Raw genomic sequence first — 144,179 nt, 5'->3', positions numbered from 1 at the left:
TAAAAATTCCTTTAAAAAGCCTCAATGAATATTAAATAGATGCCGATGCTAATATAATTAATAAGTACGTCATCAGTTATTTGAGAGAGAATTAATATAATTGTACTTATATTATATACTCCGAATGAAAGTAGACCTAAAATAGCAAATTATAATCATTATGAATCACACATTATATATTGAATTGCAATAATTAGAGAAAAGAAATTACTCAAAAAGGAAAAAAAGCGAAGGCAATAATTATATATTTATATATTTTATGCCTATTCTATAGAGCGCCAACTCTTTATAAACTAATTATATCTTAAAAAGTGGTTGCATCTAATGCTAGCTTTTACCGTGAAAGCATGATCAGTGGCATCATTTTCCTAAAAAGGCTGGCGCGCGGTAGCTAGCTGTTAAGGCATTGGTTACTGATCTTAGGCTAGCCTAGCTTTTGACCTAGTTAATTAATTAGTACGTAGTACTTGAGTAAGCTAGGTTTAATCTTGCTGTGTTTCTCTTGATAGTATTATATATATATATATATATATATATATATGTTTAGCCATTATTAATGAATTAAAGATATTATATACTTCCATCATTGCTAAGACAAGCATCAAGTGTACATGCTTCAACTGGCTTCATATTTAATTGATCCTATATCCAACCAGATTTCCTAAACTGAGAATTTACATTCAAGAATTTGACCTGAAATCTCCTTGGCTGATGTACTTGCTAGTTTACTGATGATCCAGTTGAAGTTCTGCTAATAAGGATCAAAACAGATTTATAATGACACCCTGCAGCTTCCTGCATAATAGATGCAGATAAAAAAGAAATTTAAAAAAATGGAAAAAAATAATTAATATATAGAAAAAGAATCCTAACAAATTAGGTGAAAAGCCACTGCCAAGATCAGTATATATGATATATAATAATTAACCAAGATGTTGGGGGTATTTGCTAAGCGATTGTCTCTTATGAATACTATATATATAATGCTTATATATATATAAGGCCAAAGAAGACCAGGTTCCAATGGTACTCTTGTGGCAGCAATAGTTGATCATGACTTCAACTTCTTCACCAGAAATTAAATGAGAATTCTCTGGTTTTTGTCTTCCTCTTATGAAAGAAAACTCCTGATTTTGTGTTAACCAAAAAACAATCCCTTCCTTTTAGTAAGAGCGCCGGCAACAAGAAAGGATTTAGAAAGAAACAAACGAGTATTAGAAGATGGGGGAGCAGTGTATATTACTAGGATTGTGAACTATATCCTCAGATTTGATAAATTCCAAAATTCTTATTCATTAAATTCTGAAATATTAAATTGGTTGGTACTTCCAGTTTTACCTTGCTAAGTTGTATCTATGCCTATTGCTACTGCTATATCCCTAGTGGTTAAGTCATTGACAAGTGTTTTTTTCTGGACAAGGAACTTCTACAATTTAATGATGAGGATATTGACTAGAGTTCAATAAATATCTTGGAACTTGTAATACTCTAAGTGGGCTATCTTAATAAAATGGCTCTGTAAAACCTGTTCCAACTCTTTAAAACACTTCAACATTTTAGAAAATTCACAAACGACGCATTAAAAAATACTTCTTTAACCTGTAAGTGAAAAAAAAAACACAATTGATAGAATTTGTAGACATACAAATCAATAGCATACTTCTGTGAATAGGATCCCGAGACCTAGTCAATCATGTGGAGAACTTCAATAGAATACAAACTGTCGTGGAAGATGTAGACATACAAATTGATGGTTTTTGGCAAGCATGATATCTCAAAAAAAGATGAGAAACCTTCAGAACATGTGATAACTAGTTCAATGGTTTAAATAATCATCAGTTTATAAAATTCCTAGTTTTTAAACAATTTTATATGCACATTCAAACAAAGTAACAGAATACACATAAACCAATTAAGTACATATTAGAAGGTACCAAAATTTGCCAAAAACGCTACAAGCAATAAGACTCTGTTTCAAAGTTTCTGTATCACCCACAAATTTTGCCAACTGCTACTTATTACACAGCTTAGACCACCACAAACAGACAATGCGCAGATATACAAAAATTAGTTGTATATGGAAGAACATGGGAATGAGATTGACAGTGTAAAAAAAGTATTGTACAAGCAAAAATAAAACGTCAAGGAAGAACATGGGAACGAAACCCAAAAATATATGCATTCGCTGCAATGTAAGAGACAAATTAGACAAGAAAATATACCTGAAAGGGAATATATTCCCTGAAAAGCAGATGGAGGCACTGTGCGGTGATTTTCTGGGGGCAAGAAATGACTCGAACTAGGGGGAGAAGGGTCTGGGAAGAAGGGACTCCGAAACTGAACGGCGTAGTTATCAAAGTAAAGCCTTAAAGTCGCCTTCCGTCCGTCCAAAAATGCGGTGACCGTCGGCAATGGTACGCGGGGAAATGGATTTTCTGGTTTTGGTCTGGGTTTCGTCGAAGAGGAGAAGCAAGGTGGGGGAAAAAAGATTGGGGGGAAATTTCGATTCCGTTTTGTGTTTTGGCACCCGCACATAGTGTTACAACGCAAATTACATCGTTGCAACAGAATAAAATATATGCCGGCGAAAAATATTGACGCTATTACATACATAATCGCTGCAAAAAAGGGAATAAATAAGTCAGCTTGTAGAATTCGGCACATGGTGTTAAAAACTTGCGGCGATTCCAAACTCGTTGTCGAGAAGTGACATTAGCGGCGAAGTTTTTTGCGGCGATTATAAAATCGCCGGTAAAAAGGACTTTTCTTGAGTGATAGTAAAATGAGATAAGATGGTTTTAGATGAAAGTTAAAAGTTAAATAAAATATTATTTTTTAATATTATTATTATTTTAATGTTTAAAAAAATTAAATTATTTATTATATTTTATATGAAATTTTAAAAAATTTGAACCTCGATCAAACGTACGTACGTGGATCCTCACCCCATGCATGCATGCAAGGTACAAGATTGAATCCAAAGCCCGCCACTCGATGATCTTTTCCAATTCCAAACTCCATCACTTCATATATTTGTTTCTGATATGGATTAATATTATATTAGCTTTGTTCCCAATTAAGATAAGCGTTGACCACTGCATGTTGAATTGTTGATTTGTTGCGCGCTAGTTCTGATCCCCTTCCACCTCCCTCTTTCCTGCGTCAGAAACCAGTTGGTATATAAAACCAAAGTTTTGAATATAGTTTCTGTCTCGTTCGGTTGAGACATTGTAATTAATGAAATATTTTAATATTAATATTATTTTAGAATAATTTATATATAGATAAATTATATATATAATTATATTGCAAAATAACAACATCTAGTACCAATCAAAAAATTCATATGCTACTTTTTAGTATTAAGGGTTTTTAGGTTCGAACCTCATTTAAATTAGTTTCAATATAAGTCATCTCCTTTCCTAAAGAATTATTGTAAACTTGAATTCAAATGTTAAGTTTTAATATTAAGGGTCTTTTATGGGTTGATATGGACTGAGATTTTTTAAGAATTTTATTGGAATTTTACGACTTAAAATTAAAAAGACAGATATATAAATTAGATCATATATATATATAAATATAAAACAATTATTATTGTTAATATAAATCTTCAAGAAAATATTAAATACTAAATAAATATTATAAGATCCAGCCATTTTATATATTTATATGTGTCTTGCTCTAAGGTCTAAAACTTGAATAACAACTGAAAACTTCCAAATCCGGTTTATTAATAAATGATATTTTGATCAAAGTCGATGAGAATTTTTTTATGGAAGGGGAAATCGATACAAAAACTTTAAAATAAGGCTCAAGTAATTGTATCAATCAGTGAAGAGAAATTATAATATTTAGAAGACAATTCGGAAGGATAAATTTAACAATTGTGCTATAGGCAACCGCCCTGGGGAACCTTTGGGGAACCGGTGCCCACATGGAGATGAAACGTCGGGACATTTCATTTGAAGACTCAAAATGCACGAAGCCAACCCCTCACCTTCATCTTCTCCAACACCAACACACCTCTCCTCTCTCTCTCTCTTCTCTTTCTCTCGCTCTCTTTGCCAAACCCAAGAAGCCACGGAAATCCCAAAAAAGCTTCTCGAGTACAAGTTCCCCATGATCGTATGAATAGAAACGGTGTCAGTTTTGTTCCTCAGCTAGACTGGAGACAAAGAAAGATGGGGGATGCATTCTGGGGGACAGAGTGATGGAAATAGTGAAGAAGCACGATTTGGGAGGTCTAATTTGGAAGCGAATCAAGCTCACTACCACTCACAAAGCCAACGCTAAGAAGCGCCTCCTCCGCGTTTGGCAAAATGAGGCTGTCCTGAGGGCTTGTTCTGAACCACCTCCTTTGAAAACCTCAGGAGCTAGTACTGATGTAGCTAGTGAGAAAGACAACAAGAGCAGTTAAGTAAATGAAATTAGTAAGAACACCTGGCAAGCCTGAAAGGAGTTAATTTACCCATTATTGTAGTTCAATGTTTCCTTTTAATTAAAATTTAACTAGATATTGAAGCTAACCACCATTTTAATGTTACCAAACTTGGTTGACTCCACCTAAAGATGATCTTGGGCTATAATTGTATGTTATGCCTTTCCATGTTTTAAAGCTGTAAATAGCTTCTATCTGATGCAGGTGTCTCCCATTTAGCTTCCAAAACTCCCAATACCCATGTGTTGCTAAAAACTTTGGACGTTAGTTTTAAATGGAATACCTTTATACCAGACTTGAACTGTGCTTCCCATGTCCGAGGTTTCTAAAAAACAAAAAAATTGAGTTAGAAGAGATGCGGAGGCGCAAAAGATTAGAGGAGATAGAGAAGATTAGAGGAGACGAATCTGACGAAGATGGAGATCAGTTTCAGAGCAGATAGAGATGGAGAAGATCAGAGGAGGAATGGTACGGGGAGATAAGAATGAGAAGGAGAAGGAGAAAGGGGAAGGGAAAGGAAGGAGGGAAAAGCTACAGGGAGACCAAACTGAAACAAATCGCACTATCGCAGTATTATTTCGAATGAAATGGTTCGTTTCATTAAATCACCACGTAGGACACGGGTACGCACCGGTTCCCCAAGCCGGTTATATTCAGCATTTTTCTTTTTAAAAGAGAGGGGAGCAGGACCTAGTGTGTTTAAACATTTTACACCCCCCCCCCCAATCATGAGATGCCACGTATGAGTTTCTCTCAATGTGAAATAGAATTTGTTCCAGGGGAATAATTGATTTTGTAGGGTCTTTCTCCCCTCTCTCTCGAGACAACTCTCCTCACCCTTTTTGCCTCTCTCTCTCTCTCTCTCTCTCTCTCTCTCTCTCTCTCTCTCTCTCTCTCTCTCTCTCCCCTTCGAATCTAAAGGTCTAATTCTCGACCCGCCTCTCTCTTGCTCACACTCTCCTCAAGCCGAAGTGAGGAACCTCACCCTTCAATCGATCTCTATTGGCCGTAGTGAGTACTATCACCCTCTGTCAATCTGAAGGTCTTGGGTATTTAGCTGCAAACAACAAGAAAATTATGATCAATTGCAACCAGGACACCTTGTGTTAAAGAGACATAAATTGAAAGCAGGAAACTTCACTCTCAAACAATATGGTCAGACTCTCAAACTCAAAATCAAACTTAGACTATCAAACTCAAACTCAGACTATCAAACTCAAACTCATCGATGGGAGGCAAATAAGAAAAAATAAATAAAACATAACAAAAACAACATAAAACTAATCGATGGGAGACAAACAAGTAAAAAAAAAAATCAAAGGTTTTACAATTAAGTCCATATATATATTCAAATTGTGTGGTAAACGTAACAATCTAGTTACAAAGATTAGGGAAAATTTGATGGGAGGAAAAATCAATTTCCAATCACGACCTATGCTCTGGCTAAGTAGATCAGTTCCAATCGCTTCATGTGCTTTGGCTGAAGTAGATGGGAGAGAGAAGCTTCATGAGATGAGAGAGAGAGAGAGATTGAAAGGAAGAGGAAAACCTTATAGAAAGGAAGAAAATTGAACGGAGGAAGCCCTTCCTTCAGAAGAATGAGACAGAAGCAGGGGTACTAGTCTAAAGTTGCGTACACAGTAAATAAAGTAGACTTCTTACGTGTACCCTTTCTATTAGATTGTGTAAAGTAGAAATTTACACATCACTGGTTTGAAGTTTTTATCTTTTTAAAAGTCCCACCTTTGCGGGTGTAAAGACTTAATTATAGCAGGTTTGGTTACACAAAATTAAATTATCTCATTTCATCTTATTATTACAAAATTTTCAAATTCCTACACAAAATATAATAAATAATTAAAATTTTTCAAATCTCACAAATTATATTATAACAACATTCATTCAACTTTTAACAAAACATCTCATCTCATCTCATTTGAACTACATAACCAAACGAAGCATAAGGTGCGGTTTGGATAGTGAGATGAGATGAAATAATTTTAGATAAAAGTTGAAAGTTGAATAAACTATTATTAGAATATTATTTTTTAATATTATATTTTATTGTTTTGGGATTTGAAAAAATTGAATTGTTTATTATATTTTGTGTGAGAATTTGAAAAAATTGTAATGATGAGATGAAATTAAATACTTTCACTATCCAAACAGGGCAAGAGTTAAGAGGGTAGGCAATCTGAAACGTGGTGTCTAATCACTAATGCCGTGCTACATGGGCATAGGCCCCACCCCTCTGAGACCGGTCCTCACTCTCTCTCTATCGCACACAATCCAAAGAGAAAGATAGAGAAAGAGCATACAGATTGACTGGCAACCACAAAAAAAGAAAACCCTTATTTTGAGTTGAATTTTATGAAAAAGCCCTTGCCTTTTCACTTTAATTACAAAATTGCCCAACCTCTGGTTTTGACATACCGGACCAAAATCTACATACCAATCGAAACACCAAAAATCGGTTGGTATTAACCGAAACACCTCGAAATGGAAGGTATTTGACCCGATACAAAACCCAAACCTCTCCCGTGCCGATTACTGTTCTGGCACGATAAATTTCGATCATTCCAACCGATACAGTATGATATTTAAAACTTTGATATAAACAATCTCACGAGCCCTCGACCCTCTGATCTCAATGACAACCACATAGCCTTAATTCCAGAAGTCACAAAGCCAACCAAAGTTATTGAATTCAAACTCATTAGTCTATACAATGTGCTATACAAGATTCTAACCAAGGTGTTGGCTAACAATTTGAAATATATTCTCCCTTCTATTATATCCCCAACTCAGAGTACATTTGTATCTGGAAAGTTAATTACTGACAATGTCATTGTGGCTTATGAGTCAATGCATTATGCATACCATGAAGTGCCAACTGCAAGCAAATAGAGGCTTTATGGCTTTGAAGCTAGACATGAGTAAGGCATTTGACAGAATTGAGTGGCCTTTCTTGGTAGGTGTAATAAAGAAGATGAGTTTTGCTAGTAGATGGATGGAGCTTATTATGAAATGTGTATCAACTGTTTCCTACTCCATTATCATTAATGAAACCCCCTACAAAAATTCCAAACCCTCAAGAGGCATAAGACAGGGTGACCCCCTCTCACCCTGTCTACTTATTCTTCACTCTGAAGCCCTTAGTAACCTACTAGTTGGTGTTCCATTGGCTTGAGGTAAGATCCATGCACATAAACCATCTTTTTTTGCATACGATAGCTTGCTCTTTTGCAAGGCTAACTCACTAGAATAGAGTATATTGTTAAAATTGTTGGTGACCTATGAGCAAGCTTCAGGTCAGAGACTCAACAAGGAGAAAACACACATATTCTTTAGCACATATACTAGGGAAGAAACAAAGGGTATAATCACACGGATAGCTGGTATTAGATCCACACAATCCTATGAGAAATATCATGGATTGCCAGCTCTAGTGGGAGGATCTTGAGCATGGTCATTCAGTAGCATTCTGGATAGAGTGAGATCAAGGATAAGGAAGATGAAGTTTCTCTCTCAAGCTAGAAAGGAAACTCTATTTTTTTTTTTTATAGGAAAAAACATAAAGGAAACTCTATTGAAATCAGTGATACAAGCAATCCCTACCTACTGCATGGGAGTTTTCAAGATCCCAAAGTCAATTTTGCAGGAGCTTAAAAGATTAATGCAAGGTTATTGGTGGGGTTAGAAAGACAAAGAGAGAATGATTCATTAGGTCAATTGGCAACCAATGGGTAAGGCTAAATCTGTGGGAGGACTTTGCTTTAGAGATTTGGAGAATTTTAACTTGGCACTATTAGCCAAGTAGTGCTGGAGACTGGTGCAGACCTCTCACTCTCTAGTTGCTCAAGTTTTTTCTCTTAAATATTATCCAAAGGGGGATTTTCACAAAGCTAAGCTGGGCAGGAGACCATCATATTTATGGAGAAGCTTCATGGTAGCAAAACCACTTATGAAGAAGGCTTAATCTGGAGAGTGGGGAATGGGGAGTCTATCAAAATCTGGTCTAACAAATGGGTGCCTCAAGCCACCTCTTTTATGATTCAGAGTGGAGTCAATTTGTTTCAAGAAGAGGATAAGGTAGATGTATTGATAAATCAAGACTCAAAACAGTGGAATATGGAGCTTGTCAAGGCAGTTTTCTCAAGTGATAAAGCTGATCTTATATGTAAGATTCACATAAGTCATTGTGGGAGTGCTGATAAACAAATATGGAGATGCACGACTAATGGCTTATTTTATGTCAGAAGTGCATATCATTTGCAATGGGAAGTCCGAGAAAGGCTTAAGGGACAACCATCAAGAAATAACTTCCAAGAGGAGAAGTGGGAGAAGCTTTGGAAATTATCAATTCCAAATGTAGAGAAGTTGTTTCTGTGGAAAGCTTACCATTAGGCACTACCTACCAACTCTAATATTTTCAGGAAGAGAGTGGTGTATAATCCTATGTACCCCATCTATTTTCAAGAGCAAGAAACCATAGAACATTCACTCTAGGAATGTGAATCAATTAGAGATGTTTGGGGACAATATTCAAGGCAACTATAGAGATGAATAGATCCTTGTTTTTAGATCCTTTTCTAGTTGAGATATTTGCTGCACTACAGGCTACTAAATTTGGTATATATATTGAGTTAGGACTCTAAAAGATTATTCTTGAAGGGGATACATTACAAATTGTTAATGCAATCAATGGTAATGGAGATAGCTTGAACAACGAGGGAATGTTAATTTTTTATGTCAAAAACTTGCTTTCTAAGTATGTTAGTTGGTCTGTTAATCATGTCAAGAGGGATGTTAACAAAGTAGATCATGCTCTAAGCAAAAATCTTTGGCTATTTTAGATGTTATCATTGATTTGGAGATTACTCCTAATTGTATTGAATCTCTATTTCAGAGATTAATCTCAATAAAACTTATTTGGTTCTAATAAAAAGGATAGTGTTAACATACTTAAATATCGACAGGTCTTTATGCCCATCTAATATATGTACATAGAAGATTTATTACACAAACCTCATCTTCTTTGCCTGATTTAAGTACTTTAGCTCTAACTCCCTTGTTTTTGTTTTTTCCTTTCTCATGAATTATTGCATAAAACTGAGTAAGGGTGATACCTGCATCGTATGGTGCGGGGCCACACCCTCCCCATGCGGGACGAGGGTGGGATTTTCGCCTCCAGCAACCGTAAGCTGTTTCTGGACCCAAAATGGCCTAGCAATAAACAAAAAAAAAATGTATAATAATTAAATAGCCATAAACAATGTATTGAATTTACAATAAAAAAATATAAATTAAGAGAAAATGAAGTACTACTAATACTCCTACCTCCTAACTCCTAACTCCTAAGCTATTACAATTTACAATAATACAATTTATAATAAAACTATAATAACTAAACTATTACAATAATTCAAATTAAGAGAAAACAATTACAAAATTACAAACATAAAATGGACATTGTATCAACATTACAAAGAACTGAATTTGTAAAATCTAAATACAATTGAACATAAATGATAAATCATAAAAGTGAGTTGTTTGAACTTTGACTTTGACATTTGGGGGCGGGTGGTCAAGGGTGGAAATAGAATTTAGTGCTGCCTGCTATGAGTCGTGATATCATAAAATCTGAAACATTAACAATTGAATAGGAAGATAAATTAGAATTATAAACAAGAAACAAAAGTTAAAATTACAAAGAACCATTAGAAATGAAAAAATTAAAAATTAAAATCTGATTAACCAAGATGAGATGGGGATCAAGATGCGACATTGAGAATATATCCTTTGAATTTCGGCTTGGAATTAGAATTGAGACTTGAGGTGCGCATATGACAGTAAGATCATAAAAACAATTAGATACTAAAAATTATATAAATATGAAAAAAAATTAAGGGACTATAAAAATTGTACAAACCTATGGCAAATGACAATGGTGAGTCGGGGATCCAATATGGTGAAGTTATACTACAGTAGAGGTAGACGTCGCATCATGCATGACTACAACAATTAAATTTGAAATTAATATCGATGAAATGAATATAAATAAATGAAATCAATGATTACCATATCCAGGCTGATCACCACCCTCCTCTTTGTCGGCCTCATTAAACTCAAGAATATCCAGAATATGAATTTGAGTCCCTTTTATCTAATTCTACATTCAAATCAATGTCTTCACAGTGATAGGGGACCAAAAACTCTGGAATAGATCCAATATGTATCATCTGGCATTAAAGGCCAGCTTTGAGGCTACGGTTCTAATAGGGATGATCAAAATAATGCGGGCTATCTCTCCAAGAATAGGATACTTCACGGCATTGATCTTCCACCAATCTAATATATCAAACCCTTCCGCATATGAGAGAAGATCCCCTGCCAATATCGGTCTATCTCCGACTTCGCCTCTGTGGATTGACGAACTAGTTGGGAGTTCTATGAGAGGCTTTGGGCCCACACCAACCTATACTTTTTTCCCACCCCGGATTCTGGAGGACGCGCTGGGGTAGGTGCAGGTGTAGGTGCGCTACCACCCCTGATCATGGTAAAATCATCAAACAATCTACTAAGGGTGTCTCTAACCATGCCCCAAATAAGCTCAGCCCATGCGCCCCCTTGCACAAGTCTCAAACCATATATCATGTCATCAATTTTGAGTTGAAGGTCAAGAACAACAGCCAAATATAAGAAAGTATTTTGCTTACTCAAATCCCCCAATACTTTTCATATTTGACCCTCACTATCAATGTCATCTCCCGCATCCTAGTATGGTCACTAATACATATCTCATCCAATTCTTCTTTCACCCTACATATTTTTTGAGTGAACTCATTGGATGTAGAGTACAAAGAACTAGATATTCTCAATGTCACATCGTAGAAAAGCCTTAAAAAATCTACAAAGATAGCAACCACCTCTCAATCATCATCAATAGACTTTCCTAATCCCCCGTTTTCATAAAAATATTTGACATATTGGATGCCTTCATCATCCAATAATTCAAAAGTTACCTTATATGCTTGGGCCGCCTCCAACATCAAGAAGGTTAAATTCTATCTTGTAGGAACATCAATACAAAGACCCTTTCTTAATGTTATGCCCGCATTCCTTGCAATAATGTTGAATTTCTCCAATCTAGCAGGAGAATATCTCACAAATCTCACAGCCATTCTGACTCGTGCAACCGAATCATCAACATCTTTCAAGCCATCAAATAGAACTAAATTCAAAATATGTGTAGCAAATCTAACATGCAAACAATCACCACCCAAGATTGTCTTATTCGCCTCTCTAAGATAGGTCTTAAGATACCTCACTCTTTTATTGCAGCCTCCAAGGCCTTCCCAATCGTCTCATCTTTGTAATCGAAAATTTGACAAAATTTCATAATTTTCTTATGTAGTGTTTAATCACATTCAATGAAATGCACAGTCAAAGACATGTAATTAAAATTTTAGACAGATGTCCAAGTATCGGTAGTGAGACAAACAACTTGACCCACCAATTGGCCCCTCAACAAATCCTTCTCTTTTTGGTAATGTTTTTTAATATCTTTTGCAATAGTGTGGCGAGTAGAAATATTAAACCTATGTTCCAAGCTATTGGAATATTTTTGGAACCCTCTCCCCTCCACAAACTAAAAAAGTAGCTCGTCCATTGATAACCATACAAGCTAACTTTCTTCTACACTTATCGGGGCCATACTTAGTATACACCTTCAACGTAGAACTCCCACTATTCCCATCCACCACTTTTTTTAGTCCAATCTCTAGTCTAGATTGATTTTTCTCTAATAAGGATCTCAATATTAGACTCCTATTGCATTGTTCTTCTAAGTACATATTTAACGGTGATGTACCATGTTTCCTATAATGACATTCATAGAGTTTACCACAATAGTTACACTTTACTTGAAGGTTATTGGGGTCATCACCATCTAGTTTAGTAAAGTGAGACTAAACTATGGAAGTATGTTTCTTGCTTTGTGTGGCCTTGGGGTAGGGAAAGGTTCCGTGGGGTTAGGACAAGGGTCCGTAGGGTTAGTGATGGGCGTAGGGTTAGGTGTTGGGGTAGACACGGTAGGGGTAGGACATCTATCACTAAAATCTAAAAGAGTAGAGGAAAACATTCTCCAAAACAAGCAACAAATCTGAAATTAAAACAAAAGCATGCCATTAACATCAACAATCGACACATAGGATCAACAATCAAAACATGTCACTAACCTTTTCATTATTATAATTTGTTTTATAAATTAAGCATGCACAAGCAAAATAGACATCATACTATTAAACTCGTTTGTAATTGATTATATATGCATCTAGTGAATTAATTAGATTAATGGTCTAAAAACAAGTTGCATGCTACTACTTATTATTAGGATTTAGATTCTTTAGGTTTTTTAATCCAAATCTTAGGTTTCAAGGTGAGAGATAAATACATAAAGTGGAATCCACAACATTTAAAAGTACCTGATATTATAAGAGAATTTGAATCCATCTAAAAAAGGCCATGAAATGATAACTCTTTTTAAACTTAATAATCTCACTTATTTATCCAACTTTATGGAATAAAACTTTATAGGCTAGATGGAGAAACTTTACTTATTTATTCAACTTTTCCTTTAAACTAATGTGTGAAGACTCCACAAAAGGGCATTATCATCACTTGGCAGTGGATGTGAAGTCGGAGCTGTTGTCTATGAGTAGCTATTCAACAATACCAGGGAGAGTGAAAATGATGGGTATTATCAAGAAACATGTGGTTGTGAAAATGAATTGTACTTTGACGGTTAATTTCACAAGCCAGGCAATACAAAGTCAGAAGTGCAAGCGGAAGGTTAGCCTTTAGGGTTATAGATTGAATAGATTATTTGTAACTTAATACATGATGTGGTTATATCTAAATGGATGGTGTTATTTGTAGCATATATTTACCTCATCTATTCATATATATTTTGTGCATAATTAATAATGAATATTAGTATATATATATATATATATATATATATATCATTGCTGACTTCATATATAGCTAATCAAATTAATTCTTATTTTAAGAAAAATTTTGTTTGCAAGTTGGTGCGTAGAATACGTCATTCATAGTATTGTTGATTTGATATAATTTGATTTATAAAAAAGTTAAAAAATCAAATTATCAATTTTGTATCCCTGTCTTTGCGTGTCATGATCTGGGAAAAGAAAACAACCTCTATATGTATTGAATTATGAAGATATAGCAGCAACATGAAGGCCTAACTTAGGGGTGGCTGCCTCCACCCCAAATTTATTTGGGATCCAAATGATCATTGATCTATTCTTCTTTGGGCCCTTACCTTGAAACTTTATGACACATAGCCTTATATTTGCGGAATGCATTACCCATAAGTTCATCGATAGTCTTACGCTCCTCTCTCCGACCAAAATTTAATTCGAAGTCATCCTTAAAAAAATACATACACAAAGATATTCTAACCCAGAATATTCTAAATTTTGCATTCATATTAAATAATATTAATATAAATCAATTATTTAAACGTTACCAAACAACGCTTCTTGATAAACTCTTTCACATCTTGGGAGATTTTCTACCATGAACTCGTAGTCAAATGTGCATAAATGAGTATAAGAGCATCCACATGCAATGCAAGCCAAGCTGTTGGTTGTCCTTCGCCTCCAGTATATTCTTTAAGAATGTTAACCTTAATCTTATCAATTTTACGATATTTTTCCGACGTTACGCCTCTAGTAGTGCCTCGACTTTGATGAGATTGTACTGTTAACTCTAAAAAATAAAATATTTGTTGTAGAAACGAAGTAAATGATAGTTAGAAATGATGTACTATGTATGAATGACATTAATTGAAACAAAATTACTATTAGATTTTTACATTGCTTTGTAGAGTCAATCCCTAGTGGTGAGTCAGACGGAGAGTTAGGAATAGGTGGAGATGGGATGCGAACTTCCTTCTTCTTCGGTGGCATAATTTCGAAACATTGATACATTTATTACATAAAAGATTTGTCCAAAAGTGTAATTGAACACAAAATCAGTCAATCAAATTCCTTCTAAACCTGAGAGTCAGCAAGATGTGACAAGACACCATCATTCCTAACTATGGATGATGAGTGACATGTAATGTCTATAGCCGCTGCACTTGACGTAAATAACTGTTATAATATAGATATCAATGGAAAGTGGTTTACGACCTTTCGCGGCACATTCTGCTTCTCAGATGTCCATCTTGATTCATGGCAAATGGGACACTCGTTCAATTGCTTATTATCTCGCCAAAATAATACACAGTCATTTTTACATGCATTTATTAGGTTGTAATCAAACTCAAGTCCTCGTTTCAATTATGTTGCTTCATAAAAGTTGCGATGTAAAATATTTTCTGATGAAAGTGCCTCTTTAAACAACTCGAGTAATATATTGGTAGCCTTAATAGAAAATTGTCACATGGATTTTATGTGAAGCAGTCTAACTACAAATGACAACTTAGTGTACCTTCTGCATCTTGGATATAACTCACCCTGTGAATTATTTCACATGCATGCAAAAGTGTTATGGTCCGCGTCATTTGAATTTGATGTGTTTGTATCACCTTCATACCTAAATAGTATCGCACCAATGTCACCCAACATTTGCTTCATATCCTCATCGTATTCATTATCAACAACCTCTGGCTATCCATCTTCATCGATGTCTTTTTCTTCATGTAGAGGCTCGAATGACGTTGGATATGGTTCAACGTATAAGAACCCAATCAATATAACTCTAGTCAATACATTTAACAAACAGATACTCTTTCATCAAGTCTATCTTATAAGAAAGCAAATTCTTGCATTGTTGGCATGGATATCTAATACGCCCGTCACTATCAACTGTACAGGATGCAAACTCCAAGAATTTTTTAACACTTTCTGCATATACATTATAATACTCACCTAAGCAATCTCTAACTCGCATTCAACTCTTATCTATGCCTAATACCCTATTACAAACAGTCACGTGAGCATCAACAAGCAAGCATGTATCTAACATATTGTGCAATTTCTTCCTTTCAATCGGTAGTTGGTCCTATCCCATTCGAGATTGAAATATCATAGTCTCCAACCTATCAACTATTATTTGTCATGTCCAATGAGATTTCGGCAGTATCTCCCCATAGTTATCCAAATATAATCATTTGGTCGTGTCCACCGACAAGTAACACGTCGATGCACCATCACCAAAACTACATATCTGGAGTACAACAAGGGATGACTCTACCAAAATCATAACGTCAAATGCGAACATATACATTTGGATAGTTTGCGAGAATGATCTTACAATCCCAAGCTGTTCACTCTGGACAATCCAAGAGTTATCAATCAACCGTTCAATAGAATTGATAACTCTCGAACGGGCCTAAGGTTTATTTCGATGTAACATATAAGACATGAGAGTAATACATAACAACAACACAAGATAAGAGAATATATCAAACAATAGCTAAAAACATTTCTGATTGTTATTTTAAATTTAATAATTAATTAATATTTTAAATTATTCTAATTATTATTAAATATACGATTTTCTATGATTTTATTGTAAATATGATTATTATTAGAATAAGTTAACAAGTTATAACTTATTCTAAGAATTATTAAATTGTATCCTCTTTTTTTTTTGTTCTATTTTAAGTATTCTAAGTATTAAAAAGTATTTTTAAGTATTAAGTACTTTTTAATACTTTTTTTTATACTATCCTTATTTTAAGTATTAAGTATTTTTTAGTACTTTTTTTTCATACTATCCGTATGTTAAGTATTAAGTAGTTTTTAATATATTTTTTTATTCTATCCTTATTTCTAATCTGTGGGAAACCTCATGTATGCAATGACAAGTACCAAACCAGATATTTTTCATGCAGTATGATTGGTAAGCAGATTTCAATTCAATCCAGGTAAAGAATATTGGCAAGCAGTGAAGCGTATATTAAGATATTTACAAGGTACCAAAAATTTGAAATTGTGCTTTGGAAACAATGATTTAGAATTAATCGGCTATAGTGATGCTGATTTTAGAAGTGATGTAGATGATAGAAAATCTATAATTGGATATATATTTATATTTGGTGGAATAGCAATTTCTCGGTACAGTAAGAAACAGGGTTGTATTGCTAAGTATATTATGAAAGCAAAGTATATTGTTTGTAGTACTAGAGTAAGCAATGCGGTGTGGATAAAACGCTTTGTTGAAAACCTGAATTTGGGTACATCCATAGAACCAATCAATATATTTTGTGATAATCAATCTGTCATCTCATTGATAAAAAAATGGAACACAGAGTTCTAAGGAAAAATACATTAATGTGCATTATCACTATATTTTAGATATAGTGGAAATAGGTGAGGTTAAAGTTAATTTTATTTCATCAACCGAGATGGTAGCAGATCCGATGACCAAAGGTTTATCTCTAAAGGAATTCAGAGAACATGTGACTAGAATGGGATTGAGAGAAACCTAGATGAAGCAATCTCATGGTCGACATGCATAACTTAGCAAATTTTGAGGACGCCTAGAAAATTGGAGTTATGATGATGCACAAATGAAAATTTTGGTCATTTGTAAAGTCACTGATAAAGTGATCAAGAAAAACCTAGATGAAGCAATCTCATGGTCGACATGTATAACTTAGCAAATTTTGGGGACGCCTAGAAAATTGGAGTTATGATGATGCCCAAATGAAAATTTTGATCATTTATAAAGTCACTGATAAAGTGATCAAGAAAAACCTCAGTAATGGCCTTAGGATGAGTACTTGATAAAATTTCAGTACACGTTAGTTAACCAAGTAAAAGGTTGATCATGGTAAAGTCGTTGATAAGGTAATTAAGGAAAGACTCAGGTGAGGAAGTACTTAACGAAAATTCAGTGTCATTCATTAAAGTTTTAGTGAAATGTGATTTGATTACCCAAGTAAACGGTTAATCATTTACAAATTCGTTGATAAGGTGATTAAGGAAAATCTCAGGAATAGCCCCTGGAGGAAGTACTTAACGAAAATTCAGCCTATGTCAATACATGTGTTATGTATTCGGCTAAAGTCGTCAATTGTGATAGGAATATGGATTATTGATCCAATCATGGGATATGGATTATTGATCCAGTCACAGAGAATTGATGTCATTCATTAAATTTGTTTTAGTGAAATGAAGTCAACCCTAATATGTGATAAGTAGGAGCACATATGGTAAAGGGTGCGGTCAAATAAGGTAATGACAAAAAACATGTGCGCGTAGAGGCTTGTAATGCTCTGACGCCGATCTACATGGTGATGGTTCCCACAAGGGGTGATAGTTAAGAAAGTGTCAAGAGACACAACCTTTTGACTAAATCAAAAGGTTGTGTGTGACTAGTAAAGTGTCAAAAGACACAGCCTTTTGATTTAGTCAAAAGGTTGTGTCACTTATTAAGGTTGTGTCCCATAAGGGGTGATAGTTAAGGAAGTGTCAAGAGACACAACCTTTTGACTAAATCAAAAGGTTGTGTATGACTAGTAAAGTGTCAAAAGACACAGCCTTTTGATTTAGTCAAAAGGTTGTGTCACTTATTAAGGTTGTGTCTTTTACCAACCAATGGTTGTGCCATTTGCCAACCAGTGCATGATGGCCTATAAATAGGGGTAATTGGTGCATAAATCAATTCACTCAATTCCCTTTGTCCATCACCAACTTGTGGGATAAATATACTCAAGGGAGTGTCACCATATTGCCAAATTTTGTTTCTATTTTTTCTTCATAATTCAACAGAGAGGTCATTCATGAACTTAAGGTGTCTCGAGATTTATGTATGTTTTTGCCTTTCTCAAACTTAAGTCAGTCAAAACCATGTTTGGTTGGCACAAGAGTTCCTTATTATAAATTTCCAATGGAAGAAAGTAGGATATTAGTAACATGAGGGCCAACTTGTTCATGAAAATTAAGGCTTAGAAAAATCTTTTAAAAAAATTGCATCTTGGTAACACTGTATTTTCCTCATTTCTAATCCGTAAACATAGATTGAATCAGCTTCTACTTCATTTCAAGTCAAATTTTATAGTCTAATTGTCCAAAAAACAATTACTGGAATTCACAAAAGACCAAAAACAATATACAACAACAACATATAGATTCCAGCAGTTCACAAAGTTTCAGCAACTAAGCCACTGACTTCCAAACCAAGCAAGATAATCATTCACACAAATTTCACCCACAATTTCACCCAAGAACACGAAATCGAATAGAAAGAGAGAAAGGACACGAAACCTATGAGCAGGAGAGTAAAATGCTTCTAAATCAAGTCTCAAAGAGCAAACCCTAGTAGTCAAAATTCTTAACAAGCATATCTCGGAATGAAATTTACTAAGCTATTTATGGAAATACCTCCAAATGGATGACTAAAGAAAGAGGAAGAGAGCTTACTGAAACGAACACCTCGCGGAAGAGGTAGTGGAATGAGTAATGCTAGATATAGTTATGGGTTGTATAAGCGTCACACACTCCTATAAAAAAAAAATAAAGTCAACTATTAAAAAATTAATTTTTTCAACTGGACTTCGTATTTACTCACTTTTTTAAAAATGAGTGTGCAAATATGACTACAAATATCATTTCTCTGGCGAAAAACTCACTGAGAAGAGGGAGGCAAAGCATTGGTGTCGGGGGAGAAGAATATACTACAAGAAATTCAGTTATTTGCGGCGCCAAAATTGGCCACAATAAGTAGCTTTTTTCGCGGCAATAATTATTTGCATCGATTTTCGATGGCCGCAATGTGGCCGTGAAAGAAGCGCCACAAAAGATTTCTTGTGTCGATTTATTCTTATGGTCACAAATACTAAAGTCTTTGGCGGCCATTAATGTGGTCGCAAAACCATATTATGTTGGCCGCAAATATTACATACGGTAGGCAATAGCAGCCTTTACCGACCAACGTCATGTCGTCACAAAACTTAAATTGAAGCCGCAAACGTCAAATGTTTTTCCAATCAAAAAAATTAGTCATAAATATACATTAGCGTCGACATAAGTGCAACCTTTCCGACCAAAAAATGTGGTCTTCATTACACTTTTTTTGTTACAATTGTTGTCTTAAAAGGTTTCTAAACCACTCAATTTTTGCAAAAATATGCAATTTCCGTTTTGCGAGTCCACTTTCAAGAGCATTTTTTTTTAACGTTTGTATTTGAAATATTTTGAGCTTGACCAAAACTGGACACAAATAAATTTCTAAATTAACAATTAATTGTCCATCTAGTAATGAGTATATTTTAGCAATATTATCATGAATAAATTGTCCATTTAGTGATGAATTAACCTGCCAATAATCTGAAAGGCAATGCTTAAGCATGAAATTGGGTAAAGATCATCTAATGAAAATTCACTCATATATATGTCAGTAACTTCAATACCATCGGGAATATTCCAAGCATTCTATCCATATATATATATATATATATATATATATATATATACACAGCTTCTATATCAAAAGAGAGAGCTCATATCACATTTCAATAGTACCCTATCACAAATTCTAGAGCCTTAGCAGAAAAATTACATGGTGCTATTAGCATTCCTTGTGTCTCTTCATTAATCAGCTCTAAAACTCCATTTTCCTGCATGCAACAATGTGATGAACAATGAGGTAAGTATTAGAAGATTCATATATCACCAGAAATGCCACAATTAGGTTTACCATATAATGTTCAACTAAAGACCTACCATATACATTAAGGGGACAAGCTGGATATATATATTCACCTAACTACCAGTTCTACTATCATTTATTTTTAATTCTAACTATGGTGCACATGGCCAGTACTCAGGAGCCTTGGTTAGACAAAATAAAAGTAAAAGGTACCAAGTAGGAGAGACTAACCCTTGTGCATGAGAATATATATGACATTATATCACAATATGACATTACATTAGAATATGATATCATATCACAAATGATATAATATGCATGATTATAGTAGAAGGGAAAATCTGCTGCAATATGAGATCAAACCTAATTAAAATCTCTTGCAAACTTAAACTTAAATTTTAACAACTATTTAGGCCAAATACCCACTTTCTCCTCCTGAACAATTCCCTATAAACATAGCTATTGAATATAGTAAAAGGGTAAGCAAAAATGTTTGCTCCTGGAATGTAAGGTACTATATCAATCATGTATTACAATAATAAAATGACAAATTGCAACCAGCAAAAGCAGTTTCAGATATATAAGCCTGGGGCCACTAATTGCAGCGTTTCTAAAATCGTTGCAACAAAAATATGAGCTATTTACGGCAATTTTTTGGGTATTCGCAACAATCTAAAGTGCTACAAATACTTTTTCGTAGCGATAGAAAAGTAAAATCCAGTCATTATTTGCGGCGAAATTAAGTATATTTGCGGGGGAAAAAATCACTGCAAATAAAAATTTTTGGTAACGAATTTTTCAATTCGCTGGCGAATTTTTTAAAGGGCGCAACAACTGCGACGGACTGCCGACGCAGCATAAATCTCTGTAAATAAGTATTTGCAGCGATTTTATGCATTATTAGCAGCGATTTTAGGCACCGAGAAAGGCGCTGTTTCTTGTAGTGCCTACCCAATCATGCATACCAATTTCAACTCCTGAAGCTAATATCTAGCCACCAAAACAAGTTCTAATCATTACTAAATTGAAATTTTGACACAAAAAATCTGATATGACCTGGCCATCATGCATGTTAAACTATATACAAAAAAAAAAATTGCATAGGAATAGTATCTCTTAATATTTGGTGGCACCATAGTTGCATTACTGTCCCGTGGCACCATATAAAGAGGAAAATAGTTTATGTTTTAAATTTTGACGTTTTGCGGCAGTTTAATTTACTGTAAATAATTAAATAGGATGAATCATCTTTAGCTGTAAACTAAAGTCTCCGTAAAAGATTAAAAACAATTTGGGATTATTTTTTCTGTCCAAAATATTTACATTGACATACTTTCGCAGCGAAAAGTAGGTTTTAGTGACGAATTCTTATTCATTGAAAATAAAATGAGGAAAATGCATCAAATTAGCTTTTTCATCCAATATTCGAGCGCGGCAAAAAATTGGCCCCGACAAGTCATATTTTTTCATTTTTTTTAATAGTTAAATAAGTGACTTTTAGTGAATTTTTTATTTTTTATTTTTTCTTACTGGTCAAAGATGTTTAGAATATATGATTCGGCACATTTGGGAGTCACACTAGCATTTTTCATTCGAGAATTTGTTTGCTTTGAAAAATGAGAGAGAAAATATTGAATAAAAATACCTTTCAAAATAAATATTGTATTGAAGTTTGTGAAAGTGAACAAATAAAGTTAAAAAAATTAATTATAATTTATTTTCTTTGAAATTTGTAAAAATTGTATTGATTTTGTATTTGAGTAATGATTAGATAATGATTAGATGAAAATTTTAAAATAATATAAATTTTATTTTTAGGTGATAATATTTAAGAATGAAATCATGAAAAATTTTAAAAATTTTGTTTCATCCAAACATGCCTTTATCTACAAATCGCATTACTAAAAGAGGCAGTGAAAACTGAAATGGGTCATAAGAGTTAGGTCACATTATAGTCAATCTACTCATCATTCGTCCACCATATATCACACATAATTTTTTATTTTTTATATATTTTTTATTATTTTTTTTTTTTATTTTTTTCTAAACTAAAGAAATTTCTCTAGTCACATACATACACCACATATTTAATAAAAAAAATATAAAAAACTAAAAATAAAATCGTATATATTGTGTGGTATATGAATAATGAGTAGAATTTTTCAAACATATAAATAATATATACAAACTCAAATGTAAAAATGACCTTTTATAAGTAAAGTGAAACCTATATAAAAGTATGAAAAACTTATTTTTTTTTATCCACATTTTTATAAAAAGCTTACCTAAAACTTATGGATTTAAAACTTGTACTTAAGGTTACAAAAAAATCTGGTCGATGACCGGATGTAAATCCGTATATTTTGGTTGTAATCGGATATATGGGTTTATTACCTTTTTTTTTAAATAATTTTTAAAACTTCTTTATAGTACTTTTTTTTAAATTCGAATATCATATTTAATACCTAGATTTTTTAAAATATATATTTTAAAAACTTTTTAAAAGGTTTTTTATTTTTTTAAAAAAAATATTTTTAACAATTCAAAATGCTTTTTCTTTTATAGGCATTTATGTTTTTTATTTTTTATATACAAAATAAATAATAATACATCAACACACACAATGCATGCATCCTACATATTACATTGTTGTTTACATCACAATGCAAAACATCAATTTATAAATAACAAAATAAATAATAATTCATCAAAACAATATTAAGATGTAATACTCAATACTATTTGTCTCCAATATAAACTTATCCAAACTGATTGTTTCAATTTATTTAGTAATTACTTAGTTGGTGAGAAATTAAGAACATGTATATCAGGAACCATAAATTAAGATTAACTCTGGTAGGGAATGTTACTCCAAGCATTAATTTATCACAAAACTAGTGAAAAATATGCTAGAAATATCCAATAGTCTTGCATGGGACAATCACTCATGTATGCATGTTAATTAATGTTGGTATATATATATATATATATATATACATATATATATATATATTTATATACGACTTCGACATGTCAGAATATACTCGAGAAGTTTGTGAAAATGCACCTTCTAAAAACAGTATATTTGCGTAACAAATAGGTTAAATCTAAGGTGGCTTCAAAGGAAAAAAAAAAAAAAAAGTACTAGATGCATGCATGATTAATGTTAAGATTTTAGCAAAACCTTTCTCTTAAGTCGTGGTTTTGGATGTTGAGATGAGATTATTTAGTTTGATAGTAAAATGGGATAAGATGATTTGTTAAAAGTAGTAAAATAATTTGTAAATAGTAATAAATTATTTGAATTAATATGTTTTTTGGAGTTTTGAGAGAGGAGAGATAAAAACTAAATAAAAATATTATTAAAATATATTTTTGCATATTATTTTTGTTTTAAGATTTGAAAATGTTGAATTATTTTATGTTTGTTTTTAGATAAAACCCCATAACCCAGTTTATGTAACCTATTATCCATAACCAGGGACATACCAGATCCAGTTTCATATTATCTGTCTGGATCCAATAACCATCCAAATTCACCCGGATTTCCGGATTTCAGACCGGACCGGAAAAAAATCAGGCCTAATTACACATCCCGCATAATGTTCCTGTGAGAAGGATCTGCATGGAACAGGAGAGGGAGGACGGGTGGTAGGAAAAAGGCAAAAAGCCATGGCCCGACGTCCTCTTCCCGTAGCCACGTCAACTAATTAAGGACGATATGCTTCCCATGAAAGGTGGAAGAACCAGAGCTGGTTCCATTATAGCAAAAGCTTTGAATGGAAAAATCCATTAAAGGAACGGATACGAGCTTGGATGGGGAGGAAAATGGCTTGAAGTCCAACTCCCTTTGTTTAAAGCAAAAGATTCTTTTAAATCTCATGCTTCGTTTCGTTATACATATGAGATGAAATAATATAAGATAAAAATTAAAAATTAAATAAAATATTATTTGAATATTATTTTTTAATATTATTTTTATTTTAAAATTTGAAAAAACTGAATTATTTATTGTATTTTTGTGTGAGAATTTGAAAATTTTGTATTAATTAGATGAGATAAGATAATATAATTTATGTAACCTAACAATCTCACCATCCATCCCATTTGTTACTATAAACAGAAAACGTACCAGTTGAACTACAAGTTAACTAATCCCAACTCCATAGCTAAAAAGCAAAATATTGAACTTTGTCAATTTCCACCTAATGAGAGTTATGTTCCTTTTAAAGAACAGGAGTGCTACAGGCAACCGAGCCAAGAAATCGTGGGGGAACCGTGGTTAGCGTGGCCAATATATTTAAAAAAAAAAAAAAGAACAGATGAAAAGGGAAGGTGGGAAAGTTGAGATTTCAGATTTCAAAAGAGATCGCGTTTGCATCTAGGTCTGGATTCAAGATGTCGTCCGTCGTCTTCATCGCCGTGAGCCTCGCAAAAATCTGTACTCACTTAGGCACTCTTCCCAAACTTCTCAAACTTGCACCGCTTCCCTCCCCCATGTTTGTGAGATCCCTAGATTTCTTTTATGTGTTTTTTAATTCCTTATATTTTAATTAAATGTGTTTTTTATTTTAATTATGTTATTTGTGTTATTTTATTTATGTTGTTATTTTATTTTGTATTTTAATTTTTGGTTGGGCTTGTGTGTAGTTGTAGTAATTTATTTTTTTGGGTTGTGCGTGAGTTGTGTGTTGTGTTAATTGGCCCAGCCTTGGAGTTTAATCTAAACCCAGCCCGTGTGTTTGGACCCAACCCGTGTGCAAAGGGCCCAGCCCGTGCGGAAGCTTGTAACCCAGCCCTTATTAGTCTAAACGGCGCCGTTTTGAGGAATCACTTAGGGTTCCATCTTGTTTCTCCATGCATTGTCCCTCTCTTCTTCCTCCTTCTTTTCTTCTCCTTTCTTCTTCTTCCTTCGAGTTTCTTCCTCTACGCAGCTTCTGCCGACACCATGCGAACCTTAGTCATGCTTTTCAGCTGCAAGCCGCCACCTCCTTCTCCCACTTTCATCTCGATGTCATGTGGCAAGGGGACTCTGAAATGCTCACTGTCGAGCTGCTTCTCCTCACAGCCACCACCACCTTCCACCTTTTCCGTAAGCAGCTCCGTGTTGTCTGGTGGTGGACTCCATGTTGCGCTGCCAGCCGCCGCGCCAAAAGTCCGCACGAAATTCCTTCTCTCCTCCACGGCTTACACTGCCATTTTTCACTTCTTCAACCCGTGCGACACAAAGCTCCTCAAACCGCCATACTTGGCCTATAAATAGGCCACGGGTTCCTCAAATTAATTCTTCCGAGTTCCTCCTTCTCTTGTCTAAACTATCTTCATTTCTAGTTGATTAGTATTTTGTTATGTGAATTTGTTGGTGAATCTGAGAGATTGTGAAGAGTTTGCCTAGTTTTTCCTTGGCTGTTTGACCATACCCGTGAGTCACCCGTATATTTCAACTTGTAAATTGACCCAATTCGTGAGTTGAGAGCCCTTTCTGGCATTGCTCCATCGTGAGCTCCGCCGTGTGCCGCCACCTTGAGCAACGCCCCTTTCGCATGATCTTCTAGATTTATTCACATTTTCTTGTATGTAATTTTTTGACACAACCCATGAGTTTTAAATAGTGTTGTTATAATTGTCATTTATTTGTAATCTGTTGGTCTGTTGGAATTAGGTCTTGAGCCATTGAAGTGTTGGGATTTTAATTGGAGTTGTTTGATTTGGGCCTTCTGCCAGATTTGGAAGACGGGATTATGCATGTAGTTGTGAAACTGTATTTTTGTAAATGGTTGAGTTTTTATGTAAATGAAATATTTAATGTCATCCAATAAATTGTTGTCATGCACATTTATTGCCTTAAATAAATTGTGTTATGAAGTCACGTTGTATGTTTTGGAAATTGAGACTGATTATGTGGGAGCGTGTGTATCACGACCCCAAGCCGAGATGGGGCATTATCTCGGTGGAGCTCCTCTGGTCACTCGGGAGAATAACAGACTGACGTGACATCCCCTGAGTTGTCGCAGGATGACGACGGGAACGGACGAGACGATAACACTCTCGTACCGATTCCATGACCTTTTGGCTGGCGAGATTGTAGGATGTTTGGCCATGTATGCGCTGGGTGCGGAACTGGGCATCGCTCGTTATGAAGTCTCATGCATGGACGTTACCCATGGTGTGACGATGAGAGCCAGGGTGTGCAGACGATCCATAGGGGAGACTGGTGCATGCATAATATAATAATGATTATAATTGGACCAAAATGGAATTTTTGGTGTGAGTTATTAAAAGTGTATTTTTGAGAAAAAGAATATGGTTTTGTTTTCTGCATATTTGTCCGTATGGGGACGTAGAATTATATTAAGTGTTTTAAATCACTTGGATATTGTTTTGATTAATTACTTGCTGAGATGTCATAATCTCATTGTGGTGTTTTACCCTACGGTTTCGTCTTATGGTGCCGTAGAGTCTTACGCAGAGCCCGAGTATGAACCTAAGGGGCCAACTCTGCCAGAAGTTTAAGTTGCTGATATGTTGTTCAGCATTTTGGGATTTGTTTCCCTTATGTTATTTGTTTTCTTTAAATTTTATGTCGGATGATTGTATAATTATTGTAAAGATATTTTACTGTTTTTGAATAATTCTACTTAATAAAGAAAGACATTTTTATTTCTCCGCTGTGAATATTATCTTTGTACACCTATTGCTTGTTGTACACACTCTGAGCATTGATCATTGGGGTGCGTGATCCATGTGGTCATCATCCCGATATCACGAACTCCATAAAAATAACACGTGGGGGTTCGAGGGCGCCACAATGCTTGACACAAAAATCAGTGCCGCCACATGCACTCTGTGTAGCCTAGCACTGCACATCTCTTTCCACCACCATGGGCAACACAAAAGTTGTGCCTCCATGGACACTCTTTGGGCATTCAACTTCCTACACCAAAGGTCTCCCACACAAATTTAGTATCTTATAAGCCAAAAAAATTAAACTTATAATTACAAGGCAGTGTCTCAACCATAACTTAGAAATACCTGCTTTGTTACACATTGTGCAGACAATAAGAACAACAAAATTGTGGCAGTGATCAAAGTTCCCATTCCAAAATAAATAAATAAACAAAAGCAACTTTAGTTGCAAATGACTAAGAACACATGGCAAGCACATGTGAAAACTTTTACCAATTCCTAGTCTCGTGCATGTGTTAATTGTTGATGTTCCCCGACAATCGAACCCCTCGTAAATAGTTTGCAATACCAACATCAGTGATGAAGGCGGCTCTTGCACTTCGACATCTTCCTTTGTATCCATTTTTAAACACATAGCTCATCTTATTAGGCTCATTCCACGATTCTATCACACCTTCAATACATTGCAATAGACAACCCAAAGACAAGCATAACACTAACATCAGTTCATCCTACTTGATTGATTCCACGAGATATCGACCTAATTAAGCAGACCTAAATGAGAAAAAACACCAAATCTCACATGGGTACACTTTATTTCTTCATGATTGTCACCTCAATGACTACCCAAATCCAGAAAATATAAAATGCTCAAGATATCAAGAAATTCATCACTTTGACACGGGACATATGTTGACTCGAACTAGTTGATGCAGGTAGTCGAAAGTTGGTTAGCACAAAAATAAAAACAGGGGAAGTTTCAATACAAACACAAAAATAAAGACATTAACAGAGAAAACAAACTTGTGAAACTAAGTACTCTGTTTTAGTCAATCGCTCATGGCTTGAAAGGGGAAAAATAAGGCTTCGTGGGTTTAAGAGGAAACAGACTTGTGAAACTTGAGGAGACGAAAAGAAATCTTGAGGAGGAAGGAGGAAGCGGGAAACTCATCAAAGGAGACGAAATTCAGAGGATCTTGCGAAGATGAAGATAGAGAAGATCAGAGGATGAAGGGTAGATGGAGAAGATTAAAGGAGACGAAGGCGAAGTGAAGGGAGAAAGAGAAGGGGAAAAGCTTTGTGGGAGATAATGGGCGAAGTGTCTTTGTGGGATGAATATCCCAAATGAAACAAACCGTTTCATTAAGCCATGTAGGACACGGTTACACGGCGGTTACCCCTGCCGATTGCATTCAGCATTTTTCTTTAAAGAAATGAACACACTTTTCCCTCTTAAATCTATCAAAGTTCTAATTTTAAATTGAAAAACGATAGACATATAACTATTTTTACAATCTTTTATACAACTATGTTTTAAATGAGAGACATTTTTATAAAATAACTTATTAAAGTAACATCACTTTATATAAATACCCTTATTTTAAAACATGGTTGTATAAATAGCGGTAAAAATGATTGTACATTTATCATTACTCTTTTAAATTATCTATATTGATATGAATTTCAATTTACTCACTAAGAGCATCCTCATTGGCTTGGCCAAATGAGGAGATTAGCTAAAATTTAGACAATTTGTACCAAAAAGACTTTACATTGGATTGGTCATCTCCAAAATAATTTGAATTTCTGCTACAATGATTAGCCAAATATAGAGAACCACAATTGGTTCACCAAACATTAAAATAATAATTTCTCACTCTAATTAAGTTTAATCTCAATTTTTTTATTAGCATTAAATGACATTTGAAAATATGACTTTTTAAATATTAATTTAATTAGAATATAATTATTATTAATATTAAATTGGTAGAATTATAAAATGTGATACAAATAAATTAAATAAAAAATTATTAATTTAATAATATTTTATTATTATATAGAGAATGAATGGCTAATCCAATATGGAGATTGAATTTAAATGAAATAGGCAAATGTAAAAAAGTGTGATATTTGCTAAATTTTGAAGATGAATTTGGTCAATCCAATGAGAATGCTCTAAGGAGGTTTGGATACCAAAATCATCTCAACCCATCTTATCTTATCTCGTATAACCATTATAATTTTTCTAAATTTTCAAACAAAATATAATAAACAATTCAACTTTTTCAAGTTCTAAAATAAAAATAATATTCTAATAATTTTTTATTTAATTTTTTTATTTTCATCTCAACTTATTATCGAAACCTCCTTGAAGACATTAGCAAAGGAGTAATGGAGCTTTACTTTGGGGTGTAAGATATTTGAAGAAAAAAAAAAAAAAAGACTCAACATCAAAGATAAATGAACTTTCAAATATTTTCATTTTTTTTCTTTATATTTTTTCAACTTTTTGATATGTACCCAAATTTACTTGAATCTGACCCGGATAAGGAAATTGATCAGCAATCAGAGACCATCAAAAGGTTTTAGACCTTTGGGTCAACTTGTCCTAAGAGGAAAATTTTTATTTGTGTAGCTTTTTTTTCTGACATTATTTTCCAGTTTATTAGCCTTTATGATCACATCCCTTTATTCTCCCACCTTCACCTTCTTAAATTTAAAAGAAAAATATAAAAACATAATTGGAAAACTAATTAAAATACAGGCCAACCAAAATGGAATGTGGTTTACAAAAAATAGTCAGAAGTGAGCCCTCGATGATTGAAGATGGAAAATTTTCTAAAAGTATAATGCTACTTGTCCCAACATGGGTCCCATTAATTTTTTTATGTTTAATTTATTTAATAATTAAGGAATTATTTCTTTAATAGTATTATAAAAAAATTTAAATATATAAAGGTATAAAAAAAAGAATGTAAAAAAATAAAAAAATCAAATGACATTATCGGAACCCATTATTGGGCTACTCTCTCAGTGGATATAGCACGACTCTTTCTAAAAATTGGACATCAATATTATGAAATTAATCAAAACTTTGTCTCCAACACCCAATATTAGAAAAAAGATGCTTCGTGATTTTTCTTTTTGCTAAACGTACATACAATACCGGAATACCCCATTCAATCCAAGTTTCTTGAAGTGTGAGGCATCCTTACCTAAATCACCAAGTTGATTTGAACATATGAGATGCTAACTGTACTTAAACAGAGTACAAAAAATTTAGTTTTTCATGTGTAAATTATTGATATACTAACCATTATGAAATTTAAAATTTAAAATTTAAAATTTAAATTTCAAAAGAAAACCGATAAAATAAGTCTTTTATATAAAATTATAAGTATATACAACACCATTCTTTGAATATTACTCATCAATAAACCCATTCCACGGGTTGTGTTGAATTTGGTAACCTCAGACCAAATCATCAAATTGCCCGATTGCTAAGAGCATATAATGTTACAAATTCTTGTTATGTGTTTTCACATATATATATATATATATATATATATATATATATATATCAACCTACTATATATAGGTCAACATTACGGTGAACAATAAAAATTATTTACTTAATAATAAATCCCGTCTATATCACTCTTCAATCTTCATTTATGTTTATTATCATGCAAGAGGAAGGATATAAGATTAGAGTTTGAGATATATAAATTTTAGAGGTTAGGATCTTTAATGATATATCACTACAAGTAAAATTAATATTTATGACAAATTAATTGTGATAAAAATGACTATTTCATGTTATGAGAATAGATATATTTTCATAAAAAACATAACTGATCATAAATAAATATTTAATTTGATCGTAATTATTAGGGGTAAAAAAAAAAAACCGGCGAACCAAACCGGTGGGTTTGGTTCGGTACTGAGTTTGGTTCAGTCCGGTACCGGTTTCATTTTTTTCAAAATCGATCTCATTCCAGTTTTCCTTTTTCTAACACCTTACCGAACCGGTTCTTATATATATATACACATATACATTGTATTTTATATATATATATATATATATGTTAATTATGTGCTCACGTAAAATACTAGAGGCAGGCTAGGTAATAATGTTGATGTGAAAGCTAGTACAAAATTTGAAAACAAAATATAATTAATATGGCAGAATGAAATTATATGAGCATCATAAAAAATAGCATTCATCTGCAGTAGTGGCCGAGAAGGATTTTGAAAATTGATAGGACATATAGCCTTTACAAAAATGGCTTATTATGCAGAAGAGATTGTATAAAGTAAAAGCTCTTTTTTTCATTTTTTTTTTCTTTTCTATTTTTTTATTTTAAACTCTTGAGTGATGTTTTTATAAGGTTATGAATGATATACAACAAGTAAACTCAAATCGTATTTGAATAAAATTAGATCATACTCAACTCCTAAAGTCTAACCATGTACGTATGAATTCAATTTGTTCACACACCCTTATAAATTCCAACAGTTTCCAAAGGATTTCCTAGATATCATGGGTCATATAAAACATGCTTCAATATTGGTGCTGATTTTTCAAGTCAATGAACATATTCTTCACGTCTACTGCTTGCTTAATTAATTAGCGCATTATTGTTCAAATTTAATGACTTGACCATCAACGTACATCATGATTTTTCTTTCAAATGGAGGAGGTCTTCTCGATCGTGGAGCTTTTTTCTTTAAAGTATCTAATAAGCGTGTCTCACATTTATAAGTTGAGCATGAGCACTACAATATATCTATAAGAGCTGGCAACGATATTATGTACTCTAAAAATATATAATTAATTTTCTATATTATTGAAAAATAGATTTTCAATAAACGTCTTAATTTTTAGAATATCTTTTACTTTTTGTCGATGGAAAAAATTATATTTTTCTTTTAAACAAGAACCAAAGCAGTCTCAATCTTCTTTTTCCGCCCCTAATATATAAGCATCGCTGAAATCTGGCTGTGTATATATTGCAAGTGATAGACCATATAATCAACATCTCATAGAAGACAGACTCGACCACTATATTTGTAGAAGATAGGCCCCTTGACATTGAAAGAGATAATAACAGCTAATGGATTTTGTTTGATAACTTTTTGTATTATATTTAATTTTTATATTATTATTATATATATTATATGCCCTAATATATACGCAACGCTGAAATCTGGCTGTATAAATATTGCAAGTGGTAGACCACATAATCAACATCTCATAGAAGACAGACTCGACCACTATATTTGTAGAAGATAGGCCCCTTAACATTGAAAGAGATAATAACAACTAATGGGTTTTGTTTGATAACTTTTTGTATTATATTTAATTTTTATATTATTATTATATATATTATATGCTACATTTCTAATTAATATAACATGAAATTCTAATCTTATTATTAAAGTTTATTAATCTTCTAATATAAATTTAATATACTAGTATAATTGGGCACTAATTATATTATTTTAATATTATTATTCAAGTTTATTAATCTCACTAATAAGTTAGACACTACTTATATTATATTACTATAATTGAACATTAAAGAATTAGTACTTGTTAATAATAAATACTAAATTCTCATAATTAAGTTTAGTATTAAAAAAATTATAATATTAAACATCTATAGTGTCAGATTTTTAATTGGACCGAAAAAAAATTTTGGTCCAGATGCACACCCTTAGAGTGAACAAGTATTGCGTGTTATTTTTTAAAAAGTAAATAAATATAAATTTATATAAAAAGTTAATTATTTAATAATAAATTTTATTATTTTAAAAAAAATAGGTGATATTTATACAATTTATAAGTTATAACTGTTCTTACATAATTCATAAAATAATATTTTTCTCACGCGCTAAGGCAGGTTTGATCATCGATGTTTGTTGGTATTGTCGGTGCTCCCTTCATCGCCAGCCACTCGGTGTGAGCCAACCCCCCCCTGTGAACATGCTGGTACACATGAGTACAAAGAAGCACGTGGGTTTGAGAGTGAAGTCTGTGGCACTCACGGAATTTCAGATCAAATTCAAATGACTCATTAATTGGTCAAAACCTCATTTTCGAGCACGTGAATCACACGTGCACCACTTAAAACTCAGACTTTGCAAAATGTGGACGCCCTTACAGTGTGCTCTGATCTTATCCCATTCCATGACACAAATAGATACCCAAAATAATAGAGGTTGGAGAAGGAATTTGCGTGGTGCTCATATGCACCTTATCCTAATCTAGACGTTAACAAAACGACCGTGGAATTAACGATGAAGATGTGCATCCATCAGTCTCATATAAAATAATTTAAGGATGAGATTTTGGGTGGCTCAATATTTTACTGTATATTTATCTAAAAATAATAATATATACAGTTTTTAAATATACAAATTTTGAATACTCTCTTTAAAAAATTTGAATAAATCTAGAATAGGCATTTATAGTTTGCTAGTTTTAACAAAATTGCTCGAGATTTTTACTTTTCATCCGATTATTATATGTAAAATTACTACTTATTCTAAAAGTTTAAGATAATAATAAGAGGTAGATTTAATTGTTTAAATTTATCTTAACACTCTCCCTTCTCCCTCAATTAGTGGATCCTATACGTAAAATATTTAACTAACGTAAAATATTTAATTAAATGGAATAGAATGTAGAGTTAGGGTTATAATTGAAAACCTCTATTCTGACACTATATAAAATCATTTATTTCTTAAACATCATTCAAATACAAATACTTTCAAACTAATCATTGCAATTTTTTCAAAATTTAAACAAAAAATTAAAAATAATTTAACTTTTTCAAATACCCAAATAAAAATTATATTAAAAAATTATATTTTAATAATATTTTAATTTTATAATATTTTTTATTCAATATTTTCTCTCCTTTTTCAAAATCTCATAAAATTACTATTTATTATTTTATTATTATTTTTTATCTACTTATTATTATTATTTAATATTTTATTATTATTTTTTCATTACTTTTTTACTATTATTCATAGAATATATGAGGTCACCTCACTAACTAAACACAATCTGACTCAAAATATCTTATTATTATTCACAAAATATCTTATTACTATTTATAAAATTATAATGTTATCTAACTCTCCAACCTTATTCTGAAAGCACAATAAAAAATATGAACCACGTGAGCACGAAGGTATACAGCTCATTGGTGCAAAGCGAGCTCGCATCACACGGTGGTCCTACAAATATTACCCGTCCTCACTTGCTGATATCATCAAACGACGAAACTCAATCATTCATAAATTATTGCAGCTAACTTAATTATTTATTTAAATCAAAGTTATGTACAAACGTTGCATGGGTTAAGTTTGCTTCTCACGTGACCAAATTAACAATGCTATTATTGCTCTTAATTATTCACTCTATTTTGCAATATTACTTTCAAATCTAAATATTATGATTTTCATTTACATTTGTCATCTAATACATTTCAAGTAAGGGTGGCAAATTGTGTTAACGGATCGTGTTCATATCGTATCAAGGCATACACATTATACTATATGGATTAACACGTATCAAAATTTCAAACCTTAATACAACTAATTAAAATAACGGATTGACACGACATAACACGTTTTGATCTGTTATCAATTATCTATAAAGTAAATTGACACGACACGACCCATTTCAACATGTTTCAACCTGTTTTATGTTAATGGATTAAACTGATCCAAATAACCCATTTGATCCAATTAATATAATTTTACATCAAATTTAAAATCATAATATCTCTCAAAAATATAAAAATAATTCCTGATGACCAATATCAATACTTCTCATATTTTAACATATAAACCAATATTACAAATTACAATCTAAACAATAGAAAACACAAAACCAAATTTAAATCCAATTGTACAATCCAAACAATAAAAAACCAAAATAAAAATTCCAACAATACCAAATATTAGCATAAGTCCAAAGTTACAATCCAAACAATACAACCATAAACATATTGTAATAATATTAAAGTTACAATCTCAATAATAATAAACACAAATCGAACCATCTTATTAGTTTATAGAAGTGGAGTGTCCTCATTTCTCCTAAAAGAGCCACTTTCATGATTGTTCAATAGCATTAAAAGGTGAAGCAAGACCTTCCAAGGAGAGTCTGTGAGAGAGAGAGAGAGAGAGAGTGCAGGTTGTTTAAATCTTTTCTCATAGTTTTCTACTAACAAGAAGCATAAGAACAATTTCTATACAAATATTTCAAATATTAATATTGCAGGGGGCACTGGGAAGAGAAAGAAATGGAGAAGGGGAGAGAAAATGGCTGTGCTGGGGAGAGGAGAAAGGAGAAGGGATACGCGAGGGAGAGGGGGGAGCATGGAGAGAGGAGAGATGAAATTTTTTTATCATTCATACAGGTGTGGAATGGAGTTTCCTGCACCTTCTACGTGGCAGAACAACATTGGACTGGTGTAAAAATTGGGAAGGCAGCTATCCGGCCTTGAGCTTTTTCCTTCAAATAACTCATTAATTGGTCAAAACCCCATTTTCGAGCACGTGAATCACACGTGCACCACGTAAAACTCACAGACTTTGCAAAATGTGGACGCCCTTACAGTGTGCTCTGATCTTATCCTACTCCATGACACAAATAGATACCCAAAATAATAGAGGTTGGAGAAAGAATTTGCGTGGTGCTCATATGCACCTTATCCTAATCTAGACGTTAACAAAACGACCGTGGAATTAACGATGAAGATGTGCATCCATCTGTCTCATATAAAATAGTTTAAGGATGAGATTTTGGGTGGCTCAATATTTTACTGTATATTTATCTAAAAATAATAATATATACAGTTTTTAAATATACAAATTCTCAATACTCTCTTTAAAAAATTTGAATAAATCTAGAATAGGCATTTATGGTTTGCTAGTTTTAACAAAATTGCTCGGGATTTCTACTTTTCATCCGATTATTATATGTAAAATTATTACTTGTTTTAAAAGTTTAAGATGATAGTAAGAGATAGATTTAATTATTTAAATTTATCTTAACACCCTCCTTTCTCCCTCAATGAATGAGTCTAATACGTAAAATATTTAATTAAATAGAATAGAATGTAGAGTTAGGGTTAGAATTGAATATTTCTATTCTGACACCATATAAAATCATCACTTATTTCAAAAGTTTAAATTGTTAAAAAAATATATATTTAATCATTTATATTTATCCTAATATTACTAAAACACAAAAATCAAAACATATTTTGTATTAATCAAAATAAAAGCATCTGATAAAAAATTACATTTAAATAATTTTCAACTCTACCATCCATTTTTATAAGCCCCAATATAAAACATATTTTACACAAACTTTTAATTCAAAATCTCTCTTTTTTCACAAAATCCAATAAATAATATATCTAACAAATTTCTCAAAAATTCACTAAATTTAGGCTCCATCTGAAGATGTTGATATTAATTCAATTTAATCTAATTTTAAGTTAAATCTAACATCAAAATATTTAATTATCAAATCACTAAATATCACTCAACTCAAAACCTTTTTACATGTGAGATTCATAACATTTTTCAACTCAACACCTCTTTACATATGGGACCCACAACCTTTTTCAATTTTCTATAAATACATTTAAACTCATCTTAACATTTGGCCCTATTTGGATTCAGAAAATGTTTCATCTTATCAATTTCATTATTATAACTTTCTCAAATTCTGACATAAATATAATAAACAATTCAATTTTTTCAAATTCTAAAATAATAATAATATTAAAAAATAATATTCTAACAATATTTTACTCAACTTTCATCTTCTATCTAAAACTATTTCATCTCATCTCTGAATTCAAACCAACTTTTTATCTTAGGTGAGCTTACAAAATTCACTTCATCATCTTAACTTACTACAAAATTAACATGACCTGATATAATAATTTAGATTATAAAGTTATTCTTATCATAATATATATATATATATATATATATATATATATATATATAACGCACATATCAAATTATATAAATTTATAAATTTATTTTTATAAAATTTTTGTGGTCACTATAGCAACTCCCAAGACTTAGGAGTTTTTTGGAAAAAGTTTAAATTTTAAAATTCTCATCTCTCCATCTTAAAATTCTCATTTCATCTCATCTATTTTCTAAACATCACTCAAACATAAATACTTTTAAATTAATCATTACAATTTTTTCAAACTTTCAAACAAAAAATTAAAAATAATTCAACTTTTTTAAATATCCAAACAAAAATCATATTAAAAAATTATATTCTAATAATATTTTAATTTTATAATATTTTTTATTCAACATTTTTCTCTCATTTTCTAAAATCCTATAAAATAAAAGGATTCGTTTAGATACTATTATTCATTATTTTATCATTACTTTTTATCTACTTTTTATTATTATTTATTATTTTATTATTACTTTTTTATTACTTTTTCATAATTATTCATAAAATATATGAGATCAACTCACTGTCTAAACACAATCTAATTTAAAATATCTTACTATTATTTACAAATTATCTTATTACTATTCATCAAATTATAATCTTACCTAACTCTCCGAACTTATTCGAAAAGCACAATCAAAATATGAACCACGTGAGCACGAAGGTCTACAGCTCATTGGTGCATAGCGAGCGAGCATCACGCGGTGGCCCTACAAATATTACCCGTCTTCACTGGCTGATATCATCAAACGACGAAACTCAAATCATTCATAAATTATTGCAGCTAATTTAATTATTTATTTAAATCAAAGTTATGTACAAACGTCGCATGGGTTAGGTTTGCTTCTCACGTGACCAAATTAACAATGTAGTATTGCTCTGAATTATTCTCTCTATTTTGCAATATTACTTTCAAATTTAAATATAATGATTTTCGATTACATTTATCATGTAATACATTTCAAGTAAGAGTGACAAATCATGTTAACGGATCGTGTTCGTATCGTATCAATGCATGCACATTATACTATATGGATTAACACGAACATGACTCGTTAAACTAAACGTGTTAGAATTTCAAACCCTAAAACAACTAATTAAAATAATGGATTGACATGACATGTTTTGACCCGTTATTAATTATCTATAAAATAAATCGACACGACACGATCAATTTCAACATGTTTCAACATGTTTTATGTTAATGAGTTAAACTGACCCGAATAACTCATTTGATCCAATTAACATAATTTTAGGTCAAAATTAAAATCATAATATCTCCTAAAAATATAAAAATAATTCCTAATGATCAATATCAATACTTTTCATATTTTAACATATAAACCAATGTTACAAATTACAATCTAAACAATAGAAAACACAAAACCAAATTAAAATCCAATTATACAATCCAAACAATAAAAAACCAAAATAAAAATCCCAACAATACCAAATATTATCATAAGTCCAAAGTTACAATCCCAACAATACAACCATAAACATATTGTAATAATATTAAAGTTACAATCTCAATAATAATAAACACAAATCTAACCATCTAATTGGTTTATAGAAGTGGAGTGTCCTCCTTTCTTCTGAAAGAGCCACTTTCATGATCGTTCAATAGCATTAAAATGTCTTGACATGTCTAAAATAAGGCCATGTCTTTAGCATACTGATGCCATCTTTACCAATATCATAATCTTGCTTGATATCTTCAACTTAAGAAGATTGTTACTGTATACACTTAAGTAAGAGATTAGTACACAAACATTAAGTTCAACTTGTCAAAGATAGGATGTCTCCACTTATTCCATATATGTCCATACAAAGACATTATATTCTTAACCTGAATAAGAAATATAAATTTAGCATAGAGGAATACTGTGCATCAGGCTATCAACCATTATTCACTAAAGAAAAATTGAGCATATTTAAGATACATGTTCTTATGAATGGCTTAGAGCATCCTCATTGGCTTGATATATTTAAGATACATTCTTATTAACATTTAACATTTAGAATATAATTATATTAACATTTAATAATACTTTTTTTAATATTAATTTAATTAGAATATAATTATTATTAACATCTAATTGCTAGAATTACAAAATGTGATAAAAATAAAAATAATTAATTAATTATTAAAATAATAATATTTTATGATTATATTGAAAGTAAATGGATAATCCAATGTGAGGATTGAATTTAAATAGAATATACAAATGTAAATTTATGTGATATTAGCTAAAATTTGAAGATGCATTTGGCCAATCCAATGAGAATGCTCTAAACCGGAGAATTAGAGAGATTTTAATGGAATACACTACTCAATTTAAACATACCAACAAATGGTTGAAGTTAGAATTTGAGATATAAAGAACTGACTAGAGTGCAAAAAGATATCCGACTCAATTATTTACTCTTTACAAAACAAACTTGAAAGAAAAGTTTGATTATAGTGTTGGGGTATATTAGAGAAGGTAATCTAGCAAAACATCATGTCTAAGAGTTTAAGCAAAATTAGAGTAGATAGACAAAGGAAATCAATAAAAAGAATTCGGAGTAATAGAAATTTATTTACTTCTTATTTAGTTAAAGAGTAACATAAATCTTATCAAAATGTTCTGCTAACAGTTACTGATTGTATAACAATGCATGGACAGGGACCAATAGCAACACTAAAGATGTTAATAATAACTAATTAATGTGACTTCAAATCACCTAATGGTAAAGAATACCTAGAAGATCAAATGGAACCTCTACACCCATTGAGACTTGCAATCATATTCAACCCAATAAAAAATGGCAAAAGGGTTATTTTACCAGATTAAAATAAAATTGAAATATAACTAACAAACATTCTTAATAAAAGTGGATTGGCATGCAAAGGCAATTGTAAGTAATGCACATAACAATGGTAGGAAAAACCTAATACCTTGGATTTCACAAGACAAGTTGGGGCATTTCTCAAGCATTCCGATGCAACTCCTCCATAAGCCCTAGCCAGTCCACCAACTCCAAGTTTAATTCCTCCAAAATACCTGGAATTTAAGAGATGTGAGCAGTACGAGAACTGCAACAATATACTGACCAACTAAATCTCATGCAAGTAACACAGCTAATTGAAAGCAGAGTCTAAGACATGAACTCAATGAAACAAGATGTACTATCAAACAAAAGTAAAAATAATGGGTTTCTTGAAGATCTCATGAAGGCGAAACTTGAAGATCTGAAAAGCATAAATTATCTAATTATTTTCCACATTTTCTAAGTCGCTAAATGGAACACTACCACTAAAAAAGAAACAACAAAATTTTCTTCTCGATGACAACATTAAAATTTAAAGAGAAGGAAAAAAATACAGTAAAAGAATATTTCTATGTTAACTATAAAACGTCATCTAAAAAACCACGCCTTCAAAGCTTTTTCGGATGAGCATTCATCAACTACCACAAAAAGCTTGATTTATCATAAGAAAAGATTGAGAGATAGGAGGTTTTACTGCTTAAGAGATTGGGATGTCGTCTGCTTGAGAGAAAGGGAGACCAACGACGATTATTATTTTTTAAATTTGAGTCATTATATTTACAAGCTGATACGAAGAACACAGCATTCACATTATTGATATAATACTATTAGATTTGCAATATTCAATTTTAAAAAAATTTCTTATAAACTAATCCAGTCACATTCACAATAAGCAGTGTGTATATTTCACACCAACTTGTAAATATAATTTTTCTTTACATATTATCATCTAAATTATATCAAATAATATATGATATTTTAAGTCGTTTTATTTATCTACCAATTAAATATATAAACACTATTTTATATTGTGCTATAAAAAATGACAATAATAAGTTAAGGAGCTATAATAATTATATAATGATCATGACACCACGTGGCCACCCTGCATGGCGCGTATCGGAAACGAAGCAACAAACGAGAGTGGCTAAGCTGAGAGGGGTCACATCCACTCGCGGAAAGATCTCCTCCCTCGCTTTTCCTCCTCCTTTCCCTTTAAAAATAAATAAATGAAAACGGGAAAAGCATACTCAGTTCGCAGACCCCTTTTTCTGCAGTTTGCGGTTCCCTCCCTGAATCACATAATTCCCGTCACCTTAACCAGTTATAGTTATTCCGCCTCACGTTGATTTCATCCCCCGGCGCACGTTAGGCTCCACTACCGGACTGCTGCTCTGAGAGTGACTGTGACTGATCTTGGAAATGGCTTCGGCGAGGGTAGATCTGGACGGAAATCCGATAAAGGCGATGACGATATGCATGATCGGTGCTGGAGGCTTCATTGGCTCCCACCTTTGCGAGAAGCTGATGGCCGAGACTCCGCACACCGTGCTGGCCGTCGACGTCTACAACGACAAGATCAAGCATCTTCTCGAGCCCGCCGGCTCCCATCCATGGTCCGATCGCATCCAGTTCCACCGCCTCAACATCAAGCACGACTCCCGCCTCGAAGGCCTCATCAAGATGGCAGATCTGGTCCTCCATTCCGTTCTCTCCCTTCATACACTCTCTCTAGAATCCGATCCCATTTCTTTTGGTATTGTTTCGTTTCGTCTTTCCTGACTTTTATTTTCTTGAAATTTTTGTTCGCATTGTTGCAGACAATTAATCTGGCGGCGATTTGCACTCCGGCAGACTACAACACGCGCCCGCTCGACACGATTTACAGCAATTTCATCGATGCGCTCCCCGTGGTAAGCGTCAGTTGATATCGGAATGCCCGTGTTCCCGGCAGGGTTCTCTGCCTTCTTTTCCCGATTCAATTGGAACTGATTATCATTGGTATCGTATTTCTTTTTGGGATATTTGGTCGTTATTGTGGTGGAATTTTATTTAAGGCGATGTGTGTGATTCGACTAGGTTAAGTACTGCTCGGAGAATGGCAAACGTCTCATTCACTTCTCTACTTGTGAGGTGTATGGGAAAACGATTGGGAGCTTTCTCCCTAAAGATAGCCCTCTTCGTCAGGTAAGCCTTCGTTTTCTTTATTTATTTATTTATTGCTCTGAATTTTCTTTTAAACTTAATTGCTTGGTGGCATTTCGAGCATAAAATACAGATCTGTAATTTTCTTGCAAACTTTTATATGATAAATTTGTTTAAGTAATTCAGATAGTTTGTCGTTAGCATTGGTTGTGAAGTATAAATATGTCGATGGCATCACATTGGATGTCTATATTCCAATGTTTATCAAGATTTCAAAAAATCTGTGTAGGAGTCGTCGATTAACGAAATTTTGGACAATAATATTGATATTAGCAATTAAAATGGTTGCCTATGACTCTGTAGAGTTTTGCTGCAGCGGTGGTGGTTGAAGGTCTTTGTCCTTGCATGTCTTGCTATCCATTAAATATATGCTGTAATGAATATTGTTTGTACAAACGCAGGACTATGCTATTGGTATAGAAACCATAGAATTTCTACAGATCTCTTTTACCTAGCTATCTTCTTTACATGATGAATTTCAATTCATTTTCTGTTGAATATTTCACCGTGGTCCTAGTGCCTGACTTTTGTGGGTTTATACCATTCGCTTTGAATGTGTATTGATCAACGGAGTTGTTCAGAGTAATGTTACATTTTCTCTGGTGTTGCTTTTGTTGTCTTTTTATTGTTGAGAGTTGTTTACTAAAAATTTGAATAATGGCCATCTTTTGATTTTATGGGTTGTAGAGTAGGAAAAGAAAGGGGTTGGGTGTGGAACAAAGCAGAGCAACTATTACTCAGTGTTTTTTGTATCTTCCATTAAAAGGGACTTTGGAAAGAGCACCATCAGTCTAGCATTACTTGAATCTGTTCCAAATTGCAATTGCTTGATAGATACACTGGCATTTTTGGTTGGGACAGAATAACATTTCAAAATAAGTACTACACACATATCTTGAACGAATAATCCCCTTTTGCTTCACCTTTTTTTCAGAAAAAATTAATGCATCTAAGAGATTGATGAGAATGTATTGAATTTCTTTGGGTAAGTCATTGTTGTTTCTTATTTAGCTTGTCTGCAATTAGCCAAGGCATTTTCTCCTATCTGCTGTAGGATCCTGAATATTATGTTCTTAAAGAAGATGCCTCCCCATGCATTTTTGGTTCTATTGAGAAACAGAGATGGTCCTATGCATGTGCAAAACAATTGATTGAGAGGCTAATTTATGGTAAGCTATCTTTTCCATTGACCTGGCTGGTTTTTAATTGGTACATGTAATGTGCATTTCTGACTTTTTTTTTGTCTTATTTATTACAGCTGAGGGTGCAGAGAATGGTATGGAGTTCTCAATTGTGAGACCCTTCAACTGGATTGGACCCAGAATGGATTTCATACCCGGCATTGATGGTCCAAGTGAGGGCGTTCCAAGGGTTTTGGCATGCTTTAGTAATGTATGATAATTTCTGTTGTATTTTGCCACTCTCTCTCTCTCTCTCTCTCCCTATTATTTTGTTGTAAGCACGTCCTTCCTGTTACAGAATCTCCTGCGTCATGAGCCACTCAAGCTTGTTGACGGTGGCCAATCCCAGAGAACTTTTGTTTATATAAAGGATGCAATTGAAGCAGTTTTGCTGATGATTGTAAGTGCAATATACTTTATTTTAAAATTTATGTTTGGCATGCAAAAGAGGTAGCTGAGTGGTGTAATCCTTTTTTCTTTCAGGAAAATCCAGCTAGAGCCAATGGCCATATTTTTAATGTGGGCAACCCTAACAATGAAGTTACAGTTAGGCAGCTTGCTGAAATGATGATTCAGGTGAAGGGTTGTTTTTTATGCATATATACGAATTGTGGTCTAATGAAAATGCATTAATGAATTTTTATGCTTTTCTTGGGCGAGATTTTTAAAACTTGATGTTCGTGCAATGTACAGGTCTATTCAAAGGTAAGTGGGGAACCTTCTGTGGAAGTACCTACTGTTGATGTGAGCTCCCAAGAATTTTATGGGGTGGGATATGATGATAGTGATAAGAGAATTCCTGACATGACCATAATCAATAGGCAACTTGGTAATGATTATTTTCTGTTTCTTTTTACTTTTTTGTAAAATTCCTTGAGATTTAGGAGCATTGTGATGGAAGTTATGGATTATGATTGTCAGGTTGGAACCCAAAGACATCTCTGTGGGACTTGCTTGAATCAACACTCACTTATCAACATAGGACGTATGCTGAGGCTGTTAAGCAGGCCATTGCAAAACCAGCTGCCAACTAAATCAAAATGGTGTATGGTGGCACTTAAGAAGTGGATCTTGCTTATGTTGCTGCCGATTAGCAGGTGTTACCATTCTTTCGAAGCCCATCTTATAATATATGTTAATGGTTGATTCGCATATGCGCTACATTTTTTTGTCTTTCCAGTGTCAGTATAGCTGAAGTAGCTAGGAATGTGTTTTGGATATTTCGTGAAGAACTTAGATTCTGTTATAAATGCTTGTTATACCACTGTAATTGGTCAGTAAAGCTTGGCTACTAGATGTTGGGGGCCGTTGTTAAAGGAAAGCTGGAGAGTTGTGGGTATGCTTATCGTTCCTATAACTTGTCACTCCCAGTGTGTTGTATTATTCTGTTTGACGATCTCCGGCTCATGTTTCTTAATTTATTGTTTATTAATTTCAAGCAATTACTTATTTTGGTTGTCTTTTAGTCCAAAATTAATCAGTTTCATCAGATCAAGTAGACGAGATCTCCATTACAATTTTAGAGAACGTGGCCTCATAATGAGTAGTAACAATCAATTAATATATTTTAGAGAAATGATATTTATAGTTTTATAGAGTATGCAAGCCTTGCAAATTCTTTTTAAAAAAATTGGATAAACTTGAGATTTACATAAAAAAAAATATATATATATATATATATTTAAGAGAGATTCTACCTAATCAAAATGTAGTTTGTCATTTTTATATTTTTATCTTATTGTTTAAATATGTGTATGTTTAAATAGAATTACAAAAATAACAAATCATGTATTGATTATGTGGATATATATGGTATAAGGCTTCCATGTAGCGTATCCTAGAATTGTATCAAACATTACTAATTTATTTACTCTATTTACGGGAATGGTTGCAGTCTATCACTATCAAAAGCAAAACAACAATTTAAACAAGAATGGTAGCAATCTATCACTATCCAGGTCACAACAACGATTTAAACAAATGTTATTTTGTTCATCACATGGTAGAGATATTGTAACACCCTGGTCCTAGAGGTCCATAGAATTAGCTCATGTCACCTTTCATCATCTCCAATAACACACTTAAATACTCCAAAGACTCCATAAAAAAACTTTTTTTTTTTTACTTATAAAAAAAGACTCCATAAATATATATGTTTCTCTACAAGAACACCAAATAAATATCTCAACATAACAAACAAAAATCTCCATGAAGACTCAACAATATCCATGTCTCAAAATACTCAAAATAACAAAAATTAATAAATCTACTAAAATGGACTCTCCAATAATTATTTGTACCATTGGACACTTATTCCTATACGATCATCAAATCTTGTTAGTACTTCATACTCTTAATTTTCAGTTGAACTATCAAAATTATTTGAAAAATATACGGGACCGGACCGAATGTCGTCACTCCACATATTTTGGGACCAAGACCGACCAGTCCATAATTCGGTCTAGTCTGGTTGGTTTTGCCGGTCCGGACTGAATTACTTACAGACCTAACTGGGTGTCCAAGAAAAAAGTCAACTCATTAAGTAGAAAACATATACTAGTATGTAAACATGAGCATTTACAGAGTTCAGAATGCAGAACAAAATATTTTTAGTTTCAGAATGCAGAATCATAACATGTTATCAAAAATATCAGAGCGAAAATTAAAAAATATTCTTATTCAAAAACCTTTTGGCATAGCAAAACTAAAACATCGTATCTAAACAGAATTTTATGTTTAATCCCCGTGGTAGGGTTGTGCAAACCCCAGCGGCCAATCGAGCAAAAACAAAATATGAATATTCTACTTATTATTCCCGGAACTTCGAGTGTGAACATAGAAAATACTACATAGAAAACCACTTTAATTCCAAAGTGATTACACCAGAAATAGAAAAGTTGATACCAACCCGTACAGAGGCTATAGTTTTACAACCGTGGTAAGGTCATAGAAATGCAAAAATAGAACCATATACAGAATCAGAATGTCATGCAAAAAGTTTTAAGCTGCCACATCTTATAAAAACAAAGTACTGGACAAAATCATATCATCTTCATAATAAAAAATTCAAAATAGATTTAGAGCATCTTCCCATAATCATGCATAAATTTTCATATTCGCTCTTTTTGCTCAGTTAAAAAATAATGCAAAAAAATAGCTCATGTCTACACCAATTATAACAAAAGTACTTTTCTCTTTTATACATATTTCATGTATAATGCAGAATAAATAATTGAGATTGTTTCAAATTTATTTTCATAATAAAGCATGCATATTTTTCAAAACCAACCTCAGTTAATTTATTTTATGCAAAGTTTAGTATAGAAACTCCACTTACCTCGACCTTTTAACTTCTTTGAATTTTCCCCACGACTGTGTCAAATGAAGATCAATCGTCACCTATAAAATAGACACGTAACTTATTAAAATCCTTAATTAAATACGCATTTTGATATTTAAGTCCGAAATACTAAAATAACCTACTTTTCCTAAAAAAAAATCTAAAATTCTCGAAACTTTAAAATACCATCACTTTTCAATTTCATCGATACCCACTTAATTTTTCCAACTAATACATTAACTCTAATTTATTTCTATAAAATATGACATGAAGGAAAATGAGTCCAACTTAAACATAGTTTCGGAAATAACTAATTTAAGTCCATTAAAACTCAAAGTTAAATTTGAATATGCCCGTCTACAACAAAAAGTCCATTAGAGTTTAGCCAATCAAAAATATCAGGTCATCTTGGTCGATACACTATAAAAAATATTCCAACCTTTATAAGATAGCTATACCCTATACGGCAAAAGGATTTTTAAGGGCAATCTTGTAAAAAGCTTATAACATGTGGGTAAAAGTCAAATACTAGTAACAAGTTCTTGATGAACCACATATACTGAGAGAAAGACCGTGTGTTAGACCCACCGAGAACAACAATGAAGTGGCGACAAGGTGGTTGGAGCTGCAGCAGATCACTGTGGGAGGGAGCGAGAGAAAACTGTTATGGCGGGGGGAGAGAGAGAGAGAGAGAGAGAGAGAGAGAGTGATGAGAGAAATGGAGAAGACACTGTGGGGGAGAAAGAAATCGGGCGTGGGCTTACCGGAGTGGCACGTGGGTGACGGAAGGGTGGCTAGTCGGCGTCACTAGACTTCACCATGCCGTGGCTGGTGCCACCTAACGAGATCGATCGAGAGCTAGAAGATTGGGGCTACTCTGTTTTGATGTGGTGAAAACAGAGGCTTTTGCGTGATGACCAACGGTGGCTCCACTTGTGGGTTCACAGCTAAGTTACGGTGGTGGCACCACGAGTGGTTGAGGAGAAGGTTGGCGGTGAGGTTTGGGCAGGGTGGTTCCGTGTGGTGGACGCACAAGGGGTTGGGCTTCCGTGATGGTGAGGACGCGCAACTGGAGTTGGACGGCGGCTTGGTGGTCTGTGGTTTGGTGGTCACGGCCAGGCAGGCCAAGGGTTGGCGATTGGATGCGAAGGAACTGACGGCAGTGGATAATCTACTCCTGGAGCGTGGACTAGAGGGCAATTGGTGCGTGCATGGCCTGCGCTGTGGGGTCTCTAGCCGGCAACGTGGTGGTCAGGGTTCACGATAGCTGAGCAGGGGGCGTGTTAAGGTGGTGGTGTCCTGCTTGAAAACTATGTGCGGGCAACCCTAGTTTGGAAAAAAAAAAATGAACATCCTGCTTATACGTGAATATATATACATGAGATTGTTGCCATGAATGCAGTGGGAGGGAGACGTGCATGGCGTGGAGTCTGGACTTGTTCTCACGGGCTTGGGTCTTGGGCGTACGTGATTTGGGCCCTTCCATGAGTTATGATTCAAACTCTAAAAATAATATAATTTGTACCATAAATTTTTCGGCCAAATTCTCACTTATCCGTTAAAAAGTTTTAACCTAATTATCAAGTTCATAAAATCTATATTCTGTCAAAATAAATTTTTAGACCCGTAAACTATTTCAAAATTATTCTTTAAATCTCAATTGGGTTTTCAAACCTATTAACCCAAAAATAAATTTTACAGAACCTGCAATTAACTTGGGCTTGGTGCTGGGCTTAGGTGCTATAGATATAATTTTTTTTATGTTTTTTGTTGCCACGTTTAGAGATATTTAATATTATTCTTTTACAGACTTATCATAATTTCAAAGAACCAAAGTAAACAAAAAAATGCCAGTGATTGAGTGAAACAAAGCCAAAAACTTAAATATGTTTTAAAACATCCATAAAAACTTGAGATTGAATCCTCTTTATCTAAATAAGCTAAGCCTTGGAGAGTCCTCTCATAACATATTTAGTGAATTTAAAAGAGCAACATATTGATGTAAAAATTATCTGCATGCTTCAAAGACATGATTTTTTTTTTTGCAATGTAGCTCTCCTACGAAACTCCATGTGCCAACCTCATTGATCTGATTCTAACCTTTTTAATCCAAATAGCTGGAACAGGGACGAATGCATGGGGGATCAGGATGATATTTAAATACATTACCAAAGCATTTTAAAAACTAAGGTCTAATTAAAAAGAAAAAAAGAAAAAAAAGAGGTTATAAAGAATGGAAAGTTAGAAGCTTAATCAAGTTTTATGTGAATATGAGTTTGGGTATGAATTGTTTTTAATAACCTTTTTATGACTTTGGGTTATACCTAATCTCCTTTAATTTCAGGCCTTGAGAGAGAGAGCATGGGTTTCAGGTCAAACAAGAACCACCAGTTTTTTTTTTTTTTGGTTCTTCTCCTAAGTGATAGAGTACACTACCTGCAAAATGTTAAAGAGCACCACCCTAAAGACAGAACACAGAGAGACAACTTCCTTTCTTTTGTTGCTGTTGGTGAGATTTCTTAAGAGAAGACAGAACAGGATCAACTGAAGCATTAGTAGGTTGTGAAAACTCAGAATCTGTCAAAATAGATTTTGTTAAATAAAAAAATAAAAAAAAATTGAAGATATCTCAACCGTCGACCGATATATATTTATGAAGGAAATATTATATACCTCATTCTTATCTCATTATGTTAATGTAATATTACTAATTAACCTTTGAATTTGTTATTTCGAACTATAAAAATAGATTTAATGGTTGATAGGTAGTACTGTGTTAACATAGTAAATCATAAAAGAATTAGGTTAGGTTTAGATAGTGAGTTGAGATGAGAGTACTGACATTAGACTAGCCAAATGTCAATCAAGTTTAAATCTTGACTAAATTTCATTAAAATTAGCTATATTGGACTAACCAAATCATTTCAAGTCAAGTCATGAGGTACAGTAAATGAAAAACCAAAATCATATTTTATTTGGTGAGTTACTATTCACCAACCAAAAGAATATCTTATTAAAAAGTATTCTCGTTCTATTCATTTCTTCTTCATGTTAAATAATTTGTTTGGAAAGTAAAAATTAAATTATTAATTAGTATATAAAATGTATTTATAAAATATAAAAAAAATTTATTAAAATATATAATATTATATTATTATTTTGATTTTGGAATAACTAGTTCAACGTGGATAACTTCTTCAAAGATAAAGTCAAAACCTCAAAATTTAGTCAAATTTTGGACCAGGCCATTGCCAAGGCTCTAAGATGAAATTTAAAAGTTAAATAAAGTATTGTTACAACATTATTTTGGTTTTGAGATTTGAAAAAATATAATTATTTATTATATTTTATATTTTATATACAAATTTAAAAAAATTATAGTGATTAGATGAGATGTAAGACATTTTGTATTCAAACCTTCCCCTAGTGTTCCTTGGCGTTGTGATGCTTTGCCATTGAAGATTGGATATTGAATTAATCTGAACTTTGGGCTCCCATACGTTAACTCGTAAAATACATATAATTAAATTTCTGTAGTTATTTTGACTTTGTTAAATTAAATTTAAGGAAAGAGTGACAACCAAAACCGTCGCTTTGGCCGAGTGGTTAAGGCGTGTGCCTGCTAAGTACATGGGGTTTCCCCGCGAGAGTTCGAATCTCTCAGGCGACGAGCTTTTTCTAAAAATACTTTTCTCTCTTTTTTAACGAATTGGAAGGACGTACCGTCTTCAGCTCCCTGGATGCTTCCGGAAAATCCTTTTTTGGAGTCCGTGAATCATCCGCCAAAGTTGGTCGCTTTGTATAGACGACAACGTCAAGAGCCACGTGCTCAGTCTCCGATGCGTCTGGTCGGAGTTCGTTAAGTTGCTGTCGCCGGTTCTGGAGATAGACGGAATGGTGATTTGAAAGAGGAATTCAGAGTTTTGAAGAGTAGTTACGCGGAAGATATTGATTGCAGCGCCGGAGATGGTAGTGGCGGCGGTAGTTGAGGGGGAGATTTTTTTGGAAATGGTGGTGATGGGAAAGAGGAGGGCGGTGGTGATAGAGAGGAGGAGAAGGAGTTCGGGCCTATATTGAGGCTCGAGGAGATTATGAAGGAGACGGAGGCTCGAGGGGCTGAGCTTCCTCCTGATATGTTGGATGCCGCCAAGACCGCTGGGGATTCGGCAACTGCTTCTTCAGCGGTACCTGGATTTGCAGGTGCATGTGCAATTGAAACAAAAAGTTTGGGAGTTTGATTAAGGCTCGGTTTGGTTGCTGATAAAAATTGGCAGACTGAATGCAGAAAACAAAAAATGTATAATGTAGTGTTTTTTTGGTTTTTCCTGTTTAAAGCTCAATTGACTCAGACTCCTAATGATACTCTCCTGACAAGAGATAAACTTTACCTTTTTAGGTGTTTGGCGTTTCATGGATGCTGCAACTCTCTTCCCTCACTATCTTTGAGTCCGTATGATCATGGGCGATTGGTAGTGGTTACTACGTAGGACCCTTCCCACCGTGGATTGAGTTTCCCTTCATCTTGGGTAGTGACTCATGTTTCTCTTAGAACCAGGTCGCCGACATTAAACGATCTCTAATATTTGGTTTTTGTTCATTCTTTTGGCATTTCATTTTCCAGGGGTCTTGCTGGCCACTGGGCTTTTTGATGAAGTATTTGCTCTAATGCTTCAAGCCAAATGCTGGCTGATCCTTCTTTTCTTTTTAAGGTTGGAACTTGGAACAGAGGTTTGCTTTGTGTTTGTCTTTTTGAATCAATTACACAAGTCAGTAGAACTAAATAATCCTTGAGAAATGATAGTTGCTGTCATGAGAATGGAAGTACTGCACAATTATTTAAAAAAAAAGTGAATAAATATGAGATTCATATCAAAAAATTAATTTTTTAATAATAAACTCTATTCTTTTTCAAAACGACTGCACGACACTTACACACTCTACAACTATATGTATCATTACTCGAGTTGACTTTGGCTTGAAAATGTCCATATTACGGGGCTTGTTTTGAGTGGCCTTGTTTTTGTTTTAAAAAAAGAGCCAGTAGAACTCGATAATCATTACTTGGATTAATCCACATTAAAACATTAGCCGATCAGTTGGGTCTGGTTCCCTTTTCGTGGCGTGTGCATACCAGTGGTTAATTGGTTTGTCAGTGTGTGCTTCAGCTTGATCAGAGCATATCATAGGGTCCTCACTCCTCAGAGTTGTTACCAAGTTTCTTATTCTACTGTAATAGAAAATCTTATGGTTATTTTGGTGGTATGCAGATAGTCATAGGTTCCTGTTGTGCAACATTTGCAGAGGTTCAGAAAAGATACAAGGATTTTTGGTCAGAGTTTATGTTGTATACTGCGGATCTTTTAGTTGGGTATGGTTGTGGACGTTGCTTTGGTTGGTTTTGTTGGCACCTTATGTTCATTTTGGGTAGCCATCCCCATCGAGAAGTTTATTTGGACACATACAACATGCTTGTGCTGCTCTTTCCTAGCAGGTTGTGTTGCAGCATACTGGCATTGTGAAGTTTTTCATTTTGTTTGTAGGATCCATCCAAGTTAAATTCTGCAGTTATCATTCTGGACTTGTGCTGTTATGTATGCTTACTTTTGTACTTTGCCATATGCTGCCTAGTGCTAGAAAATTTCTATACTAGATCGGTGGAGGTTTAGATATAAAGTGCAACTATCTGAGTTTTTCTTTCTTTAGTTTTGTATCTTAGATGAAAGTTGCGCAAAGGATTTGGATGATTTACAGCTGGAGAATTTTTTAAAAGGAAGGAATGGTGGTAGTGTGGCTGAAAAAGAACTTACAGGTACCCCATCCCAGGCAGAGTTGGTGAGCTTAAGTGTGGAGTTTATGGGAGAGAGATGATTACTAAATAGAAAGCTACTATAGTATAGTCTAAAGTTCTGTGACATAAGAATACTCGTGAGAAAAAAAAATTCTGTGACATAAGACTGAGCTTTTTTTTTTTTTTATTATTATTTTTTTTTAATGTCGGGACGCTTTCCAAGGTAGGGTCTTTCGGACCTACTCTTGCAGAGTAAATTTCAATCTCGTGCACCGTTTACACTTATGAGATGTTGAACCTAGGACTTTGAAGGGAATGATATCCCAAAACCAAGGCCTTCACCACTTGGGTCAATCCCTTGGGGTTTAAGACTGAACTTTCTTTGATGGAGCCTTTTCTTTTCCCTCCTAATGTTTTAAGTAAGGGTTAATTACATTTTATCTCTTCGAACTTTCACTCAATTCGTAATGTATCTCCGAAACTAATAATTGCATCAAAGTGAGCTCTCGAACTTTCAAAACATCACAATCCTCCCCTTCCGTCTACTAACAGCGTTAAATCTAATGAAAATTCATTGCACGTGCTGCTCATGTGTATAACATTCACTACAAAGATGTAATTTTCATCTAATTTATTATTATTAAACATATAAAATATAAAATAATATATACTCTTAATTAATAATAAATAATAAATCATTAAATAATTTTTTATTAATTTATATATAGTTTTAACTCTGATGCAATTGTTAGTTTCAGAGACACGTTATAAATTAAGTGAAAGTTCAAAAGAATAAAATGTAATTAAGCCTTTAAGTTATTATTTCAAATTACATCCTAAATTGACGAGACTCTCTCTCTAAACTCTCACAAGCCAAAAAAAAAAAAAAAAGAGACGATGACAAATAATCTCTGACTTAAATTTGCTCGAGAGCATTAATATCTAATTCTTTTAGATTATATAAAAACAAAAACTAGTTTCAAATTTGTTTACTTTCCGTTTTGACTTTTATTTATTTGTCATGGGGGTTATACTGAAAAATAAAAATAAAAAGACAAAGGAAGACAATGTACACATATACGTACTTTAAGGACGTGACTTGTTCATATTTGGGGATGTATAGCGGACCTAGTCAAATACCTTCTGGTATCTTGTATTTTCTTTACACTTTCAAACTATTATAATGTAGAAATTAGAGAATTAGTATTTATTAAAAAAATAAAAAATTACAAAAGCGAAGATCATAGAGCTTGATCCTCTGTTGACATAATTTTCCAAGATAAAAGTCTCATCCATACAGTTTGTCTGGCAACATGACTTGTTGCTCCATCAGTAAGGCTTCGTTTGGTTACTAAACATCTCTCAACTTATCTCAACTCATCATTACAATTTTTTCAAATTCCAACATAAAATATAATAAACAATTCAACTTTTTCAAATCTCAAAATAATAATAATATTAAAAAATAATATTCTAATAATATTTTATCATCTCAACTCAACTCACTTCAACATCCAAACGCAACCTAAATTTTTCCATCACATGTTCCAATAAGGTATCTGGTTTAAATTCTTAGGGATTGGCTCAAGGTGGTAAAAGCCTTGGGCTTGAGATATGTTTTTCCTAAATCTAAGATTCAAATCTCCTTATGTATAAACAATCTCTAAGAACTACCGGATTAAGAGATTTTTTCTTTAAATCACTCGACGTGCACTTGTGAAAAGCTCTTTACCGAGAGCTTATGCATCCTAGGATTAGTTGTGACACTGTTTTGAACACCTGGCGCTAAAAAAAAAAATACCTGATTTAAGTAGTCCACGATATTTTATTTTTATATCAGTTCATACGATTACAATGAATATGTGTAGGTTGTTATCTTCACCACCCTTTACCTACATTTTGAGAATGACTCAGTTGCAAACATCAGGAGTATAAAGAAATCAGAAGAGCACATACATGTGCCTCCTCTTGTGCAACGTGGTGTTTTTTGGGGTACGTCTTTCCTTTTTTTCCTCATATTCCAATATTTTGTATCATAACTTTGTACTAGCATGGTCAAGTACCCGACAACTTTTTTCAGTGGTCTATGTGCTCCTGTGAATGGCTTTCTGTTTTAGTTTCTCCTCATATTCCAACCAGTTCGTCTAGGTACAGACGATTTGGCGAACGAATCCGCATATGAGGCTGATGTGGCTTGTTGTTGTCAGTGCTTTTTTTTATTTAAGAAAAAAAAAAGGCAAAGAGATGAGAAGAAGAACACCATCGGCTTCCCAAATTCATTTTCTTCTCCCCTTCGTCTCCCCTCCCCCAAATCCCATCTTTCTTTTGTTTTCTTTAATTTCTTTTTTTTTTTTCCATTCTCTTTTCATGCCCTTGAATAAAATAGACAACTCATGATCCACTGCTACCCTATAAGAAACCACAATATATATGCATCATTTTCTGAAATAAAACTCTCCCTCTCTCCGTTCACTGTCCTCAGATTATTCTAACTTTAAGAAGCAAAATCCTAGAACTAGAAGCAAGAAGCTTGAGTATAAGTACAAAATCGCAGAAGCAAAGAAATACAACATCATCACAATTTCCTAGGAAAAAAGCTATTGTTGCTCTAAGATCCAAGAAAAACCAAACAAAAACCCAAAAGAGATCCATGGACTCAATCCCATAATTAATTAGGGGTGTCAAATCGTGTTAACGGGTCATATTCGTGTCATGTCAATACATGTATATTATACTATATAGGTCAACCTTAACCCGACCCGTTAAGCTTATCGTGTCAAAATCTCAAACCCTAACACGACCCAATAACATAACGGGTCATGTCGTGTCAACCCGTTTTGACCCAACATGAACACGACACGACCCATTAACCCAACACGAACACGACACGATAAAAGCGGGTTAGGGTTTACCCTTAACGGGTTGACCTGTTAAGACATGATAGCTTAACGGGTTGATAACGGGTCAATCCGTTAAGAAAGTTAAAATTACAATTATACCCTTATACCTAAAAAATAAAATTGTTGGAATTTTAATTTCGATATTTTTATTGTTTAGATTGTAATTTTGGACTTATAGTTAGTTTTATATTTTTTTTATAGATATTATGATTTTAACATTTATATAAAATTATGCTAAACTTAATTAGATTAAAGAGGTTAATTTTGAGTTTGTTTCAATCTATTTACATAAATAGGTCAAAACGGGTTGACACGACAACACTAGCATCAATGATTATATTACCATCAATAATAGCTTAACTGTCGCAAGCTCTTCTTCAACAGCTTCTACTCCTAGCAGGCACTACGAAAACCAGAAGCTCCGGGACTGGAACACCTTCGGCCAATACCTGAAGAACCACTGTCCTCCTCTTTCCCTCCCAAGATGCAGCAGTGCCCACGTTCTTGAATTCCTTCGGTAGAGCATAAATTAATCGGCAGTACTAGTTTTTTCCCAAAATCAACTGGTTTTGGGTTAATTTATGATTCTGTTGAGAATAAAAAAAAAAATATGAACCCAAGTACAAGCTCATCAGGAATGAACTTGAAAATCCGTAGAGCAAAGTCAAGGCTTCAGATGCTAAAGGGCGAAAAGGAAGAAATGAGTTTTCACTTTGTGGGTCCCATGCCTGACGGGTGCACAATGGGTGCGTAGAGTCGCTTGCATTTAGATTTATTCTATTCAAATACAACCCAAAGTTACTTTTTTGGGTTACAACATCTCTTGAAAGATCTTGATTATGGACAACTTGAGAGAGTGATTTATTGTTATAAATTGGCATTATAGGTGTAAGGAGAAAGTGATAACTCAGATGATCATTTTTTTTTTTTTTTTTTTTTGAAGTAAAAATCTCATCTTCATTTCATTTAACATAGGCAGAGATACATGATGGAATATCCTCCATTGTTACAATCGGATCAGAAAATGAGAGAGAGTTTTTTGCTAATAAGTGAGCTATAGAATTACCATTTCTCCTAACATGAGAAATCTCCCACTTAGCAAAATTTTGAAGTAAAATTTTTGCTTCCTTCATGAACATACTGGTTGTGCTCCAGCCTTCTTTGTCACTCTTAATAGTCATTACCACTTGGAGGGAGTCCCCTTCGAATATGACTTGTGTGAACCCCAGCTCCAAACCAAACTTTACTGCTTGCAAAACTCCATAAGCCTCAGCCAGCAGGGGATCGGGGAAGAGAGGTGTACTTGTTCTCAGAGTAGAGACAATTTGGCCGGTACTATCCCTAGCCACCACTCCTACACCAATGAGTCCTTGTGCTTTGTCTATGGCCCCATCCCAGTTGAGCTTGATCCAGTTCATAGGGGGAGCTTGCCATTCGTTTCTTTGTGGAGTTGGAGCTTGAGAGGTTCTGGGTTGTCTTTGTGAAGCTTCCTCATTAAGCAACTCAATAGTATTTCTGGTATCCCTGATTATGGTTGAGGGATGGATATAAGTGTCCTTGAAAGTGAAGGTATTCCTCCTCCACCAAATCTGTCTGGCTACAACTGCAAATTCTTGTACCATCTGTGGTGACATGCTTTTGATAATGGCTTCAAAAAGTTGCAGCATAGAGTCGTGAGGTAGATAGCTTTTCTGTAGTTTTTTAGAACACTCACTCCAAACATCCTTAGCTGATTCACACCTCCACACTGCATGCACTGTGTCTTCCACTTCTGATTTGCAGATTGGACATAATGGATGCTGCACTATCTTCCTCTTGAAAAGGTTTAAACGAGTGGGAAGGGATTCTAGACAGGCTCTCCATAAAAATACCTTATCTCCAGGTGAGACTTTAAGCTTCCAGATCATCCTCCATGTTTCTGTGAATGAGTTGCTGCTCGATGCTTGGTACTTAACTGATAAGGACCTCTGATTTTCCATATAGTAGGCAGTTCTGACAGTGAAAGAGCCGTCCTTTGTACCTTGCCAAATGATTTTGTCACTAGTATTCAGGCTACTGATAGGAGTTCTTAAAATGATATCAGCTTCACTTGGAATAAAGATTTCCTTTACCATCTCTGCTTTCCATTGTTTTGACTCATGATCAATCAGATTGGATACTGTGGCTTTGCTGTCCAGTGCTTTGATAGGGCTAATGCTCTTGCTAGGTGTATCGTGTGCAATCCATTTATCCCCCCAAATGAGTGTTTCCTTGCCAGTTCCAATTCTCCAATAAGCCCCTGCTTCCATAAGAGGTCGAGCAGATAAGAGGCTCCTCCAAATGAATGATGGTTTAGATCCTAGCTTTGCTTGCTGAAACCTAGTATTAGGGTAGTATTTGGCTTTCACCACTTTGGCTACCAAAGTCTCGGGTTGCTGAATTAACCTCCAACATTGTTTAGCAAGCAAGGCTTTATTGAAAATTTCCAAGTCCCTAAACCCCATCCCTCCTTCTAACTTAGATTGTCCCATTCTCTTCCATGCCACCCAATGAGTCCTTTTTTCTTTTTCTTGCTGGCCCCACCAGAAGTTATGGAGTACACCATTTATTTCCTTTAGGAGTGAGAGTGGCAGCTTGAAAACATTCATAGTATAGGTAGGCAGGGCTTGTAAAACAGCTTTGATGTAGATTTCTTTCCCTGCCTGGGAAAGTGTCTTGACTTTGTGAGAGCTTGTTCTGCTTCTAACCCTATCTACAATGCTCTTGAAAGAGTTGTAGCGCCCCTTTCCAACCACAGAAGGCAGTCCCAGATATTTTTCATAAGAGGTTGCAGACCTCATGCCCGCCATTGAAATGATATGCCTTTGAGCTGCCTGATTAGTGTTCTTACTAAACATGATTGAGGTTTTCTCAAGGTTAAGCCTTTGTCCCGAGGCTAACTCATACATTTTTAGTAGACTGAGCACCCTACTCCATTCAAAAGCATTGGCCTTGCAAAATAATAGGCTGTCATCTGCAAAAAATAGGTGAGAGACATTGACTTTCCCTTTAGCTATTGGAATACCATGAATCAGACCCTTTGCTTCTGCTTGATTAATTAAGTTGCTTAGTGCCTCAGCACACAAGATGAAGAGGTAAGGTGAGATAGGGTCCCCCTGTCTAATGCCTCTTGTTGGATGGATGGTATCTTGGGGTATGCCATTAACCAAGAGGTCATAAGAGACTGTTTCGATGCACTGCATGATAAGGTCCACCCATTTGCTGCAGAAACCCAGCTTTAGCAGGACTGCTCTAAGGAAACTCCATTCAATTCTGTCGTAGGCCTTGCTCATGTCAAGTTTCAATGCCATATATCCCTCCTTCCCTGTCATTTTACATTTCATTGTATGGAGGGCCTCAAAGGCCACTATAATATTGTCAGAGATAAGCCTGTGAGGCACAAAGGCAGACTGGGTATTGGAGATAATGAGTGGCAGCAGTTTTTTGAGCCTATTAGCAATCACTTTAGAAACTAGTTTATAAAGGACATTACACAACGAGATTGGTCTAAATTCAGTCACCTTGGTTGGGGCCCTTTTTTTTGGGATTAGAGTAATGAAGGTCTTGTTTATCTCAGCAATGTTGCCCTTGGAATTTAGTACCATTAAAATAGCTTCACATACCTGATTGCCTATGATTGACCAATGTTTTTGGAAGAAAACTGCTGGGAAGCCATCTGGTCCTGGTGAACTGAGTCCCTCCATCTGGAAAAGAGCATCCTCCACTTCTTGCTGAGTGTAAGGCCTGGTGAGTGATTCATTTTGTTCAGCTGTGACTCGAGGGATCATGGATGCTAAACAATCTGTTATGTTCTCTGGATTTGATGATGAGAAAAGTTCCTTGTAATAGCTTTGGAAGAGACCACTAATTTCTTCTTTTGAGGTAATTTCCTGGCCAGAGTCATCCACCAGCTTATTAATGGCATTAGTTTTCCTTCTTTGGGAAGCACATTGATGAAAAAACTTGGTGTTCCTATCCCCCTCCCTAAGCCATTTTTGTTTTGCCCTTTGCTTCCACCTGAGATGATCTTCCTCAAGTAGTCTGTTGATTCCTCGTTGTGCTTCCTTAATTTCTCCAGTGAGGTGTCCTCTATTCTGACTCTGTAAGTCACTTAGATGAGCTAACTGAGCCTTCAGCTCTCCCTGTTGCTGTCCTGCCTCTATCTTCCTCCAATTCAACAGTTTCTGTTTGCATTCAGTGAGTCCTTTATTAGTCTTCTCCACTGGGTTTGCTATATGTCTAGTCTGATTCCATGTTTCTTCCACTACCTTGTAACAGTCATCCCTAAGAGCCCAACTAGCCTCAAATCGAAAAGGCTTTTTGGATCTTGATATGACAGCCTGACTCCCATCTAGACATATGAGAAGAGGACAATGATCTGAACTTAATGCTGGTAAAGTAAACACCTTGGAGTTAGGATAGCATTCATTCCAAGTAGAGTTGCAGAAGGCTCTGTCCAGCCTTTCTTTAATGAAGGCCCCTCCAGATCTTCCATTAGACCAAGTGAACTTATTTCCAATGAAGCCCATATCACATAATCCACATGCTTCGACAGTTTGCCTAAAGGACTCAATCTGGTTTCGAGGTCTGAGAGGGCCTCCACATTTTTCTCCACAACTGAGCACCTCATTAAAGTCCCCAACACATAACCACCCTTCATTATTCAGTGGAGTTAGTTGGCGTAGTAACTGCCAGCTATCCTTCCTTAGTGCAGTGTTAGGTGAGCCATAGAAACCCGAAAGTATCCAATCCCTGCCCCCTCCCCATTCTCCCTGGACTATTAGGGAGATATGCATTTGAGAGTATGTATGGACAGTGGCCTCAAAATCCTCCTTCCATAAAAATGCGATCCCTCCACTTAAGCCTCTACTGTCTACTACGAAACTGTTCTCAAAATTCAATTTCTTTTTTATACTTTCCACTTTGAGCCTGTTACACTTCGTTTCCATCAAGAAAACAAAGGATGGGACCTTTTTTTGCACCATCTGATGCAAAGCTTGAACTGTCTGGGGGTTCCCAAGCCCCCGACAGTTCCAGCTTATGCCATTCATTTTGATTGGTGGGGCTGTTTAACAGCCTCCACCATTTCAACATTGAGCAAAGTATGGTTACCTCTGTCATCAGACTTAAACTTTTTGGCCTTGTCTTGTTCATCACGATTTGGGAGATTGCTGGAGTTTCTCTTTGAGAGGCTTGGCAAAACTGGTGAAAGGTTTTCAAAACATAGGTTCCTTGCACGTCTCTTCCATGAGGCTCTAGCCTTGGACTGGTTCAAGGCTTTGACTTGTTCAGTAAAGAAGTTATCCAGGGAGTTTATTTGTGAAGCCAGATCATTTGTCACGACCTGACCCTTTCCATAATTGGTTGGCTTGCATTCTAGGTGTGTCTGCTTGTCCACTGGATCTATCTTTCTGAAGGTAGTAGGTTCCACAGCTAGCTTAGCACTGGTCCCCTTTAGAGAGTATGTTGAGACAGCTGCTTTACTACATTGCTTTCCCTCACATTCTGTTTCAGGTAACTGATTTGGCTCTGAAAAGTCCACTGAGGCCTGCCCATTGGTCTGAGCAATGCCTTTCCCTTTTTCGTTAAACTGTTCCCTGGTAGGTGCCTGACATTCCCCTTTGACTTCTGTCTTTCCACTTTGCTCTTCTTCCCTAACCTCCCTTCCTTCCACCCATGGGTGCGCCTGAGTTTGACCCTCCTGGTATCTTCCTTCACCATATTTTTTGTGTTGCAGGTCAGCCTCCTTTGTAGTAGGGGCTCGGAGCCATGCCCCATATTGTTGCTTACCATCACTTGGGGCATTGGTGCAGCCTTGTTGAGAGTGCTTGATTACTCCACACTTAAAACAGACTGTTGGCAGCCTCTCATATTTAAAATGAATCCATGACTTCTTCCCTTCCACAGTAAGAAAAGTACCTCTTGGTAGTGCTCTAGTTATATCAACTTCCACTCTTATTCTCAGGAACCTACCCCAACTGATTCCTCTTTCATCTGCATGGACCTTTATGACCCTCCCCACGTTGCTACCTAGCTGGTACCCAGTTTCTTGGTTCATGTAATCAAGTGGTAGGTTATATGCCTGGAGCCAGAACTCTTCTCTAGTGAATTCGATCTCATTGATGGACCTGGAACCTTCATAGGGGTGAATGCATAATAGCCAGCGATCAAAAGACCATGGTCTGCCCTTTACTACTCGAGTCTTATCCTGCTCAGTGTTGAATTCAATGAGGTATTTGTTCAAGCCAATTTCAGTGAACTGAATCCAGCTTTCGCACTTCCACACTTTGGCCATGGTACTCTTAAAGGCTTCCTTGTTGACAGGTTTCCCTGCCACTATCATAAGTAAAATACAGAAGGGACTTTTGGTCCCCATTTTCGACTTCGAGTTGGAGGGTAGAAGCACTCCCTCCTTCTCCTTCTCAGTGAGACTTAGCTTTTCCCATTGTCTAGATAGTTCTTCATCCATTGCCATCTCTTCTTCTTGTGAGAACCCGTGGACGGGACTAGCTCTATATTAGAGAGAAAACCTCACTGGAATGTGAACTCAGATGATCATTTATTACTTTAGTGTGAGGTGGCAAGAGGCTATGAAATGAGATCTTTAGTAAAAGCGGACTTGCATGAATGATGCCTTAAAAGGGTGGTGGATTTTTTGGGCATTGGAAAGGCTTTCCGGGCAACCTACATTTTGCAGCTAGAGCGATGCTGCACTGTCGCCTGAGTAGGATCATTTTATTTGACTATTAGGATATTTTGATCTTTTCATTTTTTTCATATTTTTTAATATATTTAAATATTTTTTAAAAGAAATATATCAATATATCAAAATTAATTTTTTAATCATTAAGTAAAAAAAAATTAAATACACAAACGGTCAAAATAAATGAGCAAAATGAGAGGATAAACTAACATTTTCTTTGCAGCTATAGGGAGAATGATTCCTTTATGCCCTCATGCGTTGGGTAGTGCTCTTTTGATGAGCTTAGAAGTTTCTCTTTTCATATCTTATTTTTTGGAAAAATTCTATTCATCATGTTTACACCACACGTCACACATAATTTTTTAATTTTTAATTTTTTTCTTTTACTAAATTTGTGGTATGGATGATGAATAGAAGAACTCAATTAGTTTAACAAAAATAAAATAAAAAATAAAAAAAATAAAAATACATAGTATGTGGGAAAATGAGTAACAAAACTTTAAACTGGTCTTCATGAATTTCTCGTATAATTTTCTAGCTCCTAACTTATGATAGGTGTCCTATTTCGTATACTCTATATATATGCAACACCTATTTACTTGATTCAATAAAACTCTATCTTATGAAGAAAAGTATTTAGTCTAGTTTCGCATGTTAATATTTTTCATAGGTAAAATTAATACAAATGAAAGAATAGGCATAATCCAAATGCATAGGACATATCTACGAGAAGCATATTAAAAGAGTGTGATAGATCAAGCTCCTCTCTCTCACTCTCTCTCTCTCTCCCCGTTCTTTTTAGTGGCCATCTTTGCTATGCTCTTTTTTTTTTTTTTTGAAAAAAACCTTTTTCGGTTTTAATATGATCTTACCAATGGAATCTCATGCTACAAATATATAAAAGTGAACATTCTTTTGGAAGTCTACCTAACATAAAAGAACATTTAGATATTTATTATTTTTAAATAATTTTAATAGATTTTATAATAAGAGAAATGATAGTTACGGTCGTGAGTGCGTAAATGTTATGCAATCACTTTAAAAAAAGTAAATGAATACGAGACCTACATGAAAAGAAATTAATTTTTTAATAATAGATCATACTTTTATTCAAAGTAATTGTATGATACTTACACATTCTACAATTATATATAGTATTATTCTTATAATAATAAGTTGTGTGGTTACGTAGTGAGTAAGGAAATAACTGTTAGCAATGTCAGCTCCTAGCATCTACGGGGTCACTTTCAATGGGCATGAAACAGAGGCCCACCTCCTCCACAACTATCATCCACTACATGACTCCTCCAACAGCAGCACCCACCACCTTGCACTTCATCAAACAAACACGCGCATCGTGTCTGTTGCCATCATGTACAGAGAGTCCATGCATCCTTCGACCAAAAAGGGATAAAAGAAACTAATATAATTTAGAGCTCTTCTTTTTGTTTTTATTCATAATCCTTCCACCCTTTTCGTGCTGAAAAATATAAATAATGGAGCATTGGTCTCTTAAATTTTTCCACGGTTCGCTGTAGACGTGTGGAAGAAAAAGCAACGATGTTCACTTCTCCTGATTTGACCTCTTTTTAGTGTTCGTTTTAGATAGTAGATTGAGACAATATGAATTAAGATAATTTATAAACAATAATAAAATATTTGAGTTAAAATGAGATGAGTTAGAAATATTTTAATTTAAAATATTTTATAAACTTTAAAAAAAATAGAGAAAAAGTTAAATAAATATATTAGAAAATTAAAATATTATTAAAATATAATTTTTAACATAATTTTTATTTTAAAATTTGAAAAAATTAAATTATTTTTGTGTTTCGTTTGAAAGTTTGGTAATATTATAATAATTAGATAATAATTAGATAAAAAAGTTAAGATTTGAAATTAAAAAATGTTTGTATTTGTGGTGTTTGAATATTGAGATGAAAACAGATAAAAACATCTCTCTATTCAAACCATGCCTTAGACTCTGTTTGGATTAGACTCCGTTTGGATACAGAAACGGTTTCATTTTATCATTACAATTTTTTTAAATTCTCACATAAATATTAATAAACAATTCAACTTTTTTAAATATCAAAATAATAATAATATTACAAAATAATATTCTAACAATATTTTATTTAACTTTCATCTAAAACTATATCATCTCATCTCACCATCCAAACGAGATCTTAGTTTCTATCTTTGGGATTTAGGACCCATTGAATCTTCATATTTGATTCTGTCATATTTAGGCCCCGGTTGGACAGTGAAATTGTTTCATCTTATTTTATTATTATAATTTTTTTTAAATTTTCACACAAAATATAATAAACAATTCAACTTTTAAAATTCTAAAACAATAATAATATTAAAAAATAATATTCTAATAATATTTTATTCAAATTTTAAGTTTTATCTAAAATCATCTTATCTTATCATACTATCCAAACTGCACTTTAATCATAGTCGTTGAGGTGACATATTTTAAGTGTTTGTTCATTTAATTGGTTGACATACAAAATTACTTATAATTAGGCTATATAAGTAGTGTGATTGAGGATGAAAAAAATTAAAGACGAAAGAATATCATTTCTTATGAGTTTATGCTTACATGTTTATGAATGACAAGTTTTAAAGTTGACAAAAATAATAATAATAATAATAATAATAATAATAATAATAATAATAATAAAAGGCCCACTTTCTTGTGCAAAAATGGGCATTGAATTAAAGTAGGTTAAAAATATTCAATTGCTAATAATGCAAATGATTTCACTGCATCGAAAATATTCTAATTGTACATGAGTATATAGTAAGAGTGATTTGTATTTTCATCCTAAACTACTAACGTTTTTTTTATATTTGTTATCTAAATACCAACTTTTAACGATTTATGATGTGTTAAAATATGATCTAACGGATAGCATAAATTGTCAAGATTTGATAGGTAAGTTGCCAAATATCAATATTTGTATATAAGAAAAAGAGAAATGCATTTTATAAAAATAAATTTATAAATTAACGTGACTTGATATCGTACGTTAGATTATAAAATTATTTTTATTATAAAATAAATATAATATATTACATAAAAGTATATCAATTTATAAATTTACTACCCTAAAAAAAAAGCTTAGTATTAAGATTTCATTAGTTTGTTATGTGTTAAAGTGTAGGAAATCTTTTGTGACACTAGACGTGAAACTACAAAACTGAGTGGATTATTTCATTAATTACTGGTAATGAATATTTTGCACAGGAAGTCTTTTCATTAACAACTTTTCATTTTCTTCTATTTTTTTTTGTTAAAAGTGTAAAACCTAAAGACTAATAATATTAAAAAAATAATATTTTAACAAAATTTTAAAAATATAAAATCTAGAGACTAGGGCTTAGTTTGCTTTATAAACTCATATTAATTTATCATTAAAAAATTTTCAAATTTTAATATAAAATATAATAAATAATTAAACTTTTTCAAATCTCAAAATAATAATAATATTAAAAAATAATATTCTAACAATATTTTATCATCTTAACTTAACTCAATTCAACTCAGTTCATCATCTAAACGCATCCTAAATGAATATTTAACTCTAAGAAATTGTGGCTAGTTTTCAAATCTTTTAGGCTAATTTAGATGTTGAGTTAAATTCAGTTCTTTATGAGTAATAGTGAATTGAGTAGTGAAGTGAATTATATGGAATCTATCTAAACTGAGTTTAAAGTGTGCTTAAATGTTAAGATAAGTTTAATACTTTTTATGAGAAGTTGAAGAAGGTTATGTGTTTCACGTAGAAAGATGTGTTAAGTGAAAAAAAGTTGTGGATTCTACGTATAAGGAGGTTTTAAGTTGAGATGAGTTTAGTAATTTGAGAGTTATATATTTGGATGTTAGACTCAACTTAAAATTAAATTGAATTTAACTGACTTTTGTAACCAAACGCAGCCTTAATATCATGTTAGGAGGTATAAAGAAAAGATGAAATAAAGGTTGACAAATATTATCACAAACTACCAAAAACTTTAAGATTTATACCCTAAATTACTTACTTTTTTCAATTTGTTTTCTTGATTAAAACTAGACCATGAAGATCAACTGAGAACTAGTTATGTGGTACAATTTTAATTTTTAACGATTAGATCATAATCAAGTGAGAATTTGAAAAAAATAATTAAGATGAAAGTGGTAACGGTCTAGGTTTTGAAGTGTGCTCTGTATGTTTATCGAGAAGCATGATAGCAAGAAAGAAGTTTGAGCTTTTGCAAATGGCTAAGAGCATTGGTATTGCCAAGTCTAAAATTTGGCTAGAATCTTAATTTTTAGCTATAATATTAATTTTTGACTAAGTGAGTCTACATTGGACTAGCCATTATAAAATTAAAATAATAATATAATTTTTTATTTTTTATTTTTTTTTACAAATATAATTTATATATTTCTTAAATCTTCATACTTTGTAGAAATAATGTGTCTACTCTATCAATTAGTAGAAATAATATGCATGCCATGCATGTTTTACCATTCAAAGAGAGAGGGAAGTGATGAAATAATTAAATATTGCTTTCCATTGTGAATAGTAGTTAGTTATATTTGGAGAGGACTTAAGATTTACTATTCATCAAATCTTAAACTTTGGACCATTGGCTAGTTTAATGTAGAGCCTTTTTTCTCACATCTAGTTAAAGTTTAGACTTGCATTGACATTTAGCTAGTCCATTACTAATGCTCTAAAATGTCTCTCGTTTTCTATGATTATCGATTAAATAAAAAGTTATTTTATATATCAATCTATACATCTTTTAAATTATTTTAATATGTTGAGATATTATCAGTGATACTTTAAAATATTTCAAAAGATATATTTTTAGATACCGCTGTACAATCATAACTCTGTATTTTTACCTTGCTAAACAAGATGGAGTAAGCCCCGATTTGAATATAAGAAATGTTTCATTACATTTTATTATTAATTTTTTTAAATTTATATATAATATAATAAATAATTTAATTTTTTTAAATTTTATAATAATAATATTATAATAATATTCTATTTAACTTTCATCTCAATTAACTATTCAAACGGCATCTAAAACTTTTGATTACTTGATTTATAAAGTGAAAAATATAATTTGGTATTCAGTTAATAAGCATAATATTAAAAAAAAGGAGAGAAAAAAAATATTACGCGGAAAATAAAATGAACGAAAAATGGATTAGATTTTAATTCTTTTTTCTTTTTAGGGGGCGGTGGGGGATTGTAAATAAAAGTCGTCTCCGTGCTCCTTCCGACGAGTTTTCCAATTCACCTCAGTCAGTCCACCTTCCTTCTCTCTCTCTCTCTCTCTCTCTCTATATATATATATATATGTGACAAAGGCATTTTCGGTTTTGAATTTGGAGCTGATCTTCTCGAAGATACCCCTTCTATTATTGTCGCAGCGTTAGATCCGAACGGTGTCACGGCGACGGAGGATCTAGGATTGGGAGCTCAAGAGTTTTCTCTCTCTCTCTCTCTCTCTCGTTGTATGTGCGTGTGCGTGTGCGTGTGAGAGTGGATCTGAGCGGCGATGGCGTTGTCAGGCATGCGAGGGCTCTCCGTTTTCATCAGCGACGTCCGCAATTGCCAGAACAAAGAGCAGGAACGCCTCCGTGTCGACAAGGAGCTCGGAAACATCCGTACACGCTTCAAGAACGAGAAGGTTAGGCCATGAATTTTACCACGCTTTGTTTATTTGCCCATATATTTTGATCGATCGGGATTAGTGGCTATATGTGTGTTTGGTCACCGGAAAATGTCAGAAGCGAAAGGAATTTTGAATTTTGGGGCATGTAAAGTCAAGGCGTTCACTCAGATACTATTAAAAAAAAGAAATATTGTGGCTATCAATTAAGATTTATTACTTCTATTACAAAAGATGTTTACTCGGATAAGCATCATTAAACTACATGGAGAGGTTAGTAGGAGCTTCTAAGTTTTTCACCTTTTGGGAAAGGCAAGTTTACATTCTATTCGGACTTTCATCCATGCTTTAGCGAGCGGCTGAACATAGAGAGCTGATGGTCCCTTCTTTAGTCTTTTGAGAGGGGAATGCAGGCATCAGCATGATAGAGCTTTTTGCTTTTCAGGCTTATTTTAGACCGCCTTTGTAATGGCTTGCGATTATGAGAGGGAATGGGCACTTAGTACGGCATGGTGCAATTATTGCACATAGGATTTAGTCTAATAGCTCAGCGGGACTTGTTAGTGTGAGCAATTAATTTTGTTTGCGAGGACTCATTTACTTATAAAAAAAAAAAAAGATTGTTTGCAGGATTATAATTGGATGATAAATTTTTCTTTCCTGGAGTATTTGGTGCCATCTATTTAAAAGATAAGCATGATGCCTGCAGTGTGCATTTTCTTTGCGCATGAATTAAGATGAATTGTCACGTGTCTAGGCTGATTTTCCTCATGCTGGAAGCATCAAGCATGTGAGGATGATGTGGCATATCTTTCTTATTTACCATTTTTTACTTATGGGAGTTGCATTTTGTGTTGGCCTGTTGGGTCAATTGGTCCTAAGTGGGTTAGTTGTCTGTAAATTATTGAGCCGTGCAGTAATGGGTCAGTTATTGTTGTGTTGTTGGTTGGTTATTGTCAGTTATATGGGTCAGTTTACTTATGGGAAAAAAGTTATTTGGGCATGTGGGTTTATTGACAGATTGGGTTGTGTTTCCCATAAATTGCTGAATTATCCATGAAAATTGAATCAGTTGTGAAACCAAAAATGATTGTGGAGGACTGGTGTAATGATCAAAAGTAAACTCAAGCTACATCTGAACATATATTCTAAAAGGACTAATTAAGGCGCCCCTTGAAATCATTATAAATAGCCAAAACTTCTCCTTATTTCCACCCGTTCCCGTTAGACCATTCCATTGTGAAAGGCACAGCTCAAGCTTCACACTTGCTAGGGTTGGCCTTGATGACATTTGCAATGATCCAATGAAAGCCCAAGCCACATCACTTATACTCTCAAATGACTAGTCAAGGCTACAATTTCTTTTAGACAAGTAGGCAAGGCTACAATTGGAGCATCGTTGAATCACTATAAACCACAATAACTTCCCCCTCCCTAGAAATGTGGGTCTTATTTACCATCCTCTTATGCTCACTCTGTGATACTATAACTTGGTGCCCTCAAAGTGGCCTAACTCTTTATTATTAGCTTTTAATTTTCTTCCATTACAAGGTAACCTAACATTATAGCATTAGAGATATCACTATTCAAATGGCAGAAGACACTAGAATGAATCAGCTTGCTGAGGTTGTTGCTCAGCTTAAGGTGACTGGGCCCTTCTAAGGAGACCTATAGTCTCATGGGTGGATGCTGGCAGAGATCCTGCAGCAGATCAATAACGTCACTTCAATTTATGATTCATTTTCACTTATAAATTTTTTTTTGATTCATTTTCACAATGCAAAAGGGATGGCGAAGGCTCCTCAAACACCAATGTGCACCTAATGGACACTATTTTATTTTAGTTTTATAATTTAAAAAATATGATGGAACAATCTTGGCTCGATCTCCAAAATTGGAGCTTCTTAGGTTTAGTTACTTCGATACAATGGATGGCAAAGTCTATTGCTTTGATTAACTCGATAAGAGTTTTGTCAAGTGATTACTTGAGAGGAGTTTGGACCCTATTTATTCGAAGACCCCATACCGCTTCTACCAAACTAAGATGAGTGGGGCTTATGGAAGGTTATCTGTATCACCCCTTCCCTCATAAGGTCGGGAATGCCAATTTGAAAAATTACTTATGCGCTAGGTATAAAAGATTTCATAAAACAAAAATAAACCAAACTTTATGAAGTTAGAGTCATCAGTAGCACTTATAAAAAATTGTTGAAGTCTTGTACTTGTCAACTACTAATAATAAGATAATAAATTAAAAATCTCCATAAATGGTTTAGGTCTCTGCGGCTTCGCCTCTTCTCCCCAAGCCAAGTCTTGTTCTACAGTTTCATATTCACATTTGTTTTTGATAAGTCAGTTTCATATTCACATTGATTATTACTTAGGATGTTTAACACATGACAGTGAGTCAAATATTCAATAAACAATACATCACGCATTAAACATATCATTACTTACTAAGCCTTTTCTTTTAAACATCATACATAAATTAAACATTATCGTTCATTCCATAACATAAAATCTAGTAATGTTTCATGCAATTACCCTCTTTGTGCATGGGTCGATGATCTTGACAATCATGATTGCACCTGAGGCCCTGGGTAAAATCTTGTCAAAAGGTGATGGGCATTGCAAGGCGCACATGTAATAAGCCATTTAGATAGCCATTTCCATTGACCCCACTATCGATCATCAATTATCTATTAGCAGTCACATTCAGCCATTCACCTTTCTTTTTTCTTTTCTTTTTTGATTCCCTTTTACTTTTATTTCATTCATTCATCCAATAATATTACTACATATACATTACAACATATACATTACAACATATACATTACATGGCATAGTGGAAGCATGCACCCATTGGCATTTACATGCTTTTATAATTATAATCATAGGGATGCATAAAAGGGATTATCAAGGAATTGGTTTTACATAGAAAAATAATTATACACAATTTGAGCAACATGCCTTGCATTTACAAAAACATGTTTGTTATCTTGCAATTTAAACGCTAAGCAATTTCAAAGAGTGATAGTATAATTTAGAAAAGATGCGTTTCTAAAGGCCTAACTTTCATGATTTCCTTGTATTTGTTTCTAGTTCCTAATTAGGTGTAATCTGATGTATACTTCCTATGTACTTGGGCTATGTCTATTTGATCATCAATAAAATATCTTCATACTTAACAAAATTTTTCTTAGAAAAGATGCATTTCAAAAGGATGTAGTCATATGAACTTACATAACTCAAAGGTTGTGATCATATTAATGTAACTCGTAGCTCTATGCAACAATTAATGCGTCAATAATCATTGAGAGAATGTTGGGTAGTTTGGAGGAGGATGATGCGGCGGTGCTTCATGGTGTAGGATTGGGCCAATTGGCCAACATTGGTTTCTGCAAAAAGGGACCCTATGCAACTTGGTCGGGAGTTTCTGTCCAAGCTAGAGGTGCAACTGGTGGTTGTGCTGATCTTCGGTCGCGTGAGTTTGAGCTTCGTGAATTTGAGGGATATGGAACTAGAGAGAGGTGATGTGAGATAAAGAGCAACGTGTATGTTCTAAGGGTTTGGGCGTGGGGACATCTCTGCGCTTGCTTGGACTTGTGTTGTTATTGGCTGTTACTTATATAAAAAAATGTTGTTATTGGCTATGCAGTGACAGACGGCAAGAGAAAAAGCAGAGGGAGACAACATGTAACGTCCAAAGGGAAGGTCCTAGCCACCTCTGGGCCATACATCAAAAGGACCAATTAATGGTACATTGGAGCCCTATTGGAATTGTTATAAAGAGCAATAACTTCTCCCTCCCAAGCAATATGAGATCCCATACACCACCTATGCTCTTAAGTCAATATGGGGTATCACGTAACAACTTGCTTTTGGTGGTCTTCATCAGCACTGGTTCTCTGGTGCAGAGAGTTGGATGGGGTGAGAGCACAAGGATGACCATGAGTGTGCAAGTTTGCATTGATCTTGTTAGAGAGAGAGAGAGAGAGAGGTGGCGTGGGGGATGGAGAACTTTGTGTGAAGGGTTCGTTTTATACATAGAGGAGAAGGGTCTTTGGTATCATTAGATGTGGGGGGAAGAAAAAATTCCAAGGGAGAAAAGCTGTGAAGTTTGAATTGAAATGGGAGGGTGTGATACTCCATATGATAAAGATAAGGGTAGGTGGTGTATGAGATTCCATATTGCTTGGGAAGGAGAAGTTCTTGCTCCTTATAAGGTTCCAATGGGGCTCCAACATTTGTAACCCCCCAATGGAAGGCCCAAACCACATGGCCTATACTCCAAAATGATTAGTTAATGATGCAATTGGAGCCCCATTGGACCCTTATAAAGAGCAATAACTTCTCATTCCCAAGCAATGTGGGATCCCATACACCATCTACCCTTATCCGTATCATATGAGGTATCATAGAGAGTTGCAACAGTATGAGTCTTTTGTTGTTTGGGGTCTCAAGGGCTGTCAGGTTGATTCCTAATGGGCTGGGTTTATGGGTTTGTCATCCAAGAAGTTTGACTTATTCATTTAAAACATGTGCTTGCGGCTTGTCCAACACTTAACCAATCTGATAACTTCAAAGGGGCTTTTAGAAATTTATGGGCCCTTGGGCCAATAACAATATTCTCATGAAAAACTCTCTCGGACGTATCGGACGTAAAACCGTAAAACCCTAAGGAAGCCGGCGCCACCCTTACCGGCGAGTGACCTCTCACCGTCGTCACAGACAAAGCCGACGGGCCCCGACGACTTCCTTGAGGGCCGTCCGGCGTCAGTCTAGAGGAGAGAGAAAACAATACGAAGCCCGAAAACCCTAAGGAACTAGATCTGCAGCCACCCACCCTTTGTCGGCGAGACACACCGCATCGTCGGCACAGATAAAGCCGACGGACCTCGGCGACTTCGCTGAGGGCCGTCCGGCGTCTGTTCAACCTCTGGCTTCTTAGATATCGCTGTTTTGCCTCTCAAAGTACTTTGGCGATCCTCCCGAAGGCTCCATTGGTCGTGCCATTGACCCTGAAGGCTTCAACGAGTGCTTCGGCGTCTTCTGTGAGCATGATTTGCAGCTACAAACAACTTTGCAGTGCTTGCAGTGAGCACGACCTAGAGTCCACAACTTCGTAGTGCTTGCAGCTCCCAACGGATTTCTGATCTGGTTTATCTAAGATGATGAATGGTTGTTGAAGAAGGGGAGTGGGTCAGTATGGGTTCTTCTATAGAGTTGGCCATATAATCTAAATCCTTTACACTGGTAAAGGAGGGGAGCATATTGGCCATTACTGAAAGGAGTCGAAGGGTGATATCTAAGTTGGTTCTGGGTTCGACAACAGTGTAGTGGCTGGCCAAGGCCATAGAAGCGTGTACTAAGGATAAGAAACAAGATTTTTTCTCCACTGTCCAGGAAGGTCGACGTAGTTTTACAGCGCATCGCTGCTCGAATGCTCGCGGACGTTATATGGCGATGGATGAGTGTGGTGGGGGGAGGAGGAATTTTATTTTCATTCTTGAAGAGGGGGGCAGTGGTTGGAGAAGGATGGGGGAGGTGCTGCGTCATTTTTCCTTCAGTAAGAGAGAGAGTGACGGCTTGGAAGGACAAGGTGGTGTGGTAGGGAGGGAGAACTTGGAGAAAGACCCAAGTACATCCTCGGTGGCGAGGCAATCCTATGCGGTAGCTCTAAAGACGGGACATGCTTCGGGGGTTCAGAGTGTGGGGGTTTGCCAATCACACCTTAAGTCCAGCTTGTCGAGATGCACAATTCTCTAAAGGAGATGGAAACCCAACTTATCGAGTTGAAGACAACGATAACTTTCTTGTCTACGAAAATAGATCGGCTTTCAGCTGGAGGCAACAGGGTGGTAAGAAACTTGATAGGCCCGAATCCTTTAAACTCAGAAAAAGGAAAACGGAAGGTCAGATTCGGCCCTGTCCCTATAACCAGATCCAGGAGAGTATGGCGGGTCAAAAGGAAATCTGGATTTATTTGAAGTGGGGTCTACATCGGGTATTGGCGTAGAGACATCAGTAATGTAATGTCATTCGCCTCATGTAACATAGGATAGATCGATAGTCGGTATTACACCCTTGGTCCCTGAAGAAACTATGGCTCCCTCGTTAGAGTTGAAGGAAAAAGGTGTACTACCGAGGTCTGAAGGAAATGTAGGATCCTCTATCATCCCAGAGGTGAAGGGACTTGTTGTCATCCTAGAATCTCCAATGGGGACCCCAATACCATTGGAGAGAACCAATTGAGTTACTGGAGAACCAATGGGTTTGGCGTTGGTGCCTTGTGTAGAGGAATGTCTAGAGTCGGGAGTGCAGGTTGATGGGGATATTGTGGCTCCCCTGGTCTCTCTTCCTCCAATAGCGGATTGGATTCTGCCTAAAGTTAACGAGATTTAGCAGTTCGTGGGAATTTTACATGGAGGATGTGAAGACTAATTTAACGAACTAATTACTGCGATCGAGGCAAGCCGCACACTTGAAACCAAATCAAGCTTCAAGAAAAGCAGGGAGTTACATCGTCTCTTTTCGACAATCAACTACGACGCTAAGAGTGGTAGTTCAACTAGAGAGAAGTCTAAAGGGAGGGTATTGTGAAGACGGGAATCAAGGTGTTGGGGTTGGTGTTCGGGTAGAGTTTTAGTTGTACATGAAACAAGGATTGGGGTCGGGTTTGATGTACTTTGGGTTGGTTTTTTTATGGGCTTTTTGGGTCATTAGGGGCTTGTTGGGTCATTTTGGGCAATGTGTTTTCTTGTATACATTCAGTTTACTTGGTTTCTTCTTTTGCTATATACAATATTTTTACTTATAAAAAAAGAAGCAATATTCTCATTTCAGCCCTAATGAAATTGAGCCTGGTTTTACATGATCAATCATGGTTTGCAATTCATTCCAATAGAATATAATGGTTGCCTGAAGAGTTTAAGACCAGTACTTTCACTGGTGGAATAAAGGAGGAGATTAGGATTATTGTTATTATTTTTAGCACCCCCACCTTGATGGTAACTTTTCGTTTGGTTTGACTGTAGGAGAAGGATGCCTGAAGTCAATAACACCCAAAAAATAGACCCCAACCATTTTCCACCATCCTCCTATAACAACGTTTATTGATATCTTTGGCATTATTGGATTGTGAATATTTTTTATTGGCACCGGATGTTCGAAAACAAAGTCCTGACTAATCCCGGGAGTGCACCTTAGTAAGGAGTTTGCCGCAAGTGCACCTTGGGTAATTCAGGGGAAAATTCCTCTAATCCGATGCCCCTAGAAATTGTTTGCACCAAGGGTTCTAACTTTAGACTTGGAGAGGGTATACCACCAAGACCAACACTCTTACCACTTGAGTCAACCCCTAGGGGCTTGTTGGAATGTGAATTTTCCTGGCGGCTTAAATAAAGGTGTGCTTGAATATCAGCAATTTCCTGAAAAAAATAAAGCTTGATATCAGCAATGGGCACTGAGACTATTATGCTACCTTTGTTTTTTGCCCTGGTCCTTGGATCAAATGTCATCCCATAAGTTGGGAGGTTGAAGATCTCAGGTGTAATCTTGTAAAAAAGGTTTTTTTTGTGCAACTGCTTTGTATTAGGTTCCCTAAAAATTTGCTGTATCTTACATGTCACTTTTGTTTGTATTTAATATCAGTTATGGTTCACAGTATCATTTTGGTTGTTTGTGATAGTTTTTCTTGTATTGTTCTTGGCTTTTTGCTGCCTGTTTCTCGAAACTTTATAGGATTTTTTTCTTCTTTCAACAGGGCTTATCACCTTATGAGAAGAAAAAATATGTTTGGAAAATGCTCTACATTTACATGCTTGGTTATGATGTGGATTTTGGTCACATGGAAGCTGTTTCTCTAATATCTGCTCCAAAGTATCCCGAAAAGCAGGTAATTTCATCTTGTGTACTAATTTTTTCAATGACAGGAACTTGGATCAGTTCTTTACATGTTATTGGCTTGGTAAAGCCCTGGTTTCGAGCTTAACTACTGAAGACAAGAAATATTGAGATTTGGTATCATCTTGGTGTTTTTGTATTATTTAACTTGTGGTTCTCAAAAGACATCTTTCGCATCTATTACATGGTTTCATGTTTGATGTTAGTCATATATTGCCTTGTCCTCTATGTTTAGAAATAACTTTACTCTCAGCTGTATTTCTGATTTTTATTGGACTAAAAATGGCTGCAGGTTGGGTACATTGTGACATCAAGTTTACTAAATGAGAACCATGATTTTTTGAGACTGGCAATAAACACTGTGCGCAATGATATTATTGGTCGCAATGAAACTTTCCAGTGTTTGGCATTGACCATGGTATGGCAATAGGATAACTTTTTAAATTTTAAGAGCTCACTATTTATCTTTTTGCTTCAAACTACATTTGATTATGCTTATCTGTTCTCTTTTTACCTGTCAAAAGGACCATGCATTTACTTTATCAAGGTGCTTATGGAATATCCTCCAGTGTAGCACATTTCTTGATGCATATTTCAATAATTTACTTATCATGATGGCAAATATGGCCTGTACCATCAGTAGCTGACGGACTGTTATGTTTGATGCTTTATACTCAAGGATACTCTTTTTCATTTTGTATAATGATTATTCTTAACTTATTCCAAAACATCTGGTGTTTAATTTGTATATTTAATATTTATTAGGATGAGACAGTTTTGTTAAAGCATGTGCTGTAATAAGTGTATTATGAAGGGTTGAGACATCGATGGAAAAATAGTGTTTTACTTTATTTGTTTAAGAAGCCAAGGATCTTCTATTTAGGAACAAGTCCATTTGAACAATGGCATTGGGATATGTGGTGTATGACTTTATGTTTATCAGGACAAGATGGACTCTCTTCTGATGTTTCATTCATGGATATTTATTATGAATAAAAAGCTGAGCATTTTCTAGTGTTTTTAACCATCCGAGACTTGAACTTGTTGGAAGTTACTAATTATTTATCACAGAGAAACAGTCGAGATCATGATGTGATCTCCTGCACAGTTTGATGTTCAGATTCTGCAACTACATCTTGTCAAATTCCTGACAGCTTGTGGAATTTCAATTTGACAGCTTGTGGAATTTCAATTTTGGAAAATCCTTCTCAAGGAAAAAGGCTAAAGAATTTCCCATGCAACTGGGCAATTTGTTTCAACTGAATAAAGCCCAATTTGGACATGTTGGATTTGGTTAATCTCATATGTATATTTTTCCCTTTACATTCTAGGCCTTATGTGCCTAAGCATTCCATCAAGAATGGCTAGGTTCATAGAATCATAGAAGGTTTTCTTTATGGCTTTCCACTGGCTAAAGTTGAAAAAAAAATATCAATAACATTTTCAATTACCTCTAAAAAAGAAAAAGAAAAAAATTCAAGCAAGCTGCATCTCCTGGTTTATGATAGCCTGCAAGGAAAAATAGAGCTGTACCACCAAGCCCTCCCCTTCATTACACATCCTTTCTGTTCTCTTGTGGATATTTGGCCACTTTAATGTAATCATATCTTCTCAACATACTTTATATGATGGTACACTGTAACACTGCTTCCATTTTCCTGGAAGGTGGTTTAACTCTCGATAGACAATGCAAATTCTTTAGTTACTGTTTTAGTGTAATGAAGGGAAGGACTTGGTACTATGCTTTGCAAACATGCAGAACTTGAATCATTATATTTCAGAATTTTACTATTATTTTATGATCTATCTGAAATTATCTGATCTACTTTCTTTGGTATTTTCACTAATGAATTAACTCTGCAAAGCGATTGTGTATTATTTTTTAACTATTGCATGTGAGAGAATGTAAAATGTTTTCTGACTTGTCCCTGCCACAGTGTCTTCTTTTCTTAACTATCATATCATACTCTTGTTTTGCATTAACAGCTATTGCTCCGTCATGACCTCACCTCATTTCTTAAACTCTGTAGGTTGGCAACATTGGTGGTAGAGATTTTTCGGAGTCGTTAGCGCCTGATGTTCAAAAGTTACTTGTAAGAGAACACAAATTTTTTTATTAATCAGTAATTATAGAAATTGATGGATTTAATGAAGTCTTTTGATTTAGATCTCTAGCAGCTGCAGACCGCTTGTGAGGAAGAAAGCTGCACTTTGTCTGCTGCGCTTGTTTAGGAAAAATCCTGATGTTGTCAATGTAGATGGCTGGTATGTTTGAATGTTCCTTTTCTGGCAAAAGGCTGCTTTAATGGAATATAGTTACTTGTGGTTATTTATAGTTCCTTTTACTTGTCTTAGGGCGGATCGGATGGCACAGCTATTAGATGAACGTGATCTTGGTGTCCTGACATCATCTATGAGCCTTCTGGTTTCCCTAGTATCAAACAACCATGAAGCATATTGGAGTTGTCTTCCAAAATGCGTTAAAACATTAGAGAGGCTTGCCAGGAACCAGGATATTCCCCAAGAGTACACTTACTATGGTATCCCATCTCCCTGGCTTCAGGTTTGTGTTGGCTTTTTCCTCAACTTCTTTTTATGTAATGGATGTAAATTAATGCATGGTTGCGCAAAAATATCTGATTGCTGTTTCCCGAGACTGGACTCTTAGCTATAGAATAAACTGGAAACTGATAAAATCCTGAAACTGGTTGCAGTTTAATCAGATTGGTCATCCCTTGTACTCTGACTAATCAATAAAGACAAAGAAGAATAGAAATATAAGAAATATCTATGTACATAATCACATCCTTGGTTGTCCAAGAGAATCTGAAGTGACCTGTTGATATGCTAGTACTTACATATTTATGAATGAATTGATGTGTTTCTGTAGATATGTGTTATCTAACATCCAAACGCACCCATATTGTTCTGGCATTAGATATCGTTTGAATTATAGCTGGAGAAGCAATAGTTTGAGGTAGAAATTAGCAATTTTTTCAAGACGCCACATAATATCCATGCAGTTTAAAGTAGCTTACTCTAAATTGACTATCTGTTGATAATCTTGTATGCGTTTTGCATTTAATCCAGTAAGGCTATTAGTTTAACTCTTAGGGGTTGGCTCAAGTGGTAAAGGCCATGGTCTTGGTGGTATGCTCCCTCCAAGGTCCAAGGTTCGAATCCCATTGGGTGCAAATAATCTCTAGAGGCCATCGGACTGGGGGATTTTTCCCTTGAATTATCCGAGGTGCGTTTGTGGGAAACTTCTTACTGAGGAGGGCTTGTGCTCCTCCGGGATTAGTCAGGACACTGTTCCCGGACATCCGGTGCTAATAAAAAAAAAAAAAAACTATTAGTTCTTCTTTTCTAGTGTCATCTGTTGTGATTCCACTGAGGACTTCTTTCGTCTGACTGAGTCGTGTGGAATTCCAAAAGGAAGATAACTCTCTTTTGCCTTTTTTCCATTATTAACTTTGAATGCTGTTGGCCATTTCTATCTATGGTTATGTGGCATCTTACCCATGGATCAATAAAATATACAATGCGATCAGCTAAAAGGTGAATTAGATATTGCTCTAAAATTTTTTATAAGTAATGGAATATTGTTAGGATGCGCAAAGGGGTGCAACCCTATTACACAGGAGGTATGTAAAAAGATACCCCCAACTAGTAAGAGGATGGAAAAGAGCAAAAAATATTTTTGCTAACTTCTGGGAATGTTAAAATTATCTGTTCTGCACTGAGAAAAAAATTTCTATTCTGTGACATTAATTGTTTACCATCTGTGGCATACTGACTAGAGAAAGGGTGGCAAGTAGTCTGGTTTCAGATTTTTTTGTTAATAGTAGGTTTTTATGATATTTTATTTGTGGGATTTAGAGGGCCAAAGATATCTTCATCTTGGTGCTTCCCATGCTTAGCTTCTTAAGCATACAGAATATGTTTCCTGGTTTGCCTGGATAATCTACTGGAGCCCAGAGATATCATCCAACTTTGCCGGTGCCCTGAGAGTGATGACACTGGGGTGTTTTGCCTTAGCAATTGGCACTTATAACATTATCTCTCCTATACATGCCAACAGTATTTTGTTTTAGAATGAAAGATGGCATATAATGTTTCAACTTTGCTTTGAAAGGATGGTATTCAACTATTAAACGTAAGGTGGAATACGTGGTTCAGTCTTTACCTTCCCCCTAGATTGGCTTTTTGAATAGAATTTAAGTTCTATCTGGTTCAGGCGTAAAACAATGGTTTTACACCCTTGAATGACAATCTAACACATCATCATTCTATGATTTTTGGAAAATAAATGACAGCACCCGATTGTTTCTAAAGTCACGCTCTCCCCCACCTTACTCTTTGTAAGCTATCTTTGCTTTTCCACCACTTTCTTTTCACTTTTCTTTCATTTTCCTTTAATGAATATCAACTGCTCCTACCCCTGCCTATGATCGACAAAACTGGTCATACACGGTGTTCATGACCTCACCTTCGACCACTGGCATTCGATTCGCATAAAAGGTTTATTACTCTGCCACCTTAGTTCCATAACTCTACTAAGTTTGTTGCCTCCAATGGGTCCTGTTTTGTGGTTGTTCAAGAGTGCTGTCAAAGAATTGCAGAATGGTATGTGGATTTTGAGAGTTTGTTTGGTTTTTAATGCAAGGAGACTTAATGAAAAAAAAAGTTTGGGGTTTGGGAGAAATGTAAAGAAAACAAAAAATATGAAAACATATACTGCTAGGTAAAAAAATGTCAAATTTACATAAATCTTTGGAAGTACCTGTTTGGTCGTTGAGAAAGTGGAGGAGAAATGAGGAAAATAAGATTATGGTTGCTGGGATATCTGAGGTTTCGATTTGCAAGCAATGAAAATGGATGCTTATTTGCTTAAGTTGGTAGAGTATTATAAATGAAATTACTATTTACTCAGTTCCGTAAAGGATTTTAGTTTTATCAGATCATTTGGAATGATATCCATAATATGAATTTTAGACAATCTGTGGTGTGCTGTTGATGAAAAAACTGGGGAGAAAGAAATGAGAAAACAAAGATGTAAAAGCATGAAGAAGATGACATGCAAGTTATCAAGTGACGAGTTTTCTTCTCTAACACACTACTCCATTGGTCGATTGTAATAGATTCCAATGGTTTGAATATTCATGAATTCCATGTATCCTTAGTCAATCATGCCTAGGTGTTGCTCTTGTATATGTCATGTGTACTTGGGCTATGCCTATTACTCGTCAATAAAATCTTTATTTACTTTTAAAAAAAAAGTTATCAAGTGATGCCCTGTTTTTCAGAAACCAATGAATCACTGACTTGTCAACTTCTCATTAGTGGGTGTAAAGCTTTACACCACATCCGGATCAAAGGGATTCCCTTCTGAATATGCCTTCAAATTCAAAATCTATGGAGTGACATGGAATTAAGTCTGTGTCAAGTGTGACGTAGGACAGATTGAGAAATCTGCTCATGGATGCTTAGGATGCACATTGGGTTCAAAGGTTGTGGTGTTAGGGTTTGAGTTGTATGTAGGGCTTGCGGTTTGAATTATGTTGAACAGGTGGGATTTTAGTGGCCCAATGGGCTTGTTTAAGCAAAAAGGTTGTAGAAACTACTCTGGCAGCAGCAAACTATGGTATTTCTAAGGCTGTTTATTGGATTTATTTGGTAGGTTATGGTCTGAAAGTTTTAGGGCTTGAAGGTTCAAAATACCTAGGAAAAAGGTTGAGGGTTTAAGATCAAAGAAATCCAAGAAGAGGAATCATCTTGAAAGCTTTGGAACGTGAAGCGAATGGTGAGGTGAAAGTGGCCAAGAGAGAGAAGAATACCAGGGCTTTGGAAAACGAAATCACACAAGGGCACACACATGCCTTCTATAAAGCAAAATATTCAAATTCTCAAATCAAATCTCAAATTGTTTTGAGTACAATGCCAAATATATTTGAGATTCTTTACCATAGACTTTCCCTAATAGGACTAAGAGCATTCACATCAAATTAGCTAAAAAATTGGCCAAATTGGCTAATGATGGTTACTGTTTTGATTTTAGCTAACCTATATACCTTATTCTTCACACTAGAGTAGCTTCTTTTTGCATTATACTATTAAAATACTATTTTTTTTTTTTTATCTTTGCCTATGGGTGTCAAGAGCAAGCCTAGAACCAGAGTTCTTCAACCCTTTTACCATCCACTTCTTGCTCCAGGAAAATAAAAAATGAAGAAGAATTCAACAATTGAAAAAGAAGCAGCTATCTGCTGCAATTATTTTGTTGCAACAATGGAGACAAGAGACGGATGGGAAAAAAAGAAAGGAGATGAAGATGGGGGCTCTCCGTCTATGTGGTGCGGGTGAAACAAAGAAGAGAAAAAGGGAGAGAAAACACTGGAGATGAAATGGTTGAGAAAAAAAAGGAAGAAAAAAATGAAGACGATGTCATGGTGGGTGGTGCGGCAAGGGAGCTTTGTTGGTGAAGGGAGGGCATGGAATGAGCCCACTTGAAGAGAGAGAGAGAGTGTGTGTGTGTGTGTTGCCGTTTGGAGAGAAATAAGATTAAAAAAATGATGCATAGGGCTATAGTTGATCAACAAATATGTTGAGTTACTGTAGCTGATAGTCAAAATATTTTGCTGATGGCTAATCCAATGCAGATGATTTTTACCTCAAATTAGCTAAATTTTTCCTTGCAAGGAAAAATGGCTAAGCCGATGAGAATGCTCTAAATGCCTAATTTGATTAATAAAATAAATCTAAGGCACTACATAAAAGTCTAGTGACTATCAGACTCACATGCTAATAAAATATAGTCCAATTTGCAAAAATAACATAAATTACTAAAATACATTTTTTTATAAGTAAACAATTTTATTGAATAATGATAGGCATAACTCGAGATGATATACAAAGGTACACCCTATCTATGTTGAAGCAATGTAGACAAGAAAGTCATGAAAGTCGAGGCCATTAAAGTTTACAGCTATGGCCCATGTACATAGAGATCTAGTAAACAAAGCTCTTAATTCCTCTATTGTGCGCTCCTTGTGTTCGAACGTCAGTTCATTGCGCTCCTGCCATAGACACCACAAAATACATATCGGGACCATCTTCCACACAACTTTGATTTGTTGAATGCCTCTCAAATTTGTCTAGCTTGCCAATTGTGTAACCACTGTAGCGGGCATACCCAAGCTCCTCTAATCTGCTGAACACTTCATTCCATAACACTCTAACAGTCACAGTGTAGTAATAGATGATCCATTGTCTCTCTAACTTTCTTACATATGCTGCAGCACCCATCCACTATAATCACCCTGCGTTTCTTCAAGTTATCTGTTGTCAGGATCTTATCCAGGGAAGCTGTCCACGTGAAAAATGGCGCTTTAAGAGGCTACTTATGTTGCCAAATCCTTCTCCATGTAAAATGATTATTCGGCGAGTGTGAGGGACTTATAGAAAGAGCAAACCAAGAACTTACCTTTACCTATAGGTATTCACCGCAACACATTAGCTAGCTGGTTGCTCGGTTTTATGGAATATACTATATAGTAGGCTAAAAAAATCCTCAAAGCTGCCCACTTCTCAATCTTGGGCCACCCTATTGAAATTGATGTTCCATTGGACTTGTTCCCCCGATATCACCATGAGATTAGCCACTGGAGCTTCTTTTTCACATGCCACTCGGAACACAGTAGGAAGTAATTCCTTTAGAGCACTATTTCAACACCATATGTCACTCCAGAATTTAATCCTAGTGCCCTCGCCCAGAATGAATCTTGTATGTCAAGTAAAGACCCCCCATCCTCGTCTAATGTGATTCCAAACTCCCACTCCATGGGCCCCACCCACCTCTCTAGTACACCCCCCCCCCCCCCCAAAAAAAAAAAAAAAAAAAAAACCCTCTGTATTTGTACTCAATCACCAACTTCTATAGTGCTTCTGGTTCCATATTATATCTCCACAACTATTTTTCAAGTAACGCCCAATTAAAAACTCATATTTTTAATACCCAACCCACCAAAGGAGATTGGGGAGCATACGTTGTCCCAACTGATTAGATGGAATTTGAATTTATCTCTCACTCCACTCCACTCCACAAGAAATCATGCTAAAGTTTTTCAATCTGGGACGCCACACTTGTAGGAAAAAGGAATAGAGACAGGAAGTAGGTAGATAAATTAGACAGCGTACTCTTAATTAAGGTAATCCTGCCACCCTTCGACAGATACAATCTCTTTCAGCTTGCCAATCTTCGCTCCATCTCTTCGATCACCGTGTCCCATATTGGAATAGCTCTTGAGGCAGCCCCCAACGGGAGGCCAAGGTATTCCATGGAGACAACCTTACTACATTCCAACGTGCTAGCCAACTACCTTCTGTTGTTAACACTTCCAACAGACATCATTTCTGATTTGTCAAAATTCACTTTCAAATTGGACGCTGCTTCAAAACAGAGTAGGAGAGCCTTCAATGCCCGAACTTGGTTTTGGTCTACCTCGCAAAAGATTAGTGTATCATTTGCGAACAACAAATGAGAAATGTTAATAGTACCCCTATTGGGGCCACCAATTGGGAATCCCGCCATAAGCCATTAATAACCTGTGCTGAAATAATTTTGCTAAGCGCCTCCATGACAAGGTCAAAGAGAAGAGGATACAATGGGTCCTCTTGTCTTATAAGCCTTGAGTGTTGCTAAAAAAACCAACTGAACTGCCGTTTATCAAAACCGAAAATTTCACTGTTGATATACACCATCTGATCCACGATCGCCATCTCTCCCCAAATCCGCACCTCCCAAGTAGGTATAGTAAGAAGTCCCAGTTAACATTTTCATAAGCCTTCTCTATATCCAACTTGCAAAGGATCCCTATAGTGCCAGCTTTTAGTCTACTGTCCAGGCATTCATTGATGATAAGAACTGCATCTAGGATTTGTCTACCCCTTACAAATGCATTTTGGGGTTTTGTAACAATCTTCCCCAAAACCTCCCCTAGGTGATTTGCAAGCACCTTGGAGATTTAGACCCACAAACTTAAATAAATTCTGAATTTAGACTAAATAAGATACCAAGACCTTAACATCTCCCGCATGCACTTCCTTTTTGACTAAAAGGTATTCTCAGATGCCATGTGATACATAGCTTTAGCCTTTGGCTTCCAAAGAGGACGATTGCTCTATCCAAGTATGTATGTGTCAACATCTCAAATGTTTGTCCTGTTTCAGTATACTTGTAAGTCACGAGAATGCTAACTTCCCCATATTTTTTAATCAGAATGCACGAGTTACATCTAGGATTGTCTTCTTTTGGGAAGAATGATGTTTGGAAATTCTCAACCTCCTCTTAGAACTGAAGTATTGTTGACTGATCTGGGCTTTGCAATGGCCTGGAGTAGACAGATTGGCTATTTTTTAATTGTGCTTTGACTTGAAGGGTTTAGTCCTTGTTCTTGTGCTTGTTTGGGATTTCTTAGGTCTACCCATATTTTCTTTATCTGCTTTTGGATGTATGGTATCGAGCAATGGGATTATTTTTATGACAGATTCTGGGGATCTATTATTTTTGCGGTTTTGTTGCTCATTTAGAAAGAGGAGAGTAGAAGATTTGTTGTTGTTGAAGTTAGCTTGTGGGTATGGAGGGAAGAATTATGAACCAGTAGGTCCTTGATGTTTGATCATTAGAGATCATCATGTATCAGATATAGATGAACCTTCTTCTTCTATTTTTGCTGAACTTTATTTTACCTATGGGAAAATTGTTTATTTGCTTATTTATTTTTGAGCTACTACCTTGGTATATTAACCATAGTGAAAAGAAAATCAATTGCTTATCCTCACATTCATATGATTAATGTAATAATGGTAGAGTAAGGGGTGGCCCCAAAGCCATTTGCAGAATACATGGGACCTTGCCTGAGAGGATTCTTCCTCCAACCTGTACACAAGCCAAGGCTTCTCTAAGTAACCCTTTTTTCTTTTTGATAGGTAACAAAAAGTTAAGCAAAGAAGGCCTCAGAGATAATATTAGATTGATCTCTAACCCTTTTTTCTAAAATGATTTTTTGATTAAATGTCTACATTTACACGAAAATCCCTCATTTTATTAACTTAGAATGGAAATGTACATGTATGATATGAAATTATGTTACTTTTTATTTTATTGGCACTGGGTGTCTAGGAACAGCGTCCCAACTAATCCGGGGGTGCACAAGCCCTCGGCAAGGAGTTTCCCTCAAGTACATCTCGGGCAATTCAAGAGGAAAATCCTCCAGTCCGATGGCTCCTAGAGATTGTTTGCATCCAAGGCCTTTACCACTTGAACCAACCCCTAGGGGTCTAAAATTATGTTACTTTACATACGTTTAGACAATTTCCATTTTAAAGAAACAATCCATTGTGACTCGACTATTGGGTGACTTGTAATAGGTTGATGTATTCACAAGTTGGTGACTTGTAGTAGGTTTATGTGTTAACAAGTTAATATTAATGCTTCTTAGCACTTGGTTAATTCAGGTTAAGACAATGAGGGCTCTTCAGTATTTTCCAACCATTGAAGATCCAAACACCAGAAGATCGTTGTTTGAGGTTCTGCTTTTCTCAAGTGATTTTTTTTTCCTTGTTACATTCTGTTTATATTGACCTTGAGTTGGTAATTTCAGGTCTTACAACGGATATTAATGGGGACTGATGTTGTTAAAAATGTAAATAAGAACAATGCATCACATGCTGTTCTGTTTGAGGCTCTTGCTCTAGTAAGTTTACAGCCCAAATAAATTTAGTTCATTGCATTTTATTTTAAAATGGCTGATTGATTATTTAGTGACTTTTGCACATTCATGGTTCGTACATGCATACAAACAAATTACTTTTGTGCATGTGTATACGTGCACAAGTGTGTTTATGTGGAGACGATGTTGCCGTTATGAAAACTTGCTGGAACTTGTAAAAAGAATGAAAGCTTGAGTCCAGTATTTTTAATGGTTTCCACGGAAACAAATTTTATGCGTTTCTTGGGAAAAAAGATTTGAGTTCTGTTTGTTGAAATGTTCACTATCCTGAACCGCGTAGGCATACATGCATGGGTATACACATATGGATGTACCCACTTACAAGCATAACTATGCGAACTGCAAAGTCATGCTTTCGAGGATAAGTGAAATCATGCAAATGCACGACCCCTCTCTCTGTGTTCTTTCTTCGTCACGTATTAATACTGATGCTTGCTGTCCACATGCATTTGCCCAAAAAGGGGAAAAAGATGCATAAGGATACTGAAGGAGTGAAGCTTTCGAATATATTTTTAAAAATGATAAATTTACAGCTCTTTTACAACTCTTCAAATAAAGGGTAGTTGTGTAAAATTGAAATTATTTTTAACAAAGTGGCATAATTACATTGGTTAGTTGTAAAATTGTTGTAAAAGAGTTGCAAGTGTATCATTATCACATTAACCTCTGTAAATTTTGTTTGTGGGGTTGACTGAGGTTGTTAGGGCATGTTTGGACACTTGGAGTATCTCAGAATTTTTTAGGTGTTTTCTTGTATACATTCAGTGTACTTGGTTACTCCTTTTGATATGTATAATATTTTTACTTATAAAAAAAGAGTATCTTAGAATTTTGTAAATAGTTATGAAATGATTTGAGTGGAGATGTTTTATTTGGTTTTGAGAAATGAGAGAGAAAAAGAAGTTCAAATATTGTTAAGAGTATAATTTTTGTTTTGAGATTTGAAAAAGTTGAATTATTTTTTATTTTTTATTTGAAAGTATGAGAACATTGTAATGATTAGTTTGAAAGTGTTTATGTTTTAAGGATGAGATGATATGAGATGGGATGAGATGAAAACTTTTTCCAAACATCCCCTTAGTCTTTCCACTGTTTAAATCTTTGCTTCTTATATTTTCCTTTTCTAATAGGTAAAAGCATGGTGCTTTTGGTTTCAGGAAGTGATGTTGCCAGGGAAACACTATTCCTTTACTTATAAAAAGGAATATAGTTGTACTCTTCTTTAGGATATTTAGGGGCTATCTTGTTACTTTTTCTCATGTTCTAATTGCTCTATCTCAGGTCATGCATCTTGATGCTGAAAAAGAGATGATGTCTCAATGTGTTGCCCTTCTTGGAAAGTTTATTGCTGTGCGTGAACCAAATATTCGATATCTTGGCTTGGTAAGTTGTAGAAACATTTCTTTTAATCCATTCTGTTTTTACCTATAAAAAAAGATTATAGAAACACTTCTGTTAGTATTTTCTCTCCTCCTCCCTTCTCTCTTTCCCTTCAATGCAACCCATGACCAATAATGCATGAGGAACGTTTTTTGTCTAAACTCAAAAGGGTAATTTAATAGCTACTTTGTAACTGGATAACTTGATGTTAACATTGCTCTTGTGCAGGAAAATATGACCCGGATGTTGTTGGTAACAGATGTGCAAGATATCATCAAAAGGCATCAGGCTCAGATCATAACCTCATTGAAGGATCCCGACATCAGGTTGAATCTGTCGTTGTGTAATGTATTAGTTGCATTCTGAAGAATACTTGATATTGGCAGCTTTTCATTTGCAATAGACTTATTTTTGATGTGATACATATTCTATTGTTTCATTTTTATTTTTTTGATTATATTGTCTATTGGTGGATGCTAGCCTCAACTTAAACTTGGGGATGTTAGGATTTCCTTAGCATGTGTGTTTGATGTGTAGGTATGTATGTGTTTATATATTTTAAAATCTGATTTTCTGACATCAATGCCCTCAGTATTCGTAGACGCGCTCTTGATTTGCTTTATGGTATGTGCGATGTTACAAATGCAAAGGACATAGTTGAAGAATTATTGCAGGTATGCCAATGGTAGTTCAGGGCTAAAGTTTTTATGATATTGATAGACAAATCTGTTTTAATTATATTTTTGTCCAATATTAGCATGCCAAATTAGTTTCAATCTCAAGTCAGTTTCATTTCATTTGCAGTATCTCAGTACGGCAGAATTTGCGATGCGTGAGGAATTATCACTTAAAGCTGCTATTCTTGCAGAGAAGTTTGCCCCGGATTTGTCATGGTAAGCATGGTTCCTGTGTGCAAGCAATTGGGATCGGATTAAATTAAAAAACTATGTTGAAAGCATGATATCAATATTACTAACATTATTAAAATGATATCTAAATTACGAAGGGTCCTTCAAAGCTTGTGACCTTTGAAAATGACACTTTGATAGCTAAGACAGTTAACTTTCCGGTTTTACCATGCGTGTATACCAGACAATTTAAATGTAAATAATGGGTTTTGGGTTTTCCACTTAAAGAAATGAGATGCTAGACCAGGCTGTCCTTTCTGCAATAATTTATTTCCCATTTGGAATCTCCATTCTTCATTGTTATCTGCTCACCTGGGATGGCAGCTTGGTATTGTCATTGAAGGAAAACATAAAAGGTCACAAGAGTCTTGAACCTATTATTTTGTGATTATCGAATTCAAAGAGAATATTGGGGAAGATTTTGTAGATACATGCCTGGATGACTGAGTCAGATGCTCTCTCTCGCACATTGTGAATTTTCGTTTTTGCCCAGTTCATGTTATAAATAATTACTGAAAGTTAAATTGATTGGCTATTCTACTTAGACTTTTGTTCATGGTGAGGACTGGAATTTTGAGGTTCTATATGTGACTTAGTAAATTCTATTATTGGATAAATTAACAAGGCTCTAGATATATATTAAACCTTCAATTGAAGTTTATTGAGTGAATGTTTGCCTTTTATATGGTATTACGTGCATTCTGAATCCTTTTTCAATGATATCATACTGTTTTAATGTGGCACAGGTACGTGGATGTGATTCTTCAATTGATTGATAAAGCTGGAGATTTTGTTAGCGATGACATATGGTTTCGTGTTGTGCAGTTTGTTACAAACAATGAAGACCTACAGGTGATAAGATATTTATAATATATGCCTTATTTCTTCCTGTTTCTTTATATTTTTGATGTGTTACATGAAAAACGTCTCTATTTGTACTATTCAACTAATATTTCATGATTTAATCAGCCTTATGCAGCAGCAAAAGCGAGAGACTATCTTGACAAGCCTGCTATACATGAGACAATGGTGAAGGTCCGTATTCTGTACAATGGTTATCAATGGTTTCATGATGATATTGATATTTCTTAGCTAGATATATCTTTTAGTTCTTCTTTGTTTTGTCCTTTGTCTCTATAATGCGTAGCTTGTTGCCAATGTTCTGTTGTCGAAATAATTCATAAGTATCTGCAGCAGAGGCCATTGCCAATATTAGTTTGGTAATTATTATTGTTTTTGGATCACTACTTCAAAAATTGAGAATGAATCTAATAGGCTGAATGAGGATTGCCTGAATTGGGAGCTATAACAAAAGAGTTATCATAGTTGCACAACTTGTCATTTTTCTACATGATTTATTTGGGCATTCAAGTTTCATACCATGTCTCATGAAGGCTCTAGGGGTGGCAAATCATGTGTTTTGGGTCGTGTTCGTATCGTGTTAAGTTATGAACATTCAACTATATAGGTCAATCCGAACTCGACCCGTTAAGCTAAACGTGTCAAACTTTCATACCCTAACCCTACCCATTCAGATAATGGGTCGTGTCGTATCACTCATTTTGACCCGTTTAATAATTAATTAGAAATAGGTCAAGATGACTCATTTAAACCCATTTCATGTGAATGGGTTGAACTAACACTTTTTTTTTTTTTTTGATCGATAAAAGATAGATATTATATATATGAATGAATGAAATAGGCATAGCCTTTATACACAGGAAGTATACCTAAGAACTCCTAATTATATTCTAAGAATGATAAATTAAAGACAAGAAATCCTGAACACCATTGTAACACCCCGTTCCCGTAGGATAGAGATGTTATTAGCATTTATAACTTAGTGCCCGGTAAAGAGATTCATATCAAGAAATACCTCATTTATTGAAATTCATCAAAACGTTAAAACTAGATTGAACATGATTGTTTTAACAACTAAACGTAAAATAAAAGAACACAAACTAATCCTATGAATGACATAAAAAGGAATCTAATTCTTGTGTGAATATCACTTATGCATTCCTAAGTCTTTGTACTAGATCTATTCTTGGCCATCCAACTCTGCATCATCATAGACATCATCTGCGAGAATTAGACATAAAAGAAAACAAGAAGACAAACAAACAAAATGAGTCGAATACTCAGTAAGTAGCACATCATACCGTAAAATATAATTTTTGTAACATACATTTCATTTCTATGAGACTCTTCAAAACATACCTACAACTTCATAGATTACAATCAAACACGTAACATGACTTTCTGAAGGATTTTACATACGTATATCATTATAGACTCACATAGCAGATGTTTTAATCATTGACCAAAAGCGGAAGCATACATAATCGTGGCAAACATGTAATCGTGAATGCATAATATCTTATTTATCTTGTCTTATCATGGAGTGAAACACGCTTGGGTCCGTGTTTCACCTAACTTGCATAACATGGAGTGAAACACGCTTGGGTCCGTGTTTCACCTAACTTGCATAACATGGAGTGAAACACGCTTGACTTAACTTATGGTTAACCACGCTTGAGCACCGTAATATTTCTTAACTTCCTTAATGCATGAAAATTTATTAGGTTTTCATGAATATTTCTAACATAGCATATTCTTGTACATGGCATAGCATAACATGGCATAATATGTCATATTCTTGTACATATCATAGCATGGTATGTCATATTCTTGAACATGGTATAGCATGACATAGCATGACATAGCATAACATGACACTTCCTTATACATGGCATAACATAACATGGTACTTTCTTATACATGGCATAACATAATATGATCTGAATATTTTATGACATTTCATGGCATACATAATCTAAGTACTACATGAACATGGCTCGCATAATATGGCTATTCTATTACATGGCATACTTACTTGAATTACTACATGAATATCTCATTGCTTTCATACGATTTTTAGTAACATTCAATTAATCAAACAAATTTATTCATTCAAGCATAATCTCATATTCCCTCAAGATCATGAAAGGAATCTAACATTGGCTTGTCTCTTAGCGTAGCGTAGATAACCATCATAAGCACATCATATTTTCATATATGACAATAATATTCACAATACGCATACATTTATATGATCATACTATTTACTACCTCAAGACATATCTAATAAAACAATAACAATAACAATAACAAAAACAATAATAATAATAATAATAATAATAATAATAATAAATCACACTTTTGGACTCGGGGTGTTACAACCATCCCCATGTAAAACAATAGTGGAAAACCAACACATTAGAGTGTGGAGAAAAATTTTTTTCAGCTTGGGCAATGTACGTTCCTTATCTTCGAAGTAACACGTATTCCTTTCCGTCCAAGTGCACAACATAATACACAACGGAATCATCTTCCACACTGCTGCCACTTGATGACAATCTTGCATCTTTGACCAATAACCCAACAAATCCACCACCCTCATAGGCTTAGTAAGATCTCATCCCACAACACCCTTGTTAAAATCTAACATATATAAAAGTTAAAATCTATATTTATTAATAGCCACGATATCTTAAAAAAAAAAAGACTACCTACTAACAATAAATCTCTATATTTTTCAAATTATGACATATAATAATACCAATATTACAAACCCTACAATAGCAAATATGAGTTTAGGTCCAAAATTACAATTCCAATAATAAACACATAAGCATATTGAGAAATACTAATATTACAACTCAACAATAATAAAATAGTAATTTTGAAATAAAATCTAAACGGGTTAAAACGAGTTGATTTCAGGTTAAGTAGATTGATCCGTTTATAAATCGTGTCTTAACGGGTCATCAAATCCAAACTCATTAATTTCCTGTCGTGTTCGTGTTGGGTTTACGGGTCATGTCACATATTGTCATCCCTTCATGAAGCTTGTGAATGTTAGTCAGTTGCTCTTTTTTGTATATTATCATATACCTCCATATATTGGTTAATTCTCTTGAGCCATTCATAATTTTTTGAAATCATTTGCAGCTGAATAAAACATATTTGATACACTAGACAGGTGCCAATAAAAAAAATATTTGATACATTCAAAGAAAATTTTAATCAGGACAAATGTCTAAATGTATTTTGGAATTGGCTTACGTGCAACAGGTCAGTGCGTATCTCCTTGGAGAATTTGGCCACCTTTTGGCCAGACGGCCTGGGTGTAGTCCTAAGGAATTATTTAGCATCTTACACGAGAAACTTCCTACTGTATCGTAAGGGCACTTACCTTTACCCCTTATCTTACTAATTTGTGGTTTCATTCTTCTACTATATCTTAGAGTCCATAATTTATTTGCAGGTCTTCTACCATTCCCATTCTCCTTTCAACATATGCCAAGATTTTAATGCACACCCAACCCCCAGACCCAGAGCTGCAGAATCAGATTTGGGGAATATTTAACAAGTGAGACTTTTAGCTGTGCACCTATTGTTGAAAATATTACAGAATGTTGTAGGTTTCTTCAACACAATTTTTCATTTGTGTAGATATGAGAGTTGCATTGATGCTGAAATACAACAACGAGCTGTTGAATATTTTGCGTTGAGTAGGAAAGGTGCAGCTCTAGTGGATATATTGGCTGAAATGCCCAAATTCCCTGAGCGACAGGTACTTCTGGTGTAGTTTATTCCAGGACAATATACTTTTCTTGCAGTCACTTCATAGATAGCTTTGGTTAACGGGCTCACTTGAAAGGTTTTGGTACTAACTTCTAATATTATCTTTGAAATTTAGTCCGCTTTGATCAAGAAGGCTGAGGATACTGAAGTTGATACTGCAGAACAAAGTGCTATAAAATTGCGGGCCCAGCAGCAAACATCAAGTGCTCTGGTTGTGACTGACCAGCGTCCTGCTAATGGGACACCATCCAGCACCCAGCTTGGTCTGGTAAAGGTGCCCAGCATGAGCAGTAACGTGGTTAGTTCTTCCGTTTCAATTTTCTTTTTCATTTTATTATAATTTTTCTTTGTTTTCTCTGAGCCCTACCATTGTTAGCATATTTTCCCTCTCTAATTTTGGAATCTTAGGACTGAATCTATAATTTTTAGTTGTTTCAACTGGAATTGATGTGTGTTTGATTATCTTGACAGGATCAGAGTTTAGCAGAGCAAGGATTGTCCCATGAGAATGGGACTTTGAGTATAGTAGATCCCCAACCTCCTTCAGCCGATCTCCTTGGTGATCTCTTGGGTCCACTGGCTATTGAAGGCCCTCCCAGTAGTGATGTCCAGTCTCAACAAAATATAGTCTCCGGATTGGAAGATGTTCCAAATGCAGTGGAAGCCACAGCCATTGTACCTGTTGGAGAGCAGACAAATTCGGTTCAGGTACAACCGACTGTTATAATGAAATTCCGTATGGCTTATTGGAAGAGGTGGGTTGAATAAGATGTTCCATATGCAGTGAAGTGACATAGTCCATTGATATGGAAACAAATTGAGCATTGCATTGCTCATGCAAACAAATAGTTAGAAATTGATTTGAGCAGAATACAGGTTGCTGGATTGGCTCACTTGCATTTGAAAAGCTAAAAGCTTCTCAAGTCAGCCCTGATGGTGTCAATCTTTTTGTTTTTTATTTTATTGAATAAGAAACTGATGTTGTCAATAGTAAGTTAAGCTCAAGCAGAACAACTTAGGTTGCGTTTGGATGTTGAACTAAGTTGAGTTGAGATGATAAAATATTGTTAGAATATTATTTTTTAATATTATTACTATTTTGGGATTTAAAAAAGTTGAATTGTTTATTATATTTTGTATTGGAATTTGAAAAAGTTGTAATGATGAGTTAGGATGGGTTTAGGAACCAAACGAAGCTTATTTTTCTTTCCTATTCCTTGTATCTATTTCTCCTTAGCTCTGGCTAGGTGCATACTCTTGTATACGTCCTGCATACTCAGGCTTCGCCTAGTCTTTATTTGCATTAATAAAATTTCTTGTAAAAAAAATATTAATCTCAACTCCCTATGAATCTTTTTCCTGTTTTCTTTAATACTTCCCCAAAAATTACTGGTTTCCTCCCAAGATTGAGATATTCTTAGCAAAATCCTGTAGGGTTTTTTACTTGGATATATCAGCATTATTAAAACACGGCCTAGTACCACTGGCTATATGCTGTGAAACAGTGATGTACTTTCATTGTGGTTGAGTAGACTTTTAAGTAGCTAACTTCATTATTCTTTTTGCAGCCAATAGGAAATATTGCTGAAAGGTTTCATGCTTTGTGCTTGAAGGATAGTGGCATTCTGTACGAGGATCCTCATATCCAGGTCTCTCTTCCCTCTAAATGTTCTTTTGTCATCTATAATATATTTTTTTATAAGTAAAAGATTATATTAATAAGAATAGGCATAGCCCAAGTACACATCTATAATATATACTCGATGAGATGCAGTTTACCATAAGATACTTGCTTTGGTAGTATTTCATGTCTGCCTAACTATTTTTAAAGGTTAATTAGCATACTAGGCTTTTGGTAATTTTGTTATTAAATACTACCCCAGATTGGCATTAAAGGAGAGTGGCGAGCACATCAAGGGCGACTTGTTCTTTTCTTGGGAAACAAGAATACTTCTCCCCTTGTTTCTGTTCAGGCTATAATATTACCTCCGTCCCATTTAAAAATGGAGCTCTCATTAGTACCGGAAACCATTCCTCCCAGAGCTCAGGTGAAAACTTTGTTATTCTTGTATCGAATCATTGTTTGTTGGTTTATCTAGGGGCCACTCTTATGTTTTGTCTGTATTCATCCTGTGCTTCACAGTTTTTTGGTATTGTGTTGTTGTATAGGTTCAATGTCCACTTGAAGTTATGAATCTCCGCCCTAGTAGGGATGTAGCAGTTCTTGATTTCTCTTACAAGTTTGGTAACAATATGGTACTTATATATGTTATTCCTGCGGTCTTCTACCAAAAATCAAACATGAAGCTTGATAACATCTGTGACTTTATATGTCGTATTTTTCCTGTCGTAGGCCAATGTCAAGCTTCGCCTTCCTGCAGTCTTGAATAAATTTCTTCAGCCTATACCAGTGTCGGCAGAAGAGTTTTTCCCTCAATGGAGATCACTTTCAGGACCGCCTTTGAAGCTCCAAGAAGTGGTGTGTAAAACTTTCCTCCTCTTTGGAATTGGAGTAAAATTTTTCCTTCCATGGATAGTTCATTCTTTGTTATTATTGCCCCTCTATATGGATATTATGAATATCGTGTGTTTTACAATGGCTGGTGTTTTCTATTAATATTGTAACACCTAGCCCCCTAGGGTTAAGAATAAAGTCGTTCGTAGAAATCTAGGGGAACCAGAGTGCTACTAACCTTGACTTTAAAATTTTATTCTTAACGAAGTGCCAGATACAAAAGATTCCATAATTTAAAATAGTCATTCTTTATTAAAATACTGAAAATATAAAATAGAATATGCGGAAGAAGCACTTGTTAAAATTTCTCAAACTTAAAAACCATAACTTAAAAGCTTTGTACATGATCTAGGCATCTGTCTGGCCACCCTAAGCCAAGTCCCATTCGGCAACTCCATCCTCATAAAGATCTCACCTAGGGTGGTTAAAATATGAAAACATACAAAAAATGAGTCGAATACTCAATAAGTAGTACATCTACTTAGGCTGTGTTTGGAAGATTAACCCAACTTGACTCATCTCAATCCAATCATTGATGGGACCCACCACTTTTGCAATTTTTTATAAAAAAATTAAACCCATCTCAACCTACTTCATACATTTCAACCTAAAAAGTTAAACGCATCTCATCCTAAAAAAATTAAATCCATCTCAATGGGATCCACAAAATACTACTATTCACAACTCAACTCAACTCATTTTAACCTCCAAACACAGCCTTAATAATTATACTAACATAAATATGCAACATGTACTGTGCACAACTCATTAATATCTTTTCGTTTCTTTAATGGCCAGCATGCCTTAACCCCCCTGTGCAAGTTTGTGCACCGGTTCTCTGTGGCCACAAGGATAACCACCTAACTTATCATAACATACTATGGTGGACCACATTTAGATCCATGACTTGCACATCCATCAATAACTGCATTGGTACCATGCATCTCTTATGACCATTCTTAAAGCTTCTTTCATAACTTGTCTTTTATCTTTCTTACCATGATGCACATAGAACACATAATGACATAGCTTATCGTAATCATACATGAAAACATATCATGATGCATGTGAAACTAATATTAACATGACATTGAAATTCACTGTCATCGTATCATAATTTGGTATGCAAAAAGGGGCTTCCAGTGAAGGGCATACATACATAATGCTTTTATAAAAGACATGTTTACCATATATACGTAGAAGGGTATGATCATGCTACTTACTTCATAGCGTTAATCCATTATTACCGGGGCGAGGCCAATTACCTCTAAAATAGACACGTAACTTGAGTTAATTTCTAAGTAAACATGTATTTTGAAATTAAAACCTGAAATGCTAAAATAACCTATATTCCTTGAAAGTCTAAAATTCTCATAACTCTAAAATATCATCGGTCCCCCAATCATTGTTATCCACGTAATTTCTCCAAATAATTACATGATTAAACCCTAAGAATATTTTTCCACGTCCAGCATCTAATTTTCTCTTGAATTTTATCGTCAACATAGCATCATAAAATAATAAACCCTAAGATGGTTTCTCTACAATTTCCACGTTAAAAACCTAGTGTTTTTAACCCTACCTAGATTTCCCTACACCCCGTTATATTCATTAAACCCTTAACCTGTGATTGCAAGTCACCAAAAATCAGTGTCTAAAGCTTTACATATACGTGTCTAAAGCTTCATGGTTTTAAATTACAAGTTTGATTTAATAAGCACTTGAGGAATCGATGGACTAGATGGCTTACCCGTAAAACTGGAGAGAGAGAGAGCCAACGTGAGGGATAGGGAGAGAGCTTACGTAGCTAGAGAGAGAGGGTTCATGGCTGGGCGTTGTCTTGGTGTTGCACGGTGCAACTCAAGACTTTGGAGCAGGGAGGGCGTTGAACGTGAAACCGGTGGCAAAACAAGGTGGGGGTTTTTGTTTGGGTGGAGCTTTGGGCGGCTTGAAGAGGCTGAGTGTGGGAGGGAGGGCCACGATGGTTTCGGTTTGGTTATGGATTCATGGTTGTACTCGGTGCAACTACTTGGTGGTCACCGGTGGCTTACGTTGGGTGGCTGTGCAACTGACTATGGCTGAGTAGTGGCATTTTCTATGGAGGTTGGACGGCTGAGGGCAGTTGCGGCTTGCTGGTCTGCTGTGCTTGGAGGAAAACCGATTGCTCTGTTTTAGGTTGTCAAAACAGAGGACGTCGGCTGCTGGTGTGGTGCATTTGGTCTAGCTCGCAACGGTGCGACTACTATGGTTGTGTTAGGGACCTCGGTCTAGTCCCTAAATATTAAGGTCCATGAGCTTGCCTTGGTGATGGTGATGACCGAGTGGGCCTTGCCAACTTGCTTGGTCTTCAAATTTTGTGGCAATGGAGGGCCCATAGGTTGATGAAGGTTTAGTGTTTAGGTGATGGAAGTGATGATGGTGATGCAATTGGGTGATCTAAGTGTTTGATGGATGCAATGCAATGTAGTTCGGCTTGTGCTTGTTCTTGAGAATGGTGCTGAATTGGTATGGGCTAGGGTCGGATTAGGGTTGGCGTGATTGGGTGCTTGGATGAGGTTGGACGGATTGGAGATGAATATGGAAGATTCCTAAATGGTAGGAATCTTTTAAGGAAGGAAAGGGATTTGGTTTTGGCTATTATGGAAGGTCTTGGTTGACTTGAGATATTGTAGGGATGGAGTGATTTAAGGGATTGAAGATAGGATGAAAATTCTTTAAATCAAGGGATTGGATTTGTATGAAGTCAAGGATTCCTAAAATATAGGAATTACCTTATGGAGACTTGGTGGTTTTGGCTAGGGTTTATGGAAGATGGAGGAAAGCTAAATATGGTAAGTGGAATTATGGGTTTTGGCTTGAACGTGGGAAAGGATGAATTAATGGTGCTTGTTTGGTGAGAAAGCAAGCACAAGAAAATATAAGAACAATGCAAGTGAAATAAGATGATCAATGGAAGAATAATAGAAGACAAGAGAATGATTGAATAATACTCATAAGATTGGATAACTTGAATCACACCTATTTACGAATTGCAAGGTGTGATTCTCTTTTAAGGGATTCACGAATTGCACCAAAAAGAGCTCAAGTGTAAAACACCGAAAATGATCTCAAGAACAATAAGCCGTCCACAAAGGGAATTGTCAAAAGATGTAAGCTAAATGACTAAAGGTCCTATTTATAGAGATTACAAAGTGGAAACTCTCAAAAGGTCCCTTGGAAAATACTAAAATAAAAATAAAATAAAGCAATAAGATAGTTTTGTAAGGGCCATGGTGGCCCGTGGCATGCATTGGTCCATGGGTGGGCTAATGTGGTTATGGCCCATGGCTGGGTTGGTCTGGCTCATGGCTGGTGGAGCACGGCATGGTGCCGTGTATGGTCTATTGGTGGGCATGGCAAGGTGCCATGCATGGGGTTGCTAGTGGGCATGACAAGGTGCCGTGCATGGCCTGTTGCTGGCATGGCAGGGTGCCCTGCGTTGGTGTTGTATGGCCCAGGCAGGTGGCCTGGGCATTGATGCTGCAAGGCATGGGTTGGTGCCATGCGCTAGATGGCATGCCACTAGCCTTGCCTATAGGGCACGGGTTAGAGCCGTGCGCCGGATGGCATGCCTGCTGAGGCATGCCACTAACCTCGCTGGGCTACTGTTGCTAGGGCGTGCGCAGGGGCGTGCGTAGGGGCATGTGCATGGGCGTGTGCATGCTAGGCCACTCGCTGGGCTGTGCGGTCACTAACCTCGCTAGGCATGCACATGCTGGGCAGCGCGTTGGGCTGCACGCGGCCAGTAGCTTTGCTGAGCCCCTCATGCTTGTCAAGGCATGGGCCATGGCATGCATGTAGGCTGGCTGTGGGGCTGCCATGGCATGTCAATGGCAGTGTAGAGGCGTGGCTGGAGGCCACTTTCCTAGGGGTCCTGACAGGTTGGCTTGGCTTCAGGGTGCTTGTGCATGGTTGGTGATGTGGAGAGGGGGAGCACGACCAAGCAGACTGGGTTGTGTTCACATGAAGCCTCTGACGTTTGACCATGGACTTGTCATGGATTGAGGGTGGCTTGCCTCATGGTGGCGTTGATCGGATTAAACATGTGGTGGCTCAGGGCTTGAGGTGCTGCGGACTGGTTCCATGGAGTTTGACATCAGTTGGCAGCAGGAGGAAGTGCACGAAACTGAGTCTTGTGGTGACTAGCGACGGACGTGCATGGCTGGACGTTGGTCTAGGTTGTTTGCGGTGGTTTCGGCTTCTCTGGTGGCGACCAGTGCACTTGCAGACTGGCCTTGACTTGTAGCAACCATGGAAACTGAGAGATATGAGCGAGGGACGTTGAGCAGTATCTACCCTGAACTGGTTTCAGAACACACACACACACACACACACACACACACACACACACACATGGCAGCCCTAGCTATATGAGGAAGAGAGTCCAGCGTGCATGGGTTTTCTCGTGGGTTGGGTATCACATTTGGGCTCAAGGCTTGGGCCTTCCACATGGGTTTTGGGTCTTAGTTAGTCCATGGGTCACCAGGGTTTGTTCTTGGGTCCTTATAAGGTTCTAACGAGTGGGTTGGGCCATTTTAAGGGCCCAACTAAGTTCCAGGACTTGCCTATAATTTCATTGGCTAAGTCACATAATAATCCTAACTGGCTGATTTTAAATTTCAAAATGATCCCAACCCATCCAATAAATACTTTTGGTATATTAAATAGAATATTGGGCCTAATGCAAATTAAATATAGGCCCGCTTGGTCCATTAAATATTAAATGGGCTTTAACCTAATTATTGAGCCCAATAAAAATTCCATAATCCACCCGTGGCCTATTCAAAATTATCCGATAAACCAATTGTGGTTCTAAAAAATTGGCCCATTGATACCATTTAAAATCATCTACTAAACCTTAACGGGCCTTAAAATAAACTTTTGGACCTATGGACCCAACTAAAATTCCTAGCCAACCTCAATGAATAATAGCTCGTGGCTTATCCAATATGGCCCATTAAACATAATTTAGGCCTAGTAAAATTATCTTTATTTTGATCTTAAAAATATTGGACCGGGTCGTCACAATTATCCATTTCTAATTGATGGGGATGAGATGATAGGTATTGTCAACCTAACCTGCATGTGAGGCAGAACGATTGTCTCATCATCTCATTGCTAGAGAAGGTTGAAAAGTTTAACTACTTACCACTGTTCCATTTATTCTACTGTTGGAGTTCTCATTCACCATCCAATATTATTATTGGACAGTGATGAGATGTTAGGTATTATCATCATAACATGTTTTCTTCTCACTGTTGAAGAATAAAAGAGAAAATGTTTGAAATATGGTAACCAATTTATTAACAGTCTTCAGCATTGCTCTTTTTGTTGTGTATTTGCAAATCTCAGTATGCAGTGGTCTTTTGAGTTGCTACTGTGTTTTAATAATATTGATTAGTATCTGCACGCTCTTGTTTTCCTGTCAATCTTGCAGGTTAGAGGCGTAAGACCAATGCCTCTCATGGACATGGCAAATCTATTTAACAGTCTCCGGTTGATGGTTTGTCCAGGGCTTGTAAGTAGTTATTAAAAGGAGAGATATCAATACTTTTCATGTAACTCTTGGTTTTGTGAAGCTTAACAATGTTTATTTCTTCGTTTTAGGACCCAAATGCAAACAATCTTGTTGCAAGCACTACATTCTACTCAGAAAGTACACAGCCCATGCTCTGCTTGGTAAGGAATATTGATCCAGTTTTGGAATTTGAGTTTTACAATTGGATTTGATTTCATTGTTTTCATTATTGAATCTTACCTAGTCCATAAGATTGAGAGATCTGAATTTAAAACCTTCTGGTCAAATAATTGGGGAAATTAACTTGCAATTTTCTTAGTGGAAAGAGCAATTTGTAGAAATTGGGAGCGTGGAATGACTACTTGCTATCAGGTTGTTTTGGTTATGGAAGAACTTCAATGATTCGAGTTTTATTTGGATAAACTTGTGAGCATATAGTGGCACAAGGGCACAAGCAATGTTTATTAAAAGAGATAAAAATAGTTCATTTGGAGAGATAAAAATGGACCTGGGATTTTGAAAAAATAAGGTAGAAAACGTGGAAAGTGGGCAAATGGGTGGGGGAGAGTCAATTGAAAAGGCGTTACCGATTACATTTTTACCAAGTTTATGATATTGTACATCACTAAAAGATGGATTTGAGATATTTTTGCAAAAGTCGCAATTGAAAACTTCGGTTCTCTCCACAGGAAAAAGAATAGATGTGGATAATGCCCTAGTATGTAAGCTTAAGGATGCAAAGTTGTTTGTGGAGGTCACTGTTTTGAATGCCTTTTCTTTTATGATATTCAGGTTAGAATTGAAACTGATCCAGCAGACAGGACACAGTTGCGAATGACAGTTGCGTCAGGGGACCCAACATTAACGTTTGAGTATGTGTTTATATTTCCCAGTCGCATACTGCTAACATAACTTTCTTTTTACCTAGGTGCATTTTTTCTGACGGCTGATGCACAGGTTGAAGGAGTTCATCAAGGAACAATTAGTTAGCATTCCTACGGCGGCATCCTATGCTCCAATGCCAGCACCTCCAGTACCTCAGCCAACTACTCCACCAGCAGCAGCAGCATTAACAGATCCAGGGGCTATGCTTGCTGGTTTACTGTGATAAAGGTGAAGGTGAGTGACAGTGTGAGGATTTGTTCATTATACACATGTAAACCTGATTTATACGGCCGGGCCACCCATATGTGCCTCGAGTTAGAGTGGTGGATGAAGAAATCAAGATGCAAGGGCTGGCGGAATTAGGGGTGAGATAATTGAGCAGCCGGCTGAGTGTTTGAGTGGGATTTTCATGGGTCGGTCCGTCGGGGATTAAGAGATTCTTTCTGCACAAAGTAATTGTGCCTTGGCGAGATTTTTCTCTTTTGGGGTGAGGGTCTTTTATTGTTATTATCATTTATTAATCTTGATTTTTTTCCCCTTCCCAGTGTCGCTGGATTGGTTTCTGTAGCATAATATTTGAGTGCATGTAAAAGATATTGCAAGTAGAACCGGTTGTAACAGTTTGCTTTTGTTTGTTAGTCCATAGTAATATTTTCGATAGAGCAATTACTGGAGGGTAGAGAACACTGTCGATATGATTTTTTTTTTTTTCAATTTTCCTTTAATCCGAGGTAGAATCTCTTGATAAGAGCGAGAACTGCTTCATTGGGCAACATAATTACTAAAGAATAATGAGTAGCTTTAGTAATTACACTTACTCCATCTTAAATCTTATAATCTCAATTTACACTTGATGTAGCACAATCAAGTGACTTCTTCTGTCAATATCTTAAATGGCAACGGCTTAAATGTGATTGAGATGAAGAAGATCATTACTTGATCTACAGGAGTTTTGATTAGGCCTATGCAACAAACCGTTCAACCCATCCCGTCTGCTTGACCTGACCCGACCCGTATTGAAAAACACGATTTGTATTGATGCTCAGATTCGACCCGTCCAACCCGCTAAATCTAAACAACCCGATTAATGTCATTATCAAAACCAAGGTCTTTCGCTATTCTTCTGCAAAAATGATTCGAAAAAACTCAAAACCACCATCGAAGATTGATACGCGATTGTAGAGGAAGAATAAATTACAGCGATAAGCTAAAGCAGCACGGGATGGTCATGGATGCGGCATTGAAGAACGGGGATTCGAGCTTGGACCTACAAACTAGACATTGTGGCTCGTTCTTGGAATTCTTTACGTACCATAAGAGACGGATGCAGAGTAGGTACACCACGATGGTGCCGGCGCATGGTAGAAAGAGGGCCAAGAAAATCTAAACGATCATTGTTTAGGGTGGCCAGTAGAGAAGTGACTGTGATGAGTAAAGTGGATAGATCTCTGCAACTAAGGGGGTTCAGTTCTGATCTCCACTCTTCAGCATGCCTTTATAATTTGGAGATCAAATGAGTCATGACAAGGAAAATCCTAGGTATGTGGTACTTTCTGCTGCGTACAAAGTGGGATGGGCCCAATATTGAAACAAGAAGAACTCCATTAAACTATAGAGGAATTACTATAATATAATGAATTATTAAAGGATAAATCTTGTACTACCTTGGCATTCTCGTACCAAGGTTGAAGACAAGGTGAAGAAATAGAGGAGGAATATGAAGAAGGATGAGAACCCCAATCTCTAGTTCCAACCGTTGCTCTTCCAGTTGGGTTTTCCTCCGTGAACCTAACAATCGTTACAAACCCTTCCTCCTCTTCATCTTCCTCTCCATCTTCGTCTTCTTCATTTTGATTTTGGATTTATTCGTCTTTGCTCTCTGACTTGATGTTCTTCACCTGATACTGCATTTTTTCCCTTTCAATAGCTTCTGACCTATTTGCTCCTTGTTAGAGCGTACATTTGTTGCAACCTTTTTCTTGCAAACATTAAAGAACGGGTTGGCCCGATATCGGGTCGGGTCGGTCTGTGTCTCCACAACCATTCATGCGGGTCGGGCCCATATACTAAGCAGTTTGGTCGGGTTGCAGCCCTAATTTTGATGCTGCAAGCATGCGTGCATACGTTAGAGTTAAAAACTCAGTAAAAGCGATGCAAATCATGCAGGCAGTAGTCATTTTGCCTATTCGTGTTAAAATCCAATCGATAGCCAAATTTGTTCTAGGGTCTGGGAGTGATGAAAGAAGGTAAAACAGGGGAAACAAAATTGTGTATGGTATGTGGTGTAGAGATGATGAGTAGATTTTTTTAAAGCCAAATATAGACTTTTTTTTCATGTTAGCTAATGTGGTAAGTCTCTACATTAGTGGATTTTAGTGTTAATAAACAGACTGTTCATTTCTTCAAAGACTATTTTCTTAGATCTTTTACACAGCTAACCTTGGCAAGCTAACACAACAGCATCTTTAGACGTACATCCACCAAAACCACTGGATGGAGCCCTTATTTCTATACATCTTTAAATACATCTCGAATTCCAAATGAACAAAATAAAATATCAACCAATCTGTATGGAACTTTATTAAAAAATAAGGGGGGTTGGATTTCATCGACTATAGAGAACACATCATGGCTAAATCCTATCCATAAACACCTACCAAACCAGCATAAAAAATGTTACTTTACAATGAATAACACAAGAAGCCTATTGCCCAGATGTTGCAGATGTTGTCTGCTTTCCAATCAAACTTGATGCATGCATGCTCTCTGCTATTAACGTGAAGTTGTTAACCCCGACTGATTGCAAAATGTTTTAATAAAACTTTGATTTGTACAAGCAATTCAATGAGACAAGCACGAAAAAAGCTTGCTTATCTTCCAAGCTCCGTGATATTTCTGTACTTTGAAAATGACGGCATTCCCTAAAATTGATTGGGGAACAAATTTACCCTTGTATAATAAACTTGTGACCTAGCATCTCCACCAATCCTACATTCTAAAGGCAAGTCTTCCAAACTTCCCAATGAGAAAAACTGAATCCATCATAATCCATCATAGAGCAATTGTCAGGAAGCAGCAACAAGTCATTAACCCCAGTAGCATTAGAAACTACTCCGCCTCTGAAACCACAACCATAGCATTTCAAAACTCTCTCCAAGGTTCGACAACAATGGAGACTGAACCCCTTCCTAACATCATTCCAATCAATCAAATTGTAAAATGTATGAAACCATCTCACCACAAAGAGAGCTCCCTTAGAAAGTCACTAAGAGCAATAAAAAAAACCCAAAACCTCAAAGAGACTACAACTAGATCAGCTATTGTCACTCCTGACAATTGCCACACTTCCAACTGCCTTCCCCAAATGATGATTCGGCCCAAGGTGAGTAGTTTCTGTGTATCTGCAACCCACAAAGTTGACAAGAAAGATCAAGGGCCGGTTCCGTATGTGAGCAGATCTGACAGTGCCCCATATTAATGATAGGCTTTACAGAAGCTGCATGATTTAGTTGATCATTAAAAGTATCCATTCTATATTGCATAATTTCATCAGGTGAAATTTTACAAGACAGATTTTCAAAGCTTCCTGACCAATCTCCAGATGTATTATCAACATCATCAGATGCCAACAACTCAATAATAGTGAAGTAGGCCTGGGGTTCAAATTCCATATCTTCATAATTAAAACCTTGATAGTCTAACATCATCTCACTTTCAACATTCCATTCTACATGAGGAGACGTTGCCTTCTCTGTAGGTTTCAAGTTATTTGCTTCAACATGTGTTGACACTTTAGCATGAGAAAGATTACCTCCAAATATACCATTTGCATCCCCCTCATGTTTCACATGTCTTCTGACTGGAAGTTTCTGCAGCCCTTGCCCATAAGCAGTATTCACTTCAATGTCCAGTTCTGAATCATGCTTCGTAATAAGCTCAACTTCAGAATAGGGTAAAAGAAGAGGATCATATTCTGGTTTTGACACTACATCCATAGGAAACAGTGGGCTCTCAGGTTCACACACTATAAATTCTTGACCCAAAACTTCTTCCATGGAGAACACTGGAGTTGCACGTTCACATTCTTTATATTCTTGTTTAGAGTCTTCCTCCATGAGAAACACTAGAGGAGCAGATTCACACTCGTTGAATTTAGAAATCATTCCAGAATCAGAGTCAACTCTTATACGCCCTTGCTTTATTTCTCTCAAGCGTGTCTTCTTGCCCACATACAGCTTTTCTTTAGGGTCCATGTAAGAACACAATGGTGACCTTATCCTGTGACACTTGCAGCAAGTGAAGCCCTTTACATCAAAGATTTTTAACTCATCAAGTTTGACAGCTTAAGCGTGGTACCATTCTCCCATTGACCACAAACACAATCTGTGAAAAAATAATAAAAATAACAACAAATAAATAACAAACCGACACACAAAGAGATGGAGATGGAGAGAAGTATTTTTAGTAAAAAGCGTGCGCGATACATATAATACCCCAAAAGCAAACTTACTTTGACAAGTTTCACAATAGATATGGCACAACTGATGGTCATCCAAGCTGCCCCTCAAAAGAATATTTTTAACCCTGAACTCAATGCCCGTGTCTTCACTCTGCTTCTTCTTCCACATAATACCCCAAGAACACAGCTTGAGGTGGCTTTTATTTGCCAAACTTGAATTATAAGTATCTTGTTTCAACTCAAAAGCAGTAGCTTGAGTTTGGACAGGTGCTAACGATTGATTATTACATGGAGACCTTCCACCCTTGGTGACTTTCCTTAAGTTAAGGCATTATTGACCTTGCAATGCCAAGGGAGTGGTCGGAGATTCATTACTACTATCTTTCTGAGCTAAAGCCTTTGCATGGAAACAACGCTTAAATGTAATCAAGAACTCAATTTCCTCATTCATGGACATTGTAGAATTCAAAATACATCTTTCATGACAATAACCTAACCAAAATATGACACAAGCTAGGATCATTAGTCCAAGAATTTCTTTGATCTTAAGCAACATGAAAGATATAAAAGCAAAAGCATTAAGTATTCTAGGCACATTTGGCAGAAATACTCTCATAAAATAAAACATTCAGGACAGAAGAAAATATGATGGTCTCAGTTAATGCACCTTGGCATGCCCTACACTTGACTGCATTCCTGAAAATCACACCAAGGAAAAGTTCATGAGTTTGGACCAACATGACGGACTAGAGAGAACTAAAACATAAAAAAATCATATAACTTTTTTTAAGAATAGTACCTAATTAAAACATCTAGCTGACACGAGGAACAAGAACGCACTTCCAATTTGTCTCTCTTGCAAGTAAGATAGAAAAATACATCTCGGTAGGAGGCTTTCAAGCACATTCTTTGTAACTGGATCAGTACATTCATATGCTCCTCAATAGATGGCAAGAATATTTCATCAACACTTTCTCCATACTCTTTAATCAAATATAAAGGAATGCGAGACTCAGAAAGCCAGTACTTGTGTTTTCCATCTTGACTTTACTCAATCTCAATGATATTCTTCATGATGCGTGAAGGAAGATGCTTTTGATTCCCAAAAACAACTGCATATCTGACTTTGTTTCTCACAATCGCTTTAGCACAAATGACAGCATTTCTAAAAGTAGAAGCTTCTGTATCCAGACCTTTTCCATCCTGAAGGTTCTGCTCAGGACGAAGAAGATCACTCCATCTCAAATGAAAGTCCAAGTATGTAACCTGATGCAAACTCCAATTTTATACTTAAATAAATTTATAAACTTCAAAAATAATTCGACACGGTATAAGACCTATAGATTCACCATAATGAGAGATACGTTGGCTAGAAAGGGATAAGCAACAACAAATAAAATAAGAACAAACCTGAAGCGCAAGTTATGATGCATTCTTACTCAATTCAATTGCAACTCTCCAAACTAACTGCTTGCTTCTTTTAGGAATCTCTGAGCTATCATCATAATAAATGCCAGAGATCTTTCTCCAACCACCTAATGGGCTATAATTCCATTTACACAGTATTAGTTTCATAAATGCAACAATCTAATATATAAAGATGCTTGTGATAACAATGCAACATTTACTATATGGAGTTAGAGACTGATTTTAGAGAGAAGAGAGATGTTAACATTAAGTGTGGTAGGATTATTATTTTCATGAAGGGAGAGCTAAGACGTGGTATTAACTATATTGTATGATTATCTTGGCAAGTTGTTTTTTTTTTACCATCGAGCGTGGCAAAATTACTTTTTGGAATATAAGTTTTTATAGCTTTCCACCTTGCCACCAGGCAAAACTTTGGTCGTGGCAACTATTGTCTGTCACTTCAAATGCTGCAGACTGCTTCCTATTTCGTCTTCCACAAAGTCCATGTTTATGTGTTGTTGTGACAGTGCAAGTAGCACTTTGAATCATAGAAGGGTCAACTGACAAACCATCCACTAGTTTAACCCAGTCCCCAGAAAGAGCAATGATACTAATGTGTTCCTCAAGCTATAAATAAAGACTTAGATCATCAACCAAACTATAAATACCACATGCAAATACATGTCTAAAGAAAGATGCCCGTACTTATATTTGTCTATATGAATTAATACATTTTACATGCACAAATAGAACTATTAAACAATTTTATTACTGAAACTTGGCTATTTGCTGCTGAAAGACACATTACTGACAATTTCAGTGCCATTCATTCAATGAAACTTTGGTATTACAAAATTCCAAGCAAGATTTCTTCAAAAATTACAAAGAGGCATTTAGTACATGTGAAAGTATACAAGAACTTGCACTGCATAAAAATATGGCATTTGTAGATAAGTTTAATCTAATAGCTCAAAGCTTTCATATATTTCATGTCAAACACAAAATCAGCAACCAAAAGTCTGAAATGCAGTATAACAAATTGATATTGAAGCCCTACTCAGAATTAGCAACCAAGGCATGATCTTGATGGATAGGATGCCCCTGCCACACTAATAACTCCAATAGAAATTTGCTTCAAGTCCAACAGTTTTTTTATTTTTCAAAACTTTATTTCATAATTCAAATATACCCCTTAATTAGAAAATTATTTTATTTATTTAGAAATGCTTTTCAAGCATATTACAATACCATAATATTTATTTGTTGTGTGCAAAACTATAATATATACGTTAGAAGTTCAAAGTCCAGCACTAAAAATAAGAACACCATTAACAAAAATTTCAGCATTCAAATTTGACTACAAACATCATTAGCTTAGAAGGATCTGACAAGCTAGTGCAAAATTTAAACGTGAACCAAGCCATACCTAGAAAGAACTTATTACTTTCGTCACATGCTTTGGGCCCAAATAAGTTACAAAGAAACATAATAATAACAATTATGTTCCAGGGCAAAAGAGATGGCAAGTAAATACAAGGCATTTGCAATTTCATAAATGTAACTAGAGATAGCATAAAGAATGGAGACATGAGGCTTTGTATGAAAGACATTGTTCTAATAACTTAACATAGACTTCTAATAACTCAACGTTGGTAATTTGCAAGGGATTTAGTTTATCATAATGGTACTGACTTTGGTCACTTTTCACAATGTTTGTAGCATGGTGAATGCTTCTGTATGTAGTAAAGATGGGATGGACTTGCAAGGGAAGTTTGGTGCTAATATGAGAAGTCTGGCTTGGGAACAGAAACTTTGTGGATTTTTTACAGGACAGGACAACAAAGCTTCTAAAGTGAATTAATTGATTAATACATATTTTCACATCTTTTTAAATTTATATTACAACATTTTAGAAATATTTTGGCTGCTCGACAATGTTTGTTTTCATTTCCACTGTCTGGAATTTTAAGCTTTCTTGCACTTCAGGTCTCCTTCCAATGCTTTTGACGCCGAAGCAACAAGGAATTGAGATGCACGAAAGTGGTGCTACAAGAATAATCCCTAGGGCCTCTTTTGCACACCAATGGCAGTGGTGTGACATCACTGGATGTCTTTGGAAAAGTAGGAAGCTCAATAAGTTCTACTGGGGATTCATTTCAATATATAAACTAAAAGCTATTTTAAATTATGAAACAAATCCCCTAAATTGCAAGAATCATATAACTTTAAATATCACTTCAAATCAACTAGACACTATTGCAAATCAGCTTCAAGACACAATTGTGAATCTAAGTGACTCTGAAGCTAACATTTTTTATACAACAAATCCACCCTAAACATTTTTTTTTTATCGGTACAAATCCACCCTGAACATAATACAATCAACCCTCAAAATATAGAGTTGCTCGCTGAGATGGTCTTGCCCAAATACGTGCATTCATTCACAAGAATGAAAATTATAGGCATGAAAACAAAATTATGAATCACGAATCTGATGCCGAATTATGAAACAAACACTGAACCATATTTAGTCCCCTCAAACATATTACTTTGACACTTGATTCAGTATATCAAATCCCATATGACCATTGTAAAAGCCACTTCAAATGAAAATTAGGAAATCGCATACACTCTATGAAACACATAGATAAAAAGTTACGTGTTACTGTGTCATATACACAAAAACGAAGTAAACCAAGAAACAAAATAACTTACTTCAAGCAATAAAGCTTTAATTGCTTGGAAAGTTGAAGCATGCTCTACTCGTTTATGCCAGTGCTTTATGTAACTAGCACTCTGAAAGGGGCCAACTACCAGACCATGTAAACACTCTTCCATATATAAAATGTATGTTGCAATGCTAACAAGACTCCCTTCTCTACTCTTAATGGGCAGAAATCTAGTAAGGATTTTCGGATTTTCATAGCACCTTTGTGGCACACAGGTATGCGTGGTTTAACATACATCCCCTCTTGCTTGAAACAAGGGCCTTACAAGAAAGACACCAACCCCACCTCTCTCTTGAAACCTCCATAAGCTTCTTTTAAGAACTTGGCCAGAAGAAACAAGAGGTTGTTGTTGAGAATGCTTTTGCCTGTAAAACATTGTTGGAAGATGCAACTTTCCTCGAGTTTTCTAAAGCATTACCCTTTGGTACCCAAGTTTCCTTTGATGAAAGAACAACCAATTTAGCAGTAGCAGATGCAGCAAAATCTCCATGCATATAGTGATTTATGTATGCCTGAGATTTATAGAAAGACCCCAAGTATAAACATTTAGCAACTGAATTGCTGTCACTCTTTCCAGAACCTGCTCGATCACCTTAAAATTCGAAGTAAGTTGTCGAGGTTATACTGTATATACTTGCAGGATGTCATTGAGAAAAAGAAAGGTGAAAGAAATAGGAGGAAACCGATCCCAAGATGATGGAAGAGAGTAGCCATTTCAGTTTGGATGATATTCCACGTGGTTTTCGGTTCCTTCCCACCGATGAAGAGCTCATCCGTTATTACTTGATCAACAAAGTCTTGGATAAACCTCTCCCATTAAACAAATTCATAGATGCTAATATTTACAACTACAATCCAGATCAACTGGCTGGTTCGTCTTCTATCTCTCTTTTTTATCATTTTCCTCTTCGTATTTGCTACATGCGTGCCTACATTGCCTTTCTCTTCTTTTTAATTTGACCTGTTTCATTCATGGTGTTGCATGTTGATTTATTTTAAGCGATTATTGATAAAATATGATCTATATATAATTTTCTTTATCATGATCATGGAGTGATGTTTGTAGAGGTGCCAAACTCACAGGAAAACACACATCATTTGCATACTCAGTAGAACTGGCTTTGATGTTTGTAGAGGTACATGTAGTGAGGTCTACTGCATTTATTCTGTCAACTAAACTTTGGTGGGTTAAGCCCAATGGATCTACTTGCTGGCTATCCGAACCATTAGAAATGACAGATTCCCTTTTAATCCTCTCAATCAGGTTCATATCCATGAGTGTGGATTTCTCTTGTCTTGTGTCAACAATGGTATGAGGCTCAGGAAAGTCAGTTCGTGTAATCTCATTCAAGGAGATCCCAAGACATGATAGGGCCACATTGTTTACACTGTTTTGGTCGTCATTATACACATAATTCCCAGCCTCAAGCATAACAGGTACTTTTTGTTCATCCTTGTCAGAAGGGAAAAATAGAATAGAAAGGTTTGCAACATCCTTTATGTAGGCTAAGTTTCTATGCATTTCATTCATCACTGCAAGAGAGAATATACTTTCTGGAATCTACCAATATTGCAAAATTGCCTTACACACCCCAAATATAAAGCTGTATGTTCACAAATGAACAAAGAGCTTGCAGGAGCACCAGAATGTCATTCTAATTGTATTATCTGAAACATGGCTCTGTGTCTATCTGCAATGATTGATATTTAGATTTTTTGACTAAATTTAAAAAATCAAGTGGTACACAAAGCTAAACTCTTATGATTCCAAAACAAACAAATAAGTTCATTATTAACAGTAAGGTAGTATGTTAAAATAAATATGTTGAGAACATACACTAGGAGATGGTTGCAAGTATCAAAGAAGACCTAATCATACAAATTGATGCCAAAAATTTTTGTGCCTTTTAGTGATGTCCCAATTGCAACAGTTGGCCCAATCTTATTGATGGTGCACTTTGGACAGTACCAAGGCCCTTCTGGTATGAACATTTTCATCACACCAATACACCTCGAATGGTATGCTGATGGACATCCATCATAGCAAAGCAAGATCTCATCCATGCCACAAAGCCGACATGCATCACCATTTCTATCCACATCAATATTAGCAGCATCAACATCCCATTTAGTACCTTTGAAACCCAAGGAATTTGAGTTACCAAGTGAGTTCATGTTGTAGGTTTCTGCAATAATCCCCATCACTTTTCTGTCCTTGCAGGCATAAGTTTTGGATTATCTGGGGTGGAGCCGCCTAGGGACATTTTCATTAGGATTGGTTGTTTCTGTATCATAATATAATCTAAATTCTGATTCTTTATGCTTGTCAATCTCGGCTCTTATTTCAGCAGACTCTAAGACGTCATTACACAGGATTTGCAAAATCATTAACTTCCTATTTGCTGGTAAGCAATAATACTTCATAACCAAAACCTTGTCATAAAATCCTCTCCACTCAGGCCCCTTTGTGTATTCCATTACCGTTAAATAGTGGACCGAGTAAACAATCAAAGTTAATGTATCAAGCAAGCTCCAATTAATGCACCTGAAACATAAAAAAGACATGACTAAAAGTGAAGCTAACAATGAAAATTTGCAAAAGAAGCACCTTCCATACGTAGTTTTAATAGTAAAATACAGATATAAATGATTATATGAGAGATATGTTTATCTTAAAATATAAGATGAACGGGTGGACGGAGAAATGGATGTCTAATACCATCTTTTTTATAAGTAAAATCTAATACAATCGTGCAAGATATCTAAGCCAAAACCTCATCCTACATCTATTTTAATGGACAGATCAATAAAACTATCCGTTTAACTGCTTGCCAACAGAGAAAACAATATATGAATTGCTATCATATGAGAATAGTTCATTGAGTTTTAAATGAATGAAATAGATGCACCTAGCACAGTTAGCACAAGGTATTTTTGTATGGACCCATAGGTAGAAACACCTTCTCCCATTGCACCTTCTTCCGTGACCAAATGTAAAAGCCTAAAAAATCTTTTTGTAGATTCCCCTATAGGAGGAATACTAATGAGTAATCAATTCCACCAAAATATCATTTGTGCTAAAATGCTGAAAAAACAACTTCATTGTAGTTGACATTAAAAAATTAATATAAATTGGCTTCATCAGCCAAAGATATAAAATGAAAACAGATGCCTCAAGTATTTTTCTCACAAGTAAAAAAAAGTACCTCAAACATTTTGAAGCAAGCTCCAAGCCATCTGATGAGAGCTTTTCAAGATGACGTCTCAATGCACGCATCAAAGCAACATGAACCACATCCAACAACGTATTTGCAACACAACAATTAAGCGACCCCACAAAATCTTCTAAAGTAAAGGGGCTCAAAAACAAAGGGATACTAAAGAATTGCAATAAACCATAAACATATAAAAGATAGGAAACATACTTCTCAAGCACACCTATGGTCCCCGAAGAAGGTGGCAACTCTGGTGGTGGGATATGTGGGCTCTCTACATCAAGCTCTGAATCCCCGTCCCTCACATACTCACATGAATCACTCGATGAATTGGCATGGTCTTCATCCTCTCTCCCATCATTTTCAGTTGTCACTCCACCCCTCACCTCACTTAATGCAGATGTTTCAACCTTGTCCCCTCCATTAATGAAACCAAACATTTTCTTATTTGATTCTATCCGACAGTTTGTACTAAGTGTTTTCGATACGAACTCATCTAATTTCTTCTTCCTTCTACTCAAATCATGGTCGAAGTCATTATCACCCAAAATAATGCCACGAATCTCACCACTTTCCAAGTCCTCACAATCGCCATCCTCATAATTGACTCTATACAATCCCTGGTCGTAATGTACAACTTTTCCAATAAAAATCCCACTGCCAACGAATTCCTTCAGCCACCGATCTACTCTTGATAGCCTGGTTCTTGGTTTCAGGCCCAGGACCAATGTTTTCGGCCTCATCTAGCCTCAGTTTTCTCAACCTACCCCTTGATCTCACCACGGGAGGCTCCATTATCAGACCGATCTAGATCATGAATCGGGCCCACAATCGGAAACAAATTGTAGCCAATTTCAATCTCTATTTTCTCTATATCGCCTAAAAGAAAAAATACCTCTTGGTGCAAAAATTGGGGCTTGTGTAGCCCCTTCAAACAAAGTAAAAAACAAATCAATAAGAATGAGATTATATAAATCGATATCCCCCCCCCCCCAAAAAAAAAAAAAGTAGGTTTAGTATTTGAATCAAATCGAGAAAAAAATAATGTTTCGAAAAACAGGTTGGAATTTCGAAACGTTATGTTGAAAAACAAATGGAGAATACCTGGTTAGGGTTTGATATCTGCTGATGAAGATGGTGTATTCGGCTATTTGGGGTTAGAGAGAAAGAGAGGTAGAGATAGAGATAGAGATAGAGAAAGGAAAAGCCCTAATAGAAGAGAGAACTCAACAACGTCCTCTCTTCACTCTTCTACCGACTTCCATTAATACCAGCTCCTTGCTTTAGGGAAATCTGACTCATAACTCGCTCACTGAGTTTCATGATTACAACCCGGATGAGTCATGGCTCGATTCTTTTGTTAAAAGAAAAAAATAATAATTTTCAATGCTTTTTTGTTTTAGTATTTTTTATTTGATTTTTATTTTCTTTACAAATTTTTTATTTTAAATTTATTTATATCATTCATACTATAAAATATAATTATTAAAAGGAACATTGTTGAAATTAAAATAGTTTGAGAATGACATTGCAAATTATATAATGTATATATAATTTAGATGATTTGATGAAAAATTTAACAATTTGATTACCCAAAATTTGTATGATACAATAAGCAAGACTTTAATTAAAAACAAAATCAATTTTCTACATCACATATACGAGATAAAGTAGGATCTACAATATTTAAATTGGTTAAATCACAATCAGAAGAAAATGCACAAAATCAAAAAGATTTCGACTTTTTTGTGAATTTTTTTTCTTTCTTTTTCTTTCCCATATAACACTAATAAACCCCCAAGATATATTTATTGATATATGAGAAATGATAATTGTAGTCGTGAGTGCATAAGCACCGCACAATCATTTTGAATAATATGAATAAATACGGAATCCACATGAAAAAAAATAATTTTTTAATAGTGGATCTCACTCTTTTTCAAAGCGACTACACGACGCTTGGGCATTCCACAACTGCATATAACAATACTCTTAATAAATTTAAATCTATATATATATATATGTTATAAATGGAAGTTTTACAAATTAGTATGACAACCCCATACTGCAATGGCACTATCATATCAGCCTATTAGTGATAATTATGTCCCATCAAGCTTAAAATACAAAAAAAACATTAATAAAAATTAATTAAAAGAAAAAAAAAGCCAAAGGGATAGTCAAGATTAGTATTACTAATTTCGCTTGAGTCGGAGTAGTGAGTCGACTCAGAGTTATGGGAATAACTTCACAGTTCCAATGGCAACCTTCCATCTTCAATATTGGCAATGGTCAGTAGGGCTAGTCCTTGTAAATTGGTATGATTTCTTAATTGTTCCATATTTAGACTGTTGTGAACTCATATTTTATTTACCTAAGTAAATTTTGCAATTAGCATAGTTTCTCATTTACTTCAATTAATCTCAATTTTTCTTGGATTTATTTTTCGTTACAATTATAAATGATTTACTCATGGGACAATTGAATCAGTGAACTAACAAATCTTTATAACCTTATTATTTGTCTACAAAATAGGATGAGTTACATTGAGATGCCATCAATTTGTTATCCTTGAGGTATCTTTGATCCATTGAGCAATAACCCTTATGCATAAGACTCCTAAATTCTTATAGTTGAATTTTATCTATGTTCGAAAAGTTAGTCTCGCAATTAGACATGCTTACACCATTATGTTCACGAACATAGCTTAACCTAAGCATACCTTTGTTATTTTTTGTGGGGCAAGCTCCAAATGACCAATCCATAAAGGCTTTTGAATAACCTCATATGCTTAAATAGAGGAGTGCATGCAAAATATGTGACTTCATGTTGAGGGAGCTCGAATTCCCTTTCTTGGGAGTATATGTCTCTTTAAGGGTGTTCTAAACTCTTATAGAAGATTCAAGTCTCATCATGAGTTTGAGGGTCTCTTTCAATAGTGTGCCAATGATCCAACCTCAAAGGAGTCTGATCAGCTTTGTACATTGGATATAGGCCAAGCCAAGCCAAGCATGCAATCTTTGGTGGTGTGGATGGAGTGTCAATAGTATGACACTCATATTGTGGTGGCGTCGAGGCTTTCAACCAAGACCAAAATTTACTCCCTCCACAAAGGATAGTTTTCCGATTTGAGGCGGACTTTCTTACTAAGCAATTATAAACAATACATAAATTATATTATTAATTTTTAACAAAAATCTATGAGTTTACAAAGGATGCTTCCTTGTAAATTATTTAATGGTTTGCATTGAGAGTGAATGGTTGAAGAATTATTATGAATATAACAACTTATTAGTTTTACTCACGCGATGAAAGAACGTCGAGTTCAATTATTAAAACTAATATTTTTCTTTCTTTTTATCTCTAAGGGAAAATTATAACTTGGGCTGATGAGTTACCATCACTTTTCAAATTGCACTATGAACTACTAAAACTAGTAATTTACACCCTTTAGTAAATTACTAGCTTTAGTAAAACTAGTAAAGCTAGTAATTTGCACCCTAAACAATAAAATTTTAGTAATCTACGCATCAGTTAAGATCTAACTATTAGCCTTGTTTGTTTTCGTATATGAGATGAGATGAAATGAGTTGAGATTAAAGTTAAAAGTTGAATAAAATATTGTTAAAATATATATTTTTTAATATTATTTTTGTTTTAAGATTTGAAAATGTTGAATTGTTTATTTTATTTTGTGTAAAAATTTGAGAAAGTTATAATGATAAAATGAGATGAGTTGAGAGAAGTTATAAAAACAAACAAGACAGGATCAATGACAAAAAGTTAAGATCTTGCCGCAAGTTATATTTTAATTTTTCAATATACAAATATAGTAGTACTGTTATAAGAAGCCATTTTTTATGCAAAAGATCTGGGACTTAGTCAAAAGCCACACACACACATATTCTATTTTATCTTCTTACCATATTTCACACCTTTTAATATGCACATGATAGAGGTGGGTAGTCATGTGTTTATTGTTGAAAGATCTCTTTCATTTGCCACCAACTATGTGTTTTCTCATACTATGTTCTAGGGAGGGTTCTACAATTCTTTTGGGCTTTGGGAAACTTCTATCAGATGCATGCAATGGTAAACCTGCCTGATTTGTATTGTGATGGACCCTATGTGAATCAATCCCTAATTCTTCAACCCCTTTTCGGAAAGAAAAAACCTTCTTCCTTCCTTCCTTTTCTATGGTGAAGAAGTTTGAGGTGTGCTTGAATAGTCTTGGTGATGATAGAAAATGATGGAATTTTGCCCTTTTGAAACCAAGCCCATGCCATCCACCCCTCTATTATCTTATTAAAAAGAATATTATGCTAAAGTTCCTAAATGAAACAATTATGTCTAATTAATAGCAAAGTAAGTAATCTTTTAGTTTTCTTATTTTCATTTACTCATGCCTCTTCACTTTTTTAGCAAATGAATTAATAAAGGTTATTGAATTTTGGAGATTTTTTTTTTTATAGGAGAATTTTGGAGAAAATTAGAGAGCCTAGTACTTGTGATTCTTGAGGGATAGAGTTGCTTTGATACACTATATAGTTAAAGAGCTCTTATTACTCTTTCTACTCAACCAAAATTCACTTATAACATAGAAAGAATAGAGAGTAACTAAAGGGATGAGTAATATTAAGGACAAGCCTCCAAATGTACAAATCTTGTGTAAGTCTTTTATAAAAAAGTGGAACCCACAAAGAAAAAATGAGTTATTCACACTTTTTCTACCTTTTTATAGAAGGCATGTACGAGATTTGTGTATTTGAGACTTGTATATATCGTTATTCTAAAGGGATAGAAGGTTAAGCCTAGGTAAAAAAAACCAAAATCTAAAAATCAAGGTGCTAATATTGTTCCTCTTTTAAAAGTGTTGTTATTGTATATATAATATATAGCTCAATATATGCTAATTACTTAATTACATGCATATACTATTTATCATTTAATAAATTGAATGTATTGCGTAGGTTTCAGCCAATCAGCTGATGATACATGCATAAGTACTTTGGGTTGGGCGATCATACATTAGCAAATAACTTGTAGGTTTTGGCATCAAGGGTTATTTGTCTAACTGCTGCAACAGCTGCAATGAGCCCCAAGGTGGAGAAAACAACTGCGAGAATGATGTTCAACCAGAAAATGGGACTCCGCTTGGATGGTTTGAATGTCAAGTTGAAGAACACCAAAGGCAATATAAAGTCAAGGGGAATGAACCCAAAAGCTCCAATTAGCGCATTGATGTCTCCAAAGAATGGAAGCATTGCTGCTATGGTTGTCGCTATTACAATGGATAGTGACCGAAACATCAACCTGGGGACAACATTTCGAGGAGAAAACTCTTTGCTTTTTGGGTCAGCAAACGCACGCTCAAGCACTTCATTTGTGGGCTGCAAGTATACCTGTAAAAACCCCATGGCCGGTGAAGTATTAATGGCCTGCAAAATTCCAGCACAGAGAGAGATAGAGACAGAGACAGAGAAGCTTACCACACCAACAGCAGATAGCTGGAGAATGGTGAAGATGTTAGTCATGAGAACGAACCATTTCGGCACCAAAGGTCTGCCATTAATGTCCAAGAAGTTGCTGAGTACGAGGCCCTTAGCTTGGTTACCAAATGCCCAGTAGCCAGAGATGGCTACACTGAAGAAATTCACCGCCACTACTGCATAACATACACACAGTCCTTTGAACATCTTTCCCTTCACTGGAGGTGCTATCGTTGCCTATAACCACAAAATTCGTATTGCTGAAATATTGGGGCATTCATACTGTTCTTGACTCCTTTTGTTTGTCCAAACCTCTTAAAGAAATTGCACTCGAATCTAATAGAGTGTGAAAACAGTTGATCTAAAACATTTCAAACCTGGATTTCTGGAATTATTCCGTTTCCATACGATGTGGCAATGATGGCAATGGCATTGAAGATACCGAAGATGCGATCATCAGATTCACCCATTACAGAATAGTCTTTCTCTGGTGCTTTGGATGAATGTCCTAACAAAATTGATCCATGCTTTATAAGTTAAATCCAAATCAACTACTATTAAGGCATATAAGGATGAATAATACTTGCCAATAAATAAGATTACCATCAAAACTCTCTCTCTCTTTCTCTCTCTCTCCAGATTTCTTTAATCTCTCCATAGCAGCTCAAAGCTGATTCCTTCCAACTTTTTATCAAATACTTTAGGATCTCAAATGGGAGATATCAAGATTTCGGATAAGATTAAATGAACAATAAATATTGTACGTAGGATCTACTTTATGTATTTATCTTTTTACCAACTTCATTATAGTGATACTTACCAATATAAATGGAACCAGCAGTGGCACAGGCACTATAGGAAAGACAGAGAACCAAAGATACCAAGTTGATATGCCTCAATGAGTGAAAAGATGGGATTTGAGCCAAAATCAACATAAAGCATCCAAATATGATCACAAATTGATATAGCTTCATAGTTTCATGATCTGGGTTCGATAATAAGTAAATTGTCTGCAATGAGGGCGGAAACAAGAAATGAAGAGGAAAATTAGATGAGAGAATTTTTATTAAGCTTTTTTCCCAAACAATAAAAACAAACAAATAGTACTATATATAATGTATAGAGGCTAGCTAGGATGTGATCATCCCTAACCCTTCGCCTAGATATAGAAAATATTGACATGGGGGCAGAAGGCCAGCCTTTTAGAGTAGAGATTGACCTTCATGCACTGTCCACCCAGAAGAGTAGAAGCAACAACAGCACCATAGCAAACCATGAACTGAATTGGTCCCACATAAAACCAACCCCATCTTGGTCCTGCCAAAGTAGGTTAGTTTTGAGCGTGAGATATTGTCAGGTATTCTGTGAATGGTAATAAAAATATAATGAAAAAATAATAATAAAATATTAAATAATAGTGAATAGTAATAAAAAGTATGTAAAAATAATAATAAAATAATAAATAATAGTGAAATATTCTAAAAATCAAGTATTCTCAGTACCCAAATTATGAAATTAGATGGTGCAAGAAAATATATATTATAGGAAAACGACGATCATTTCCTATCATGCATGTTAAAAAAATTGAAATAAAAAAAAATATATAAATAGGTTAAAAGAGAAAGCAAATTATATCACAAGATCATTAAGGTGCATAATATCTATCACATTTGTATTTTGATGGCCATGCAGTTTTGATGAAAAGTTTGAATTTTGATTACATAAGAAGCTAAATATAATTTTAGAGTGTGTAAATTTTACGCATTATTTTTAAAAAAAAGTAAGATCTATTATTAAAAAATAATTTTTTTATATGAATTTCAAATTTATCTAGTTTCAAGGTGTGCGGGATTTGCAGATCTTAAAACTGTAAATTTCATTTCTCTTGAATTTTTTTTCTTTTATTGGTTTTTGTCTAAGAATTTAAAAGAAAAGAAAACGTGGAGATGAATTGTCAAAGTTGAATTTGTTTAGAATAGAAACGTCAAATAAAAGTTTGACATAATGGGATATTTTATTTCGATACCGAACGAAAATTATTGAATTCACAGCCAACCGGCCATGCATCTGTTCCGATCCCCACCAAAAAAGCTTATAAAAAATACAAGATTTTAAAGATTTATTTTTTTATTATTTCATAAAAGCGATACTTAAAAATATTTAATCCAATTTTATTTTTTAGATTTTAATCTAAAAACTAAGATTTTTCATTTTAGATTTTTAATAGTACTAATTTTATGTTTTTCTTTAAAAAAATTGAAGGGATCACCTCCCGCGAAAAATCCCTACAGTGTCAAAAAAAAAAATATCTTCGTGAAATTTCATAAGAAGGATTGATCATGATCTTGATCTTCGTTTCTACACGTCACTAAAATTCTACAAATCTAAGAGCAGATGTCTCCAAAATTGTTGTATTAATCAATCTATTCTCAAGAAAGTTAAAAGCCATTCTGGCCAGTGGCCACCCACTTGCCTTGTCATTATAGAACTTTGGCCGGACATGAAGTGGTTTTGGAAGATTATGTTTGAACAGTAAGATAGGATGAGATTAGATATTTTTAGATTAATTAAATAAAATAATATTATAATATTATTTTTTAATATTATTATTATTTAAAAGTTTATTATATATATAAGTAGTACTTAATTTGTAAGATGTCAAACTATAAATTTTCCGATAAATATGCTATATATATATATATATTAAATAGAAACCATGTGCTAATTATTATGATGGTGAAAATCATGATAAGAGTAATATTAGGCATGCATTCAAATTCTTCCAAAAAAAGAGGAGGCCAGCTTGGGGAAAGGTGTGTTTATACGTACCCAAGATGTCATGAGCCATATCTCTGAACCTGAGTTGGCGATGACCCAGTTGAGCATGGTGTTCAAGAACCATGGATATCAAGTTGTAGGAATAGAAGGACACTAGGGCTCCAATAAGCACGCAGAAAATCCCAGCCGTCCATCCGAGGAAGGTAAAAGCATATGGAAGACTCAAGAGAGGTGGAGCAACAATGGATGTTGTCAAGTGGTAACCACAGTGCAGCCATGATCCTATGGAATATATATTTTAGGCACATGATCAAATTATTAGCACCAAATATATATATCATGATCATTTTTTTTTAATCATGATCATGATCATAATCATATGAGTTGCTCATGATTTTGACACGAATTAATAAAGTGGCACATACCCCCATGATCACATACGCAATGCAAAGGTGAAAAGGTAAGGCTCTTTTCTCGAGAAAGTTTGTCTTCATATTTTATTTTTTGCTAAAATTAAAAAGATTTGCCTCACATGCACCACATGCACAAACATGATATGTGCCCATTTATAAATGTTTAGAGAGAGAGAGAGAGAGAGTCTATAGTAAATACAAAAAAATTTTTAAGGAAAAATATTTTATTTATAAAATAATTATATAAAAATAATCTTATAAATTGATGTGATTTAATATAATTTATCAAATTATAAAATTATTTTTATTATAAAATAGATTTTACAGATCTCATTAAATCATATCAATAGCTGGAGATTATTTTTTAGTGGTGATTGTAGGTGGAAATTGTGAAAGCAAAGTGAATATAGAGAGATCCAGATCTTTTTCAAACCTAATATATGTATATATATATGTGGCCTGACTATTCAACATGGTATACTGAAGGTGGGTGGGGTGGTGCAAGCAACCTTGATCTTTATCATGTGGGGGCAGGGAGTTAGCTAGGGATGCGATCGAGTTCAGACACGCGGGGAAAAACAAAAGAGGATAGAGATGGAAAAAAAGATCAAGAAGATGATGAGGAACAGCACAAACTAATTAAAGGAGACATGGATCGATGAAGTGTGTGTGTATGTATATATATGATGGTGAGGATGACATGAACATTAATGGAGGAAGAAACAGTAGCAACTGTTTTTAATTTACCTTTGGATTTAAGAACAAAGCGAGCACCGGCATCAAGGTCCTGCTGATTCAGTGCTTCTTCGGGGACCTTTGCATGATTTTCTTCTCCATGCATTGCTACTGAGCTTGGTCGCAGCGTACTCATCTCTCTCTGTCTCTTGCCCTCTCTCAGACTCAGAGGACAGACGAAATAGAGAGAGAGAAGGACGCGAAACGAGAAGAAAACTGAAATATCAGAAATAAAGGCAGAAATAAAAAGATAGAAATGATAGCTGCAGTACTGGTGAGTCAAGGCGCGGCTCAATCACTTAAAAAAATAATAAAAAAATAAAATATTTATATAAAAAAAATTAATTTTTTAATAATAAATTTTATTTTTTTAAATAATTAAACAACGTTTACACACTTAATAACTATATATAACATTACTCATTAACAAATAATTTTTCATAATAATTTTTCATAAATCCATCTTTTATTCTGACAGGTAAGTTAGTTTATACAAATTTGATCTAAAATCTTGAATTGATGCCTCAAATAAATTTTTTCTTGCATATCGAAATCTAAAAGATAAAAGTTCTAAATTATTTTATTTCGTATAAAATGTCAATCTTAAATGATTCATCTAGTATTTATTTTAACTTTAGATTCCATATTAAAAAGTTTAGTATGGTATAATCAAGAAATTTGGGATGATCCATATTAATAAATTTATTATTTTTATATATTTAATTTTAATTTTAAACTTTTTTAGAATTTATCCATCAAATTAAAAGAATTAATAGGAACAAAGAAATTTATTTTGAAAGGACAACATTATAGTAACTAAATATACTATATATAAAAATTAAATAAAATTTTGGGACATATAGAAAAAAAATTAGAGAAAGGAAATTTCCATATATATATATATATATTAAATTTGAAAAAATTAAAAAAAATTAATTTATAAAACATTTAATTTGTAAAAAAGCTTTGGAAGGGCTATACATGCCAGGGGTTCCGCCACTGCACGCAAAAGATTAGTCAAGCGGCCAACTTTGGTTGCCTTTTTTTCCGGAATTCCCTATTATTCTCTTCGGACATAAACATCTTTGACCAAATTGGCCGCTCCAAATTGGCCTTTTCATATATTTTTTTAATTTTTAATTTATATTTTTTTATCATTTTAAAATATTTTTAAAAAATATAAAAAAAATATATTAATACAAGTCACTTCTTTAATTATTAATTAAAGAAAAAAATTTAAAAAAAATAAAATATATGAGATGTCATAATGAGAGAACAAATTGAATGGATAAAATAGTATTTTTAAACATCTTTTTAAATTTATACTATTTCTGACTTTTGAGTAGTATTTGATGTTGTTCAAGAAAAATTTTACTCATTATTCTTATATTATATATATTTTTATTTTTTCCTTAATAGATAAGTATATAATATAAGAATAATGAAAAGAAGAACTCGTGAAAAAATATATAAATCTTTTCTGTTTCTCTAAATTATATATTATATTTGAATAAAAAAAATAAAATAATATATTTTAGAGCTCTGTTTAATCATTATTTTAGATAAACTTTTATTTTTATTTATATATGAGATCGGATGTAGAGATTGCATTCCTCAACATCAGGGAACTTAATTAATATTCCAACTGGTCTATAATATTTATTAGTTATGAGTTTCCATTGCTTAGAAATTTGTGGCTATACATTGTTTATTGGGTGATTAAAATAATTATTCTAAAAATATTATTTTATGCAGAGTCATAGACTAATATGATTATTTAATAAATAACGTTAATTTATGAATTTATTTTTATAAAATATTTTTATAGTTAAAATATTTCTTTTAACTTAATAATTAATTAATACATTTATATAATTTTATTAAAATAAAACTTAAATTTATAAAAATTATCTTTTATATAATAGAGTTGTATATAATTATAAAATAAGTGATACTAAATATAATTATTGATATTATTTTATATAATATGTTGGATTTATTTTATAATAAAAAAAATTTATGATTTGATAAATTATATAAAATCATATTAAATCAAATTATATTAATTTATATATTTTTTTTATAATTAGATCATATTCTTTTTTTTTTTTCAAAGAGACTCATCGTTGGACGCGTTGAAAAAAGTGCAAATGATTGTAAAGCCCCTAGGTGTGCTGGCCTGTTATTTATTGGGGTTGGCCCACACATTTAAAACGTGAAAACATCTTTGGGTCGCAACCGACGGTCATGCATAGTGATGGGGTGTGCACCGGACTTGAATGGCAGACTAGTGTATGGAGGATTGGTGCCGAAGGAAGCAGTATTATTCGCCTTGGTTACGTTTAACACTTCCAGGAAATGGGACATGAGGTCATGTGACATCATTCTCACCAAATCATACAATAATAGTTAAAGGTGTAAAAAATAATCGAAAAATTGGTTAAATTGGACCGGATTGGGTTTGGTCTGTAAATTGGTATCAATTCTTAAGAAGGAAAATACTATAAACACAAAGTGATTATATAAAAAAATATCACATACTAATGTGATACACTACTAATTTGTCACGCCTCCACCTATTTTTTTCTTTCTTTATCTTTCTCCCCCTCCCCTGTTCGCACCCCCTGCCATCTCCACATGCCCACTCCCTGCGCCGACCATGATGGTTGGGGACCATCTCATTGTGGACAAAAGACACCAGCGGTCCAAGCGGCACCACTAGCATAGAGCGCCGATAAGAAGATTACTGAGAGAGGGAGGCGCTGCTCGGGGAGAAGGGAGAGAGAGAAGGGCTCTGGTGGCTTGGGGAGAAGTTTACGTCAACAAGGGGTTGGGTGCGATGGCACTGTAGGGGGCAAGGTCCGGTCGGGAGGTCATTGATGAGGGGGAATGGCTGCTGGTGGTGGTCGACGATGAGTTGCGACACTGCTGATGTGGCTGGGAGATTGAGTCGTGTGAGGAACACGGCTAAAGGGGGAAAGAGGAGAGAGATGGAAAGTGGAGAATGAGGGATTAGGACAAATGGACACGTGGCACAATGATAGTATGTCATATCAGTGTGTGTAATCCCTTTGTGTCTTTAGCAACCCTCTCTTAAGAATCAAAGATTTTAAATTTGTACTGTATCGATTTTCATATTTTAAAAATCAATTTAAATTGAATCGATTTTTTAAATTTTTTATATTATATTATACATATATTATATGCAAAATTACTAATTAATATAACATAATCTTATTATTCAAATCTATTAATTATATAACATAAAATTAATAAAACATGTGATCTAACATAATATTAATCTTATAATTTTATAATATAAAATTAATATAACATAAAATTTTAATTTTAAATATAAATATAAATTACATTAATATTAAGTTATTAATATAAACTTACTTTTGATATATATATATATATATATATATATATCAATGTTAAATGCATTTTTGACATAATAAATGATAATATTTATTTATATATATTCTTTTTGTAAATTCATTTTTACACATTTGATCATACATACTTATATAAAAAAGACTAAAACTTACATAGACTATAGTTAAATTCAATACTATACTAGTATGAGTTAATCATTATAAAATAATGTACTTATACTATAATATAAATAGACTAATAGTTTAGTATATATAAACATCATATTATTACTAATATAGATAATCCTTAAAACAAAAAAATATCGTAACGAACCGAAATCGAAAAAACTAAAAGTTTAGGTTTCGGTAGTGAATCAGTCCTTAAATTTTCAAAACCAGTATATACTAATTCGGTTCTAAAAAATGTACAAAGTAAAACTGAATAAGACTGGTTACACCACTAATAATAATTATGGATTTATAATCCAGGAATGTTATGTACAGATTTAAGTTATGCAAGTCAATATTTCATAAAAAAAAAAATAGTAGATTTCACTAAGAAATGAAATTTTTGTTATATTTTTTTTATGCTTGGATCCACTATTTTATAAAAGAACTACACGATACTTGTATATTTAGGCATTGCACTAATCATTACCCTTTAGAATCATACTCAAATTTATTGAGGAACAAATATAAGTCCTTGTATTGAATAACAGAAAGAATATATTTAAAAATAAATGCTCTCCTTCATTTTATTCTTTTTCTTTTCCGGTCACATATAGAGGTGAGGGCCATGTACCCATACCCGGCTCACTCAGGTTGTGCCTGAGGTAGGGGAGGGTGTTAGCCCCTGGAAAACGAGGGGTGGGTGTTGAGTGGGGCATTGCCCCTGTCCAAATATACATATATATTATATATTTTTTAAAAACAATTAATGAAACAACTTCATTTTGGAGAGTTACAAAAGTTTACCAAAACGATGTAGTTTTTGTTTTAAGTTAAAATAAAGAAAAAGTCTATTTACAACAGGCCAGGGAAACGCGGGGGCACCGCGTCCCACGTGGCCAGTTGTTTTAGGAAATAAAAAATATCTTAAATTGAAGAATAATGAATCAAATAACTTTAAAACGATCCTAGCAAAAACTCACATCTGAAATGGAAGCACACGTGATTTAGAGCAATTAGATGAAGATGAAATTACTTGAGAACCAATAATTCAGAGAAAGTGATGCGTTAATTACAATTTGAATATCCCCAGAGGGGAAGAAAAAGAATAAGGGAAATGAAAGGAGGTGTGAAGAGAAAAGACTGACCAGCTTGGATTGAGGAGAGCAAAGGAAAATAGAAGAAAAAGAAACGAAAATGGGCAATGGCATATACTTTTGATGCTTCTCCTTTTCCCTTTGAAAAACAAAAAGTGTGGTCTGCGAAGGAAGAAGAAAAATATGTGTGAGCCTTTGTTGCCGAAGTGATCTACTATCGATTGAAGAAGAAGGAAAATATAAAATGTTGTTTGCTTCAAAGTGTGGTCTGCTACATCGAAGGAAGAAGAAAATTTTGTGTGAACCTTTGTTGTCGCAGTGGTCTACTACTCCACCAAAGATGAAGAAAAATAGAAAATCTTCAAAGTGTGGTATGCTACCGAAGGAAGAAGAAAAAATAAAAATTTGTCCTTTTCTTTTACTTTTGTCTTTTTACTTTTTGTTTTTTCTCTTGTACTGTTTTTTTTCTTCCACATAAGTTTTGCAACGTACAGCCGGTTGCATCCTGTTTATGCATGTCGGTTGTACGTAACAAAACTATAAAATAAAACCTCCCCCACCCCGCCCCCACCTCTCTCTTTCGCCTCATTCTCTCTCCATCGCCTCTCTCTCTCTCTCTCTCTCTCTCTCTATCCTCCGACATCTCGAACTCTCTCTCTCTTGTCGTGCAATAAGACTATTGTGATGGTGGATGGGATGGTGGCTAGCTACCCACCCATTGGGGGCAGGTAGGTGGCCTAGTAACATTTGCTGTGTGACACATTTTAAGCAGATACTTTTTATGTTTATATATGAATTACTTAAAATTTGTCACATTACTAAGTGTGATTGGAGATGAAGACTAACATTGCTCTATATTTAAACTAAGAATTTGTGTATGACCTTTCATGATCCCGTATTTCCCATAGATATGTTTTTCTCTGAGCACCTCATAACTCCTATTACTTGTCACTACAATTTGCAGCTTCACTCGTTCATTAAAAATTAAAGCATTCACAAGGATTTAGCTATTGTGCATATAAATACTAAATGAGTAACCACTTTGTTAAAAAATACTATTCACTTATGTATAAATATTTTACTTTTTACTTCTTTCTCTTCTCTTACGCTTGGTCGTTAGAATATATATATAGAGTTGAAGTACTTCGGACTTTTTAAATCCAATACTTTTCTGGTCCCAGTTCCGACTCTGATTTTAAACTTTGAAAAATTTGACTATTTAAAGTAGGATCATCACAGCGAAAAGGAACAACTTTGAACAACTTTGGGGCTTCAATATATTTCCACATCTAGCTAAGGGGATATGAAGGACAAATGTAATGATAAGATATATATACTTGGAAGTAGGAAATTTGGAAAAGGTAGGTATAGAGAGAGCATAGAAAGTAGGATTGTTCATCTGGGTTTTGGCCTGGGAACTCGGTATACCCGGACTGGAACCCAAATTTCAAACCCGGGTCTAAACTCGGACCGGGTCTGACCCGGTCCGAAATCCTGATGAATTTGGATTTTAAACCTGGAACTCGTGTTTGACTCAGAACTAGAAAAGTTGGTAGATCAAGAACATGTGCTTATAATCCACGATGAACTGATGAGAGCATGTGAAAAGTCTTTTTTCTATTTAGCGCTAATAATATTCTCTATTTTTATCTGGATAATTCACCAATATGTTTCAACATTTTAATGTAGGAAGTGAGAAAGTTGAAAGATTTGTAGAAGAAAATACAAGAACGGGCAAGGAGTGAATAAGTGGCGCCCGGTTCTTGAAGAGGAATTCGAAGATAGAGAGGGTAATATTTACAATAAGAAGACATACAGTGATCTGCAGCGGCAGAGATTGATTTGAGAAGAGCAATTATTTCAAAAAAAAAAAACCCGGATACCGAGTGTACCTTGGTTTTGCAATCTGGGTTTCGGCCCAGATTTGTTTTCGGCAGGAATTCAATTTTTCAGGTTCTGAACTGGGCCGGGAAAAAAAATCCAACTAAGATGAATAGTCCTAATAGAAAGTTTTAGTAGGTTGCTCAAGAGGCTGAAGATATTAGAGGAGGACGATGTGGTTGATTTTGGTTGTAGGAGAAGAAATAAAAGGAAGAAAATTGACTACAACAAGATTTTGATCGACTTGATGATCTAAATCTTAAGTTAAACACAAGAAGGTCCATCTTCAAACCATTGAATAGCAAATCAAACATATATAGAGTCGATATGATCATCCATCGTCGAGTGCCTCTCTTCTCTCTCAAGACAGAATAGGGTTTAGTGCCTCTGTTCTTGACAAAGGCATAAGTCTCACTTTTTGTGGGTTTGTGTGACGTTGGCGGGGATGGAAGAGGAAGATCTGACTACACGATGGGAACGACTCCATCTATCCAAGGAAAAGAACTCGGTCTTCCAGATAAAACCAGAAGAACGCAAGGAAGGGGGCCTTCGTGGCTACATTATAGGGAGAGTTTTATCGGAAAAAATCGTCAATAATGAGGCTTTTAGGATGACAATGTCTCAGTAGTGGAGGCTAGGTGGATGGGTACGATTCAAAGATTTAAATGACCAATGCTTTATAATCAAGTTTCAGCAAGTGCAAGATAAGGAGAAAGTGTTAAGCGGTAGGCCTTGGTGTTTTGACAGAAACTTACTGACCTTACAAGAGGTTAATGAAAATGTGTCCATTAACGCAATGGAGTTCCGATATGAACCTTTTTGGATTCAATGCCACAACCTCCCCCCTGGCTGCAATGACGGAAGACATAGGGGAGCAGTTTGGATCCTCTCTTGGACATGTTATAAGGGTGGATGTTGAATCTGATGGATCCGCATGGGGAAGATGCCTCCATATCAAGGTAGCAATGGACCTCCATAAGCCTCTCTTGAGGGGGAAATTGTTGGAATTTGAACAACAGCAGCACTGGATCTCCTTTAAATATGAGCGGTTGTAAAATTTCTGTTTCCAATGTGGGATTTTGTTTCATAAGGGAAGAAACTGTTCGAGAACAAGGTTTGACCAACAAAAGGAGAATCAGGAACCTTTGGAGTATGGCTCTTGGCTTAGAGCACAACCCATGAACACTAATATCTTTGATGGCCGAAAATATGGTGGATCGACTGGAAATAATCATAACCCAAGAAGACAGCAAACTGCAGGTAAGGGGGCAAAAGGGATGAAGCTACCATAGGGAAGACAATGGGGCAGAATGAGCAAAAGGCTGAAATGAAGGAGATGCCCGTGAGGTAGGAATTGGCTACGGGGAAAAAAGAGTATATAGATGTATAAAAGAAGGAAGACTCCCCAATCCAGGAGACTTTAGCTATGCAGGACCCCCCAAATCACACATCATCTATGAAGGGCATTTATGTGAGTCAATACTCGAGCACTGAGAAGGTTGGGAACATTAATGAAGTAAACTTTGTTGATGGTAAGCATGTTAATGGTTTGTTAAAAGTGCTTGACTCTCATATGGACTTAGACCAAAGTTTGGCTAACCTAGGCAGTCCCTCTCTCCGGAGTTTAAATGAGTTACATGATGGTGCTTTAAAAACATCTGAAATTTCTAAGGTGTCTTTGAGTGAGGTTAGGCCAGATTGCAATATGAAATGTGAATCAACTGTGATAACCCCTGAGTTTTGTCACCCCAGAAACAGTATTGGAAATAACCTGGCTATGAAGGAGGGCGTTCCTAAAACTGGCACACAGAAGAGAAAGGCTAGAGGCAGATTCAATTTGGGTGAGGGGCTTACTGATATCACTAACACTAAGGCTTTAGTGGGGAAAAAAATGGGAGGTACCAATGAGACAAAGGGGGGTGGTCCTAATCCAAAGAAAAATAAGAGTAATGAAGGAGGGGTTGAGAATCAAAATTCCTTGGCAGTGGCTGGCTTCCAGCACTGCCAAACTCAATGAGTCTCCTAATATGAAATTTTCAAGGGCTTGGGAACCCTCGAACAATTTGAATCCTTAGGAACTTGACTAAGGAAAAGTGTCCCCATTTAGTTTTCCTTTTGGAAACTAAGTGCAATAGTACCCGAATGGATGAGGTTAGAAGCAGATTAAAATTTGAGAGTTGCTTCACCGTGGAGAGTGTGGGTTTAAGTGGAGGAATAGCATTACTCTGGAAAGACAGTTGGAGTGTCAAAGTTATTAACTATACCCGATGGCATATCAGTGCAATTGTCCATGAAGGAGGAGATAAACGTACTTGGCAATTCACTGGGTTTTATGGCCACCCAGATACAATGAAAAGGAGTAGCAGTTGGCAACTTCTAAAGATGCTCAAACCTTCCTCTCCAATAGCCTGCCTGGTCATGTGCAGGTGATTTTAATGAAATCCTGCATCAGAAGGAAAAGATGGGTGGTGCTAGTAGATCTTATAAGCAGATTGAAGATTTCAAGCAGACCCTTGAGGTGTGTGATCTCCATGACATTCATTCCCAAGGGCAGAAATTCACTTGGTCGAATAACAGAAGTGGAAAATATTTTATAAAGGAAAAAATCGACAGAGCAATGGCTAATGGCTAACAAGGAGTGGAATGACACTTTCAACTCGGCTTCTTATAATGCTATGGCAGCAGTCAAATCTGACCACTCCCCTCTTCATGTTAACATGCAACATTTCGAGTATAAAAGTGGCAAGAAAATCAAGATCTTCAGGTATGAAGTTGCCTGGGAATTAAATGAGGAATGTGTTGGCATTGTAAAGGAGGCATGGAGCAAGGTGACAAAGGGAGATACAAAGGCATATATTCTAAGAACAAAGCTTGAGCATTGTCAAAGGGGGCTAATACAATGGAAACAAAAATATGCTCAACATGAGACAAGGGATATCAATCGAGCTTTAGATAGTATAAGCTTGCTGCAAAATATTGGTGATGGCTCACACATGACCCATATGCAAAAATTACAAAGAAAGGTGGAGGTGTCTTTAGCTGAAACAGACATGAAGTGGAGGCAGCGAGCAAAACAACATTGGCTTAAAAATGGAGACAAAAATACTCAGTTTTTTCATATGCATGCAAGCCAAATGAGGAGAGTTAATACCATCAAATCCATAACAGACACAAACGGAAGGGTAGTTTCTGAGCAAGCTGCTATTGGAGCTATTTTTACAGGTTATTTCTCTTCACTCTTCACTACATCATCTCTTATTAATATTGAGGCTTGTTTAAATGCTTTAAGCCCAAAAGTTTCTGCTGAGATGTCCACAAGGCTCATGAAGCAGTTCACTGCTGAGGATGTCAAAATTGCTGTCTTCCAAATGAACCCCCTTGGGTCACCTGGCCCCGGTGGCTTTCCAGCTTAGTTTTACCAAAAACATTGGGAGGTGGTAGGTGGGGAGGTTTGTAGCTTTGTCTTACACATTCTCAATCATGGAGGGTCCTTAAAAGAGGTCAATGACACCTTCATATCACTAATCCCCAAGGTCAAGAATCCCAATAAGGTGACTGAGTATAGACCCATTAGCCTTTGTAATGTTCTTTGTAAGATAGTGTCAAAAACACTAGCTAATAGGCTAAAAGGTGTCCTCCCTGATATTGTTTCCATGAACCAAAGCGACTTTGTCCCTGGGAGACTTATTTCAGACAATATGTTAATGGCATATGAGGTTCTCCACTCTATGAATACAAGGATGAAGGGTAGGAAAGGCTACATGGCTCTTAAACTGGATATGAGCAAGGCTTACGATCGAGTAGAATGACAATTTGTGGAGGCTTTGATGAAAAAACTTGGATTCCCTCAGCATTGGGTAACACTTGTCCAGACATGTCTAAACTCAGTGACTTATTCCATTCTTGTTAATGGTGAGCCCCAACAGAAATTCACCCCGTCAAGGGGTATTCGACAGGGGGATCCCCTGTCCCCATATTTATTCATACTTTGTGCTAAAGCCCTTACTGCTTTGCTGAAAACAGCTGAGGAATGTAGCGAAATCACTAGTGCTCCTGTTGGAAGAGGGCCTACATGTGTAAGTCATCTATTTTTTGCAGATGACAGCCTCATTTTTTGTCAATCAAAGGTTGAGGAGCTGACTAGATTGCTAAAGATACTGGACTTGTATGAACAGGCTTCAGGACAAGCTCTAAATAAATAAAAGTCTTCTGTTTTCTTTAGCAAAAATACTCAGTAGGGGGTCGAAAGACAGATTCTTCTCTTAGCAGGAATAAAATCTACTAGGGCTTTTGACTAGTATTTAGGGCTACTTGCTATGGTGGGGAGAGCAAAGGTTTCAGCTTTTCACTCCCTTATAGACAGGACTTGGGCGCGAGTGGTTAACTAGAAGACGAAGCACTTATCGATAGCAGGTAAGGAAATCCTTCTCAAGTATGTGCTCCAAGCCATTCCAACTTACTCCATGGGGATTTTTCTCTTACCCATCTCTATAACCAGCAAACTAAACAAACTTCTTAAGAAATTTTGGTGGGGTTATAATGAGGATTCCTAAAAAATACAGTGGACCCATTGGGAACAACTTAGCTCCGCCAAGGAACTAGGGGGTTTAGGCTTCAGGGAGCTTAGATCTTTTAACATAGCTTTGCTTTCCAAGCAAATATGGAGAATTCTGCAGGACCCCTCTTCAGTAGTTGCCAAAGTCTTCAAACAAAAATATTTCTCACATGTGGGTTTATTGGAGGCCAAGCTAGGATCTGGGCCATCATATGCCTGGAGAAGTCTTTATGAAGGTCTGCCCCTTCTTAGAAAAGGACTTATGTGGAGAGTGGGGAATGGGCATAGCATTAACATATGGAGGGATGGTTGGGTCCCTTCCCTTCCAGCTTTCCAGATCTCCTCAACTAGAGCTACCAACTGTTGGTGTGAAACTGTTAGTGACCTCATTGATACTAATCTGAAAATATGGAAGGAGGATCTCTTACAATAACTATTCTCTTGCCACGAAATTGAGGCCATCAAAGCCATTCCCATCAGTATAGGAGGCAGAGCAGACAAGCTAGTTTGGCAGCCTAATACTACTGGTCAGTACACAGTGAAGAGTGGTTACCATACTCAAAGAAATTTGGAGATTGAGCTAGAGGGAGAAACGTCAAGAAAGCAACGGGGACAAAGCTGTGTGGAAAACTTTGTGGAATCTGAAAGTAGCCCCTGCAGTTAAGTTGTTTTTGTGGAGAGCATGTAGTGAAGCTCTTCCAACACTTGCAAATCTGAAGAGGAGGAAAATTGTAGAAGACAGTACCTGCCAAATCTGTAAAACTGACCCTAAGACTTCAGGCCATGTACTTTGGGGGTGTACAGCTACTAGGGATGTGTGGAATCAAGGTTGCATTAGAGTTCAAAAAATGTCATACCAAAGTGATAAATTTTTTAATGAGTGGATTACACTAGTGGAGCAGCTTGATCCCAATGAACTCGAAGGAGTGGCAGTCACACTAAGGGGAGTATGGACCAGGAGAAATGAAGTGTTGCATGGTAAAAGTTTCAATCACTCTACTATACTTTTACAAAAAGCAAAAGTGGATATGGCTTTGTTCCAAGAGTCAAATTACACTTCACAGACTACCCCAATGCAGTCTTCACAAAGGGTACATAAATGGCTTAAACCAGTAGAGGGTTTCTTTAAAGTAAATTGGGATGCAGGTTTAAATGTTGGTATAGGCAAGATTGGGGTGGGTGTGATAATTCAATATCATAATGGTCAGGTCATAGGGACACTCAGAGCTTCCAGATGGTTAAAAGGCAGCCCTTTTGATGTTGAAGCATATGGCCTTCTATTAGCTGCAATTTTTTTGTAAAGAAATGGGGCTCAAGCAGGTCCTCCTGGAAGGTGACTCAAAACAAGTGGTTGATTTGTTGCAAAATCAGGTTTCAAATTGGAGCATGGGAGGTTTGCTAATTGAAAATGCCCGAAACCTAATGAATTCCTGTGGCAAATGGTCAGCTAATCACGCATACAGGGAGGCAACAAGGCAGCTTACTTTTTAGCAAAGTCTGCTTTAAATTTATCAGAGGATGTATATGATATTGAAGAATGTCCATTCGGCATTCAATCCATTGTAAACATTGAGATGTTGTAAACTCTTTTATCAATGGAATTAGTCTTTCTGTTTCAAAAAAAAAAAAAAACATATATAGAGTCAAATTTGGACTAGAGTAATGACAGAGTCAGACCAGCTAGCTCTCGATCCCTATTGCTAATTATGTGCGTTTATATAGCATGCAGACTTATTAACGTAGGAAATGAAGCATAATCTTAAGAGCAATCATGCATACTGCAACAACTAAAACATAATTTGGTATTAATTATATAAGAATTTAATTAGTTTTTACCTTCAATTCAAATACATTGTCAACAGCAGCAGCAGTTCAAAACAAATCAAAAAAAAAACAAACAAACAAACGCGCCACCATTGTCCCTCGCTGTCGTTCTTCGGCGATTTGACGATTTCCCTGTTTACTATCTATGTATGTTTTCATTTCTCATAACCAAGGATCGTGGGAAAGAAGCAGTGGAAGTTTCTTGTAGCCAATCTAGACTGGAAAAATGCAGCACAAATCTCTTCAATGCGACTTTCAGTCGTAGTATTATAGTTCGATAAATGGACTGTATCAAAACCACTTTAAGCAGCTTTCCCTTGTGAGAAATGGGTAGGGGTTAAGTCATTGACTCCATATTTCTCTTTTGTTATTTTTATTTTTTATGTTGTATTTGCTAGTTTGAGTTGAATGTTAAGGCCTTCCAACCAAGGGTGGAATTGCTAAGAGACTTGGGGGCCAGCCTCTCAAAATTTTTAAAATTTGATAAAAATTAAGTTTTGAAATGTATTTTTATAAAATAAATTATATAAAAATCAGTATTTGGTTCTCTCAAAATTAGTTTTTTTAACTTGACCTTCCAAATCAGATTTTCTAATTCCATCTCTGCTCCCACCCTACCATTATTTTATGTGATTGTTAAATATATTTATAATATATTTGCTTAAAAATACAAAATAAAAAATAGAAAAAAAAAACAAACTTTTAATATCAAGTTGCATTAAAGTTGTGGTCGAGATGCTACGTACTCAAATCATTTTCCTACTTAATAATTACGGGGGTTTGCTATGCATCTGCCTACACCCGGCACGCACTTCACATATTTTATTTATTTTTTTATTTTTTTATACTCAATGCATTGAGTGTGTGCCGGTGTAGGTAGATGCAAAAATTTTTCCATAATTACGATGCTATCGTCTGAATGCATGCCTGTCAGCTGGGGCTGCTTGTGTGATGCGACTGTCTTAAATTGAAGCAAAAACTCCAATCTTTAATGCATGAGCAGTACATGAGGTTGAGGCTTGCAAGAAAGTTTGGAGTTGATGATCTCAATCAATTTGGAATTTAATTAGACAGTGATTGTTCATGATGCCTGTCGATCGTTCTAATCTCAGCAGTTTGTTTTTTTATGAGATAAAGTGAATTAAAATTAAAATTAAAAATTAAATAATATATATTTTTAATATTATGTTTATTTTAAAATTTTAAAAAATCAAATTATTTATTTTATTTTATATGAAAATTTAAATAAAATTAAAATTAAAAATTAAATAATATATATTTTTAATATTATGTTTATTTTAAAATTTAAAAAAATCAAATTATTTATTTTATTTTATATGAAAATTTAAAAAAATTATAATAATTAAATGAGATGAGTTGAGAGTAATTAAAAAAACAAACGAGGCATAGCACATGAATTCAAAGAAAAATAGTTTAGGCTATATTTGTATGTTGAGTTGAGTTGAATTCTTTATTAATAATAGTAAAGTGAAATTATTGAATGAGTTTTGTGAGACTCACTTAAAATGAGTTTAAAGTGTGTTTAAATATTAAGATGAATTTTAATATATTTATAAAAAATTATAAAATAATTGGATCCCACCATTAAATTGTATTGTTCATATGACATTTTTTCCGACACCAAACCTACAAGCAAAAGAAAAAAAATTGAAGGCAAATAACAGAAGCTGCACTTGTAATCAAAGTAGGTTCACGTGGGTTTGTCAAGTAGGGTCCATTAACAATCTAAAATCTAAACTTTGTCAGGTGTGTGGCCCGACCAATAATCTCACCTTTAAACTGCATTCAACAGAGGATGAAACATGTGTTTGGATATTCAAAATAATTTAAAAACAAAGTATAATCAGCTAAGTTGTACATCCAAATGAAGTAAGACTTATATCAAGGTGAAGGTGGTGGTGGTGAAACGCATAGAAATTCATTTATTATCTGCACAAATCTATTACCTATAAGACATGGGATTGAGTCTTGAGTCGGTTTTTTTTTTTTATTATTATTATTTTTTCTTTTTATATGGAAACAGATTTCATATCATTCAATGAACCAAAGTTACAATTGTGACTTATCAATTCAGGAAAAATCTAGAGTATAAGCCAAACTACTAATCTGCTCTGAGGCATCCCCGCACACATTGTAGCGGACATTATCTTAACTTTTCAATAACATTCTCCTAATAGAGAAAGCACTTTGTAAAAACAGAATTGAAGAGCCCTCTCCGTTTTTCCAGGGAGGAGGAGTACAGGACACTGCTGCTATGGACACCAAGTCCTAGCCTATTCCTTCTTTATTAATACTAAACAACAAAATACTACACTACAAAACACAACAAATACAACAGAACCACAAGCACCATTATGAGTCCAAACGGACGCCTACCGCAAGCATCAGCTTCACGAGCCCAGACGGCATGAGCACCCAACTCTCGCACGGACCACATAGTCCGGCTGTACGACCACTAACTGTAGCATCGCCTGCCACACTCGATTAGCTCTTGGCTAGATTGCGTCCAATCTAGCAGCTCAATACCTCACTCAGGTCAACAATTAAGAAAAATACAAAAAGCACTAAAAACGAAGGTACATAACTCAAAACACACCAACTCTAAATAAACAAACACATGGGCAGAAGAAACACATGGACATACTAAATAAAATCCAGACTATTTGCAAACAGTGGAATTGCAGCCCTAGGATTTTATCTCTTGCTTTCAGCCACCGCCGCACCCCCCCCCCCCCCCCTTTTTTTTTTTTTTTCCCCTTCCTCTGTTTTCCTTCCTCCTTCACCCGTGCTCCTTCCGCTTGAAACACCCTCTGCCACTGCCGGCCACCCGCACAAGCATTGGTCCTCCCAGCTTCTCCCACCATCTACCGCCATCCCTCTCGCATGATGAGACCAAAAGAACCGTATCGGACTAGCACGTGAGTCTCACGCACGTCTAAACTATGTTTGATTATCATAAGTTGTCTTAAAATTTTGCCTCAATAACTACATGCAAGTCATCGTGATTTATGCTTGGTTTGGAGAGTGGGTTGGGATTACATGAGATGAAAGTTAAAAGTTGAATAAAATATTATTAAAATATATATATTTTTTTTTAGATTTGAAAAGTTGAATTGTTTATTGTATTTTGTTTGGAAGTTTGGAAAAATTATAATGATTATATGAGATGAGATAAATTGATATTCTTTCTGAATACATTACAACTTTCTAAACACATTTCATCTCATTTAATCATTAAAACTTTTTTTTAATTCTCATACAAAATAAAATAAACAATTTAACTTTTTCAAATCTCAAAATAATAATAATATTTAAAAAAAATATTCTAATAATATTTTATTTAATTTTTAACTTTTATTTCAACTCATCTCATATCGTATGCAAAAATAAAGGAGGTAGTATGCTGGAATAATTTCGTAAAACCATTTTATGTCTATGACCCTACGTGCAAATGGAAAGAATAGTTTTGATTTAAGAGCAAATTAGAGAGCACCGGCGTATGTTCATAGAAATTAGTGTTCATGTCATCTCATATGATATGATATACCTTGAGTTTGAAATACCATCAGCCATGAATTTGAACCGAATCATGATCATAATAATATTTATGATTTTTTTTAAAAATTTATTTATTGATTAATATTAATGTAATTCATTGTTGATGACATTAATAAAACGCCATCAACTAGTTGACGTAATGATCAAATAAAATCCATTGGCCATTGGACAACAATGCACTATTCTTTTGATTACAAGCCACAGGCCCACAAGGCATGCATTATCAACTATGAATAAATCTATTAATGTAAGTCCAAACGATTCTTTTCTTGATCTCTTAATCCCGACGAGAGAAAAAAGAACCAAGATTGATGATAAAGATTCAAGAAACCTATGGGAACATAAAAAATAAGGAAGGAAATGTGAACTCAACTAATAGCTTTTCTCCAATTAAAAAAAGTACACAAAATGATGGTTTTTTTTAATTTTTAATTTTTAATTTAATTTTTTTTTTTTTACAATAAGGGTAAGGAATAATCGGGGTGATCATAATAATAGTATCCTACTATTAAGATATAATATAAATTATTAACATTTATCTATTCCTATTAGAAAAAGTTTTTGGGAATTAGAATAAGTTGTGATTTCACATAATATCAAAAAATAGCGATTTTGAGTTCGAACCTTAACTCTATACTCAATCTCATATAATGAAATATTATACATGTTGGGCCAACTTATAAATGAGGAGTCTAATTCACAAATGATGAGAGTGTTAAGATATAATATAAATTATTAAAATATTTTTTTTCCATCTGCTTAAATTTTTTAGACAGATTGTAATTTCACACTTACTTTTTGAGAACGGGACAAGAGGGTTTAGATGGCAAAAAGTCATAGTACTCCCTCAAGTCGGTTTGAGTCATTACTTAAACTCCAACTCCACCAAGAAATTCAATGAATCTTCAGATTAGTACTAACCGTCTAAGATGAATCTATTAAGCCACCACACCCTTAGTGGTAAGTAGAAAGTTATGAAGAGAATACATTACAATGAATTCATTAGTTTTTACTTGTCAATCATTTGATAACATCTAGAAGATGTTGATAGGAAGTTATGAAGAGACTTGAAATTTAAAATTAATTAAGTATTATATTATTTTTATGAATATAATTTGTTAATGCCTAAAATTGCACAACAGGCCGGAAGAGAGAATGAATTATTTTGGACCCATGAAAGTGATTTGGGCGTCGATATGGTACTCTTTGCATTCATCTATAAAATAATAATAAATAATCAAATAAAAATAAATAAAGAGAGATACAGAGATTTATATGGCTCAACATAAAAGCATAAAATTCTACGTCTATGAGTTGTTTAAGGGTAAAATTTACTATGATAGATGATTTTATAATCTTTCATAGCCTCACAAATTGCTTAAAACAATGGAGAAATCTAGAATTTCAGGAGATTAAGACGTGCCTCCCTTGAGAGAGATCTGGTGGAGGCAATGTGTATAGTGGAGTTTTATATGTAGAGAGCTTGTGGAGAGTCTCCTTCCTTTGTAGAGATCTCCTCATTTTATAGAAATTTGCTCTTAAACAACCCATAAACGTAAGCTTTTATATCAAACTACGTAAATATATGTGTCTCTCTTTATTTATTTTAATTTAGTTATTTATTTTCTTAAAAATATAATAAAATCAAATATATGGTGATTTTGGGTTTCATTTCATTCCCAACAAAACAAGGTAAAATCTCAAATCAAAACGATGAAACAAATCCACACTAGGTGGTAAAAATGAACTACTATTCTGGCTCGGGTGCAAGCATAGTCGTAACCACACAGTATCTGGTTCGCGATTATCCCACTCGTGGTGGGGTATAATATGATCGTGCGAACAAACACTCCGAAAGGGTGAAAAGAAACGGAGGCTAAAGAAACGGTATCGACCCGATCCCATCGCCTCTCCCTAAACAGTGTTTCGAGTTTCATCTGAAAACATAAAAAAAAAAAAAAAAAAAAACATCCTCAGAAACCCCAACAAAAGAAACGCAGGTTTCCTTATATAAATACGATCCGAGAATAGGTAAACAAATCAGTCTCCCCTCTCTCTTTGTTCATATTGAAGTTCAAACTAATATTTGCAAATACTGCACAGTTTGCTATCAATGCATGATATATTAAGGTTTTGTGTTTGATGATTTTGTGCTTTTGCTCTGTTTTTTTTTCAACATATAATATAGGTGAATAGGACAAAGGAATGCATTATATCAAGTCCGATAAAGATAGAGAAAGATAAAGGGTTTGCTAAGAAGTGGCGAGTTGAGGTCAATGAGGTGGGTTTGGCAAGAAAAGCCGAAATATTTAAGTTCCCTTTTGGTTATCAGGAAACAAAAATAGATGTCAATAGCTGATATCTTGGACGTTTTTTTTTAAGTAATTTATTTTGTTTTTTCCTTATTTTGGAAAGACCAAATGGTGGGTTGGTTTTTGCATCCAAAATGAGGGTAGGGTACATGGAATGGAGAGGACTTTTGTAGGCTACTTTTGTGGTTGAGTGAACATTTTTTAGGATGCAAACTGTGCTTTGTGATTTATAATTTTGGGTAGTTAAGATATAACTGCGTTGAGAATGCAGATCAGAATTGGGGAAGTTAAGATGGATGATTGACAACAAAGGTACAAGTTCCATTGTAAATATGTTTGTTAAAGTTGCCATTGGTTGAGGTCGGGGAAGAGTGTTCTAAGATGGTTTAGCCGTCTGCTACTGATACTTATGAGCTATGAATGTAGGTTGAAGAGAATAAAAAACATCATATACGATTTGGCTCAAGGTGATGATCAAAGATATGATTTCCTGGGATGCAAGGAAGAATATGGCTTTTGACTAGTGCTAAACTGTACAATTCAGTAAGTTGGACTGGGCCCTTGGTGAATTGGTTTGAGTTGTACTTACCAAGCAGACAAAAGGCGGATAAAACATTGCAGGATTGCAGTAAGTCATTAGTTTTGGGGAGCAAGTAGACAAAAGTGTTATGAAATAATTCTTTTATGGAGTACAGTTCTTATGCTTGGCTTCAACTAAAGAGTATACAAGACCATGGCTTCTGTTAGATTTAGTGAAAATAGGTTGAGTTTGATATAAGTGTAGCTGGGAAGGAAGAAGCAGAGCAAAAAGAGATAGAGGATGAAGACGCAGATGCGTAATAATTCGACTAAAAGTTTTCTTACTTTTCTATGCTGTACAGTGAACCATATATAGAAGAAATTATCTATTTTCTATACAATGTAAAAAGACTAAGCTATCCTAAATATCTGTACAAATTACAATCTGTGATGGCAAGTTTGTTGAGGATTCTGTTGTGTGTCTCTCGGGTTGTTTTGGTGAGGTGGCAAAGGAATTGTATTCTGCAATATCCCCCCGCAAGATGGAGCATAGATATTTTCTATCTCCATCTTGGATAACAAGGATAAAAATTGGGATGAAGGAAGAGCCTTGGTGAAGACATCCGCAAGCTGAGAATTTGATCGAATGGGACAGGGACGCAGAAATCCAGCTTGAATCTTGTCGCGGATGAGGTGACAATCCAACTCGATATGCTTGGTGCGCTCGTGAAAGACGGGATTCTTAGCTATATGCAGCGCGGCTTGATTGTCACAATACAGATCAATTGGAAGAGAAATGGGTAAATGCAAGTCTTGAAAGATGTAAGATAACCATTGTAATTCACAGGAAGTCGAGGCCATGGCCCTATATTCGGCCTCAGCAGAACTTCGGGATACAACGGACTGCTTCTTTGATCGCCATGAGATGAGAGAGCGACCAAGGAATACACAAAAACCTGTAACCGAGCGTCGTGAGTCAACACATGATGCCCAATCAGAGTCTGAGTATGCATGGAGTGTAAGTGAAGAGCAGGAAGGGAAAAGTAAGCCTTGTGCAAGGGCATTCTTGATGTAACGTAGAACTTGATGGGCTGCATTTAAGTGTGCTGTTGTCGGAGCTGACATGAACTGGCTCAAGTGATGAACTGAGTAGCAGAGATCAGGCCTTGTGAGGGTGAGATAGAGCAACCTACCAACTAGACGTCGATACGGAAGTGGATCCGAGAGAGGTTCTCCAAGTAATTTGCTGAGTTTAAGGTTCTGATCCATGGGGATTTTGAGTGGCCGAGAACCAAGTTTGCCAGCATTTGTTAAAATGTCAAGTGCATACTTGCGCTGACAAATGGAAATACCCTTGGAAGAACGGGCTACTTCGATGCCAAGAAAATAACGAAGATCGCCGAGGGACTTGATGCGAAAATGTTTATTGAGAAATGCTTGGAGATCATCAACAGATTGCATATTGGAGCTTGCCACAATTATATCATCGACGTAGACAAGAAGTGCAGTGAAGGAGCCATTTTTCAGTTGAGTGAAAAGGCTGTAGTCTGCTTTAGATTGCTGAAAACCAAAATCA

The 144,179-nt window shown here is 35.1% G+C and overlaps 4 protein-coding genes, 1 long non-coding RNA gene, 1 other non-coding gene and 1 pseudogene across 10 annotated transcripts in view; 4 read left to right on the top strand and 3 right to left on the bottom strand.

The window, feature by feature from the left end:
* Positions 1 to 38,295: 38,295 nt before the first annotated feature.
* LOC109007298 lies at positions 38,296 to 40,422 on the bottom strand. Its single transcript, XR_001998758.2, has 3 exons — positions 40,348 to 40,422; positions 39,781 to 39,886; positions 38,296 to 38,688 (listed from the first exon to the last, which is right to left on the bottom strand). It is a non-coding gene; the product is annotated as an uncharacterized LOC109007298 (long non-coding RNA).
* A 444-nt stretch (positions 40,423 to 40,866) lies between these two features.
* On the top strand, positions 40,867 to 44,504 carry LOC108985441 (UDP-D-apiose/UDP-D-xylose synthase 2-like). The gene is made up of 9 exons (XM_035690177.1): positions 40,867 to 41,348; positions 41,474 to 41,566; positions 41,733 to 41,840; positions 42,913 to 43,027; positions 43,117 to 43,250; positions 43,338 to 43,439; positions 43,523 to 43,615; positions 43,733 to 43,868; positions 43,961 to 44,504. Exons 1-9 carry the CDS (start codon positions 41,076 to 41,078, stop codon positions 44,071 to 44,073), a joined length of 1,167 nt encoding a protein of 388 aa, XP_035546070.1. The 5' UTR covers positions 40,867 to 41,075; the 3' UTR covers positions 44,074 to 44,504.
* A 5,463-nt stretch (positions 44,505 to 49,967) lies between these two features.
* TRNAS-GCU lies at positions 49,968 to 50,049 on the top strand. The gene has a single exon. It is a non-coding gene; the product is annotated as a tRNA-Ser (tRNA).
* Positions 50,050 to 67,058: 17,009 nt separating this feature from the next.
* LOC108985439 (AP-2 complex subunit alpha-1-like) lies at positions 67,059 to 102,742 on the top strand. The gene is made up of 27 exons (XM_018957727.2): positions 67,059 to 67,491; positions 75,239 to 75,370; positions 75,671 to 75,796; positions 77,409 to 77,471; positions 77,546 to 77,643; positions 77,734 to 77,941; positions 85,894 to 85,965; positions 86,040 to 86,132; positions 87,450 to 87,551; positions 87,777 to 87,874; positions 88,141 to 88,222; positions 88,353 to 88,441; positions 89,203 to 89,308; positions 89,426 to 89,491; positions 92,594 to 92,700; positions 92,787 to 92,891; positions 92,975 to 93,095; positions 93,222 to 93,404; positions 93,578 to 93,814; positions 94,675 to 94,755; positions 94,990 to 95,154; positions 95,276 to 95,362; positions 95,460 to 95,585; positions 101,098 to 101,178; positions 101,268 to 101,339; positions 101,971 to 102,050; positions 102,136 to 102,742. The coding sequence occupies exons 1-27, from the start codon at positions 67,360 to 67,362 to the stop codon at positions 102,284 to 102,286; spliced, it is 3,063 nt and encodes a 1,020-aa protein (XP_018813272.1). The 5' UTR covers positions 67,059 to 67,359; the 3' UTR covers positions 102,287 to 102,742.
* A 2,644-nt stretch (positions 102,743 to 105,386) lies between these two features.
* LOC108985438 lies at positions 105,387 to 114,671 on the bottom strand (annotated as a pseudogene).
* Positions 114,672 to 118,820: 4,149 nt separating this feature from the next.
* On the bottom strand, positions 118,821 to 123,524 carry LOC108985437 (GABA transporter 1). Its single transcript, XM_018957726.2, has 7 exons — positions 123,304 to 123,524; positions 122,195 to 122,425; positions 120,585 to 120,682; positions 120,186 to 120,375; positions 119,743 to 119,873; positions 119,366 to 119,602; positions 118,821 to 119,278 (listed from the first exon to the last, which is right to left on the bottom strand). The coding sequence occupies exons 1-7, from the start codon at positions 123,425 to 123,427 to the stop codon at positions 118,898 to 118,900; spliced, it is 1,392 nt and encodes a 463-aa protein (XP_018813271.1). The 5' UTR covers positions 123,428 to 123,524; the 3' UTR covers positions 118,821 to 118,897.
* Positions 123,525 to 141,666: 18,142 nt separating this feature from the next.
* The window catches only part of LOC109011767, a 9,850-nt gene continuing 7,337 nt past the window's right edge, over positions 141,667 to 144,179 (top strand). For 2 of the 5 annotated variants that reach the window (XM_035690200.1, XM_035690199.1), the window contains exons 1-2: positions 141,696 to 141,803; positions 141,961 to 142,053. In XM_035690200.1, coding sequence (XP_035546093.1) covers positions 142,049 to 142,053 — 5 coding nt within the window. In that variant the 5' untranslated portion in view covers positions 141,696 to 141,803; positions 141,961 to 142,048. Of the gene's footprint in view, positions 141,804 to 141,960; positions 142,054 to 144,179 lie in introns of all 5 variants that reach the window. The other 3 variants (XM_035690198.1, XR_004801547.1, XM_035690201.1) reach the window with 3 other exon arrangements.

Source organism: Juglans regia, chromosome 5 (genome assembly GCF_001411555.2).
Source record: "Juglans regia cultivar Chandler chromosome 5, Walnut 2.0, whole genome shotgun sequence".
Taxonomy (NCBI): Eukaryota; Viridiplantae; Streptophyta; class Magnoliopsida; order Fagales; family Juglandaceae; genus Juglans; species Juglans regia.
This window is presented reverse-complemented; position numbering and strand designations above follow the sequence as displayed.

Excerpts from the sequence above, each read along its gene's own strand:
- LOC108985441 (XM_035690177.1), top strand. The coding sequence starts at position 41,076 with ATGGCTTCGGCGAGGGTAGATCTGGACGGAAATCCGATAAAGGCGATG. Across the intron at positions 43,616-43,732 it reads TTGCTGAAATGATGATTCAG|GTCTATTCAAAGGTAAGTGG; the intron begins GTGAAGGGTTGT and ends TGCAATGTACAG. Across the intron at positions 43,869-43,960 it reads CATAATCAATAGGCAACTTG|GTTGGAACCCAAAGACATCT; the intron begins GTAATGATTATT and ends TATGATTGTCAG.
- LOC108985439 (XM_018957727.2), top strand. The coding sequence starts at position 67,360 with ATGGCGTTGTCAGGCATGCGAGGGCTCTCCGTTTTCATCAGCGACGTC. Across the intron at positions 77,942-85,893 it reads TCCCATCTCCCTGGCTTCAG|GTTAAGACAATGAGGGCTCT; the intron begins GTTTGTGTTGGC and ends TGGTTAATTCAG. Across the intron at positions 87,552-87,776 it reads ATATTCGATATCTTGGCTTG|GAAAATATGACCCGGATGTT; the intron begins GTAAGTTGTAGA and ends GCTCTTGTGCAG.
- LOC108985437 (XM_018957726.2), bottom strand. The coding sequence starts at position 123,427 with ATGAGTACGCTGCGACCAAGCTCAGTAGCAATGCATGGAGAAGAAAAT. Across the intron at positions 120,683-122,194 it reads TATGGCTCATGACATCTTGG|GACCAAGATGGGGTTGGTTT; the intron begins GTACGTATAAAC and ends CTACTTTGGCAG. Across the intron at positions 119,603-119,742 it reads GAATAATTCCAGAAATCCAG|GCAACGATAGCACCTCCAGT; the intron begins GTTTGAAATGTT and ends TTGTGGTTATAG.